This window comes from Juglans regia, chromosome 7 (genome assembly GCF_001411555.2).
Source record: "Juglans regia cultivar Chandler chromosome 7, Walnut 2.0, whole genome shotgun sequence".
Lineage (NCBI taxonomy): Eukaryota > Viridiplantae > Streptophyta > Magnoliopsida > Fagales > Juglandaceae > Juglans > Juglans regia.
Genome location: NC_049907.1, coordinates 45173726 through 45283401, shown reverse-complemented (window position 1 = coordinate 45283401; position 109676 = coordinate 45173726). Strand labels below are relative to the sequence as shown.

General features: G+C 35.1%; 12 protein-coding genes, 1 long non-coding RNA gene, 1 other non-coding gene and 1 pseudogene across 33 annotated transcripts; 9 read left to right on the top strand and 6 right to left on the bottom strand.

The window, feature by feature from the left end:
* Positions 1-5480: 5480 nt before the first annotated feature.
* On the top strand, positions 5481-8734 carry LOC109003712 (annotated as a pseudogene).
* A 401-nt stretch (positions 8735-9135) lies between these two features.
* On the bottom strand, positions 9136-10683 carry LOC109003713 (photosystem I reaction center subunit VI-2, chloroplastic). The gene is made up of 3 exons (XM_018981977.2): positions 10376-10683; positions 10148-10274; positions 9136-9466 (listed from the first exon to the last, which is right to left on the bottom strand). The coding sequence occupies exons 1-3, from the start codon at positions 10501-10503 to the stop codon at positions 9287-9289; spliced, it is 435 nt and encodes a 144-aa protein (XP_018837522.1). The 5' UTR covers positions 10504-10683; the 3' UTR covers positions 9136-9286.
* Positions 9959-10032, top strand: TRNAT-AGU. Its single transcript has one exon. It is a non-coding gene; the product is annotated as a tRNA-Thr (tRNA).
* A 436-nt stretch (positions 10684-11119) lies between the features above and the next one.
* On the bottom strand, positions 11120-13229 carry LOC109003691 (peroxidase 29-like). 3 transcript variants are annotated; one of them, XM_035692493.1, is made up of 4 exons: positions 12947-13229; positions 12649-12840; positions 12074-12248; positions 11120-11654 (listed from the first exon to the last, which is right to left on the bottom strand). In XM_035692493.1, exons 1-4 carry the CDS (start codon positions 13190-13192, stop codon positions 11260-11262), a joined length of 1008 nt encoding a protein of 335 aa, XP_035548386.1. In that variant the 5' UTR covers positions 13193-13229; the 3' UTR covers positions 11120-11259. The 3 variants fall into 3 exon arrangements, with proteins under 3 accessions (XP_035548386.1, XP_035548387.1, XP_018837485.2); XM_035692494.1 differs by having other exon boundaries at positions 12074-12239; XM_018981940.2 differs by having other exon boundaries at positions 12974-13229.
* Positions 13230-14880: 1651 nt separating this feature from the next.
* Positions 14881-15615, top strand: LOC109003692 (30S ribosomal protein S17, chloroplastic-like). Its single transcript, XM_018981943.2, has one exon. The coding sequence runs from the start codon at positions 14966-14968 to the stop codon at positions 15443-15445; it is 480 nt and encodes a 159-aa protein (XP_018837488.2). The 5' UTR covers positions 14881-14965; the 3' UTR covers positions 15446-15615.
* Positions 15616-21793: 6178 nt separating this feature from the next.
* On the bottom strand, positions 21794-27945 carry LOC109003688 (homeobox-leucine zipper protein GLABRA 2-like). The gene is made up of 11 exons (XM_035692159.1): positions 27773-27945; positions 27370-27629; positions 26597-26714; positions 26178-26372; positions 25684-26064; positions 24804-24908; positions 23651-23860; positions 23387-23561; positions 22868-23139; positions 22539-22625; positions 21794-22436 (listed from the first exon to the last, which is right to left on the bottom strand). The coding sequence occupies exons 1-11, from the start codon at positions 27851-27853 to the stop codon at positions 22056-22058; spliced, it is 2265 nt and encodes a 754-aa protein (XP_035548052.1). The 5' UTR covers positions 27854-27945; the 3' UTR covers positions 21794-22055.
* Positions 27946-32448: 4503 nt separating this feature from the next.
* Positions 32449-36385, bottom strand: LOC109003714. The gene is made up of 3 exons (XR_001998170.2): positions 36127-36385; positions 34364-34435; positions 32449-32833 (listed from the first exon to the last, which is right to left on the bottom strand). It is a non-coding gene; the product is annotated as an uncharacterized LOC109003714 (long non-coding RNA).
* Positions 36386-45167: 8782 nt separating this feature from the next.
* Positions 45168-48153, top strand: LOC109003715 (protein CURVATURE THYLAKOID 1C, chloroplastic). 2 transcript variants are annotated; one of them, XM_018981978.1, is made up of 7 exons: positions 45168-45280; positions 45434-45539; positions 46301-46395; positions 46900-46986; positions 47288-47350; positions 47440-47477; positions 47859-48153. In XM_018981978.1, exons 2-7 carry the CDS (start codon positions 45440-45442, stop codon positions 47911-47913), a joined length of 438 nt encoding a protein of 145 aa, XP_018837523.1. In that variant the 5' UTR covers positions 45168-45280; positions 45434-45439; the 3' UTR covers positions 47914-48153. The 2 variants fall into 2 exon arrangements, with proteins under 2 accessions (XP_018837523.1, XP_018837524.1); XM_018981979.2 differs by having other exon boundaries at positions 45208-45332; positions 47859-48113.
* A 1776-nt stretch (positions 48154-49929) lies between these two features.
* On the top strand, positions 49930-66699 carry LOC109003716 (golgin candidate 5). 4 transcript variants are annotated; one of them, XM_018981984.2, is made up of 21 exons: positions 49930-50097; positions 50171-50250; positions 50452-50683; positions 51633-52423; positions 54785-54856; positions 55467-55541; positions 56339-56453; positions 58513-58574; positions 58695-58742; positions 59057-59341; positions 59429-59488; positions 59589-59672; positions 59805-59870; positions 59948-60046; positions 60128-60346; positions 63955-64069; positions 64140-64360; positions 64578-64637; positions 64723-64836; positions 66130-66204; positions 66334-66699. In XM_018981984.2, the coding sequence occupies exons 3-21, from the start codon at positions 50527-50529 to the stop codon at positions 66352-66354; spliced, it is 2739 nt and encodes a 912-aa protein (XP_018837529.2). In that variant the 5' UTR covers positions 49930-50097; positions 50171-50250; positions 50452-50526; the 3' UTR covers positions 66355-66699. The 4 variants fall into 4 exon arrangements, with proteins under 4 accessions (XP_018837529.2, XP_018837528.2, XP_018837526.2 ...); XM_018981983.2 differs by having other exon boundaries at positions 51402-52423; XM_018981981.2 differs by having other exon boundaries at positions 51396-52423.
* A 1053-nt stretch (positions 66700-67752) lies between these two features.
* On the top strand, positions 67753-74958 carry LOC109000556 (probable plastidic glucose transporter 3). 2 transcript variants are annotated; one of them, XM_035691359.1, is made up of 15 exons: positions 67753-68116; positions 68906-69050; positions 69359-69470; positions 69573-69640; positions 69718-69850; positions 70469-70568; positions 70692-70804; positions 70962-71055; positions 71698-71851; positions 71939-72082; positions 72167-72240; positions 73272-73360; positions 73728-73842; positions 74345-74529; positions 74665-74958. In XM_035691359.1, exons 2-14 carry the CDS (start codon positions 68960-68962, stop codon positions 74525-74527), a joined length of 1470 nt encoding a protein of 489 aa, XP_035547252.1. In that variant the 5' UTR covers positions 67753-68116; positions 68906-68959; the 3' UTR covers positions 74528-74529; positions 74665-74958. The 2 variants fall into 2 exon arrangements, with proteins under 2 accessions (XP_035547252.1, XP_035547253.1); XM_035691360.1 differs by lacking the exon at positions 67753-68116 and adding an exon at positions 68629-68887 and having other exon boundaries at positions 68985-69050.
* A 1602-nt stretch (positions 74959-76560) lies between these two features.
* Positions 76561-81016, top strand: LOC109000579 (cytochrome c-type biogenesis CcmH-like mitochondrial protein). Of its 6 annotated transcripts, none has more exons than XM_018977507.2 (5): positions 76561-76807; positions 77118-77494; positions 79821-79989; positions 80206-80337; positions 80427-81016. In XM_018977507.2, exons 2-5 carry the CDS (start codon positions 77373-77375, stop codon positions 80625-80627), a joined length of 624 nt encoding a protein of 207 aa, XP_018833052.2. In that variant the 5' UTR covers positions 76561-76807; positions 77118-77372; the 3' UTR covers positions 80628-81016. The 6 variants fall into 6 exon arrangements, with proteins under 6 accessions (XP_018833052.2, XP_035548549.1, XP_018833053.1 ...); XM_035692656.1 differs by having other exon boundaries at positions 77434-77494; positions 80427-81014; XM_018977508.2 differs by lacking the exon at positions 77118-77494 and having other exon boundaries at positions 80427-81014.
* Positions 81017-83031: 2015 nt separating this feature from the next.
* On the top strand, positions 83032-91515 carry LOC109000578 (malonate--CoA ligase-like). Of its 7 annotated transcripts, none has more exons than XM_035692684.1 (17): positions 83032-83316; positions 84412-84581; positions 84864-85076; positions 86071-86260; positions 86372-86460; positions 86888-86957; positions 87115-87167; positions 87293-87400; positions 87865-87963; positions 88160-88252; positions 88398-88475; positions 88709-88813; positions 89550-89640; positions 90442-90515; positions 90696-90875; positions 91256-91309; positions 91422-91515. In XM_035692684.1, the coding sequence occupies exons 2-17, from the start codon at positions 84432-84434 to the stop codon at positions 91464-91466; spliced, it is 1692 nt and encodes a 563-aa protein (XP_035548577.1). In that variant the 5' UTR covers positions 83032-83316; positions 84412-84431; the 3' UTR covers positions 91467-91515. The 7 variants fall into 7 exon arrangements, with proteins under 7 accessions (XP_035548577.1, XP_035548578.1, XP_035548580.1 ...); XM_035692685.1 differs by having other exon boundaries at positions 83032-83326; XM_035692687.1 differs by having other exon boundaries at positions 83158-83330.
* A 1025-nt stretch (positions 91516-92540) lies between these two features.
* On the top strand, positions 92541-96041 carry LOC109000580. The gene is made up of 3 exons (XM_018977510.2): positions 92541-92852; positions 93012-93152; positions 95690-96041. The coding sequence occupies exons 1-3, from the start codon at positions 92688-92690 to the stop codon at positions 95852-95854; spliced, it is 471 nt and encodes a 156-aa protein (XP_018833055.2). The 5' UTR covers positions 92541-92687; the 3' UTR covers positions 95855-96041.
* Positions 96042-97472: 1431 nt separating this feature from the next.
* On the bottom strand, positions 97473-100082 carry LOC109000558 (protein NRT1/ PTR FAMILY 1.2-like). Its single transcript, XM_035691679.1, has 4 exons — positions 99848-100082; positions 99469-99686; positions 98787-99337; positions 97473-98697 (listed from the first exon to the last, which is right to left on the bottom strand). Exons 1-4 carry the CDS (start codon positions 100062-100064, stop codon positions 97818-97820), a joined length of 1866 nt encoding a protein of 621 aa, XP_035547572.1. The 5' UTR covers positions 100065-100082; the 3' UTR covers positions 97473-97817.
* Positions 100083-102861: 2779 nt separating this feature from the next.
* On the bottom strand, positions 102862-106151 carry LOC108980293 (probable inactive nicotinamidase At3g16190). Of its 2 annotated transcripts, none has more exons than XM_035692704.1 (5): positions 105942-106151; positions 105746-105859; positions 105015-105249; positions 104793-104909; positions 102862-103189 (listed from the first exon to the last, which is right to left on the bottom strand). In XM_035692704.1, the coding sequence occupies exons 1-5, from the start codon at positions 105987-105989 to the stop codon at positions 103116-103118; spliced, it is 588 nt and encodes a 195-aa protein (XP_035548597.1). In that variant the 5' UTR covers positions 105990-106151; the 3' UTR covers positions 102862-103115. The 2 variants fall into 2 exon arrangements, with proteins under 2 accessions (XP_035548597.1, XP_035548598.1); XM_035692705.1 differs by having other exon boundaries at positions 105746-105855.
* Between the last annotated feature and the right edge of the window lie 3525 nt (positions 106152-109676).

Genomic DNA, 109676 nt, shown 5'->3' with positions numbered 1-109676 from the left:
TGATTTCCTTCCTCTAGTAAATCGAGTACGAGACTCTAATATGAATTGCAATGCTTTGCATCGGGCGGTAAGAAATTTATTTAAGCTCAAATCAGCCCTCAAACTCTGGAAATTGTAAACATTTGGGCGGGTGGAGAAGGAAATTCAAATGGTTGAAGATCAATTAGTTGGTTTGGAATCTAAAATGGCTGCTAATTATTCTGAGGTGGAAGAAAATCAGATGATGATATTGAAATAGAAGCATCAGTGTTGGTTGGACAGAGATGAGATTTTGTGGAAGCAAAAATCGCGTATTAAATGGTTGAAGGAAGGAGATGCAAACACTCGATTCTTCCATGTGAGTGTTATGCAAAAGAAGAAAAGATGTATTCTAAATTCTTTAACTTTACAGGATGGGTCTTCTCTTCAATCTCTTGGGAAGATTCATGATGGCGCTATTACTTTCTATCAGAAGCTTTTGTCTTCCGAACTAGTGGTGAGTGATGAGGCTGTATTTTCTCTCATCCCTAAATTGGTTTCGGAGGAGGATAATGCGGCTCTTATTCAACCCCCTCAAGCCACTCTAATTATATTGAATGGAATTTCTAAGGGTTTCTTCAAGGCTTCACGTGGTATTAGACAAGGTGATCCTCTTTGTCCTTATCTATTTATTTTATCAGAATATATCATTTCTAGACTATTGGAGTCACAATTTGTTTTGGGTACGATTAAACCTGATCACTTGTCGGCTTCTTATTTGAGGATTTCACATCTTCTTTATGCGGATGGTTTGTTGCTTTTTTTTATAGGAGACACTCGTTCCATGCAGGGGTTATTAAAAACTTTGAAATTATATTAAGCTGTGTCAGGTCAAAGGATGAATGTAGAAAAATGAAGTTTGTTTTGTTCTAACAAAATAAACTATGCGAGGAAGCATAAATTGTTACAGATTTCTGGTTTTATTGAGAGTAAGTTTCCTTTTACCTACCCTGGTGTTCCGTTGCATACTGGTAGACTTATTGTATCTATGTTGAAGCCGATTGTTGAGAAAATCCAGAAAAAAGTTGAAGGATGGAAAAGAAATCTTCTTTCTTCTAGTGGAAGATTAGTTCTACTGAAGCATGTCCTTAATAGCATACCGATTCTTGTTCTCTAGGTGCTGAAAATTCTGCAGATGGTGTTTAGCAATATTCAACGGATTCTGTCAGGATTTTTATGGGGGTCCAAGGATGGGAGAAAACAACAAGGTTGGGTTTCTTGGAGAAAAGTTTGCAGGCTGATTCTTGAAGGTGGCTTGGGGGTGAGATATAAGGAAGTGCAGGATTCACTCTCGTTAAAGTTTGCTTGGAAGTTGATTGGGAATGATTCTCTTTGGGCAAATTTTTTTAAAAACCTTTATTTGATAAGCATATCTCCTTTGGAAGCTTCTTAGTATCCTCGTGGTTCTTCTTTTTGGAAGAGTGTGATTGATAGAGTACCATTGATTTTTAAACATGGTCTATGGAAAATAAGGGAAGGTAAAGTAAACTTTTGGTTTGAACCTTGGCTCCCATCTGGTGTGCTTGCGAATAGAATTCAAGTAAGTGAGTCTCCTTTGCTTCAAATTTGTGATTTGCTTTCTCCAGTTGGTTGGAATATCCATCGCCTATCAGCTTTGGTTGGGGAAGAGATATGTAATGAAATTCTTCAAGCAAATGTGTGGCTAAACAAGGTCCAAACATTTTCATTTGGGCTCCTTCGTTTGATAATCAGTTTACGACGAATGGAGCATGCATATATTACGTCTTATCTCGACACAGCCGCATTGGGTAAAGTGGACCTGGTTTAGAGGTCTTCCTAGCAAAGTTTCTTATATTGTCTGGAAATTCTGGAATCATGCGCTGCTTGTTGATGGGAATATTAATAAACTCGGTATTTCCTTAGCATATCGTTGTTATTGATGTGTGGATAGAGGTGCTATTGAAACAGAAGAACATTTATTTGGAACTGGTTTTCTGGCTAAGAAAAACTTGAGAATTTTTCTCTAAGAGGTTAAAGGTTAGATATAGAAGTGGGCAAAATATTTTTGATCGTGCTACTCTATGGTGGTCGAAAGCCAAAAGTTCAACTTAGATGGAGATAGTGCGTGGAATTATTCCGAGCATGATTATTTGGGATTTATGGGTATTTCATTGTAAGATCTCTATGGAAAATCGAAAAGTCTCTTGGGAGACTATCGTGTCGGCTATTTTAATTCAAATTCAGAATACTTTCTTGGTGCCGATGAAGATCAAGTCCGGCTCCTCAAGGGACCACGACATATTGCGAAGTATTAAATGCCCTGTCATTATGCTCAGATATATTAAAGCTAGAACATTTGCTTGACAACGTCTAGCTCATGACTATTGAAAGTTGAATATAGATGGTTGTTCGTTGGGAAATCCTGGATTGTCTGGGGGGGTGGTGTGATTCATGATCATCGAGGTGATTTATATGCAGGTTTTTCAATTCACTATCAGTGTCAAACTAATGTTGCTGCTGAATTATGGGCTTCAAGGAATGGTCTCAGACTATGTAAGGAATTGGGGTTGTCAAGGATTATGGTTGAGACAAACTCTTTGATGGTAGCCTCATGGATTCAAAGTGGAAAATGTTCTCATTGGTATTTATGAGACTTTTGGGAAGAGGTTCTTGATCTTTTTCAAAGTGTTAATGCTCGTATTTGCCATGTTTTTAGAGAATGTAACATGGTGGCTGATTATTTTGCCAAAAAAGTAGCTCATAACTTGTGTATGGATTTTTGGTCTCATAGCTTTCTTAGACTTAAAGGTCTGTTGTGCCTTGATAAATATTCTTTTCCTTATGTGCGTCTAAGGTAAGGGCTGTAGTTTTTTCATGTGCTGTAAAGAATCGGATCTGTGTATGGTCCCTTTGCGTAGTTGGCTGGTCAGTTTTAATTGGGTTTTTTTTTTTTTTTCTCTGATTTTGTATTGATGTCATTCTTTGATAATAAGGTTGTCTTTATTTGGTCTTTCTTGGATCTTCTTTTGTAACCACGATATTCATCCACCACAAGTGATGGCTATTTAATAAAAGTGGGAGGGGGTCACTCTTGGACATGTGACCCTGTCTCTTTTTAAAAAAAAAAAAAAAAAAACTCAGATGCTTACCTGATGCTTGGCTTTTATACTTATTTGCTGAGATAGTGCTATGTGCTCCATGTCGAAGGCCATCATTTCTCATACGAGGCACCACAACATTGTCTTTAATGCGGCGTAGTGTGCTTGGTTCACACCTCAATGACAAGTGGATGGATGTTTCCACCTTCCATGCAATTTGTTAGGGACAGATAGGATTGAAAGTTTGGACTGGCAAACTGATGAATCAGCCTAGACAAGATCGGACCGGCCCAGTTTGGCCAGTTCATAACTAGTCCGGTTCTAGGACTGGTTCCTATGTTGTGCAAACCGGTTTGGGTTCGGTTTCTTACTTTTCGAGACCAAACCAGATCGGTTGTGAAAAAATTAATATATAAAAATTAATTTTGAATATTATATGAAATATTTTATGTATATATAATTTATATATATAATTATATAGGAATTTTTTATATATAAGATATATAATTATATATCATAAATGAAATAATTTTATATTATAATTTACAATATAAGATCTTAATCTTAAATATGAATATTTGTAATTTGTTTGATCATATGTTGTTAATAACAAAAAACATATTAATTATATTTTATGGTCTAATAAATTCTCAACATATTCATTTGAATATTTGATAAATACATAATAGTATTAGTAATCCACTAATCCACTTTAAAGTCTCTATATAAACATAAAACAACTATATAAACCATTATAGACTATATAATTACTATTAAAACCGAAAAGTCGGACCAAATTGGAACGAAACCTGTAAAACCAGAAGTATCGAAAGTACCGATTTAGGGGGTAACCGATGTATAATCGGTTTTACAAAATACAAAATTGGTATTACCGGTTTGGTCTTAAATTTTTTCCAAAATTAGACAAAACCAGACCAGTTAAACCCCTAAGGACATGAGGCATCGTCGTGATCTCTATCCATATCTCGTATCTGCTCTTTAAATACAGCGTGACCCTGTCATGATGTGTGCCTGCAGGGGGTGTCGAGGCAAGTGATGTCCATCCTCTCCACGTCGTCCAGTTTCCCGTGCAGGCCTTATGCTTTCTTTTTCCTCATGTGCTTCGTGGGCTGACTGGTGGGCCTCTAGGTAATACCCATCCCGGGAGGGATGCAAACACCTCTCCCGCTAATAATATTTTATTTTTTTCTCTATCATTTTTCAAAATCTCATAAAACATCCTAACTCAAACTATTTTATTACTTAAAAAAAAATAGAAATAAGAAAATGTAAGGAATCAGAGTAATGGTATGGAATTTCTTTTTTTATGCACACGACAGGTTAAAATTCTAAGGGTCCACTTATAACATAATTGTTCTAAAATATTCTCAGATATTCTTAGATGAATATTTTCTTCACAAACATCATTCAAGCACAACACTTTTCAATGTCAATTTTTTTAATTTTTCATTTAATCATTACCTAGCTAATCATTACAATTTTTCCTAACTCCCAAAAAAAATACAAAAATAATATTATATTTTTAAATTTTGAAACAAAAAAAATATTAATAAATTATTATATTCAAATAATTTTTTAACTTTATAATATTTTTATTTAATTTATTCTCTCTCATTTTTCAAAATCAAATAAACTATCTTAAATCAAATAATTTTGCTACTATCTACATAGTTAAAGTAAATTATCTAAATATCCAAATGCACCCTAAAGCAGTTGTGTAACTGTTAGACCAAAATATCTTGCTGCAAATTAAAGTAAATTAGAGAATAACTTAATTAACATGGTTATTTAATTTGTAGTGTTCTTGTTTAGTAGTCCTTAAAGCTTCTAATTATATCATAATTGGAAGGAAAAAAGAGAGAAAAGAAACGTGGGTTACACAGAAGATACTGTTATTGTTCTCAATTGTGGCCGATACAGAGGGAGATGTGGTCAGCATGCGGCCTCTCTGTCTTTCCCCGGATTCTAGCTTCGTTTGACCTTCAAATAAAAACCTCAACCATCCAATTCACTCGTAACAAAACAAAAACATCATGAATTTATCTTAACCAGGCCATTTCCCATGCAGCTTTCTCAAAGCATGCACCCCACGTTCCAGCAACCTAAAATCAGAAAAAGTAAAAACTAACGTACACAGCCATCAAAGAAATCACGTCAAAGTTATTGTCGGACACAAATTCCACCAAAAAAAAAAAAAAATAGTATCTTCCTTAATCATTTGGGTCCTTGGGAGTTGGATTTTTTACGTACTACTTTTTCCATCTCTCTCTCTCGTAACAGAAAGTATAGACAAAATAACTCCCTCTCCCACCCCTCCCAAGAGGTCGGACAACTCCCATGTGTTCTACCTCGTTCGCTCTGCAAAAGTTTTCATGAGAAAACTGAAAATGGATCGGGGGATCGAAGAAGAAGAAGAAGAAGAAGAAGAAGAAGAGAATTACAGGTCTAGATCAGTGTGCCAGTTGGGAGGGATGCATGAGAACGCAGGGCGGCATGCGAAGAGCATGAGCTTTGATAGTACTGGTTCCTCATTAGAACGTGCCGATGATAATTGGATAGAGATGATCAGAACTCAAGGGTTGAGACCTCTAAATGATAAGCCATTTGAGAGACAACAAATTGGTTTTGCATTCAATAAAAAAAATAAAGTTTCTGGTTTGCGGTTGAGCAAAGACGAAGTTGCTGCAGCCAAAGAAGCCAAAGACAAGCAAGCTTCCTCAGGCAAGTCGCGTTTGTTTGTTTGTTTTTTTCCCATCGAATTGCATTCTACATTTAAAAGTTTCCAATGCAAAAAAGTCATTTCAATCATTCATCATTAACAAAAAAAATTGGTGTAAAATCTTCGTTCGTTTCTTTCCCCTGAAGATGTGAAATTGATTCTAATTAATTTTAATTCGTTTTTTCTTACCAATAATAAAATGAATCTGTTATTCTTGTTCGGATTTGATTCAGAAATAGAACTGCTGAAAGAAAGGTTTGCTAAATTGCTTTTGGGTGAGGATATGTCTGGTGGAGGAAAAGGTGTTTCATCAGCTCTGGCATTGTCTAATGCCGTCACCAACCTTGCTGGTATTGTTCATGAGATCTAGTACCCTCTTTTGCACCCACAGGTGTCGACTGATTATTTAAGAAGCTTTTTAATTTGCTCAAGAAAGAGAAAGTATTATTTAATTTTGGTACATACTAATAGTGAAAATAGAGTTTAAATTAGGACGATAAGTATTTTTTTGGTTTTCTTCTCGAAAGAATTAAAAAGAAATAGTGAGAGAATGCTGAACAAATTTCAATTGCAATGCATGCAGCTTCTGTTTTTGGTGAACAATGGCGCCTAGAGCCTATGTCTGCAGAAAGAAAAGTAAGGTGGAGAAAAGAAATTGATTGGCTCCTGTGTGTCACCGAGTACATTGTCGAATTTGTTGCATCTCAACAAAAATCCAAAGATGGAGTCGATATGGAGGTATCTCTCTCTCTCTCTCTCTCTCTCTCTCTCTCGATATCCTGATAAGTGTTTTTGTTTTATGATTTAACAGATAATGGTGACCCGGCAAAGAACTGATCTACTCATGAACATCCCCGCCTTGCGTAAGCTTGATGCAATGCTTATTGTAAAGACACAAACTTTTCATGCTTATTAATTGTTTCACAAAATTATAGGGGCTGATATTATCTAACACGTGAATACTGTCTGTAGGATTGTCTAGATAATTTCAAAGACCAAAATGAGTTCTATTATGTGTCGAGAGATGATGACGAGTCAGATAAAGGGAAAGCAAAGAGGAAAGACGATAAATGGTGGCTACCTACTCCTCAAGTTCCCAAAGAGGGTCTATCTGAAATGTCTAGGAAATTTTTACAGTATCAGAAAGATTGCGTTAACCAAGTGCTTAAAGCAGCCATGGCCATAAATGCTCAAGTTCTATCAGAAATGGAAATCCCAGAAAACTACATTGAATCCCTGCCAAAGGTAAGGAATGAATAAACAAGTCTCGTACAAATATTCCATGCAATTGTAGTGCCAGCTTGTTCCGTTCCCTTATCACTTTTGGTTTCTTCCTTTTTTGGGGGCTGGGGTACGACGGAAGAATGGTCGAGCAAGCCTTGGGGACTCGATCTATAAGAACATTACAGTAGAATTCTTTGATCCTGGACAGTTTCTCTCCACCATGGACTTGTCATCGGAGCACAAAATCATAGACCTGAAGAACAGAATCGAGGCTTCCATAGTGATTTGGAAGAGGAAGATGAACCACAAAGATGGGAAATCTGGTTGGGGTTCAGCTGTGAGCTTGGAGAAGAGAGAGCTCTTTGAAGAGAGAGCTGAGACCATTTTACTTCTCCTCAAGCATCAGTTTCCCGGGACTCCTCAATCTGCACTAGACATTAGCAAAATCCAATACAACCGGGTACAAAAACATTCCGCTTGTCGCCATGCCAATTAGTATTTATACACAATCCAATGAGTCATAATTGATGCAATTTATGCTAATCGTGAAGTCACGTATCGGACCTCTTTTCAGTAATTTCTATGGCCTTTTGCAGAGGCACTTTCAGTGATCACCTTACCAGTAGATATGATTATGGAAACTATGAAAAAAAAAATCATTTCATGTGTTCTGCCCATTGTCAAATGCTTCCAAGTAAAAAGGATCGTGCCCATGACACATTCCCACAACTTTTTAATTTCATATTCTATGAAAATTTGTATAAGAAATTATTCTTGGCTTCGCAGGATGTTGGGCAGGCTGTCCTCGAGAGTTATTCAAGAATACTGGAAAGCTTGGCCTTCACAGTTCTGTCACGTATTGAGGACGTACTCTATGCTGATTACATCACTCAAAATCCATCACATGCCGCATGTGGAAGGATCCCTTTAATAGATTCCCCGCATAACACAGGGACAGATATGTTTCCAGTCCAAGAAGTGAACAAAGAGGAGGCGCCCATGACACTGTCGGATGTCATGGGTTGGGGTCTGGATAAAGGGGATGCAGAGTCAAAGGTTTCAATAGAATATTCAGATGAAGTATCCAGAGATATGTAGAAAGTAGCCAACATAGCGACGAACAAGAGGGTTTCTTATCTTGAGAAGTCCAACAGCACGCCATTGACAAGCATTAGGGGGAGAAGATGAAAGTGAGAAAAATATGATTACCACACATCAGAGAGAGAGAGCATGAAAGGAAAAGAAATACACTGAGTGAGATAGCCTGGCCTCGAGATATAGATTTTCAGAACCTGGTGGAGCAATCTCTGAGTTTTACTTACATGTTTGGGTCTGTTCCTTTTGTAAATAGGGAAGAAGGAAAACTAACAGGGCTTGAAGCACTTTTTTTCACACCATTGTTTTCCTGCACAAGAAAAGTGGCATTGTAGTCTACAGCTATATACTTAATATGAATAGGTGACTTTATCTCAGCTAGCGTACGATAATTCTCATCCGTGTGTAACTGTACCAGTACTTCCGTTCTCCTAACTGGCAGGGTTTGGAGCACTTCTAATAATTCTGATTTTATGCTTTTTCATGGAACTGACCCTAAAGCATTGACAATATACTATTTGACAACAGAAGAAAGCAGCTTCTATTGTTGTTCCGATTAGCATCATAACATCATGAATCACTTCAAGAAACATCTCAAAGATTGTTCAACTCCAAACAATGGCCATTGGACTGACTCGGAATCGTAATTTCCTGATCATTTGTGACTTCTTAAAAGGAGAATGATCAGCATGGTGCATCAATTTAGGCACAGCAGGTCAGGATTGTAGAAATATGCATGGCTGCTTGGCTGGTCAAGTGTAACAGAACAGGCTCAAAAAAGAAGCTTGCGGCATTTGCTTTTATCGATCAAAGAAGTTAAAAGGAAGATATCAAGGATAAGTATTCTGTTCAAAAGGCTAACCAAGTTTTCTCAAGCTCTTGGGGACCCCAAAGCTATTCATCCCTAATTAGCTTTTAGATATTCCCTTCATTCAAGTTATATAATAATGACAGCAAATCAGATTGACTTATAAAGTATCAAAGTCAAACAATGTAGACTGAGACATAAAACCAATGCGCCGATTAGCATTTCAAATAGATAGTTGATGAAGGATCTTAGGTAGGCTTTAGACATACTTACAATATCCAAAATCAAAAGAAGTTAAAATACAATTATGAAAAGCTTGAAAGCAAAGGATCTGCAAGCAAATTAGAGCTTGCCACGCGGGCCAGGCTTCGGTGGAAGTTGTGGGCCCTTCACAATTGGTAGGATGTCACCCGAAGCAGTGGCACTGAAGTAAGCAAGGGTGGAACCACCTCCCAATATCAAGAATTTGAGCAATAAACCCCTCTTGGTGAATGGAGCTGCAAATGTCTCAAAGAACTTGCTCTGCAATTCCATACAAGAGAATAAGCCGTGTAACTCAACAATGTTTGGACAAAGGTTAAGACATATTACAAGTTAAGCGAAACTTCATGCATTGAACCAAATTCTAATATTCCATATATAGCCGTTAGCTGAATTCATAATATTAGCTTCAGATAACTCAATCCAATGATGTAACGCCCCAATAGAAAACCTAAACCGCATGGTCTACATTTCTAAAGGACTAGTCAATGATACAATTGAAACTCTATTATAATCTTATAAAGAGCAATAACTTCTCATTCTCAAATAATATAAAATCTTATACACAACTTACGCTTATTCTTATCATATGGGATATCACAAATGGCTAACAAAGCCACCTAGCTGTTAATAGTACTCAGCTTTGTTTTATATTTCAATTCTTATTTTTTATTTTGTAAAAATAAGCATCAATCCTCGTATGATTCCATGAATACAGGACAAAAACCTGTAACTTGAAATCGTCCGCACAGAGCTTTCATAGCTCAGTTGGTTAGAGCACCCGTTTAGTAAGCGGGAGGTCTTGAGTTCGACTCTCAATGAAAGCACCCTAAGTTGTTTCTTTGGCACGATGCTTGGCCCTATTTTTCCTAGAAATTTTTTTTGGAATATCTGAAATATTATCGTAGCGTTATTTAATGAAAGCATAAGCGCGTCACAAACCTGAAGAGGGTTGTAAGGGGAAGGGGCATCTGAACCATACAAATCCCATTGTCCAGTGGTGTTCCCCAAGTCTTCCAAGTCAAAGTAGACGCTCTTGTCACCATACTTTGCCACCACCGCACCCGCCCTAATCAAATACCAACAAGAAGAAGAAGCAAGCTCAATGTAAGGTAGTCTTAGCCAAATATGGCTGAAAAATACCGTTTTCTGGCAGCTGAATATCAATACCTGAAGCTTTTGGTTCTCAGGCTCTGGCGAGTGGGCTTGACATAGAGCTTTGTTCCAGTCAGGGAGCTGCCACCAAGGCCCTTGATGGTGGCTGGTTGAACAGCAGCTAGAGTTGCTAGAGAAGCCATGGCCTTTTGCTTCAGAGATTAACTGACTAGCTTTTTGCTCTGTACAGTTTGGACAGAGGGAAGGGATTTTTGGGGTTTTTGATCCTTTTTTTCACGGATCTTGGCGTGCCACGTGGCCAACTGGGTGTTCTTGAGAGGATATGGATCCTCATTTAGATGTTGCCATTTGGATGAGAGCTGGATAAGCCTATCCATTCATGATCCCTCTGAATTATAGGCCACAGTTTAATTTGCACAAGGAAAAAAAAAAAAAAGACACGACAAGATATAAATAAGTAAAATGAATCGTAATCATTTTTTTTTTTTTTTTTTTATGAACTTTCTTGCTCAAACGTTTTTCTGGAGTTAATGACATTATGTCATTTTCACTTTTGACTTTCAATTTGTATGTCATTCTTTGGGAGGTTTGCAGACGGTTATTCTATCAGATGGTTCGTGAGTTATTGAACTGAGTTTGGATCATATCCGTTGACTCTCTTGGATTGGGCCTTCATGACGTCGAGTCCAGCGTTAACGATGTTTGAAAACGTTAACACCAGCATCATCTTCGTGATTAATTTACCTTGTTAAGTAAGTTAAGTCAGTACTGTAAAAATTAAAATGAAGGGGAGAAAATTTGCTGTTTTGAACCATTGAACATCATTCTTTGCTATCTGATAAGGATATCATAAAGTGGAGAAACAAATAAGGAAAAGACGAGGAAAACCAAATAGATGGGCTATTATCGGGCTAAGTACTCAGGTAACAGGGCTAGATCTAGCTATTTTTGAAGCTACAATCCCTCCTAATCTCTCCCTCTTCTCCAACTAAAACCTTGTGGCTTGAGAGCTTCAGAAACCCAGATGTAAACATATGGAAGAACTGCTGCATGTCCTTTCCAAACGCAATTACATGTGGCATTGTCCTTGGATCTGTAGCAATCTCAGAATCAATCTTGAGCAGTCCTCTCCCATTTTGGATATCAATGAAGTAGTGATTGTCAAAGATGAATGCAGTGGCATCATTTTGGGCAAATGCAACATCGGCCAAAGAAGGATCGCTGCAAACTGTTTGCAGTTGCAACGAGAAGGTCGGTGACAACGTGGGATCACTTACTGGCCTAAGTCGCTCCTCAAAGTTCCGGCAGTGCCCTATGCCTAGAGTATGAGCTCCTGCAACCAAACAAACAGATGTGCGCAGTAGTATTAACATGCGTACTAATGACACATAGTACTGGTGTATGATGGTTTCGTGTTTATGGGAGTTAATATGTAAGGGTTACTGCAAAAAGCTACATTTATTTTGGACTCTTTTATGACAGCCCATTTCTTCATCATTACAGTATCGCTTGCATCACTTGATATGAAGACACACAGCACTCAGCACACTTCAGGGTATGAACTATGAAGTTCTGATGTCTAATATAATTAATTTTATTTTTTGTTTATTAGGTTTATTTCCATGCCTAAATCATGCTAAGCCCACGTACGCCATGGCTCTCTCTCTCTCTCTCTCTCTCTCTCTCTCTGTGTATAAGCTGAATGCATAAGCATGTCTATAGAGAAGTTGAAGAAATGAAACGCTATCATACCAATTAATGCAACTCCTTCTTGTAGATTAATGTTCTTTTCATGGAAGATCTTAGCAAACTCATTAACCGATATGTTAGAAGCCGGAAGCTGATTTTCAGCTCTCTTCTTGCTTGCAGAAATAGAATCTCTTCTTCCAGTTAAAACCTTGATAAATGGTCCTCCTGCCTGTAAATGCTATCATGCAAATGAGTCCCGAATTTAGGCTAAATAACCATTAATTGGCATCTATAATGGTGATAAAGTAGTAAATTTGCATTCAAAGTCGAGGTTCAAATACGACAAATGAAATCAAATATAACTTCTTAGATTCCGTACGTGAATCAGTAGCATATATTAGCATGCATCGACTAATGACTACATCGAACTTGTACATAATTGTGTTATTTTCTTTAAGAAAGCATATCAAATTAAACCATCATCTAAATCCTTGTTGGATTACCCCTCTGACCTTCAAGGCAACAGATTTCCAATTGCCAATAAATTACCATGACATTTATTGGTGTCTTTTACATATCAAACTCACTTCAAGAACTGGAAAATAAGCAATATTAGAAAACGAACCAAACTAAGTTACCAGGTTAATAGCGTCCCTTGCAGCCAACTGTATAATATCAGCACAAGATACAGTTTGAGGACAGACTTCCTCGAGAGAACTTTTTATATTGTTCATGATGTCGAGCTTTCTTATTCCAAAATTCTTCTGAGACTGTGCTTCAATTTCCAAGCTGTTTGATGATTCCTTGAGAAGAATTGAGCCATCACAACCCTGCAAAATGTTAGTTTCTATGAACATGGAAACCGTTGATGATATAAAAGACTATTAATACAGCACATGATGAGTAATATCCGAAAGCCACCGAACACACACACACCCCGAGAGAGAGAGAGAGAGAGAGCACATCAACTTGACAGTCATGGAAAGCCAGTCTTAAAAGGGGTGCAGCACTGGAAGGATCTGTGAGCATACTCCTTGTAACGTGCTCTCTGACAATCATCTCAGCATCAGGACAACTAGTTTTATAGAAGTGCAGCTCAAGTATTCCACTGATCCCGGCAATTGCAGTACTTGCAGAGAAGCAACCCAAAGTGCACAAAAACAAAGCCAATGGAAACCCCATTGTTCTTCAGAATTCTACCCCCACAACAAGATTAAAGTTTGAGCTGGTCCCTGTCCGGGACCATATATATATATATATGTGGAAGGTAGAACCTTTTATAGACGGTTTCATCCTAAGGAATCTAGAAATTCGTGTAGTCAGTAATTAATTCTAGTTGCGATTACGTTATTGGCAGTTGACACGAATCCAATATAAAGTTATGGCATGCTTTACTAAATTGGTTAGGAGATGAACTCATGCGTAATCCATGCTGTGAGGGAAAAATGCCCATTGCTCATAAATTGGACCAGCTCACCAACCTCGCATTAAAGATAAAAAGGGAGATTAAAAAGAGATAAGAAGGGCCAGAAAAGAAAAATAGAGCTGTAAATGTCAGAGAGAGGTAAGGGACAAAAGGGATACGAGAGGCTATAATGTGTCAAAGAATTAGTAGGAAAAAAATAAAGAGTTCACGTAAGAGAGATTTATCAACTCAAGATAGACTATCATGTACACTAGAGGAGTCAAGCAAGCCTATAAGAGGGGATGTCTAGAGAGCATAAAGAGGAATTTTAGGATGAACGGAAGAACACAGATCAAGAGGGAATCAATAGAAATATATATTGAGGAAGAGCTACAATCTTCTCTGTACAGTGAGATATGAGAATTCATAAGTGATTGTAAACAGATATATTATATTGAGACTTCCCTCCCCAAACTCATGTGGAAGTAGGTATATTGTCGAACTACATAAATCTTAATGTTCATCTTTTTTTATTTTTATAGTACTTATTTTTCATTCACCGTCATAAACGTACGAAACACTACCGTACAACCATATCAGAATATTGTCGAGGCTCCAATAATTCACATCACAACACTACCTACGTGGATTTATCAATACTTAACGAAATACGACATCATCACATGCATTCAAGATCGATCATGATTGTCACGACCCTCAAAATACTGTAAAAGGAACTAACCTGTTTAATAATTAATGATTAACTCAACGCGATTTCACATAACCTGAATCTGACACCATAACATGAATTTCCAGTCCCATCTGAAGTTAGTTGCAGCTTAGCTTTTCATTGTTCGAGAAACAAAATTTAATCCACAAGACACAATGGAAGATCATCAGGTTAAAGCTACTAGGGAAAGTATATTAATTTATAGTTGCAGTAGTACTTACTAGATGTTGAGCCTGAATTCGATTCACAAGTGGTGGTTAATTGACAGGTATTGGAGGTTAGGGATGGGGTAATTCATGTAGTACATCAAAGCATATGTTTGAGGATATATAGAACACATGATTTACAGAGAGATTAACGGAGCTGCCAGATCATTTGCTTGCAAAAGCAGGAGCAGCGCGCTGCAGGAGTTGTGAAGGAAAGGCTTCAATTTCAGTGTAGTGTACGTGTTTCTTGTTTTTTTGCCCGCAACAGTGTAATTAATGTCGTGTTACTCAGTCTTCATCTGAGTGGTGAAATTAATAACATTTATGAAGCATCGGGTTACTTGCCCAACCTTTGCTTGTTTTTCCGAGCAATGGCCTAGGATAATGCCGCACCAATAATAATAATTAAAATATAAAAAATAAATTATATAACATTTAATTTATACTCTTGAATATGAATTTCGTATTATTTTAATCTGTTTTTTACTAACAGTCTTAATTTTCCGTAATTAATCTGTATGCGTACATACGACGATCCAATCCGCTTACGAAATTCGATATCTTGAGGAAACAACTCCGGCTCCTTATCCCCTGCCAAACGCTAACCCGATTCAATGCCTCTCACGGCCACACTCATCCAACTCCCTCCCTTACACACTCTCAAGCTCTCTTCTCCGTTTCTCCATGGCTGCTCTCCTCTCTCCCTCCTCTCCAAACCCACTTCTTCCAACACCCCACCAACCTCACAATCGCGCACCTTCCTCCCTTCCATTAAAGCCATGAAATCGATTCAGGGTAAAGTCGTTTGTGCCACCAACGACAAGACTGTGGCTGTGGAAGTTGTGCGCTTAGCGCCTCACCCAAAGTACAAAAGGCGGATCAGGAAGAAGAAGAAGTACCAGGCTCATGACCCAGATAACCAGTTCAAGGTTGGCGACGTTGTGCAATTGGAGAAAAGCAAACCCATCAGCAAGAACAAGGCTTTCGTAGCTGTGCCGGTGCGGATAAAGAATTTGAAGACGAAAGTGGCCGAAGACGAAGTGCCGAAGGAGCTATCGATCCCATTGGAGTCTAAGCAGAAGCAGCAGGCTTAGAGTGAGGTCTCTATCGTTGTCCATTTTGTGATTTTGCGGTGCTTTGTGCTTAACTCCCTGTGATACTGTTTGAAATTAGCGTTACTTGATGGGCATCTCAGGGTTTGAATTGATGTTTTTGCTCAAATCTCTATAATTTAATTGCATTTGGTTATGGCTTTGATACTTTATTTTCTTGATTCTGCGTGAATGTTTTTGTTCATTAGATGGGTTTGGCATGATGGGCGTGAACAATGTCGTTTTTAGTCCCGTTTAAATTCAATAGGAGTTGAGATGGATTTAGATGGTTTGAATAAAATATTATTATAATATTAATTTTTAATATTATTATTATTTTAAGATTTGAAAATGATAAATTATTTATTATATTTTATGTGAGAATTTAAAAAATTATAATAATGAGTTGACGTGGATTTTCAATCTAAACAAGAGCTCCGTCTTTGACAGAAAATAGCAGTTACTGCTTTTTTTTTTCTTTTTGAATGAAGGAGGACGGACCCTTCAGGATTTATTTAAAACCTCACGTGTGGCGGAGGAAAATCGAGGATACACATTACAAACCAAGGACAAAATAGAAAATTGGGCTCATTTGTTTTCAGATATGAGATGAGATGAGATGAGTTAAGTTGAGATTAAGGAGAGGTTTGGATTCAAAGATGAATTGAGATGGTTTATGAATAGTAGAATAAAAATTGAATTATTTATTATATTTGGTGTGGGAATTTGGAAAATTTATTTTGTGATTTGAAAAATTTGAATTGTTTATTATATTTTGTGTGGAGATTTGAGAAAGTTATAATGATGAGATGAGATGAGTTGAAGTGGGTTTTGAATTCAAACATCTCTTAAAATTAAAAAGTTGAATAAAATATTGTTAGAATATATTTTTTAATATTATTGTTGTTTTGAGATTTGAAAAAATTGAATTGTTTATTTTATTTTGTATAGAAATTTGAGAAAATTATAATGATGAGATGAGATATTTCCTGAAAACAAACGAAACCTAAGTTTCTAGAACTCTAGCAAAAAGAAAACCAAACACAACCAAGCATAAACTCAGAACGCCTAAGACAAAGCTGGGCAGTTTATCCATTTCAAAGGTACGGCAGTCCAGCTTTATCCGTCTTCAAAAGACCACAAAGCTTACGAGGTAAGTCAGAAAAAAATTCCCAGCAGTTAGAGCATCCTCCGAGCCCATTCTAGCTAAGAAATCTGCTGAAGGATTAGCTAAGAAATCTGCAGTGAGTGCTTGAAGACTGGGTTTTGATTGATTAGTATTTGAGTCATTTGACAGTTGAGAGTATAGAAAATAATTCAGAGAGGATACCAGAGTGAAATTGTGAGTGGATGTGATCGAACAAAGACGGATATAGATCATTAGCGGGTATAGATTTATTAGTGAATTATGTGAGAGCAATGCACATGGTGTGGTATTTAAGGGTGAAAAATGGGATTTTTCTTTTATCTAAATTCGGGAATCATTGCATTTCACGAGGTAGATTCTTTCTGCTGGAGTGGATGATGATCAGACATCATATGCAGATTTAGGGAATATTTTTTCAATTTTCTTCTTTCTGCAGTGATTGAGCTTTTGAGAAGAGCTATCAGGGAGCAGCTTTGGGGACTTAGCTCATGCTAGCAGTAGAACTTTCGATTACAGATTACAAGCTTGTGTACTCTACGTTGATAGGAGTAGAACTTTCAACTGACTGAGGTAGCATGTTCGCATGCAGAAAAGTTTAAGAGATTGTTAACTTGTACTCAAGTCCCCGTGACTCTCGAGCATTGCACCAGTAAATCCAAACTGCTACATAGGAAGCGATGAAAGTTGTAAACTTTAAACATTTAACTGGGGTGTGTTCCTCAGAACTAATCATTTCATCAGGTGTTATTCTAGGGCTTGTATACTTATTTCTTCAGTACACTTTTGTTAGTGAGCTGCATATAACAACGAGTACATAAAATGCAGAAGAAGAATGGACATGTTTGGAAAACACTGTCATTGCATCAAACTGGATATGTACAACTGTTGTCAAGCGAACTGTGAGCAAGTTGTAATTCATCAACTTTGTCGCCAAGAGTGACGAAAGTTGGAATTACCATATTTAAGGAGTTTTGAGTGTGCATAGTTCTGATCCTTTCGAAAGCAAAATATAGAACTGGATGGCATCGAATGGTCTGTATATGGTGTTGAGTGTTCTACAGTGTGGTGTAGTTCACGTGACAGTTTTGAATGTGTAGAAACTTCAGTGTGATAAAACACAGTGAGACATATATATCCCAGTGCTAAATTCAAAAACTCCCTTAATAAGTTTAATGCTGTTCTATATCTCCCCTTGGTGTTGGCGGCATGCATCCTCACAAAACAGCATGATGTGGGTTTTTAAGCGGATGATTTGTCTTTTGATGACTCGGGGTGACCAGATTTAAGGATAATCGATGATTAAGATTGTATTGTGGCCCTGCAACTTCTTTATTTTATTGCATCAAAAGATTTTTTTTTTTTTTTTTTATATTATCCCAAGTTTATTGATTATCCTCACTTATGGCGGAAGAAAATCGTGGATATAACACCCGATACCTGAGAGTTACAAATATATATAAAATACCCCAACCCAGACATCAAAAGATGGAAACTCCAGTTAAAAAAAAAAAAAAAAAAAAAAAAAAAAGGAAACTCCAGAAAATACACTACAAAGACATAAAAACCTAAACAACTTGTAAAGCAAAGTTAGTACACACAAACATTCAAATGAAACCAAAAGGCTAGAGATGAATACGTGAAAGACCTCGTTTGTCGAGCCGAATGATACCCTTCAAAAGGCGTGGTAAATCTCGATCATCCTCATAATAAATATTACGCCCCTCTTCACCCTGATAGGCCAGAAGATCTGCAGCTTGATTACCCTCACGAAATTGATGTAAAACTAAAACATTAATTAAGCCCCACAAGATCTTTTAGCATTTCCTCCCAAAAATCCCATAAATACCAAACAGTGCATATTCCGCTACGGAGCCAATCCACGACCAACTTGGAGTCACTCTTAATAATAATGTTTACAAAGTTAAGCTTTTTACAAAGAGCAATACATTCTCTAACTGCCCTGACTTTAGCTTCATTATTGATGCCAATCCCAAAGCAAGCTGGAAAAGCTCCTTTAACTCTCCCCGTCTCATCCCGGATCACACCACCTCCACCACTATTCCCTGGGTTACCACAATAACTACCATCATAGTTTAACTTAAACCACCCCTTAGGTGGTTTCTACCAAGCCACCAACTTATGGCTCCTAACCAAAACTGGCACTACCTTCAGGTCAAGAGACGATAGAAACTACTCCTCAACTAAAGACAAAGTCCCTGTCTTGCTTATGTCTCACACTAGCTTATGAAGCCAAAACTTAACTGCAACCTAAACACTCTAGGCACTTTGAGGTTTTCCTTCCATCCTAGCCTTACACCTGCTATGCCAAAGTTTCCAAGTAATCAAACATGGCACCAAACCAACCAAAAACCCTTTAATCGACGATTTTTTAGCACAAGCAAACCAAGACAAAACACGAGCCCACCAAGTGACAGTCTGCATACAAGAAACTCCGAAAGCTATATTAGCAATCTCCCAAACTTGTCTGGCCAGATCCCCAGAGCAAAGCACATGATCTAACGTTTCACATTGTTTTCTCTTGCAGTAGTCACAACTAGAAGCTAAAGCAATCCCCCTGTTTTGCACTCGTACATCAACGGCAAGGCATTTAAATCTCACTTTTCAAATACAAACATAAATCTTCTTAGGAAAACTATTAGGCCATATCCAATCCATCCAAGGAACCGACTCACCCTTAATCCGAATTATCTCCCAAGCACTAGAAGAAGAAAAATTACCGTCAGTGTTAGGTTTCCAAATAAAGATATCCTCCCCTTCCTTACCAACCACAATATTGGAAGCAATGATAGCAACCCTATTCTCCCCAACCAAATCAACTAGCAAATCAAAATCTCAATTATTATTCAATCAACAATCCTGAATCTTAAGATCTTGATTATGGACAATATCCACCATATCCGAGATAGGCCCGGAAGCTAGCCAACAATCATACCAGAAAGAAGAATTTCCATCTCGAACCAACACTTTAGCATTATCACAAACCTCAGGTAAGACAGAGATCATAGCCCTCTAGAAGTTTGATCCTTTCGAACTAGCGGTAGACACATGTTTCCTCTTAATATACTTCGCACGAAAAAAGGACGACCATAAATTGTCCACCGAATGGAGTCGTCAAGCCATTTTCATATGAAGCGCACGTTGGACCTCTTTTAAATCTCTAATGCCCATGCCTCCCTCACTAGTGGGTTTGCAAATCTTACTCCAAGCTCTCCATTTAGATCTAGGCGAACCATCAACATTACCCCAAAAGAAAGTCGACAAAATGGAATTAATTTTCTAAATAGTAACCAACGGGACATTCATCACAGCGAGAATATGGATCGCCATAGAAGATAAAACATGACGCAATAAAATAAGACGCTCGCCCCCTCTGCAAGAGTAAGGGCTTGTTTGGATTATCAAGTCATCTCAGTTCATCTCAATTCATCTCAACTCATCTCACTACTATTCATTACTATTCAACAACTTTAACTCACAAATCTCACTACTATTCACAACTCATCTCATTACTATTCACAATCCATCTCAACTCATCTCAGCTTATCTCAAGTCATCTCAAGTTATCTTCGAATCCAAACATCTCCTAAATTGAATTTCCAACTAGCCACTTTCTTCCAAATTTTTTTCACAAGAGGTTCAAGAATACGAGCCATAACTCTACCAGAAACCAAAGGAACCCCCAAATGAGATAAATGAAACAGACCAACCCTAGAACCTGTAGCTCTCACCAAGCTACGCACTCTCGAAACATTAATCAACTTAGAAGGAAAGAAAGCTGATTTTTCTTTGCTCATAACTTGACCAGACCAATGCTCATAAGTTCCCAAAGTGTCCATAAGCCTTTTCACCGAACTCTTACTGCCATTGACAAAGACCAAAAGGTCATCAGCATATAATAAGTGAGAAATAAGAGGAGCACCTGTAGGATGGTAAAAAATTTTAATGCGACCCTCATCGAAATTTTTTTGCAAAAGCCTAGTCAACACCTCCTCCATTAAAATAAACAAATAAGGAGACAAATGATCTCCCTAACGCAAACCACGAGAATGCTTGAAAAAACCTTTATAAGTCCCATACATCATCACCGAAAACCAAGGTGACTGGATACACTCCCCTACCAATCTGCAAAAATTAGCAAAGAAGCCAAAACACTCCAAAACCCTCAAAAGGAACGTCCAATCCACCCGATCATAAGTCTGAGCCATATCAATTTTCACCATAATATTTTCCCCACAAGTCTTTCTGTAGAGAGAATGAACCATTTCTTGGGCGAGGGTAATATTTTAAAAAATGCTCCTTCCAGGTACAAACGCACCTTGTTCCATAGAAATCAAATTAGGAAGAAGCAGCGTCAAACGTTTGACTATGATCTTGGAGAAAATTTTATAAGCCACCAAACAAAAACTAATCGGGTGGAATTTATCAAAACTAGTAGGATCTTGCACTTTAGGAATTAAGACGATATAAAAGAAAGAAAAATACCTGGGCAAAGGCGCACCTTGAAAGAAATATGTTGCCGCCTCAACAATGTCAGCTTTAACAATATCCCAGCGGGCAATGAAAAAAGCCGAGCCGAAACCATCAGGGCCAGGACTACTGTGTCTTGGAATGGAAATGAGAGTTTCTTTGATCTCTTCTTCCGAGGGAGCCATACAAAGAGCGTTATTCTCTGCCATCGAAACACTACAACTCAACAAAGGTGTAAGATCCGCCTGATCCAAAATTGAACTCTCAGTAGGAAACTCCTTGACATACTCAACAGCACCCAGATGAACATCTTCCGAATTCCCCAAAACATGACCATCATCTAGCTTCATTTGAGAAATCACAGTTTTGGATCTTCTTTGATTAACAACTGCATGATAGAACTTGTTATTTTGATCCTCTTCAAGTAACCATTTTTTCTTGGCAATTTGAGCCAACCTTGTTTCTTCTCTACCCTCCAAGAAATCACATTTTTTCTTGGCAATATGAGGCCCTCATAGTTGGAAGAATATGCCAATCTTGCAAGTAATTGAATGAGGGTTACTTCACAGTATAATTCATCTAAAGAAGGGCAAGTCCTTATCCTAGGGTCACTACATATAAGTAAATAAATCAATATTTTTTCAATTGCCACTAAATTCCCAATGGACCAATTCCTTGTCGGAACCACCATGGTCAGCAATCTAATAAGGCGGCAGTTTTAAGAACCACATATATGGCATTGACAAATTATAATTCTATACAGATCCAGAAAGATTCTAGTTCACCTCTCTCCCTTACATTTCCTTTGTATCTCAAGAATGCCAAATACAGATATGCTCTCTCCATTCTAACCAAAAAACAAATCAAAGCAAGCTCACATAAAAAAACTGATTTGCTAAACTGAATATTGGGAAAGGAACAAAAAAACTATGAATTTTACAATTAATTAGTGTCTATCTAATGAAGGAAGCTATGTGATCAACCATCCTCACACTGCAAGCTTGTCTTAATGCTTCTCAAGGTACACGATATTAGAGAGTTGACAGACTCCACGGACTCCATGGTAGGCTTAGCTGTGGTAGAAGTACTAGTTAGGATCTGGAATGCTATTGTAAGCAAAGATCCTGCTTCGGTGCTCTTCTCCTCCTGCCTAGAAGTAATCACTAGAGGCCTCGATTCCAGGCCGTCGGGAAGAATAGAAAAACCCGAAGACAATATGGCGATATTGCTAGAGTCGCATCCTGTCATCACCGACTGCATGCCGGTAATGTCAACAGGAGCAAAGACCACCATGGACTCGTATGCATTGGTGCAGCTATCTTGAATGATCCACATGTTGTTCTCTTTTGATTTCATTGCCTAGAAGTTTGGAAAACCAATGTTATAATGAGTTTAGGCGTTCAGATTGTGGTGAAGTCAGGGTTAAATGAAGTTTTGTAATTTTGACTCGAGAGAACTCACTTGGATGGTCACTGCATTGCCACGATCTTGCCCTTTAGCCAAGTTTGCGATGGATTGTGCTGGACCTCCATTGGAGATTATGTCCCACTAAGATATAAAACAAATATTGTGAGACAATTATCACTAACAAACAATCTTTTGTTATTATTTGCTGATGGGTTTTACTATATAATACTCTTTATGCTGACGTGGTATTATCCATAAACTACTTGATAAAATGAATTATGGATGATGTCACTTCATCACAATATGATGAGAGTATAGTATATAATAGTTTTCCTTGCTAATTAGCCATGGCATATAGTATAGATTATCCAAAGTAGCCAAACCTCATTTCGGCGAGCTTCATCTCTTAAGAAATCGAACAGGACCTGAGGAGAGACAGGCAACCATACAGATGAAACTGCACACAAGATGACCCCATGAGGTTCTCCAGGATCATTCAAGTTCTTCCTGGAACTCACCCGTATGTCCTCCCCTGTCTTGCTTGAGACCTTTGTCCATGTATGAAAGCTCGATGCTCCAATTGCATGGCAAAAACTCCATGTCATCCTTTGCGCCAACTTCAAAATGCTTTTCCTCCCAGCCAGAGTGGCTACGCCTGTACATACATGCATGATACCAGGTTTACACACACCAATACCTTCTGGTGAATTTTTCAACAATATATCTTAAATAAAAATTATATTTACATTCTGGTATAAAGAATACACGGTGTATCAATACGGTTAACATGATATAATTCAATTTGCACGAGAATTTTAAAATTAACACCATCTTACAAATTAAATTATGTCATGTCAGCATTATTTGCAACTAATTAAAATGGTTGACCCAAAATTTATTACCAGTTGAATCCTTCATGGGAACATTTGTGGCCATGAAGAAAACGAGCCGTTCGCATTGGAGTTGCAGTGTTGCCATCCAATGCCGTGCACCAAAAGCTAGACCGCTGTTAACGATGGTGCGGTACATTGTATGAACTGTGTTTTTCTGGCATTCTACGTGTTCTACCCAAATCACCTGCCAAACAATTCAATTCAAAAAAATTGCTTGGGGGGTGGGGGAGGGGGGATTTTGAGCCAGTATCACGGTATTAAAGAAATGTGTACCTTGCAATGGCCATTCGATTTATCCTCGATGATGCAACCAGAAGGGCGTTTTCTACATTTCACAAGGGATGCATCGATATTATCCTCCACTTTGTCGATGGAAACATCGACAATTGCCCATTGTTCAGCACTCAGTTGCTTGCAATATCTGACGAAGTACACTTCTCTAGTTGGCACCATTGGTGTCAGCATTTGCAATTCTGCGAACATCTGAAAGTGAACCAATTTCTTCTATCTGTTATAGATCATCTCCATACACAAAAAGAAAAAAAACCAAAGAAATCCCATATACATAGCATTGTTCTGTTTTTCCCCTCTTGAAATTAGAGATTTTCCTTTGTTCATTAATCTAGATCCAAACGATGGCAGCCAAAAATATCCATGATTTTTACCTTTAGCTGAGGGTTTTCTTCTTTTTTGCGCAACCGACCTTTAGTTGAATGTGTTTTTTTTTTTTAATCTTCTTGGCCTTAGAAGCTTAGCTTCGTTTTTTTTTTTTTTTCAACAAGCTTAGCTTAGTTAATACGACAGAAAAGCTAACCCAACTTTCACCGACGGTTGGACCCCATGAAAAAAGTAAGACACCCATGCAAATTTGAGGATTTTTTTCTAGAGTAATGTCATTTTACAAATTTTAAATAAAAAGATATTTTAATCACAAAATAATTATATAAATATAAATTTATAAATTGATATAATTTAATGTGGTACATCAAATTATAAAATTATTTTTATTATAAAATAAATCTAACGAATTCTATGAAATTATATTAATTTATAAATTTATTTTATATAATTTTTTTATATTTATAGTAATTCTCTTTAAATAAAAAAAATTCAATATTGATTTTATAAAAAAACATCCTATTAAAAAAATAATTTTTTTACACTTTTTAACATAGAATTCACTTTTATACATTTACAAAATTTATTTATTTAAAACATTGACATATCATTACTCAGTAAAATCCCTTTAATCTCCCCCTTAAAAGGAGATAATTACTACTTTCCGTCGGGTAGTATTTGAAGCCATTCAATATGGTAGGCGCCCTTTTCCATAGTGGAGGTGAGGTGCATGGGTGGTACTCAGTCTCAGTCCGTCCTAGGATCTTAAAGTAGAGACTATTTGAAAGGTTTCAAGGAAAAAACTGACCAGTTGTACGGCACCATTAATTCCATTAGGGCCTTCACCAATGGAGATGACATCAACGGTCGCCGCCTTTGAGATCAGACATGGAAACATTTCCTTCCATTGACTCTGCCATATATACATACACATATAAGACAGATTAACATCATATTGAGCACTTGTATATAATTTGCAGCACCAACAACAAAAGATAGATTTTACAAAGATTTCGTCGGCATCAAGTGAGGTCCTCTCCAACTAGACTTTAATTGGATGAATCAATGCATCATGATAAATGTTACCATATTAGATGTTCTGCGGGGTCCACATTGTTCTAAAATTTTATAAGATAATATTAAATATTATAATACTCATATAATTTATTTCTCTCTTTAAAATTGAAGTATCCGATTCGATTTGATAATAATAATAAAAATTGTCTTTATTTAGGGAATGGTATAAAGTGTAGAGTTTGAATTTGAACTTAAAATCTCTGTTATGGTATTTTATAAAATCACTTTTATTCTAAAAATCTAAATTAATAAAAATAAGTAGATCTAATTATTTGATTTACTCTACTCATTATAAAAAAATTATTTATTTACGATCAGTTAATTCTAACAAAATGATTATTTATAATAGAAAAAATCTACACAACTTCCCAACCTCCACACACCACATATTTTTTAATTTTTATTATTTTTTTCTTTCATCAAATTTTTAATATATAAATAATGAATAGAAAAATAAAATTATTTTAATAAGAATAAACTCAAAAAAAATATTAAAAAAATATTAAAAAATATAAAGATTTAAAAATAAATAATGTATGAAGATTTGAGAGGTTGTGTAACATTACTCTTTATAATAATCACAAAAGCCTATTTTACTTATAGTGACTTACCACATCCATGAAACTTTGAACCAGCCTTGGGAGATCCACAAAAACAACACCAGTCTCTCTAGAGGCCTCGATGGATCTTTTTGGCCGCCCACTATTGCCAGAACTTTTAATGGAGAACTCTTTCACGTACTCATCATAATTGAGTATTTCACGACCAGTCTCAACGCTACGAATCCATAGGGGTTCTCCAGCTGTAGCCATCTTTATGAGCTCCTCCATTGCTTGATTAACTATCTCCGTTATCCTCGACTTCTCCAGCCCAAAAATTCCAGTGAAAAAATCCAAGGAGCTTCTGCTATCTTGGTCTTTGCCAGTTGATGAGCATGAAGGCGAGGTTGCTCCGGGAGGGTATTTTCCTAGAGCTGCTCGGAGTTTTTCTACCTTCAAATTTTCCACGAAATTATTAGTTCTATGCAACACATTGGCCGAATGAAAATTGAAAAGCGACTTTTTTTTTTTTTTTTTCTTGTCACGGGTGTTTGATTTTTTCAAACCTCCGCCTTGAGTCTGGCATTTTCGATTCTTAGCTGTTGTTCCTCCGTAGTCACTGATGCATCTCGGCTTGTGGTGGCCGTGCCGCAGTTGGGGCAACAAGCTTTGTTTATTTGCTCCCTCATGGCTTTGTTTTCATCTCGAAGTTTATCCATTTCCGATTTCAATAAAGAATTTTCATGGCGCTCTTGAATAGCCTGCACAGTTCATTTGAATTTAATTAATTTCTAGCTCGTAATTAAACCCACTTCAAGAAATGGAGAGGGTGAAAAAATAGTACTGCAACGTGATAACTAACATGAGTTCGAACATATACATAGCGTCCAAAATATGAAAAAATATTTACGAATAAATTGGATCCTAAAACCTAATAGTTATGAACAATGATGAATGAAAAATAATAAACGACTAGATCAAATACCTTGATTTGAGTTCGACGATTTTGAAACCAAAACTTGACTTGCCTAGGAGCAAGGCCTAATTGCTTGCTAAGCTGTTGCCTCTGCTTCTCATCTGGGTGGGGTGACTCTTTGAATAGCCTGCAATTGTGTTCATAAACTTTATATAGGTTGTATGCATGGTATTGGAGGCCAAAGTATCAAATGGGCTTGACAGACATCACATGAAAGCGTCAAAACAAATGAAGATTAGATAACTCGATCGAGTTATCTGTGGGGAATGAAAGAAAATATGGTTTTGTTTTGTTTTTTGCTTTTTTTCTCAATATACTTTCCTGTCGATAACCATTTACACGTATAAAACAAAGAAAGAAAGTGGAAGTTTTAAGACAGCTTTAACTTTTGAATCTTGATTCTTTTGCAAGCATTTGCACTAGCTTTTAGTAAATCTTTGCGAGTAATTGTACATCGTACACCATAAAGCAGACATTAAAGCTACTAAGATTGACATGCAAATTAGCCCACTTTAACCAATCTTGCTTACCAAGACTCTGGTTAATGGAGAATGAGCAAAACCATGTTCGTAAAAAAGTTAATACCCAGCAAACCAGAACAGCTTCCACCTTAATTCAAAGCCAGAACTGGACTATTTTTGTCAATGACTCAAAATTGAGTAACTCCAAGTTAAAATCCATTAGGCGGCCATCTCAGCTTTTCAATCATTTTTCTTCTCCTTACGTATACATACAAATTGAGAACAAAAATTGGCAATGATACAATGAAGAAAAGACTTTACGCTTCCATTTCTCTGATTTGCTCAGCTGTGTGCCTATGATACTTCTTTCTCTTCTTCTTTTTGTTTTTGTCCCCATCACCATCATCGTCTTGCTCTCCTTCGCCATCTAAATCATCCTCAGATCTTGATCTCAAGGGCCCCGAGTTCTCACTGCTAATCTCTGCCGTATCTTCTCTCTGGCCGCCGCCTCCGCTTCCCTCATCCCCCTCCTCCACATCCACGCTCGCTGCTGCTGCCCCGGCATCGCGAAAAATCCCAGCCTTTGAGAAACAAACACATAAGGTGGGAAGTAAATAAAGAGAAATGATCATGTGCTATAATATTAATAAGCAAGAATATGTTTCAAAAACACAATGGAAAAGAAGGAAGTTAGAGAGTTCAGGAAGAATGTTATTAATCTTACAAGGCTAAGAGAAAGGGCTGGAGAGACAAAGAAGTCTTTGGTACGAGAAGTGGGTGGATTGTTCGACATGTCCACGCCCATGACAAGGCTGGACTTGTTTGGATGGCAAATGGGGTTGTTTTATGGAGCAAAAATGGTGGTGAATGAGTGCTAGAGAGAGAGAGAGAAAGAGAGACAGGGGTGGGGTCTGCCTGATTTAAGGATATAAAACAAAATGAAGAAACTAATAAAAAGAGTGCAAATTTTTTTTTTTTTTTTTTTTTCCATATTATCCTTCATTTGTGCATGCGAGAGACAGAAAGAAATGGAAAGGGCTGGTAGGGGTTGACCGTTAGATATTGTGAGCTGAATGCGAAAGTCTCAACTAACTTTTAAGCAGTTGAATATATGTTTCAACAGTATGTTTCAGTTTCTTAGCAGCTAGTTGGGCTCAGTGGCTGAAGCTGCCAGCTCAAGATTTGTTTTTCTTTTTATTTTTTTATAAAAAGTTTATTCGACAGTGGAGATAGCGCCGTGTTTGGCAACGAACTTCTACCTTTATAATGCATTTGGGATTGAATGATGATATCGCCAACGTTTGTCTGTTTGTTTATTGCGTGGCAGAGCCACGTGAACAGCGGCGCCAGGTCATGGTCCCCAACTTCAAGGATTTAGAAATGAGTGGATTACATGTAATTGTATTTTTATTTATAATTTTATTTATAAGATTTATTTTATTAATTTTTTTAAAATTTAAATTTTATAATTTTCAACATATCACTTTATAGATAAATAAATTTGTTTAAGTATATTTAACATTTTTCTTTAAAAATATGCCGTTTGCATACTTGCATTTATTTTATTTTACTCCACATGCTATAAATTATTTAATTAATTTGCTTAAATATTTTTAGAATTCTCTAGCGATTTTAATTGAAGGAATTTATGTTTTTATAATTTAGAAATATTCTATTTGAACTCTAGAATCACCACATTGTTATAATTATCAATATCTATAATGCATCATCAAATTCACTTTCTATTAAGAACTAATCGTCAAAAGTGTGCTTCATTACATTTTTTATTTTTTTAATAATTGAATTTTAACAAAAATATTATTCATAATTTTTTCATAGTTTGAGAATATAATGCGAGAAAATTGATAATTTAGAATACGCATTACAAATTGCATAATGATTTCACCGCCTTTTTAATGTTTATAGAGAAAAAGCTGAAAGATTTTAAATCTTTTTTCAACTTTTAATACATATTTAACCAAATTTTCGACAGAGTTGGACAGGTTTTAATGTTTGATTTAAACCAAACAAGTTGCATGATTCTTCAGAATTATTGGGTGTTTCAAGAGATTTTTGTAGGTTTCAATTTCGAAGTGCGTAATTTCATATAAGTCGAAATTGTTTATACTCTTAAATGAATTTAAGGTTTATTTCCAAACAAAGCTTACAAGTGTTGTAACTTGTTGCCTATAATCCCAAACCATTCTTTTGTAAAGTTAACATATATTGCAAAAGATGACTCTTACATCTATAAAAAAATTATATAAAAATAATTTTATAAATTGACGTGACTTTATCTGATCTGTTAGATCTATTTTTCAATAAAAGTAATTTTATAATTTGACAAACCACATCAAGTTACGTCAATTTGTGGGATTATTTTTGTATAATCTCTTTGTGGTTAGAGTATTTTTCATTGCAAAAATAGTACTTTAGGTTCGTTTGGATAGTGAAATGAGATGAAATTGTTTTAAATGAAAATTAAAAATTGAATAAAATATTTTTTTTTAATATTATTATTATTTTAAAATTTTAAAATTTTAAATTATTTATTATATTTTATATAAAAATTTAAAAAAATATAATAATAAAATAAAATAAAATACTTTTACAATCCAAAGAAGCCTTACAAGTTAGACAATAGCCCATCAGTAAAGCAGACTTTTATGCATTAATTTAACTTATATTCCTCATCCTTATTTAGTCATTTGAACTCATCAAACAGGAAATAGGGCTTGTTTTTAAACTCAAAGAAAAAAAAAATTGTTCCGCACCTAATGGTCCTTTAACTTCTATTGCATACCTCCACAGCATGAATAAAAAGTCATGTATTTTTTTGTTACCATTGAATATCAGATTTTATGCTCATCTTCATTTATCTCTAGTCTCTATCTTTTTTTATTATTATTATTAAAAATCAAATATCGAAGATGCGTGTCAATCTTCCCCGCCGAAAATATATTATTATTATTTTTAAAAAAAATATTAATAATATAATTAATTTCTTATCTTGTTATACGTATCAATAACTTTCAATTTTTCTCTTCCCAAACTATTTTTTCTATTTCTTATTTGCTAAGTTTCTTTAGGGGAAATTGGGGATTTTAGGGAGGGAACTATATAATATATATATATATAGAGAGAGAGAGAGAGGAGCTGGCTTGTGAAAGCCGAGCCATTTGACAAGTAGAGCTTACCAATAGTTTGGGGAGTCAAACCCTCAAGCAGCCACGACCAAGCCAAGCTTGGTAATTTATGACTGTTTGTGACCAAGCGAAGCAGTCACCATGCAGTTCTTCATCATCATCATGATTATTTTATTTTTCTGTGTCTTTATATCATTTAAAGAGTTGAAAGAAGTGAATGCAATTAATGGATTTGCCTCCAAGCTTTTGGATTTTTTTTTTTTTTTAAATCCAAGATGGATATCTAGTCAATACTTAATAATATTATATTCCACATTATCCGCATCAGAAACTTTTTTCCCACCTCAAAAATCCCAATATATATTGTTTTTACCTTTTTTGATAGTGTCATAAATTTCTGATGTTTCCAAGGACGAATTTTGCTCTCGATCGAAATATAGTTCATAGGGTAGCCAGCCAGTGGCTAGCACAAGGCTTTCTACCAAACTGAGTTGGTGCATTTGGTTGGGCATACCGAATGCCAGGCAAAGGCAAAGTACTCAAGGAAAATCAGTAAAATAAAACAATTATTATTCATTATTTATTTTAACCATGAGAACTGCTATATATACGTAGAAATTATACAAAATAAATTTACTAATTGATGTGATTTTATAATAAAAATAATTTTATAATTTGACGTACCATATTAAAAAACATTAATTTATGAGTTTACTTTTATATAATCTTTTTGTGGTTAAAGTATTTTCCTTTAACCATTATCTTTTATTGCAACATCAAGTGTTTGGTTAATAAAAAAAATACTTTAACTACAAATGAATTTTATAAAAATAAATTCATAAACTGATGTAGTTTAATATTGTATGTCATATTAAAAAATTATTTTTATTAAGTACATTTTCTTTGTTTTTCTGGGCCATTTGAAAGATATTAAAAAACATATCATTAATTTAAACTCAGTGAAGGGAGAAAAAATAATCTTTTAAGTGCATCATTTTCATTTATGGGCTAGAAATTGGTAATAAAAATGTGGAAGGTGGATGAAGAAATATGGTTGAAAATGTGATCGGTCAGTACTCCTTGCCCCTTGGTTACTCTACCCGCAACTAAGAACTGGGCTGTAGCCAATCACATTATTCAGCTTGATTTGGAGCTCGAAATTTGTAACGTTATCCTTGTCTTCCAACAACTGACCTAATGGTTTTTGTGTACAGTAAACTTCCATTTTATTTTTATTTTCCAAACAAATGCTAAAGAGGAAAAAAAAAATATCAGCGTCACTATTAATGATAATTAAAGTTTTGGTGCCATATGGGTTATGATTAAGGTTATCTACAATTCAAATGAACCAAGCATCATATTATCTGTTCCCTTCAGTTCCAGGATTTTTGTTTTAGTTTTGGTAGTTAGGAATGGTAGATAATATGAAGCAATCACATGATTCGACAACCTTTGTAAATAGCAGAATTAATTAGTTTGAGTTCCTTTAGGATCTCTCTCTCTCTCTCTCTCTCTCTCTCTCTCTCCACATAATGTTTCTTTCTTCTTACATTCCCTACACCTTTTGATTTTTCTCTTTATCCCTATAATCCATTGAGGAAAGCGAAAGGAGAACCCAGAAATCCACAAGAAAGTGGTATCTTGCTTTCTTTGTTGTCAATCTTTTTGGGTTTCTTGTGAAATCGGTTTGGGGTGATAAAACATGAAACGAACAAGTTTCAAATATTGCAGGGCAAAATTGAGGTAAATTAGAAAATAACAAGAAGTTTGAGGGTTGAGACAGGCTGTAAAAAGAAAACAAAAGGCTTACAAACAAGAGAGAGAGAGAGAGAGAGAGAGAGAGAGAGAAGAGGGGTTGGCTAAGTAGAATATTCAACTATCAGCTACTTGCCCAGAAATGTTCATTGAGAAAGTTAAACAAGTGCAGATTAATAATGGGGGAGCCTCCCCCTCCCCCTCTTAAGACCAAAAGGCACTCATCCCAGTAAATAAAATAAAAAAATTGCTCACAAAAAACATAAAAATTATGGGGAAATTATCCTTAGTAAAATTGGTTTTAAAATCCACCTCAGAAGAAAAACACCTACTAAGGTAAAGAATGGATTACAAAGACGAGATAAAAGGTTGATACTCACAGGATACTTCAATGGCTCTGACGCCCTTAATGTAAGTTAAAATAACTTCTCCAAAGTTCTATTTTATTCTCTTCCCCAGTTCATATACATTTCATAGTTTACATTTCAAAGTTTCACCATTTATTCACAAAGATTCAATTTGATAAGATAGTCCCAGTCACTAGTTTTAAAACCTGAAACAAGCCAGGTAAAACTGATTAAAATCAGTTAGACTTTAATTACCTCTGTCCCACAAAAACATCCTCCTGCTCCAGCAGTTCTTAGTTTTCAAACCATCATACACCAAACAATAACTACTGTGCTTAAACACAACGTAATCAAACATCTTCTGATATAGTAATATACATAGGCTAAGACTAATAACATGATATTACTTATAAATTCCTAATCACCAAGCTAACGAATAAATTCCAACACGACACGCAATCCACATGGAACTTTCATGCCAAAGAGCCATCTGGCCCATGATGCGTCGAAAGACCATCCACCCTAGGATGCTGTCACCTTGAGGATCAAGTCAAATAAGAGATGCCATGGCAGTATGTTTTAGCACAATTAACTGTAAGATCATTCTTAATAAAAGGATACAGACTTGTAATATAAACTGGAGAGACAGTTAGCTGTTGAAGAGTAGATGAGATGGTTGTTTTGGAAGTAAGGTGAAAAGCTACTACAAGAAAGTGCCATGCAATACTGAATAGATTATAATGAAACAGAAATTTAATGGAGGAGGTTTTTCTAGGATAACTGATGTGTCTGTGCACTTTTATGTCACTCATTCATGAATGCCCATTGCTTACACTGAGGTCAAGCAAATTTCAAAGAGAAGATAGATTCCCACCTCTCTTTGTCCCCTTCTTCGTAATTGAACTAATTAATAAGTTTTTATTCTAGTGTATGTTGTGTGCATATGCAGAAGGTTAGTTGCGGCGGAACATTAGAAGACCAAAAAAAAAAAAAAATTCAGGTTCTCTAAAAAATAAAGATGAAAAAATTGACATTGATTACATTAGCTATTGAATTGTAGCCAATTATACTTGCTGCAATTCACACCAACAGCATCTAACTTCATAATTAGATCACAATGGAGTTCAATCAGTTATATAAAGTCTTCTATAAATCCTACATGTGGTCAGGGCCGCCAGGTGGAGGAATTTTATTCAATATGTGATTCTTCTGCTTTAATACCTTTCTAATTCATCCAGAAATATTCATTTGGAGTTTGGACTATTTGGAAAATTTTAAGATATCAATGAACTTTAATGTCTAAACTGTTACAGTCAAAATGAAGATGTTGATAATGGAGATTTTCAGTTCAGAATCAAACGCAGTCATAATTGATCTTTGTTCAGGCCAAATGTTAGGCCAAAACCAAAAAGTTATCAAACTCAAGCGCAGTCAGAATTGATCACTTTTTCAGGCAAATGTTGTGACATCTCAAATAATAATAATAAAAAAAGTCATAAAAATGAATCTTGATCCTCTTTAAAGGTGGTTGGAATATGGTCTAAATATTGGCCATACCCTAACAATTTCCCAGTTCAAATATGTGACAAAAAAGGGCTAAAAACTACCATTCTCAACTAACTCTGGTTCCTATAACCTACTGATGCAGAACATGTCATGCTTTCGGCAATCTCCGAAGTAGCAGTAATGCCAATGGCAAACCTACAAGTATACTGTCTTTTTTTGACCATGGAATGCATGTCTGCGAGCATTCACAGCTACCAAGTATCCAAAAATTATTATCCCTACAGACACTTGCCCCGCGGGACAATAATTTAAGTGGAAAAGAAACAGAAAGAAATAAGGCCTGCAGAATGAAGAACTCAAATTGGACAGGTATACAAATAAATTAATGTAAGTACTGAGTAGAGAAAACTGCAGATGCATAAAAAACTCTTGTGATTCTTCAAGTTTTGAAGGCAGCCTATGATAAATCAGAATGCTCAGGGAGCGCAAAATTTAAATGAATAAAAAACAAACAGCATGCAACTAGAACATCCAGAGTCTTGAACTCAACACCAAACTTACTAGAAAGTAGACTGTCCCAAATTCAAAGGAGCACCTTCGATCCACCATATGGACTTCAAAAATCTCAATTTTCTGTGACAAAAAATCATGAGTTCTAATGACTGGGGATAGTGCAAGCAGAAGATACACTTCAATATGGAAAGACAAGACACAACCATAAACATATCAGCAACAAAGCAAAATAACACATTTAATCTTGCATGGAATGTTAAGACCGATAATACAACTTAGCTGGTTAGCACTACCAAACGTACTTAAGCTAACCTTCATCATCTAATCTCGATCTTATTCATTGTCATAACATATTGTCTGCACCAGTTAAATTGGAGGTCATCAAATTCAGAGAGGTAAATTCAGATTAGTGCCACTTGCTGCACAAATGGGCTCAGTGCCTCATCACAACCGTAGAATTATGCAGTGGGTATGGATCATATGATGAGCCTCTAAAAGGTCCAGCCCCCATCATGTATGCAGCATAGAGGCTCAATATTTGGTCAAAACAATTTTTGATGTGGATAAATACATCAATAATATTATATGTTGCCATGGGATACTGTTTTCTCGAAAACAGCCTACTTCAGGGACTTTAGGGAACAAATATTACGGCCACAATAGTAATATACTAATATTGCATGGATCAAAGACAAGACTCCCTTTCAGAAATTTCATTTTGTATTGAGATGAATGGAGCATATCTGAAAAAGTTACCCAGCATTACAAGTGCTACCTATTTCACATCATGAGAATAGTTCATGTTTTCTTTTCTTTTCAAGCTTTCTGAGAGAGAGTGTACTTTGGCATGGGCTCCCTTTATTCTTTATTGACAAAAACAATTTAGGGTTTTACATACAACATATATAGTCTTTTTAGCCTTTTATTATGTGATATGTAAGGAGGGGGCAGTTGCCTTCACCCAACAAACACTGCACTTTTTCAATGAAATCGGCAACAAAAAGAAGGGGAGTACTAACGCAAGCAAAATTTTGCAAATGCCATTTTGGCAAACTACAAGTATCAATACAAAAGCAACTCTGTAAGAAAGTTGCAGCTTCCTGAAGCACGGTAGTTATTTCAAATGCCTTTTATCTACTCCTACACCACACTGAAGAGTGCTTACCGACAAGATATTAGATCGCTAAAAAACTATTACACAAAAATGAGATACGGTAGCTCCACGAGTCAAATACGGAGCAATACAGCATTCTCCTATACCAGAAGCAGACACCAACACTAACAGCAGACTGCAGATTTTACTGAAGCATCAATCCTGGGCTTTCAAAACTTGATAGCATTGCTAAACAGTTATAGGGTGAAAAAGAAAGAAGCCAATGAGATTTCAATTACTCGTATACAAGCAGCAAAAGGAAACAGAGCACTTTCATAAGCTGACTGCCCTCAAAACAGAAATGTTATGATGAACTTAACGAACTAATAAACAAGTACAGTTCTCTACAATGATCCATTTCCAGAATATATGTTCAAAGGCAACAAGAAAATCTAACAAAATATGGCATACTAAGCTAGAAAAGCAAATAAGTGTCGTATAACACTAGAACTTACCAGGTGGTCAAAATTATCAAAACTAACACAGAATAATTCAATGCAATTCTAGTAGGGGAAAAAATTAATGAACTGAAACAGTAATTTAGATCCTGTACCAAATCCCAGTGAAACATTTTTCTTCTTCCTGTGCAAATAAGTTACCTTTCTAAGTCAAGATGAACACTTTTCCTAAAATTTAAATAGAAGTAAAATATTCTCACCTGCCAAAATGCTAAATGGTTTGTGATCCTCATTGAGAGTATTGCATTGGTTGCTTTACAGAGTTGATTAAGGACATAGGAAGTGTAGGGCTCGGGATTGTGATTTGGGTGTCATTGGCTGCCGATAAAAATGTGGGAAAGGAGGAGAGATTAGAATCTTGAGCATACAAAACCCCCAATTAAGCTCATCTTTGTTTAAAGTCCTCTTTTTTCTTTCCCTCAGATTTCTCCGGAACCAAACAGAGCTATGTTTCGGAAAAAGATTTCAATCGACCGTTAGTTTATGCCTTATTGTATCCCTTATATCTTAAAAGCCGCTGTACGTAAATGAACAAGAATGAACAGTTTTTTTTTTTTTTTTTTGTTGACACTTCGTTATTCCACTTCAGTCCTTTTGTCTAGCCATCTAGCCGAGTGTGTACATTTTTGTCTCTTGAATTCCTTATATTTTGTTCATCTGATTGAGGGCATTTTGGTCTTTTTGGTGAAGGTGCGTCTAACCAGCTAATTTCTTGTGCATATTCTGTTTCCTCCTCTCTCTTCTGTTTCCTCTTTTGTTTAACGTGTTTAATGTCAAACAGCAGTTCTTCTTCAATGAGTATTGGCTCTCCGTCCATTCTTTTCCCTCCTGCTGAATACGGATAGTGAAATATAGACTAATTGTTTAACGGACTTCATTTCTTCATTTTTTCCATGAAAGCTTCGATGGTAAAGTTTCTGAGGGAACATTTGGAAAAAGCTGAGTGTGTGGTTGGGGAAAACTTTATTGAAGTTGTCCATTGCGACAAGTAGATGACGGTGGCTACGTTCGTGGTGAAGGGGTATTTGTGGTATAGAATAAGTTTTTTGAAACCATTTACCAAGATTTAATTTTGTTTGAGAAAGTTGTTTGCTTTTGTTGGGGAGTATAGTAGAGATTTGCTTTTAATATAACAAACAAAGCTTGCTGGGATTATTTATGTGGAGGAAGTAGAGGGGAGGAGGGAGATGACTGCTATTTCGGACATGAGTTCATGGGGAGGAGTGAATGATGGTCGACCCCGATTTGGACCAAGTGATTTGCTTCTCCCGGGCCTTGTTGACGACGTCACATTAGATTGCCTTGCTCTGGCAAGTAGATCGGACTATACATCCTTATCTTGTATTAATACAAAGCTTAATGATATAATTAAAAGTGTTTATATGGGTTGATAAAGCAGTTGGGGATTGTGGAGCATTGGGTATATTTAGTTTGTAATCCAAGAGGGTGGGAAGTGTTTGATCCTGTGAGAAAGAAATGGATGATGTTGCCTAGAATGCCTTGCGAATCGTGATGAGTGTTTCAACCATGCCGATAAGGAGTCCTTGGCTGTGGGTAGTGAATTGTTGATTTTTGGTCGTGAGTTGTTGGATTTTCTCAGCTCTACCTCTTAGCTCTCTCTATCTCAATTTTTCTACATGTCTCAATTTCTTTATTTTTCTCTTTTTTTTTTTCTACATCAATCATTGAAGAGCTAGGAAAATGTCAAGATCGGTGGCATTTGGGTCAGATCTTAGAGGATTGAATATTGCGTTTTTGCTTGGTGGGTGACTGATAAGCTTAAACCCAGTAAAGCATTATCTTCAAATTTTTAAGTATAGGAAAAGAACTTTACTTGATGGCTACTAGACGATGGCTCCATACCCAAAGGTCCTAAGTATGAGAGGGGCTTTGAAAATCAATGCGTTATTGAAATTTAGACGGGGGAATTTGTAGCTGCATATAATCGATCGGATCGAAATAGGAAAGTCTAAGATGGTGAATGAGACAGATTTCTACGATGTGCTTGGAGTGAACCCCACAGTCACGGAGGCCGAAATCAAGAAAGCTTATTACATAAAGGCAGTGGTGGACCTACACAGGGGCAGGGGGGCCATGGCCCCCCCAAAGTTTGAAAAAAAAAATAATATGTATTAGTCTTTTTATAATTTAATAGGATTATATTATCTCATATTGTGTTGGTTTTCTCTCTAAAAAATTATCTTAAACTCCTCTATAAAATTATTTTGATCTTATAAATTATTTTAACTAAAAAATAAAATAAAAAATATTTTATTATAATTTTAGCTTTGTTCGGCCCCCTACAACAAATTTCTGGTTCCGCCACTGCATAAAGGTGAATCTAATATTCTAGATTTCAAGTTTGATTATTTGTAACAAATTTGAGAAATCGAGTAATTCTTTTAGGTTTGATTATTTGCGATAAGTTTTAGAAATTTACGATGATTGTTAGTTTTCTCAATTTTTAGGGCATGCCTCAAATTTTATTGCAATTTTCTTATGGTGTTCTAGCTAAAACTTCCTTGGTCGAACGGTGGAACTATTAACATTTGACTTCCAATGAATATTTGAGGAACATAAGAAGTTATTATGGACAATGATAAACTAGATAATATTATGATTATTAAAAAAAAAAATGTAAGGGATGTAACATGATTAAAAAAATGAATTTTAGGTACATAATGTTCAAATTAATATGTACTTGAGACGCGTTGCTTGATCACAATATATATGTATCTTTCACGACTTAATTTACACGATGAATATAAAGAGATGTCATGCATTGCATGATCTACCACAAATTAGCCAGCCAGCATTTTGAACTAATCTTTTTGTTAAACTTGTATTAAACAAATTTAGCAAAATGATCAATTTGTAAAATTTGTATTAAACTATGGCATATTTTGAATTAATCCTTTTGTTTTCTAATCTATCCAAGCATATAATTATTATACTTTACTAACATATCATCATCCAAGGATATTTATTAAAATTTGTTAGATAATTTATTAATAATTTTTCTTTTCTAAAAAATCATATAATTTTTGTAAAAAAATCTAAACTGGGGAAACGACCATTGGATGTTGCTCCGTTACTAGTATGTTAAAAAGTACAAATATATATCATGAGGTTTTTGTTATTCATAAATTGATCTGTTAGCACTTAGGACGTCACTTATAACTTTAAAAAAACTAAGCTCTCATTTGGATAGTGAGATGAGTTGAGATAATTTTAGATAAAAATTAAAATTTAAAGGAAAATGATAGAGATCTCGTTGGGGGATCCCATTGATGTCCCACTCCTTCTTTTTTTTTCACATTATTTTTTTAACACTTTTAAATATTTTTTAAAAAATGAAAAAATTCACAATATTATTAAACAACATTTTCTTAATCACTATGTAAAAAAACCTCTTTTTTTTTTAATTTTTTCACATCATTTTTTTAACACTTTTAAATATTTTTTAAAAAATGAAAAAATTCATAATATTATTAAACAACATTTTCTTAATCACTATGTAAAAAAAACTATAAAAAAAAATGAGCGGGACATCAACGTCTTAGCATTATTATTTGAATAAGATGTACTAAAAAAACACTTTCTCATCTTAGCATTGTCTAAAAGTTGAATAATATATTGTTATAATATTATTTTTTAATATTATTATTATTTTGAGATTTGAAAAAGTTAAATTGAGATTTAAAAGAGTTGAATTGTTTATTGTATTTTGTGTGAAAATTTGATAAAGTTGTAATGATAAAATGAAATGAGTTGAGATGGTTTCTCAATCCAAACCGGAAATATCGATAATGTTTTAGTACAATTGATGTGTTGATGTGTTAAAAATAAAAATTCTAAATAGATTTTTTCTTAAATAACATGTATAAGGGAATAAGTTTATTTTTTAAAGGAGGGGAATAAGTTGATTAAGGCCTGATTTGGATAACAAAGTCATTCAAAATCATCTCATTTCATCTCAATATCTAAACACCACAAATGTAAACACTTTTTATTTTTAAATATTTTTTTATCTAATTATTACTTAATTATTATAATTTTTCCAAACTTTCAAACAAAATACAAAAAATAATTCAATATTTTCAAATCCTAAAATAAAAATAATATTTTCATTTAACTTTTTTTCTCTCATTTTTTAAAACTCTATAAAACATATTAACTCAAGCATTTCACTACTAATCACAAGTTATTTTACTACTATTTACGTATCATCTCATCTCATCTGCTATACAAACTAGAATATGATATAGTTCTAAATATTAAAATCCAAGAATTATTTGTACAACATAAGCAAACCATATGCCATGAAGCGAGGTCAAAACAGCATATAAATATATATATATATATATATATATACTTACATTCATCTTCTTTTTATAATTATTTTCATTATTTTTATTTGATTCCAGTTATTTGGTCATACTTTCATTATTTTTTAATCCATATTTGATTTACCTACACTATCACTCCAGTTACATGGTTCACTGCAGTTATCTGGTCCCTACTTCAACTCTAGGATCACTACTTCCACCCATTTTGGTATTAGAGCCAAATATGGCTTCTAGTAGGTGAGTTATATATGTTCATCTTATCTATTGTGTTGTCTCTCATTCTTTACTTTGTACTTTCTTAATCTTGTTCAATTCCTATTTCTATTGGTGCCACCCCGGTTGTAAAAAATTCCAAGAACCGTGTCTGTAAGACCCATTTTGCTATAAAGATTGTTTAAGACACGAGTGGGTAGATGTTGACCACAGAGTATGTGTTATAAAATGCAACACATACATGAGTGAAGATAATAATAGTAAGTATTAAGATTAGTTTTGGTTGATTTCCTGATAAATAAAATGTTTAGATCTAATTTATCTATTAGTTATAGATCTAGTATACATCCTAATATCATTAATGAGGGAGACTTTTATATTGAATAAATTGATAATGTTGATTTTAATAAATGGAGTATTCCAAATATTGATGCTAAATCTATTTACAAAACCAATTCGGTTCAGTTTGCTTTTAAGACTGTGTTTAATGTTAAAATTGTTAAACAAACATATGATATTTCTAAAACCTATGAGAAATGTTGCTTGTTTAACAAAAAGCCGACTCGTAAAAAAGTTATAAATTTTTACATATTAGTTTTGTTCAAGTTGTTGTTAAACCTCTCGTGAGGAAATGCATTAATGCTTCGATGCTTCTTTGTTTGCGCGATGCTAGGTTTAATAAATTTGAAACCAGCATACTTGGTATGATTCAATATTCTATGTTTAGTGGTCCCGTCCACTTTAATTATTTCTCTGATTTAACTATTGCTTTAAATGATCCTAACATTCTTGAAGTTTTGACTTTAAATATTTTGACATCTGGATATAATATGGAAGAAGATAGCAAACTTCCTGCCATAGTTTATTATATTTATTATCTGATATTAAAAACTAATTTAAATCTTAAAACTATTTTAAAATTTTCAAAAAATAAAACTTTGTTAATTCAAAAATATATTCATGATGCTAATATTCAAGTTTCAAAAATAATTCATTGGAATCTTCCTGATAAATGGATTTTGGAGCATGAAGTTTCTCCTCTCTTGCTAAGGTTATTTATGACGAACTTAATATTGATTATATTCAGCAATATTTGAACGGTACTGTTAAAAATAGATTTGATCAAACTCTAGTAAACAACGAAAGAATAAATTCTTTTGTTGGAACTATATGTTCTTTTGTTAGATATGTTGTTGATAACTCGGAAAGAAGAGACCAAACTCTCAAAAACTTTATGGAAGATTTAGATTGCGTTTGGTTACAAGACTTAGCTGAGCTCATTCTAATTTTAAGCTGAGTCTAACATCCAAACACTCATATCTCAAATTACTAAATTCATCTTAACTCAAAATCTCCTTACACGTGAGACCCACAACATTTTTCAACTTAACACACATTTTTACGTGGGACCCACAACCCTTTTCAACTTATCGTAAAAAGTACTAAACTCGTATTAACATCAAAACACACTTTAAACTCAGTTTATATAGGGTCCACATAACTCCCTCCACTACTCAATTTATTACTATTTATTAAGAACTGAGTTGAGATGAGCTCAACATCCAAACGTAACTTGTAAAAATTGCTAAACCTGATTTAAAATTAAAATGTGTTTATACATTGTCTCAGGTTACTTATGCTTATTACACTACCAAGAATACCAACGTATCTAAAGGTAAAGATATAAAGGGAGAAGCTGATAGAGAATAAGAAGATGTTTCGTATTTATCTCTAATAATTTTAGATATGGTTGCTCCCATCTATCATAGCCAGCTTACTGTGATTAATAGAACTTTTGAAATTGATTTAAGTTCTTTATATAATGAATATAGTTTTGTTAAAAATAGTGATAAGAGAATTATCATACTACTTGTTCTGATTTTGAAAAATTACGTATTAAACAAAAATGGAAAGAAAAAATAAATGCCCTACAGAAGCATATATTGTTCTTTGATTTCCTTGAAAAATATTATGTTTCTAAGCATAGTTTAAATGTTGTTAAAACTAATATTATCAATGAAGAAAGAAAGACAGTGGTTAAATTTAACCACACTCCTTTAGAAACAATTATTATTTCTCATAAGAGAGCATGAATAAATGCTTCTCCCTTCAAAATATCCAATATTGATCCTAAAGCTACAATTTTTTACTGAAACAAAAAAGATTATTGAACGAAACAATTTTGTCAATCAAACTCTTCATGTTATAGGTAAGAAACTGGATCATATTAAAGAAAATGTTAAAAGTCATGTTTTTACTTCGATTTCCAAAATTGAAAAGCTTTTGATTATTTTACCAGATAATAGGCAAGGTCTTAAGACCAAACATGCCAACACTCTTGATAAAATTAATTAAATGATTGCTGATTTAACTAATTAATAACCCTCTACTAGTGCTTTAAATAGCAATGACAAGAAAGTTGTTTATGATTTTTCTACAGATGAATCATTTGATACTGATTCTTCTGCTAATAAAGATATTGTCTTACTTGAAAATAATTTTCAAGATATTGATTTCAGAAAACCTATGATTAAAGTATTTTCTTTAAAAAGGCCTAATCCAATAAGTCTAACGAACAATTGGTACCCCAGACCTACTCCTATTGATTTATAGTTTGAAGAAATATTTTTTCAAACCCAATTTTATATTTCTCTTGATAAATTATATGAATGGAATATTGATGGACTCTCTGAACAATAAATTATCAATACCATGAATAAAATGTGCATGGTTGCAAATGCCTATGTTAATAACAATAGTATTAGCTAAATTGAGGCCGTTGATTTATTAACTACATGATTTTCAATTTTTCTGGTATGTTTCAACACTGGTGGGATAAGCATCTCCCAAGAGAAGCAAAAGAAATCATTTAAAATGCAGTTAAGCATGATGAAGAAGGTTTACCTATTTTTGATACTACTATAGAAATGGTTATCTTTGATGGTATTAATATTTTGATTTATAAGTTTCAGGTTCTTAGCGAACCATCGTCTTCTTCAGCTTATAAATATATTATTTTTTGAGCTCAAGATTAATAATCTGACTAATCAAGGTTAATAAAAAATTTTATTGTTCTTCAGCTTTGGTTATGACATTGATTTTTTTACTCAAAAGTTTACATCAAGAATCATTACAACCGAGCTTAATATTTAGAGAATCATATAGTTTGGTTTCTGAGTGATAATCAGAATCACTTGAACTGAATTCATTGATATCGGATGATTTAGAAGATTTTAATTCTAAAGTTCGAATAAGTTGCTCACGATCATTGTCGTCAAGTTTTAATTGATTAAGTTTGTTTTGAAACTTATTGGGTTTTCTGGTGCAATCTTTGGAGAAATAATCATACTAGTCACAGTTATAACATTGTCTTTTTGAAGGATTTTTGAAAGTATTTTTCTTATAAAAATATTTTTTCTTATAAGAAGAAACAAGTTTCTTATAAAATTCATCACGCTTAGTATAATTTTTCTTAACGTGAGTTTTGTAATTAATAGATTTATCAAAATGTTTGTGCTTTTGTTTAGAAGGAGCAATAAGAGGAATGTTAATTTGCTAACCGAAATTATTCATTTCATATTTTTCTTTCTTATTATTTTTCATCTGTTGACGAAATATTTTTTTTTATTGTACATGCTAATATCAAGCTTCTTAATTGTACTTATAATACTATCATAAGTGTAATAATTATAATTAATAAGTTTGGTATTAGTACGTGCAATGATAAAAAAATGCTTCATCCATATAAAGAATAATAAGAAAGACAAATATGAAATTGGTAATTTCTATTACCAATTTGATATTCCTCCTATTAAATATATATATATTTAAAAAATCACAATATATAAATAAAATAAGTTATAAAACAAAGTCCTTTATTTATTCAAGTAGTAACTTGAAGAATGAAGACGATAGATAATGAAATGGATTGTATAATAGTTACTCTTGTCCATATCACTCTATGTAATAGTATCAAATATGAATAGATATTTCCATTTATTTTAAGTTTAATTATAGAAACTCTTAGGAAAAAGAGCAAGAAAAAAAATACTATATATTAAGTTAGAGTAACGTTACCCACTATTTCTTTTATATTCATCTTCCTATCATTTTATTATTATTAAATGATTAAAAATTATTTATTATATCTAATTTGTTGATCAATTATTTGATACAATGTCGAAAAGTTGAGAAAATGAAAATGAAAATAAATAATAAATAAAATTCTTTATTTGTAACTATAGAATAAAAACTTACTTGAAAGTACATTTTCAGCTCAAAACGGCGATTGTGGTAGCCCAATAAAGTATAAACAATTAAAATTGAATATGCTATATATATTCTCGTTAAATGCATAAATATTGTATAATAATTTTAAAAAAGAGTATAGATTATTATTATAAAATTATTATTTTTATATATATCTCGTATTTATTATTTTTTTTAAAATTACACAATATTTATATATTTTATAATTATAAATATAATTTCTTATTAAAATTTATCTTATTTATTTTCTTTCCTTTCCATTTGTGTTCTAGCACTTTTTATTTTATTTATAATAGCAAAAAACAAAAACAACCTTGCGAAGTTATGTCTCTCTTGACAGTACAGGTTTTTTTAAAAGTCATACCCTTTACACTGGACCCGGCTACACTTGATCCAATTTCCCTATTGTGCTCCTCCATCCCTAAAAAATAAATAAATAAAAAACAACGTAGTTGTGGATGTGGTGCAAAGCGAGTACGGCAGACTGCCAGACACCCTTCTCTCTCTTCTCCGTCTTCAACGGGTAAACGCCATTTTCCTTCCTTTGCTCCAGTTTCAGATTTCTGATACTCTCCGTAAGTTGAACAAGAAAATCTATTTCTCAGAATTTGACCCTTTTTCTTATTTGCGTGAAATTCTCTTTCTTTCTTTCTTTTTTTTCCTTTTCTTTTTGCAGATTGACATGGCTTCCATTGTTGCTAACTTGCCTCCACCATTGTTGGTACATGGTAAAAAAACCATTTTCAGAAATCTGCAGAAACTCCCAGTTTCTTCCATTAGAGGTGAGCGTTTTGGTTTCTGAAGGGACTCCTTTGATCTTGTTTCAGTTACACTTTGTACGGTTATGGTCCGGTTCAGTTTATACTGTACTTGGTATAATTATATTATTGTTTCAGATTTAATCATAAAATAGCTTAATTTTCTAGCATTTGCACATTGTGATTTGTGTGTTATGTTTGAGACTTAGTGAATCAGTTAGATTCTATTATAAAAATATGAGGTTACTTTAATGGTGTAGTGGTGGATGTTAAGTTGGCTATTTTAGGTGAAATACTGAAAAATCTCTGGAGTTAGTTAAAGTTCAGATATTATGTGCAAACTTAGCGATATTGGTAATATGTTTCATTAGATGGATATGTTATTAATTATTATGTGATATTTTAATACAAAATATAGCCGAGAAAAGAATGGCATCGGTTAAATTGCTAAATGAAATCCATACATGGATTTTAGCGGAAGTAATTCCATGATGTCTGCGAACATGTTTTTTTTTTTTTATATGTACGAATGCTGTTTGCGAAAATGTTTTAGACATCAATTCCCTTTTAAGTGTTAAGTTATAATAAATTTGAAGGTTAAAAATTATATTGGCGGAGTCAATTTAACAAAGCATTGACCTACACACACGAACTGTATGTTTGGATTCACATGCTTAATGTTGCAGTAAAGCACAAAACCTACCTTCAGATCAATCTATCGTAACATTTCGTTTATCGTTGCTTCAATTTTTCGACTTTGTGATCCATGGATTCTCACATTGCAGAGACACAGAATCGTGTGACTGTTATTGTGAAGGCAACTGGGGAAAGTTCTGAATCTTCAACCTCCCTTAGTATCGTTAAGTCTGTTCAGAATTTTGTAAGCTTCCCTTCCTCTCTAACTCATAGTGTTATTTCTTTTGGTCATTGACTAATCAAAGGAATAAAAAAGAATCGATAGGAAAATGGAAGTTGTAGTATATTTAAAGAATTTGTATATGATTGGAGCCTTCTTTCAAATTTTTTTTTCCTTTTCTTTGTTTGCTTTTGCCTTTTGCATTGTTCTCCATTAATGTCGTGCAAAGTTCATGATTGCGTCTTTAGTTTGTAAAATAGAAACTAGGGCAGTTTTATAATAACTTTGGTACAAGACAAACTAGTTCTTTTTTTTTTTTTTAGGGGATTAAGTTTTTCATAGACATGGTTATAAACTTGTAATGGATTCAGCTAGCAGGATCTAGGACCCCTTTCCTCTGCGGATCTAGCCACTTGTCTGTCCTCTACATTAAGCAGCAGTTTCCTTATTCTTTTGGACAGAGAGGCTATTTTTTATTTTAATACATATGATGCTGTTTAAAATTCCGTTCTCTCTTTATTTGAACAGTGGGATAAATCTGAAGATCGGTTTGCATTTTTCGGTTTGGGGTTTGCAGCTATAGTTGCCTTTTGGGCTTCAGCAAACTTGATCACGGTGAGTTTCATAACTATTTTAAAATAATTACATGAGTTGTATATTCTTCTTTTGTTATTTGCATTTGGTGCTTTATTGCCCATCAGTTTACATTCCTTGGAATTGGGTTGAGAAATACAAAGTCAAAAGTTGCCATTTTTCCTGGTGACTTTCTATTTACTGTAATTGTTATATTTATAGTAGATCATGGGACTTAGTTTTGCCACATCGTCCCATGCAAATGTGAACGGTGAACCTATCATTACAGTGTATTTCTTTCTGTTCAATGGGGAGCTCTGATTTTTTACTTTATTGTAAGCAGGCCATTGACAAGTTGCCACTCATCCCAAGTTTTCTAGAACTAATTGGGATACTGTTTTCTTCGGTATGCAGTTTATACATGTAATTTTAACTGTTTTATTTATGTTTAATTGTTGCCATTCAAATATTAACTCGAACTTCCTTCCATTTCAGTGGTTTATATATCGCTACCTCTTATTCAAACCCGATAGGTAAGACAATAGTCTCGTTTGTTTTCGCAGATGCGATGAGATGAGTTGAGATTAAAGTTAAAAGTTGAATAAAATATTGTTAAAATATATTTTTTTAATATTATTTTTATTTTGGGATTTGAAAAAGTTGAATTGTTTCTTTTATTTTGTGTGAAAATTTAAAAAAATTGTAATGATTAGATGAGATGAGATGAGTTGAGAGGAATTGTGAAAACAAACGAGTTCGTAATTTTGGTTTTGGTTTTGCTTGGAACTTGTAATATCACTTTCCCCCATGATACATATATATATCTTTAGGCCCTAAATTGAAATCTAATAATGTAAGTCTCTCTCTGTAGCTTACACCAATCTTACTTGGAGCTTGTCCTTTGTTGTGCACAGGGAAGAGCTTTTTCAACTTGTCAACAAGTCAATATCCGATGTCTTGGGTCAGTGAATTCTGCCACTGCATAATGACCAAGTTGAATTGGTGTATTTAATGAAAATTTCGCTCTCTCTTTAGATGGGCAAAAAATAAGAGGGAGAGGGGGTGGGTATGATGAAACTTCTTGTAACATTTGCCCGTTCCAATTTGTATTCTTCATACTGAAATACTCTTGAGTTTGTGTTGTGCTGTTTTACAGTTCTAAGATCATGGAAGGAAAGAAAACTTCAAAAAATCGACTTTTTAAGTCAACCCAGGATAAAATATCATATTACTTAACATTTCATGACATTACTGTAAATAATAAATAAATAAATAGATAGATACATAAATAAAACACCTCCTACTTTTATCTTTCCTTCTTTTTTAGTCAAACACTAGAATTAAACTATTTCATTCTTATATAATCATTATAATTTTTTTAAATTTTAAACAAAATATAATAAATAATTTAATTTTTTCAAATCTCAAAATAAAAATTATATTATAATAATATTTTTTTTAACTTTTAATAAAATATCTTATCTCATTTGAACCGCGGAACCAAACAAGACCTAAATTTTATTTTATTCAAGAATCTCATAAATAAAAGCATCAGGCATAATGCTATTATTAATGATACAAGAAAATCATGAGCACGTATTCTATTAAATTCTATAACAATTATGAATATGCATATGCTTATAAAAAAAACAATTATGAATGTACATACTAAAGCTATAAATAATGCAATTTGTGGGTTGCCAACATCGTAAAGATTTTCCCTAAAAGCAGTTCAAACGGAGAAGGTTCATGCTATAGTCCCGCTGGAGGCTCCTGTTGGGAGTTTTCACTGGGGTGTAGTATTGTTTTATGTTTTTTTTTAAGTTATTTTTTATCTAGATTTTTTAATATTTTTTAAAAATAAAAAAATTTAGAACATCATTAAAAAAAAAATTTTTAATCAAAAAGTCAAAAAAAAAATCATTAAAAAATATTTTTTTATTCACGAAGTAAAATAAAAAATCATAAAATATTTAAAATTATTAAAAAAGTTTATATGAAAAAAATTTAAAAAAATACATAAAAATACATTGTTAGATCCCAACAGTAGCTCAGCGGGAGCCCAGCATTTTCCAACGAAGGAAATTGTTTTTAGAGGCACTTTTAATCTTCCAAATATTTTTAGAAGGAAAAAGGATCAGTTTCTTGGATGGTGAGAGCTTGGTAACTTTTCATTTTTCAGTAAAAGCACAAAAGGACTTGTCATCTTTCCAATTCCAATACCAATTTCCCACCCTTTAGAGTACAGTAGATTAATAAATAAATCTAAAGGATGTTGGTTTGGAAAAGTTGATATTCCATCAAGGAAAGCTACTTCTAAATTTCAAAACATTGGCTATTGAGCCGTCCTGTGCCATACACTTTTTAAATCACCTCATCTTCACGCCATAAACAATACGAATAACATACCATAATTCACAACAAAATAATATACCATAAAAAATTAGTAATTATGTAAATTATTTCAATAATGAAAAATGTTAAATATATTTATTAAAAACTTACTTCTCCACGTATCAGTTATTGATATACTGAAAATCATAAAATCTGAAATTTAAAATTTTAATTTTAAAAGAAAATTAATAAAATGAATATTGTAATAAAAATGTAAGTAAAATTATAACTCTACTCTTCAATAATATGATATTTATAATCGGACAAGATTATCACATTTAATGCTTTATATTTTGATTTTTTTTTCTTTTGTTACTTGCTTTGAAAAATATAAAATCTTTTTAAAAGAGTAATGTTATATATAATCTTGAAATGTGTAAACATTATACAGTCATTTTAAAAAAATTGAATTTATCATTATTATTTTTTTATATAAATCTTATATTTAATCATTTTTTACGACGATAATTATCATTTATCTCATTGAAAATATGATTTTAAAAGCATAATCAGCCAAAAATAAGTCGTGTAATCGTTAAAAAAAAAAAAAAAAAACAAAAATGTATCATTTTCAGTACAATACATGGCCTGAACAAGAAAATTCTCGCCCGTTCCGCAAGAAGAAAGAAAGAAATCCCAGTTCCTCCAAAAGTACGATGTTACTGATCTCGTCAATACAGTATAGAATTGCCCGCCTGTACAACAAGTCGTGATTCACAGAGCGATCGGATCGAAACCGCGTCCCCATCCTCAACACCAGTGAGCTTTCTTTTGCTCTCTATAATTCCGAAACCAGAACGCCAATCTCACACCACAGTTGTTTTCTTCGCAGCTCGACGAAGCAAAATAGCCGCTATTGGTTTCGCGAATCCCCGAGGGCACTCGCCTCACCCTATCGGTCCTCCCCAAAAGGTCGCTTCCCGAACTTTCCTTCACTACTCAATTTTCCACCTCTGGTCTTTCCCCTCTTCGATTTACCCATTCGTTACGAATCTGATATCGCATCTATGCCAATATACGTATGCAAACGATGCGAATCTGGACTAGAACATTTTGAATTTAATTACCGTTCATTCTTTGTCGTTGTTGAAATTGAATTGGGATTAAATGCAGGCTTCTTGATGTGTTCCAATGTTCCGGTGAGAGACAGTGGGATCGAATTCTTTGATCTCTGTTTGTAATCTGAATATGGCGTGGTTTGGTGGGAGAGTCTCATTGGGGAACTTCCCGGATCTCGCTGGGGCGGTGAATAAGCTACAGGAGAGTGTGAAGAACATTGAGAAGAACTTCGACAACGCTCTCGGTCTAGAAGAGAAGGCGGAGAAATCCGAATCCAGTAATGAAGGTACATTTACGTTTTTTCAATTTTGTTTATCATACGATAGTTTTTTATTTGGGTTATAACTTTAACTTATTAAACCAGTACAATCGTCGGGTTATGTTAAATTACATATAGGCGTATCCGTGAGGTGGTTAATTATTTCGCCATATAGTAATTAGTGAGTAGCGGCCGAATGATAAAGCTAGAATACGCAGTTTTAAGTCTTCTGTGGAATTGAAGCACCCGATTAAAGCAGGGATGTATGTGGATATTATGGAATCAACTGACTTTCCAAACATATGACCCCAGTTTTCAAGGGTCATATTCCTTTTAATTAGATAATACACTGTCAAGATTTATCAAGAGAAGAAGTCCAGAAAAAGAAAGAAACTTTTCTGTGTCGTTCACATCTCGTAAAGAATGAAATCTGATTAGACCCTCTCAATGTCTTACCACAAAAAAAAAAAAAAAAGAAGGAAAAAAAGAAAGAATAGAAAATACAAAAGAAGAACGTAAACTTCCAAAACAGTGGATCCTTCCCATCCCTCATAGTGATATTTCAATATAATAGGCTAAAGATAGAATATATGGATTCCACTCTAATCATGGAATGCACTATTGAAAAATTGTTCAAGTTCTCAAGATGTAAAAGGGTGCCTATTATTTTTGTAAGAAAGTTCAAAATGCAGGTTTTAGGCTGACTAGAGCTATGATGTCCTCTGTCTATGCTTGCCAGCATCAGGTTTGTGGGCTTCTGCCACTGACAGGAAAGCACTATTTGATCCTGTCATGGCCCTTATGGGGCATAAAAGTGAGGAAAGTACTGATGAATCGTCGTTAGAGCTGGAATCTTCGCATCATCCCACTGCAGTGGAGAAACCATCTGGAGAACCTGGATCTCCGCAGCATATAACTAACATAGAGGAAAAAGATGGAACAGAATTTGAAACTGACAAATCTCTGCATTCTGCAGTTGAACAAGCCACAGCAGAAGAAGAAAATGAAATCCGTAACGTAGAGAAAGATGCTGAGCACACAGAGACGGCCGAGAAGACAAATAATGTGACTGCAAACCCTGACCTAGCTGAATCTGTATCAACAGCTATGCCTGGCATACAACTGGAACCCAACAGTCAATTTGTTGAGACATTGGAGTATGTTGCCAATCTACAAGAGAAAGAGAGTTCAGAAGTGGCACCCTCAAACAGTTCAGACTTGGTGCCAGCCAAGTCAGGTGCCATTGAAGTTGATCAAGTGGGGAGTCTTACAATTTTGCCGGGTGAGTCACACAATGTAGTTGATATGAGTGAAAGCCTGGATGAACAGGATACAAAAGTAGAGAGCATGGACAAACAGAAGTCACTAGCAGAAGAGATTGCAGAGACAATTGCTTCAGTTCAAGTTGAGGCATCAAGTGATATCCATGCTGGAGGTGAAACTGAGCCCTCTGTTCCACATTTTGTTAGCACTGAGGAAACTAATCGAGCTGGAGAATCTTCTATCCATCGTTTGCCAAGTGCACTTGCTTTGGATGAGGCTACACCAATGATGTCTAAACCAGTTTCTCCCAAAAATCATGTAATTGTCGAAAGATTTGAAGGGGATCAGAAAATGAGAAATGCCGAGGCTGACATTAGAGAGCAACAGTTGAGTTTTGGAACAAATCCATCCGAGTCGTCAGATACTATGCTCGAATTGGAGAAGGTGAAGAGGGAGATGAAAATGATGGAAAATGCATTGCAAGGTGCCGCGAGACAGGCTCAGGTATTTCATTAGGCCCTATTATTCTTGTAGGGTAAAGCTTGTCTCTGTGCCTCAGACTTGATGCTTGGTATCTATTGGTGTTAGATTAGGCAGATTCCATGTCATTGTGGATCACTTGTTTAGGCTCTTAGTTTCATGATTACATGATTTTGGATCATGTTATTTGAGAACTAAAGAAAATCCCACTGGTTTTTACATCATCATTGTTCTTTCACCAGTTAGATAGTCAGAAGTACTACCATATAACCTTTGAGATAAGAACTTCTATCCGGTGGCTATTTATACATAATTTTTGGGGGTTGGTAAGGTTGCTTGACAATATTAAACCTTCCCTATGCAAATGGTAAAGATATAATCATATTCTTTCTGAATATTCCTTTGTTTCTGTCTCATCCTTCTTTTGGGCTAACTTGAGGCCTCGCTTGGTTACATAGATGAAATGAGATGAGATGAGAAATATGTGAATAGTAGTGAGATAATTTGTGAATAGTAGTGAAATAATTTGAGTTAAGATTTTTATGAGGTTTTGGAAAAGGAGAGAGAACAAGTTGAATAAAAAAATTATAAAGTTAAAAGAGGGTTAGAATATAACTTTTTAATATAATTTTTGTTTTGGGAGTTGAAAAATCTGAATTGTTTTTTGTGTTTTGTTTAGAAATTTGGAAAAATTGTAATGATTAGATGAAAAAGTTGAAAATTTAAAAACTTGAAATTGAAAAATGTTTGTGTTTGAATGGTGTTTGGATGTTGAGATGAGATGAGATGGGATAAAATGGTTTGAAAGGTTTGTGAAACCAAACCAGAGTTGAATCTCAATAATGATGACCTCAGTGATTGTTGAATGCCCTTGAGCACATTTCTTTCTCCCATATAAGGGTGCAAATCCGTCTGTCCGGTCCGGTGATGGACCATCATTTTTTCGGACCGGACAGGACCAAACACCCATAGGAACCGGATTGGACCGGTAGCTATCGGTCCAGTCCGGCTTAATTAATTAATTATTATTATTATTTTTTAAAATCAATTAATATTTTTTTTAAAAAAATGATACTAAATTAAAATTAAGTGACTTATTAATGCGGATTATGTAACTAACTCAATAAAAAAAAATTTTATATGGTCAATGATAATAAATTAGATGAAAATTACATTATTAATTTATATAATTATTATATAATTAGCTAATTGATATTAAATATTAGTTAATGATAGAGTGTTAATAACATATTTTAAATTTTATATTGTTAATGGTGATAGGTTAGATGAAAATTACATAATAAATTATACAATTATTATATAAATAATATATATAAAATATATTTTTTATTTTTATTTTTCATTCAGTCCGGTTCGGGGTGGAAAAACCCTAGACCGGGACCGGACCGAAACTTTTCGGTCCTCTAAAACATGGACCGAGACCGACTGGTCTCAGTCTTGGTCCAATCCAGTCAGTTTCTCTGGACCGGACCGACCGTTTATCACCCCTACTCCCATATTTGTATTAATTTGATTTTTATACTTGAGAGTATTGAATCTACTGAGACACTACAATATATATGAACTTACCATCCTTTAATGTGTCCCAATTTTTGAACCCCAAGGTGTTGGCCCAAGTAGTGAAGGCCTTGGTCTTGGGGTATCACTCCCTTTAAGGTCTAAGATTCAACACATCATGAGTGCAAACAATCATTTGGAGCCACACCTCCTGGTGAAAAGCCAGCAATTTAATCAGTTCCTTGTAGGAATACTTCTGAGGGTGCGGTACATGAGACCAATGTTTACTCTGCAGTGGTAGGTCTGAAGGGCCCTACCTTGGAGAGGTTCCCCGACATAAAAAAAAAGTGTCCCAATCTTTGGTTTTAATAGCCTGATTGACTACCATCCCTGCAAGGGAGGCCAAGTCTTCTAATTTCTAAAGCCCACCTGCAGCACTCACCTGTAAATAAGGACACCATTACAACCATCAATATGGTGGTATGGCCAATATATCCCATGTCTCTTTAGGTTTCTGATTGTGAAGTTGAATCTAACTTCTTACAGTCAATAGCTGGTCTATAAAATATCATACTTTTTTCTGAAAGTCACTCAAAGAAAGAACGGATGTCGTCTAATTTGAATGTGATAGTTAAATTATAATCACCAGAATTGCAGGTCTCATCAAATCGTCTTTGGATTAATAGTAGGTCTCTAAGACATTCGTAATCACTTCTCTCCCTCACTTGTCTTAAAGACTAGTCCCATTCTGAACAAATGCATGCTTTGAATTCCTCACTGGTTTGTTGTCTCTGCATCCTGTGAAGACATTATATTGGATATCTACTTCTTTTGAGATTCCGATTAATTTTAATTTTTTTGTTTTAGGCAAAAGCTGATGAGATTGCAAAGCTGATGAATGATAATGAACAACTAAAAGCTGCGATTGAGGATTTGAAGGTCTGTACAATATACCTTATCTTCCTTAAATGTACTTGCTATGAGTAAGTATGATTTTATCACAGTATATTCATGCATGTAGATATGTATGCTGAAGAGTTATTTTACATCCAGAATTAATAGCTTCATAATGCATTCGACTGTTTTTTTGTTAAGCTTAATTAGATTAATTTATGTCTTTTTTAATATTGTTAATATGGTTAGTTTATACACAATTAATTTATTTATATTGGATTTTAGTTTTTGTACTTTTAACTAGAAGTTGGAACACCTATGTTTATTTTGTTGATTGTTTATGCTTCTAAAAGCAAAAAACTCTTAGTTTTGGAATTTTTATTATTGAAATTTTGTCTTTATAGTTCGAGATATGTCATTGTTAAATTATACCAGGTTGTTTCTGCCCAGAATTTGTTGATTGTCCTTTGTTGTATGTTTCTTGTTTGATCAAGCTTGTCCAGGTTTTCTTGAAACCGGCTTGGAACCATGTATCACCCTTCACATGGTTGATTATTAGATGACCATCGTTAAACATGTTGGGATTTTAAAAAATACTTCTGTCCCCTTCTCTTTTTCATACATCATGTTTTGACTGTTGAAAGTTATGGAGCAGAGAAAATCCAATGATGCAGAAATTGAGTCTCTACGAGAGGAATACCATCAGAGGGTTGCAAATCTTGAAAGGAAGGTATTTTTTTTTTTTTTTTTTATCAATTTCTGTTTATATTAATGACTTAGTTAAGCTAGGTCTTAACCATGTGAGAAATTCAGGATTTTTGGGGGTTGGCTCAAGTGGTAAAGGCCTTGGGCTTGGGGGCATGCTCCCCCCAAGTCTAAGGTTCAAATCCTCTTGGGTGCAAATCATCTCTAGGGGCCATCGGACTGGGAGATTTTTCCCTTGAATTACCCGAGGTGCACTTATGGGAAACTTCTTGCTGAGGGCCTGTGCACCCCCTGAGATTAGTTGGGACGTTGTTCTCAGACACCCAATGCCAATTCAAAAAAAAAAAAAAATTTCAGGATTTTTGGGTTGAAAAGCCATTAAAAAACTTTTCTGTGTGTTCATTTCTTTCTTCACAATGATTGAATCATACTCTTTTACTTTGGTGGCATAGCTCACTTTGCTCATCTTATGAAATAAGGAAAAGGTATTGGGCTTTGGAACACATCATTTTTTTTAAACTGACAAGTGAAGTGGTACCATGCCTTAATTGGCAACTTGAAGATGCAGTTTTATATTGCATTCCTAAATTGCAGACGTGTGATCTTAATATTTTATAGATGATGAGTTTATAATCATTCTCTAAATTGACTTGTTTACCAAAGCCCTAATTTTAACACGTGGTCAGCTTCGAATATCAAATCTCACTGCTGAGTGCTATCAAAAGTTATATAGTAATCCTATTTAGTGCTCAGCTAAGAGAACCCTTTACCCTATGTTTACCAATATCTTCATCATCTAAATGCTCTAGTGTATGGTTCCAGGTTTATGCTCTGACTAAGGAAAGGGATACGCTGAGGAGAGAGCAGAATAAAAAAAGTGATGCAGCAGTTCTTCTGAAAGAAAAAGATGAAATTATTAGTCAGGTTATGGCTGAAGGTAGAGATTTGCTAATTCTTAGTGCCCTTTATATGCTGTTTCTTTTCTTTTTCTTTCCTAAGAAACAACTTGTTTGTTTTTCTACATATTCTGTTTTGGGGTGCTTGCGTATGCTTGGTGCATTATATAGTGTGAGGCTTGTCTTAGATACATCAACATTTTACCCAGGTATATATTTGTTACTGTTATACTTTGTTCCAAATGGAAATTTGTGGCCAATGGGCTGCAGCCAAAATAGAATTTCCTCCCCACTAAAATGGGTGGTGGGTGAGAGGTCACAGCTTGTCACAACTTATAACAAGCTCCTTTCTTATGTTGGGTGGCACATCTTCCGGCTTGTTCTGTGGGTCGACCAAATCCTCGTAACAAGGCTTGAGGTTTTTTCATAAATGATCTAGGTCGAAGATATTTGGTGGTCAAGGCAAGCATGCCGAGTAGAGTAGGATTAAAGATTGCTTTTATAATGACTTGAGGTTTGCCTGGTGAAGGAGTTGACCCCAACAAGATAGTGGGTGGTGAAAGAGGCTGCTAAGCTGAGGTTGGGGGGTACGATAGAGTGAGTAGAGAGAGCCAATTGATTGTAGTTGTGAGGATCAAACCGTGGACTCAATGCTTTTTTGTAATTTGTGTGTTACTTTGGATTTTCTACAAGTGGTTAATAAACCCGTATTGATTGGGAATGAGAAGTTCATGTAATTTATAATGATTCCATGAGACTCCATTATAACATCAACTAGCCCTTTTGGAATATAAATTAAAATGTAGATGTGCCTTGATTTTTCCTTGAATTATTACAAATAGTAGAAAAACCAATTCCAGCTAGAAGCGTGATACTTGAGCTGTGCCACCTACAACGAAATGACATGACGTGAATGTGTGGGATCTAAGAAGGGAGATTGCAATACCCCGGATTTCGTGCGTGAGAGTGGTGATGAGATCGTACATTTTCTTGGAGGGAGAAGTTCTTACAATTTATAATGATTTCATGGGACTCCCAACATTATCATTGACTAGTCATTTTGTGGTATAAGCTCACATGTGGTTTGGGTTTTCTTTAAATCATTACAAGCCACCTATAAGGAAGTTATATGGTTGATTTGCAACACATTGAAGTTTGGCCATTGCTGCAGATGTGAGCACTGAGTGATTAGGGGCTGCAGCTAAAATTTTATTTTGTGTGATGGGACTTTGAAGAACTCTCCTATTTCTTTTTGCTTAGCTAGGGGTGGGGCACCACTGTAACAGCCTTTACATAAGTTTAAACCATGTGGCCTCCTCCAATAGCCTTTACCTGGGCTTCAAAGCTAAGAACCTAATATCATCTAAGAGATGGTGGCTTATGAATTGTTGAAACAGACTTGAGAGTATTGTTTTACCGGCAGTCAACAACCCTAAGAATTCTACACATTTGAGCCTTGTCTATTTCTGTGTATGTTTCCGTATTGTAGGGCGATTATGAAACAATAAACTATATGCTAATTTAATAATAAAAAATTACAACCCTCGTAATATTTGCTCTATTTGAGTTAGGTGACGGTGAATTTTATCCTAATCATTTGGGCTAGAATCAACACTTGGCTGGGATCTCATGTCCTTTAATGTTCCAAAATCCCACATGTCTAAGGATTAGGTGTGTGGTTTCTCTGACATTTTTGGGAATTTTGTTTTGGGGGGGGGGGGGGGTTTGAAATGTCATGTCGTCAATAGGCATATATTGACACTTTGAAATTTGAGATGCATTTTTATGTGATGAGAGGCATTATATTGTACTTTATGGGTCTAATTTCATAAGGGGTTCCTCTGCTGTTGTGATGGCTGCTTCCTAAATTTACTTGTTTCCATACCATTACAATATCAATTTGCTAGTGTAACAAGGAAAAAATCTGTTATGCAATCTAAGATGATACCCATAAAAGAAAAAAGAAAAAATTTGGAAAGCAAATCAGTGAGCATTTTAGACATCCATATATTGAAGAGAATACAAAGTCTTTTAATTTGTTCTTGATTAATATATCATATAAAATTTTTCAAATATAGAGATATTTGTATATAATCGCAGGCGAAGAGCTTTCAAAGAAGCAGGCTGCTCAAGAATCTCAGATTAGGAAATTAAGGGCTCAGGTATTGCTTGCAGGTTTACTGGTTGTCTAATTTGTCAAACTATTATCCTGTTGCTGCTTCCTAATCTAATGAAACAATTCCTTTGCATTTTCTTTTCTCCTTCTTTTTCCTGAAAGCTAGATTAGAGAGCTTGAAGAAGAGAAGAAGGGGCTGAGTACTAAACTTCAGGTAATCAAACTAAACATTATCGAAATATGTTATTGTCTGGATAATCAAACTGAATAAATGCTTTTTATGCATCATCATAAAGATAACAAAGACATTGACTTTCCAAGATATGCAGCTCTTGCCCCATTTGAATCTGTTTGTGTACTTTTTCTGATACCTGTTAATTGAAGAAGTCTGTTATTTAATGCTCCAAAGCTAATGAAAGTCCATGTGATATTGACTGAACTAGCATGTTCTTGTTAAAAATGTAGAAATACTCTTGTAAAGAATAATCTATATATGATTGATTAGTGGTATGTAATTTCTACTTCCAGGTAGAAGAAAATAAAGTAGAGAGCATCAAGAAGGACAAGACAGCTACAGAGCAGTTGCTGCAAGAAACAATAGAAAAACATCAAACAGAACTTGCAGCACAGAAAGAATATTATACAAATGCTTTGAATGCTGCAAAGGAGGCTGAAACATTAGCAGAGGTACGTGCCAACAATGAAGCAAGAACTGAACTAGAGAGTCAATTGAGGGAGGCCCAGGAACGTGAAGCTATGCTAGTTCAGGCACTTGAAGAATTAAGGCAAACACTAAGTAGAAAGGAGCAGCAGGTTTTTGTTTCATCATTAGGATTGTTGGTTTTATCCAGCTGACATGCCACTGCACATGATTAACTTGCTGTATTATAAATTTTGCAGGCAGTGTTTAGAGAAGACATGCTTCGCAGGGACATTGAAGATCTTCAAAAACGTTACCAAGTGTGTCAAACTTCCTCTTTGTGCTTCAACCGTAATCCTTTATTTGTCAATTGTTGCGATCATCTTGCAGATTATTTAATATGGCCTTTTCTTTCTCTAGGCAAGTGAGCGCCGGTGTGAGGAGTTGATAACCCAAGTTCCGGAATCTACAAGGCCTCTTTTAAGGCAGATCGAAGCTATGCAGGTAATGATGTACTTAAAAAATGCATTTCAGAGTTCTGATGAGGATTCTCTATGGATCTTTGATGGTGGTCCTTTGATTTACTTGTATGATTACTTGGCTATTGTGTCTGACTATTTATTTTATTGGTAACAGGAAACAACTGCCAGAAGGGCAGAAGCCTGGGCTGCTGTTGAGAGGTCCCTTAGTTCTCGACTCCAGGTGTGTTTAGATATTTTTTCTTGTTATATTTGAAACTTGTACTGTTCTTTTATTTTGTTGTTTTCATTGCATTTCAGGAAGCAGAGGCCAAAGCTGCAGCTGCTGAGGAAAGAGAGCGATCTGTGAATGAACGCTTATCTCAAACCTTATCTCGAATTAATGTTCTTGAGGCTCAGGTTCGAATTTTTGTTAGTTATCTTGTTTTAAGAACTGTAGCTTTTTTGTAGCTATTAGCTTACTACTGTGATTTGTTTCAGATTTCTTGTCTTAGAACGGAACAGATGCAGTTAAGTAGATCCCTTGAGAAGGAGAGACAAAGAGCAGCTGAGAATAGGCAGGAGTACCTTGCAGCCAAGGAGGAAGCTCAAACTCAGGAAGGTCGTGCAAGCCAGCTTGAAGAAGAAATTAAGGAACTCAGGCAGAAACACAAGCAAGAGTTGCAAGATGCACTGATGCACAGGGAACTGCTACAGCAGGTCGTGCTTCTGGTTCTTAGATTATTTGAAGTTGCATTTAATAGTAAGGAGACAAGCTGCATCTAGCTCCATCTTTTAATATTATAAAGATATGCTTTTTTATAAATAAAATAATATTTATTTAATCAAGTAATAAGGTGTAGTCCAAGTACACAGGGAGTATGCAAGACAGAACGCCAAATTACAAGTTAGGAGCTAAAAAATGATACAAGAAAATCATGAAAACTAGCCCCATTAGAAATAATAACAGAGGCCCAAAGAAATAAAGTATGGAAAAAGAATCATGTAAGCTCTTCTGACGAGCGTTCCCAGTCTTCAAAACTCTGGCCATTCCTTTCAAGCCAAATACACATTCATGAGACAGAGTATTCATTTTCCATGCAGAAGCAATTTGGGGTTCGTCTTGGAAACCTGTCCAGCAAGCCAGAAGATCCGCCACCCTCCTAGGTAGGGGTGTAAATCGGTCCGGTCCGGGGGGATGAAGTTTCTTCTTTTGGTCCATTTTCTCGGACCGGACCGAACCGATCACCCCCAGTGGACCGGACTGGACCGTTAGCTATCGGTCCAGTCCGGTCCGTAGTTATTTTGTTTCATCTTTCTTTTTTTGCAAATAAATTAATAAAAAAAATTATTAAATTACTAAAATTAAAATTAAGTGAATCCTAGAGATGTACTCCGGCGTCGATTTGCTGGTGTTTTCGTATATCCTAGAGGGCTATGGTGACAGAACCCAACCGCCGCATCCCTCCATTCCCTTTAGTTGACGAGTGACACCTTAGTCACAGACAAGGCCGATGGGCCTCGGCAACTTCGTTGAGGGCCATTCGGAGTTGGTCCTTCCTCCGGTGAACTTGAACTGTATTTTTGCAAGGGAGTTTTCCGCAGTCATTGATACATAAAGAGTCGCCGGATTCCAGCGAGTCTACTTCGAGCACTCCGGCGTCCATATTAGCCTGTCCCATGAGCCCTACTAGCAGTTCATTTTGCAGATTTTTATCTGCCTCAAATCCGCCTCCCGAAGCTTTTTGCATAAATACTTGACAAAATGAAGCCCTTTAGCTTGGGAAGCCCCTGCATCTAAAGTCAAAGGTTTGATATCATTATGGGTCAGTTGGTGCGCTTTTGGGTGGAATCGAAAGCTTTTGAGTTTTTGCTAGAAACATGGAGGTCTTCATTAAAAATTATGGAGAGGAGCAGAAGGGTTTGGAGATTTGTAGTAATGGGTCGTAGTGGAATAGAATGGTTGATGGCTACGGTGGAAGCAGTATTACATGCGGGGGAGAAATTTGGATTTCACAAAACACTTGCGCGAAGGAAATAGAGCATTCATGGCTTAACGATGATCCAACGAGCATGATAGGTATCTAACTATCACCAAATATGGTGGAGGAGGCCGGCAGAGTGTTGTAGTCATTCTTGAAGGGTATGAAAGTCTGGGTTGGGAGAAGTTTACTGCGGAATTATGCAGAGCTGCGGATATGTTTTTTGCTGATGGGTCAAGGAAGGAAAACCAGAAGAAGAATGAGAACATCAACTTGGAGGTGAATTATAAAGACCTAAGTACATCCACGATGGCGAGGCAATCATATGCGGCAACTCTGAAGATGGGTCATGCTTCGGGGGTTCAGAGTGAGGGGGGTCTGCAAATCACGCCTCAGAACCAGCTTGTCGCGATGCACTATTCTTTAAAGGAGATGGAAACCCAACTTGTCGAGTTGAAGGTAGCGATAACTTTCTTGTCTACGAAAATAGACGTGCTTTTAGAAGCAACAAGGTTGTAAGAAACAAGACTAATATAGGTCCGAATCCTTTAAACTCAGATAAAGGAAAATGAAAAATTGAAATTCTGCCCTGTCCTTATAACCAGATCCAGGAGAGTGTGGCGGGTCAAAAGGAAATTTGGGTTATTTGAAGCGGGTTCTACATTTGGTATTGTCGTAGAGACATCAGTAATGGAATGCCATTCGCCTCAGGTAACATAGGATAGATTGATAATTGGTATTAAACCCTTGGTCCCTGAAGAAACTATGGCTCCCTCGTCGGAGTTGAAGGAAAATGGTGTACTGTCGAGGTCTTAAAGAGATGTAGGATTCGCTGAAGTTGCACGTAAAGGGTCACTAGAGGTGAAGGGACTTGCTGTCATCCCAGAATCTCCAATGGGAACCCTGATACCATTGGAGAGAACCAATGAAGTTGCTGAGGAGGTACGAGATTTGAATATGTGTTTGGCGTTGTTGCCTTGTGTAGAGGAATGTCTAGAGTTGGGAGTGCAATTGGATATTGTGTTTGGGGATAATGTTACTCCCCTGGTCTCTCTTCCTCCAATAGCAGATTGGATTCTGCCTAAAGTTAACGAGATTCAACAATTTGTGGGAATTTCATATGGAGGATGTGAAGACCAATTTAAAGAACTAATCACTGCGATCGAGGTAAGCCACGTGCTTGAAACCAAATCAAGTTTCAAGAAAAGCAGGGAGTTACAATGTCTTTTTTGGGCAATCAACTACGACGCTAAAGATGGTAACTCAACTAGAGAGAAGTTTAAAGGGAGGGCATTGTGAAGACGGGGGAAACAAGGGGTTGGGGTTGGGTTTTCGGGTAGGGTTTTAGTTCTATGGGAAACAAGGGGTTGGGGTCGGGCTTGGTGTATTTTGAGTTGTTTTTCACGGGTTTTTTGGGTCATTTGGGGCTTTCTAATATGGGCAAAATGTTTTCTTGTATACATTCAGTGTACTTGGTTACTCCTATTGATATATATAATATTTTTACTTATAAAAAAAATTAAGTGAATTATTAATGTGGATTATGTAACTAACTCATTAAAAAAATATTTAATTATAATTATATTTATGATATTGATAGTTACTACTTACTAACTTAGACTTTAGTATACATAATTATTAATAATGTCCTATATTAAAAATTAAAATTTTAATATTTTATATATGGTTAATAAATATTAAATAATTTCATTGTACATAGATTATTCATTTTTACTTGCAACTTAGGTATTTAAAAAAAACTACTTAATTACTTTAATTAAGTGTAATTAGTAAAATATGTATGAATGTATTATGTATCTACATATATTATCATATGATTTATGATACATTATTAATTGGTAGCATATATTATTTAACATTTTATATGGTCAATGATAATATATTAGATGAAAATTACATAATTAACTTATACAACTACTATATAAAATAATATAATATATATAAATAAATATATATACTAATTCAGTCCGGTCCAATCCAAAAATCACAGACCTTGGGACCGGACCGAAATCGTCCACTCACAATTTCGGTCCGGTCGAGTCTAGACCGAAACTTCTTCACCCCTACTCCTAGGCATCACCCATGCAATTCCAATCCTATTAAAAATCTCATCCCATAAAACCCTTGCCACCTCACAGTGAACTATATTGTTAAGAGATGTTTGTCTAACACATTTGAGTTTATGGTACTTCAGTGGGACATTTTTATTCATTGCTTTTATTAGTTCTCATAGCTTTTATTAAAAGATTTAATTAGATTGTCTTTGTTCTAGCTGTATGTTAGTGTCATTGACATTTCCTGAATTGGTCTCCTGATCTTTGACAGGAGGTAGAAAAGGAGAAAGCTGCTCGGTTGGATTTGGAAAGGACAGCTCATGTCCATTCCGCTGCCACATCTGCTCAAACTCCCATAACGAAGCCCAATTCTGCTTATGAGAATGGTATGATGCTTTGACTTTGTATGAGTTACTGGTGCACGAACTTTGCTATATATTTTGGAGCTTTGTGCAGGGAACTTGACCCGAAAGATTTCAAGTGCTAGCAGCCTAGGTAGCATGGAGGAAAGCTATTTCCTTCAAGCGTCTTTGGACTCATCTGATAGTCTCTCTGAGAGGAGAAATGCTGGAGAGTCAACCATGAGTCCATTCTATATGAAGAGCATGACGCCAAGTGCCTTTGAAGCTGCTCTTCGTCAGAAGGAGGGTGAGCTTGCTTCATACATGTCTCGTTTGGTATGGCCTATGTTCTAAACCTCTGAGATTTTATTTCATTCTTCATGTTTTGTGCCTTGTGCCTTGTGCTTTATTGCATATGCCATTTTTGGGCCCTGTGTTTATTCACGTTCAACCATTGTGGGATTTTTAGATGCTACACAATTTTATAATATATTTTTTCATCTACGCACAGTTTTCATTGACTATTTGTTTTTCCTTGTTTCTAATTGCTAAGGCATCGCTGGAATCTATTCGTGATTCCCTTGCTGAGGAGTTGGTCAAAATGACAGGACAGGTGAGGTTCAATTTCAAAATCTCCTTTTCCATCTTTTATGCATCCTTTATGTCGATGAACTTGTGAATTGCTTGCATTTGTGCAGTGTGAAAAGTTACAGGCTGAGGCTTCCATGCTGCCTGGCATTCGGGTAGAGCTGGAAGCATTAAGGAGGAGACACTCTGCTGCCCTGGAGCTAATGGGTGAACGTGATGAGGAGGTACATATATTCTTAGTTTGGCTTTTTGCATAAAATGGTAATAAAATTTCAGCTTTGGATGTTCTGGATGGCATTTATGGTATGGAATGTGACGTTAGCTTGTTTTGTAATCCAGTTCTTTGTAACATTTTATATTAACCGTGCTCACCTGCCTATTTCTACCAAACTTTTTACAAGTACCTATTCGCACCATATTAAATCATGGTACGGTGCTTACCTGCCTATTTCTTGAAAAGTGCAGTATAAGACTTGTTTTTCAATAGGTATAAAAGTTTTTGATAGGTAAGTGCAGTATAAGACTAGTTGAGCCACTTTCATATATTTTGGAGGCATTTATAGGTTCTCAACAGCTGAATTTGTTCTCGTCATTGTGCAAACACAATAGAAGTTACGGTTCATGAATTATGTCCTGGATCCTAGGGTCTAGTTTCCCCCATCAAGATTAGTCAAGTTCCCTGTGTGTTGGAAAAGGCAGTTTGGTAGCCATTTTTGTGAAATTTTGTGGAAAATGACTTTATGTGCTTAATACAGTGTATCTGGAGAGAGAAATTATTGGAGCTTTGAAGATTGTGAGAAACCAATGCGAGAGTTAAGGTCTCGTTTGGATGTTGAGATGAGATGAGAAATTTGTGAATAGTAGTGAGATAGTTTGTGAATAGTAGTGAAATGATTTGAGTTAAGATGTTTTATTGGATTTTGAAAAATGAGAGAGGAAAAATTGAATAAAAATATTATAAAGTTAAAATATTGTTGTAATATAATTTTTGTTTTAGAATTTGTAAAGGTTGAATTGTTTTTTGTATTTTGTTTAGAAGTTTGGAAAAGTTGTAATGATTAGGTAATGATTAGATGAAAAAATTAAATATTTGAAATTGAAAACCATTTGTGTTCGAGTGATGTTTGGGAAGGAAATGAGATGAGGTTGAGATGAATATCCAAACGGGGTCTTAAATCTTTTTTCCTTGCAGCCCTTTATCTTTGGGTGGCCGATCAGACTTTTGTTTCTATGCCTAGTTTTCAGGATTACCTACACATTGGCTTTGTAAAAAATGAACTTGTTTCATTTTGCGTAGAGTACTGACATTCACCAACCCCTTTACCATTATTCCTCCCACCATTCTGATATGTGTTTTAAATTATTGGAAACTGTTTGTTATATTCTGTCATATTTCTTGGCCGAAACTTTTTCAGTATCTGCACTTTATATTTATTTTTTTAGTATAAAATGAAAACGTAGAAAGAATGTGCTATATTCTCTCAAATCCTGACATTTATATGTGATTGCATGTCTAGCTGGAAGAACTTCGTGCAGATATTGTAGATTTGAAGGAGATGTACAGGGAGCAAGTAAACTTACTCGTGAATAAGGTTATGATTTGAAGCAAAACATCCAAGTCATTATCTTTTTATTTTTTCACGGTTCATTGGTAAAAAAAAAAAAGAAAAAGAAAAAAAAAACGAACTTGTTCTTCATTGTTTGCATCTCTTTATTTACAGATCCAGACAATGGGCTCATAAACGGGTTCTGCCTGATTGGTAGTGGACTTCACCAGTTGGCCATGATGTTTGTGGTATAGTTTTATGGTAAAGTTAAGGGAATTGGTCTTCAGATAATTTTTCCTTTATATTCCATTCGTTTTAGCTTTGCACCCTTGTTCAAGTGTTTTGGCAGCAGATATACAAAAGTCATGCCCGTGTTAAAATTAATATGTATTGTAATTTTGGCGAAAAGTTGTATAGCCCGAATTTTAGTGCACACTGTCGAGCTTTGAAGAAGATTTTTACATTTCTAGGATTATTTAAGGCATTTAAACCATGTTTTTCGTCATGAAGAAGATGGGAGAAAAATGATGTTGCCTTCCATGAGCGTAGATGGTTGCACTTAAATGTGATGGGGCCTTCCAACTTCGTCGATTGGTCAGGGTACTTTCACAATTCATGTAGGAGTTAGTAAACTAATGATAACACTTGCGGAATGCATAACTTCAATGAAAAGTTCTATTTATAAGTCAGTGAGGATAATCTATCTATTAAATATAATTAAATAAATTATATTGTAGTATATAGTTGAATAAATTATTATTTTAGTATTTAATTTTGGACTTGCTCCCCTGACCCACTTGAATAAGGATATAAATGCTTTTTTCTTTTTCTTTTTCTCATTCATTTTACAATTTTTTTTTTTAATAAGTAAACTAAAAAATATAATATAACAAAAGAAGGAACCGTCGCCTGAGATTCGAACTCTCGCGGGGAAACCCCATTTTACGATTCTTGTTTAAATGGGTGATAGTTAATTAAAATTAAGATTTTAGATAAAAGATTTTGATTTTTTAATAAAATGACATTATCACATTAATTTATTTTATATAAATGATAAATTTTAATATTAAAATTTATCTTCTAAATTATATTATGTCATGTAAATATTTTATTAGAGAAATGATATTCGTAGTCTTAGGGTGTGGAAGTTTTAAGCATTCTTTTTGAAAAAAGTGGATGAATATGAGTTTTACATAAAAAAAAATTATTTTTTAATAATAAATTTCACTAATTTTTAAATATAGTGTGTAAGACTTGCATATTTTTTTTTAAGATAGTCAGACTTGCATATTTAAAATTTGTATCTAATGTTATATATTTTATTAAATGTGTTATGAGAAAAGATATTTATAATCGTAAACTGTACCACTGTCGTGTAATTGTTTAAAAAAAAATATATATGAGATTTATATAAAAAAAATATTAAATAATAAATTATAATTTTTTTTAAAATAATTATGTCATATCTATACATTTCCCAATTATAGATAGAATTACTCGTATGTTATGCGTACCCATTTCTCTATTATTATTCACGACAAATAACTAAGAAGCGCACAGCATAACGCGGGAGTCGGATCATATCGTCCGTTCGCAACAAAATACGTACAGATACAGGTGTTCGTCTCTGGACGCCCGGAACCGCAAGGGTCTAGGTTCTGCCGTCACGAATGTATATGGCGAAAAAGTCGGTGTATATTAAAGATCACGAATGCTCGGCAGCAAATCACGTCAATCAATCACGCACGCGTTTCTTGATCTTTCAAAACTAGAAGGACTTCGCTTGTAGCACACACTGACTTTCTACTCTTATGCTGTCTCCCCCGGTCCCCTTCTCTTTCTCCCTCCTCTTCTTTTCCATCTCTCTCTCTCACTCTCCCTGTAGCTGTTGGGTTCAATCGGATCGTTTTCTAAGTCTGCGTCCGAAAGTTATTGGATCATCCGCCGGTATAATAATGCAAGTGATTCTTACATCTCTCTGGCTCTGCATTGTCGCTTTCTCTCTCTAGATTTGCATATTTTCTGTCTTTACAACAGAGTAATCTAGTGCTAGATGTAAGCCCGGCTTGCACAAATTAGTTCGGCGTTTTTTTATAGAATTATAATGTGTCAATGTTTATGATTCGTTCGTTTCTGGTTAGGACCTTTTTGTTTCTCTGTTTCTCATCGTCCGCAGTTCTATTATAATGGTGAGTTTGTTTGTTTGTTATGGTGATCTCAGAAACGGTAATGTTTTTAAGCGCAGTTATCTACGTCATTGCGAATAATCTCAGTAAATACATATATGCGTCCATTCAACTTCGAGTTTCAGTTCTGAGATGAATTTAAAGCACAGTTGCACTTTCTCGCAACGTGAATTCTCTTCTCTAAGATCTAAGATATGATACTTGATAAATAAGATTAAAGTTCATCTTTGTATATTCTTCGTTTCAATTACCCGCGTTACATGTGCGCGCGCGCGAGCGCGCATGCATAGATGTATCTATATATGTATGAACCAAGATGTCTTCCCGACTTGAAAATTCAATACTAGGATAAACATAACTCGACTTTCAATTCAATTGGGACTGTTTGATGATCACATCTAAGGTATCTTTTCATCACTTAATTTATGGTGCGATTTTGGTGCTAATTTCCGAACCAGTTGTTTGGTGCTGTAAATTTATGATTGGTTAAGGTATCGGTAGAAGATATGATGGAATCAACTTGTAATCCGTTTTGATTGGAGGTTAGTCTGGTGTTACAGTTGGTTGCAGAAACTTTTCTTCCAAGTCTCGGGGAAGGTTCTGATAATTTTGCTATGCGGGGACGTTATGTTGATGCAGCCTCGATGTACAAACGTGGAGCATCGAGGGACTATATAAATGCTGATGACAAAGAGGAAAGTTCAGGTGAATTTTAAATGGAAAATTATTTGTATAGTCCTAGGATATGCAAACCTCACGCAATTCTTCTCAAAAAGTGGACTAATTTTGGATCCACATAAAAAAAGGTCCACTTTTTAATGTTGAGCCACACTTTTTTTTTTAAAAATGAGTGCATGAGACTTGCACACTTTAGGACTTTATCTAGGCATTACTTGATCAATTATCATGTATAATTTTATAAATTTCAGAGGTAGGCACTCCTACTATTTCTCATAAAAATGGTTTATGTTATGATGGATGATACTAACAGTGGGGCTACTTTCTTGTATTAGCTTTTGTACATTTTTTGAATGGCAAAGATGTTGGAAACCCTCCATGGAGGCGCTCTTTGCCACATGTCCTTGTGGCAACTCTTTCTTCATTCCTATTTGGCTACCATCTTGGGTGTGTCTTTAATCTTTGAAACTGATAATCCATTCTTTTTCTCCTCATTGAAATTTTTTCAGAAGAAAAATAAATATTCCCTTTTGTTGCTTTTTAATGCAGAGTGGTCAATGAGACTCTGGAAAGCATCTCTTTAGACCTTGGCTTTATAGGGAACACTTTGGCTGAAGGTACTTAATGTGACGAGTCTTTCTACTATATGCATCTGGGAAAATGTAATATAATATCTTGTCTTTTATCAATGAAGGTCTAGTGGTGAGTACCTGTTTAGGCGGCGCCTTTGTTGGATGTCTATTCAGTGGATGGATTGCAGATGGGGTCGGGCATCGACGGGCATTTCAACTTTGTGCTCTGCCAATGATAATTGGTGCGTCCATGAGGTAACTGCATTGAGAATCATATCATAGTTACTTTTTTGGTAAAATCCATCTTGCTAGAAGTGTAGCAGTTTCCAATCTTTCCTGCTTTTATATATATATATATATATATATATATGTAGAGAACTCAATAAGCTTTATTGATTAGTAGAATAGATCCTTTTACATGATAGTGCTTTTTTTTTTGTTCCAATTTTGTGGGTGTTTACCTGCTATTAGTGGAAGTTTCTTGTATCATTCAATTGTTTCACTTTGCTACTCTTGGTTTTGGTTTTGGTTTCACCATCATAGATTTTGTGTAGTTTATGTGAGTTGAGGTTTCATTATTTCTTTCCTATATTAGAAAATCTTTTGCATTTGTTACTCATAATAACGTGTAGATTTAAATTGGAGAATGGATGAAGCAGAATGAATTACAAGGGATGGACATTTTCACAGCTATAACTACCCTGTAAAACAGTCCACCTTTGATTTGTTTGAGCTGACTGTGTTTTACTTTTTCCCTCCATGCGTTTCTTGCTTAAAGGTTTCACACCATTGAAGAATACTCATACTATATTTGCTGTATGCCCATTCAAACAGTTATGAAGCTTAGAAAACTAATCAAACATGATCTTACAGTGCAACAACGAAAAGTCTATGGGGTATGCTTCTGGGGAGGTTATTTGTTGGGACGGGGATGGGTCTTGGCCCACCTGTTGCAGCTCTCTATGTCGCAGAGGTATACACATTGATAATGCGGTTGGTTTTGCTTTGACTATATATGCTTATCCTTTGCTCAAGTGACTTCTATTATTATCATTCTTTTATCAGATACTGGGTAATGGTTCCTTAAAATGAGCAGGTGTCACCGGCTTTTGTAAGGGGTACTTTTGGGAGCTTCACTCAAATTGCTACATGTCTAGGACTTATGGGAGCTCTTTTTATTGGACTCCCAGCCAAGGAAATTGTTGGTTGGTAAGAATCATAAGATATGTTTAATGGAGCATTGGCAATTTAGAAGGTTTACAACTTTAGTAAAACTTTTTAAAACTATCTGAACATTTTTTAAGCAGTTTTTGTGTTATCCAAGGGGGTATCTGAAAATGATATTTCTCGATTGATGATGTGCTAGGTGGCGAATGTGTTTCTGGGTATCCACCGTTCCTGCTGCAGTACTTGCTCTTTCCATGGAGTTCTGTGCAGAGTCTCCACACTGGCTTTTCAAGGTAATCTATTTTTATATGTAAATCATTTCTTTGGTTTTTCAATATTTTCCCCTTTGCGCTGAATTGACTGAACAGTAACTTTTTTTTGGGGGGGGGGGGCCTTCTTTGTTCCGCTTTCCGTGTTTAGGTCCATGCTTCAAGCATTTTCCCTCTCCAATAGTGACTGCTTTGTGGCTACCTTTATACAACAGTTTTAAAAATATCTATAACTAACTCATTATCTCATATTTGGAACAAGTAAAATTTTAATGGCGGCAGAATCTTCTATTAAGGTCGAAAATGTAGAATGCACTTGTAAAAGGAGGCAATCGATCTAATTACAGGCTAACACTGCAGCAACATATTATCATGTTTTGCTTTCTTCAGCCTCCAATGTGCTCACGAATTAGCCCAATGCTTTTGTTCCTTAGTATATACATCCATATATGCATGCACGTTTATATATTGTTAATGCATAAATATATTGCCCATTTTCCGTCAATTTTAACAGTATTGGCTTAGGGAGAGCTGAACAATTGTCATGGAGGTCTTCTAGCAAAAAAAAATTGTCATATAAATCTACACAATTGTTTCTTGAACCATGAGCCATTGGAGGTGCTTTGACAATGTGGACACTCACTACTGTTTCTGAACTTAATATAGAGAGGAAGAGGTGTTGAAGCTGAAGTTGTGTTTGAGAAGCTTCTAGGAGGATTACATGTCAAGTCTGCAATGGCAGAATTGTCAAGGTCAGACAGGGGAGATGATAAGGATACCGTAAAGCTGTCCGAGTTGTTTAATGGCCGCCATTTCAAAGGTACATATAGGAGTGCTTCTATACATATATTGTGTTTCATCTATGTTTCATTCTGAATGGTTTCCCCATAACTTATATATCTTGCAGTGGTTTTCATTGGCTCTACCCTTTTTGCTTTACAACAGCTATCTGGCATAAATGCTGTATTTTATTTCTCTTCGACTGTCTTCAAGAGCTTTGGTGTACCTTCAGATCTTGCAAACATATGTGTGGGGATTGCAAACTTGCTTGGTACTGGCTGCTTTACTTCCAAGTATCTTACTTGCACGAATGGTCAAACATCTTCTTTACCATATTTTTTCTTGTCTATTTTAGGGTCACTAATTGCAACAATCTTGATGGATAAACTTGGAAGGAAGATTCTCCTTCTTGGAAGCTTTTCAGGCATGGTAAGTATAAAGACAAACTCTTTTTGCTGAATCACTCTTCCTGTTTATGAAAATTGAGGGAACATATTTTGATGCAATGTTAATGATAAAAGTACAATATGGTTTTCTCAGACAAGCATGTGTTGAAAATTTTCACATCCTAGCAAAATTTCCCAGAAAATAAATTTATCTTATTGAACTATTGAATCATATCTGGATAGATGAAGATGCTTTTGTAATGTCCAAATGGAAAGCAAACCATATGACCTATACTCCAAAAAGACTAGTCAATGATACAATTGCAGCCTCATAAAGAGCAAGAACTTCTCATTCCCAAGCAATGTGGGATCTCATACACCATCTACCATTATCCTTATCATATGGGTATCACAATCTATCCCCCTTAAATTCCCGACGTCATTGTCGGGTCAATCTGTCATAGGTGGCATGACTCAAATCCCACATTTCAGGCTGGGATAGGCTTCGATACCATTTGTATGCCTCAATGGAAGGTCCAAAACCCATGACCTATACTTAAAAAGGACTAGTCAATGATACAATTGGAGCCTCATTGGAACTTTATAAATAGCAAGAACTTCTCATTCCCAAGCAATGTGAGATCTCATACACCACTCACCCTTATCCTTATCATATAGTATCACAACTTTCGTGATGAACAAAAAACTATTCGTTAGAAGGTGGGTGTAATATTTTCATGACTTGTGATATATGGGGTGACACTCTCAAAAGTGCTATTTATTACTGGGTATTATGTCTGACTACTTAGTTATTACATGCTATCTTGAAACTACTGATAATGTAGAATTTTTTAGTAAATCATATGGGTTATGTGATGCTGCCCACTGTGTATTTGCAAAATTTACAGATTGAAGATGAAATAGGGCCATTTTGAACAAGGTCTACCTAGTTGGAACCATTAGATTTTCAGTTTGTGTCTTCTGCAATAGAAATGTTTTCTTTTGACATTTCATTAAGTAGTCTACAAATTTTCATATTATCTGACCTTTATTTTACACATTATATTGCTTTAGGCAGTGTCAATGGGACTTGAAGTAATTGCGGCAAGTTCATTTGCATCAGGCTCTGGAGCATTGTATCTATCTGTTGGTGGCATGCTGCTGTGAGTGATCAATGAGCTGCAACTTGGTTGAATAATAAAAGAATAAGGAGGTTTAAAATGGAAAACGAAAATAAAAACAGGGAAAGCTGAATGGACTTATTAATAGGCCAATGTTTTATATTGGATCCAAATCTCATTGAATCTAGGGAAGATTGGAACATGATATGGTGCATGTACTGTATGACATGCTTGACAGAGTATGAGATCTCAAACCTTACTTTCTTGGTGACTCTAAGAAGGTCATATGCATCTACAAAGTTCCCTACCATTGATTCAAGTTTGCACAGATTAGACATATTTAGAAGCTATTGATTTGTCAATATGTACGCCTTGAAAATTCTGCTAAACAACGAATTCATAAATGCAGATTTGTCTTGACGTTTGCTCTTGGTGCTGGTCCAGTCCCTGGTCTCCTCCTTTCAGAAATATTTCCCAGCCGGATTAGGGCTAAGGCAATGGCGTTTTGCATGGCTGTGCATTGGGTGATTATTTTCTGCATCTCTTCCTGTTATGAATTTGTTCGCAGATAAATTTTCCCATTTTATATGTTTCTTCTCATTAAGAAAAAGACAAAAGAAACTAATACTCAGTAAGACTCACCATTTCGCATGCTCCTGAACTGGAGATCCACTTTAGAATTTCTTTTTATTGATCTTCTTCAAAGTATTAGCACAAGAACATGGTTGTAGAGATCCACTTAATTGGAACGTGCTTAAAGCATATATTACTCACTGCTAATTTGAAATAATTTGGTTATACTTGTTCTCTGAGAATGTACATTTACTATGAGTCTATGATCGATGAACATTTAAAGAGAGAAAGGAAGAAAGCAAAAAGGTAAAAATGGTCAGTGCTTTGATGATCCAAAACGTAAAAGGTTTGCATCTAGGGGTTTTGGGTTTTGCCGTCATCTCAATCATTTTGACATCTTCGAGCTCATGAACTTTTGGTGCCACCTTTAATTGACTTGGGCGTTCCCAACAGGTGATAAATTTCTTTGTTGGTCTATTGTTTTTGCGCTTACTGGAGCAAATAGGGGCACAAGTATTGTATACGATCTTTGGTGCCTTTTGTCTGCTGGCTGTGTTTTTTGTGAAGAGCAATGTTTTGGAAACGAAAGGAAAATCACTCCAAGAAATTGAAATTGCGCTTCTTCCACTCGAGTAAAGGTACTTCTGGAGAACTTGAAAAGGATACATTCATCGGCTTCTCTTTCTGGAAGGCTATTTATGTATATTTTTTAATTAATTTTTTCTGTAGTACATTGATGTTGTTTTCCTAATGATATGTTAAATGAAATGCAGTACACCTGAAAGACCCGAAGTGTCCATCCTCAAATCGAATAATTCAGCTTCCTGTCAATCTTGTTAAAAAATCATGACTCTTTCTTTCTGCCGAGTGTATAATAATCTTTCATCACTTTCTGAGATGCACCAAATCCAAAACATCAGCATATGAGGTGCGAGTTGTAACAATATTCCAAGTAGCATTGTAATTTTCAGGCACTTGGATCTCTCAAACGAAACAGCAATGTATTAGTGAAAATAACAAATTCATCGGCCACCTATGTAGCAGTACTCGTTTGAATAATGTTTTTAAAAAGGAATTAGGAATTTAAAAGTTAAAGTTAATTTGTATAGAATTACCTTATAAAATATCTTAAATCTTTTAATACTTTTTAGAAATTGGGGTATGTAGTGCCATCCTGAAAAATGTTAGTAGAGTTCTTCAAATTTATCGCTCACTTTTACCATTCATATATTTTAATTTCTTTTATTTATTTTTTATTTAATGATTAAAGAAGTGACTATTAGTGAAAATTTAATTTACAAATGGACTTAAGACTTCAAAACAATTAATCAAAATTATAATTAGAGCCTTTGTAATCATTATAAACTGTATATATAAAAAAGAAAAATCCTCAACAATGTGATATTTCATTTACCATCTTATATGGCAATGACCATTTCTCTTCAACCCTGTAAAAAAAGAATTGCAAGGATAAAGGCAAAATGGACCCATTACTCAGATGAGTAATCAACATTATTAAATTTTATTATTTTTTTCTTTGACAAATTCTCTTTTGAACAAGATACTGTAAGGCTTGAGCCTGTTAATCTTGACAGGACATGAGTAGCAAACATTAAACGGAAATAATATTAATCGACATTGATGGAAGAATCAGATTAGATTAATTAATTTGAAAATTTCAATATATAAGAGCCTATATTAAATTAGCTAAACACAATTATATTAGCTACAGTAAACTCATCGCACATGAAATTTCTTGTATAAAATAACAACGCTGCTACGTACAACCGGCCTGCGGAATCGCAGTGCAATCGGCTGTTATTAAATTCATTTCTTGAATTAAGAAAAATATGGCCCACCAAAAAGAGATGGGACCACCACTGCCCCATTGCTACGACGAAACAACTCCATTTCTTCTGCAACCTCCTGGTAAGGTAAAACCAAAGCCGGCTCAATCCTTTCCATGACAGCTTTGAATTTTTCTAACAGGATCTTGCAGTTATCAATCTAAAATGGAGACAAGGAGAACATTTATAATTTTGTAATAGTTAAGAATCGATACTTAGAATAAGATCCAAACAGCACCTGAAGGTTGTTGGGATGATATGAGTTGCTATAGGGTAGACCAACATGTTATTTCCTTTTCGGCCAAAAAATACAGAATCAGTGGATTTATTTATTTTTTGTTGATTTTTTTTTTTTTTAAATATCTCAGATTTTGGGAATTTTGATTCACTCATTTTTCACCTAAATCTCATAAACAATAAAACTGTTGTTTCTTCCTGCAATAAAACTGCGTGAAATCTTTCTGTTTCTTTCTGGGTTTCTTGCATGCTTCCGTTTGCTGCATTCTCAAATACCATGGCCCATTGTTCTCAAATCATAGAGATCGGATCTATTGGCCCCAAGGCTACAGAACTCATTCAGAAGATCCTGCAAGGGTGAGTAATGCTACATACAGTCGTGGAATGCACAAACGTCGTGCAGTCACTTTAAAAAAGAGTGGGGTCTACTATTAAAAAATTAATTTCTTTTTAGGTGGGTCCTTATTTATTCACTTTTTTCAAAACGACTGCACGGCGACTGCACGCTCACGACTGCAAGTATCATTCCTCATAAAATAAACCGTAGCACCTTCGTACAAATATTTTATTATTTCCTATCGCACGGTCGTTTCCCTTTTCCTTCCCGCTGCCATCCTCTTCTTCGCATAACTCCTTCTCCTTCTCTCCTGCACATTCCTTTCCCTGCACATCTCCTTCTTCGCACGACAATCTCCTGCTTTTTCTTTTTCTTTTCCTTTTCCTTTTCTTTTCCTTTTCTTTTTCCTTTTCCTGCACATCTCCTTCTTCGCACAACCATCTCCTTTCCAGCAGCTGCTCAGAGCTTCTCTCCAAATCATATACCAACAACACGGTAAGATACGAAACCCTAGCCTTGATTTTTCTCATTTATTTTGTTCGGTTTGTTTGGAATCAGCTAATGGGACAGGAGGGAGGAAGGTTCTTACTCTATTTCCAACTGGGGATGGTTTTGGTAATTGTTAATGTCGTCTTTAACGTTGCAGTTATCGTTTGATTCCGTTTCTGGGTCTTTGTGACATTGGTGTCTGGTGGTATTTTTTAGATTTTTGTTTAGCTTAGACTCTTTGTTGTTATTATTGTGTTAGTTGGAATCCGAAATTTCTTGGTCAAATAATTTGGGTTAATTAAGCTTCTGTTGCCAGCTGGATGTCTTTCACCACCATTTGTGAGGTTAACTTTGGGGGATCGGTTCAGTCATGGCGTCCCTCAGTTCTGTGGGCTGCTAAGTGTATAAATTACATTATTTTAGTGGTTTTATATGTCTTCTTTGAGCTTCTGGTGACGGAGATTGATCATGATGTCACTCCGGGCGGCAATTATGTTTCTAAGCTCCTCTATGACAGCAACTATTATGGTGTCATGCTAAGGATTTATTCAGGATGTCTTAGATATATCCCATGATATATAGTCTGGGAATCGGCTGGTTTTCTACCTCTCATGGTCTCCTCACTGGTGAAGGGTTCTTATTTCCAAGGTGTGCAGAGCTGAAGCATTCAATTGACGAACCATTGAGATTGAGGTGAGGATAAATAATGCTGGAAAGTGCTGTAAAGTTTCTCTAGAAATCCCAAAATTGGGTTTAAGGTACTGAGTTTCTAAGCAATATGCAGGAATCTCGTGTATGTAAGACCTCATGTTAATTAACCTTGCATCAGGGGTTTTAACTTTTAAGGCTTCTATAGAGTCGCACAATCTACGAAAAGTACAACTCTACATGAAATTTGGCTTGAAAGTGATGCAGAAAAATTAAGTAACCAAAAAAAAAAAAAAAAATCAGGGAACTAAGTTATTTAATATTCAACAATGTAATTACAATCAGACATAATTTGTTTTAGATTTCCCGGATAGATTAGAGGTTTCCTCCATTGTCAGTTTGGGGTGCACAGTTTTCCAGTTACCCTACCTACATATGAAACATCCACATACTGTTTCAAATGAGTCTGCATTTTGCTTCCCTAGTCCAAGTTTCTCAACTCAACATATATTAAAAGATATTACTGGAGAAATGTTTTCTTTGAGTTCCCTGAATGTATTTACATTCATTTGGAGTGTGAAAAAGTCCAAATTGTTTGCACTCTCTATATGTGATGGGTATTAATTTGTTCTGCATCTGATTATAACATGCATGAGTTTTTCATCTTTATACTCCAGCAGGAATTTGGCCTGAAGTTGCATTATGGTCTATTGTTTTCCAAGTAAATGTAAGGAAATTACAGAACACATCCAAGCATTTATGGCAGGTTGCAGTTGAAATGATTGTTGTGATGTTTGAAGTCTCACAATTCTTTTCCTATTACTTATGCAAAGCATATACTTGATCATACTTTCTGCTTCAACCTCCCTGCATAGTGTACAATTTCTAAATGTTGGAGTCTGTAATTCATTTTGGGCTGTTATATGTTGGTGAAATTCCTGTTTGTAAATGTTGGAGTGTGCAGTGTACTGTTTCTAAATAATTTACAGGATACATCATTGAGTGTGCAGTGTTATATGATGCATATGTTGGGAGTGTGCAGTGTACTGTTTCGAAATAATTTACAAGGTACATCATTGAGGGTTCTACAAGTTCATTGAACATGATAACAAATAAGAATCATAGCTAAATGTTATGTTCATCATCATTATTTCTATGTTAAAACACTTACTTTGCACAGGCCATGAAATACCGATTTAACGGATGATCTTAAAATTCTTGTGGTTGAAGGTCGACATGGCGATGGATAACAAATTTTCACGTCAGATAATACAAGCTAAATATTTAATGAACTTGTGGATTGAGGGAAAATAAAACAAAAGGAACAAGAAAAAGGACCTTGGCCGCCCATTTACAATTAGGAACTGCATCAAATTATAGCAGGCAGTGTAGATATGAGATTTTTATTTTATAGATTGTTGGGTTGTGAAAATGAAAATGAATATGATTGTTGGAGGTTATTGGAGATTATGAAAATAAAATAAAAAAGTATTTAAAAAATAAAAATGAGTTAAAGAAATATAAATAATAAAAAATAATAAAATTTTATTATTATAGAGAAATTTAATGGAGATTTTAAGTTTTGAGTGATTAATTAAAAATAAAAAAGTTTCATATTAGTTAAATTTTAAAGATGACTAATCCAACGATGGAAGTGTAAACATACGTGGGGACAGAAATGTTTCCACAAGAACAAAATATAAAGAAAATAAAAGCGAAGTGAGAGTGGAGTTAAACCCGCGCACCGAGAGCTCTTCAGACTTCAGACTACTCAAGTTTCAAGCCGTATATATTTGCTTGATTCAAAACTTCATAGGGAGCCTGAGCGTCTCACTGTAAGTACTTATCTTCTTCCATTTTTCATCTTTCGGGACTCTCGGGGCTGGAGAGAACATGGAAATAATCATCCATATCGTTTTTCAGTTTTTTTCTTCTCTTTTCCCGACTTTTGTTGCCCAAAGAAACAGAATTTAGCTGATGCATTTGTTGGAAACCGCGCCGGGTTTTGTGAATAAAATAAAATAAAAAACTTTGCAACATTTGTTGTAGTTACTCGCAGACCTGTCCATATCATTCATGTGGCATAACTGGGGCTTACGGTACGCCGAAGTTGTCATTTTGTTTTGTCACCAGTAATACGGGAATAAAAGTCTAGTTTTTGTTAACTTAATCTATATTTAACTGTTGGGTCTTGAAGATTGGTTGCTCTATTGAGAAGCGGGCTGGTTGTAACATGATTGGTTTTTTGGCGTGCAAGTGTTTGATGAAATGTGTCAGCGAAGAGAAATCTTGCACTCTTCTAGAAAAGTTTGTTCTATTATTATTATTTTATTCTTATTCTTATGCTCTTTTTATTTTGGCAATTACTTAGAAGCTGGGGTGAAACATTTTTGACAATGGAGAATGAAGAGGATGCGGTGAAGAACACACGGTTGGTTGAAGCCCGAGCAAGAAACATCAGCCACAACGTACGGTGCACTGAATGTGGGAGTCAATCCATTGAAGATTCACAAGCGGACATCGCAATTCTTCTCAGGAAGGTACTTACTTTCGCTGATTATCGGTACAAGGAAGTTGTGTACCAGTGTTAAGTGATCTGGACCGATACATAGGATAAAGTATCTTAAAGAAAGGATTTTTTTTTTTTTTGCTAAATGCAATCTCTAATTTTTTTTATGCTTATTTGATTGCCTTTCTATGAATAGCTTTGCAAATAAAAATTCTACAAACTATATACTGATAATGCTTGCATACAGTTGATTCGTGATGAGATTCGAGCTGGGAAATCTGACAAAGATATTTTTAAAAAGCTTGAGAATGATTATGGGGAGACAGTACTGTATGCCCCAAAGTTTGATATGCAGACTGCAGCCTTGTGGCTATCGCCGGTCAGTTTAAGTGGCTTACATTGCTGTGGTAGCATTAGGCTTAAATTGTTCACTTGAACGGGTGTTAACATCTGGTGCTTTGGGAACAGATTCTAGTTGCAGGTGCTGCTGCGGGGGTATGGGCTTACAAAAAGCATAAGCAAAATACAAATGTTCACATCATGGCTTTGAACCTTGTTAGAGGTGTTGCACTGACCCCAAAAGAGAAGGAAACCATGCTAGATCTCCTTACACCTCCTCCTTCAAATGGAACAACCCCATCCTGGTGGAGGAGATGGCCTGGTCAATGATGTGCTTGGCTACTGGTGTTTCTAATCTTACCTGGCATGATAATTTGTGCTGGAAATTTGGAAACTGCTGTACGACCATGATTTGCAAATTGTGAATGAACTTTGATTGCCGACACTGCATAAATTTGATCTTGTACTAATATATGATCAGGCATTTCTGGGAAAAAACAAATGGTTCTATCATTTCATGGTTATTGGCGAATTATTGTGCCGATATATATATACACACCTATATATATATATATATATATATGTAAGCAGGACTTTGTACTTATCCATCACCAAATGGTGGTTTCCCAAGGCTTGGTGAGACGTCGGAGGTGTTCCATCAATAATGATATTCATACAACTATTTTATAAGCTATTCATACTATGAGTTCTGTTATTCTGTTTTAGACATATCCTATGAATTTGGGAACTCTTAAGTTACGAACTCGCACTAGCTACACTCAAATCTGTCTGTTTCTATTGCATGTATTTCATGTTTAGAAGATTAATTGGAAGTCATGTATGCTGAGCCTGAGTTTGCTTACACATATCCCCCTTTTGACCAGCTTCGTAGATTTCAATTGAACCAAAATATTACTAAAAAAAGCGACATTTTTGTGTGGTGCTAGTCCTAACCTTTCTATTGCATCAGAGACGGGATACATAAATATTTTTTTTCCTGGAAATGAAAACGACATTTTTGTCGTGTACGTGGTTTTTGCATGGCAGCCAGCAGAGCAGGTCCTTCCTTCCAAGATAATATTGTTCGTTCGTTACTTGTTTGTTTTTACCATTCCTCTCGATTCATTTGATTTCATTTTATTTAATAATTATAATTTTTTCAAATATTTACACTAAATAAAATAAATAATTCTACCTTTCAATTGTTTCAAAGTTTAAAATAAAATTAATGTTAAAAATATATATTATAATAATATTTTATTCAATTTTTAACTTTAATCTCAACTCATCTTATTTTATAACGAGACTATTTAAAGTTTACCTGAAATCTTGTGAAAATAATATAAAATAGAATAGAAATCACGAGATTAAGATTTTCTATAATTTTTTTATTTAAACATTTTTTTTATAAATTAGAAAAATAAATAAAATATGTAAGTCATATTGCATTAAAATGTTTTAAGAGTGAGCAATCGCCCCAGTGTATATTCAATTTTCCACCTTTTTTTTTAATACCATCAAAACCATCTAACAATTACTTCAAAAATCACAATCTAGGGCTGTTTAGAACTTGGATTGAACTTAAATCAACTCAATTTAGTCTAATTTTAAGCTGAATCTAACATCCAAATACCCAGCTCTCAAATAACTAAATTCATCTCAACTCAAAACTTCTTTACATGTAAAACCCAAAATATTTTTTAACTCAACATTTTTTTACTTACGAGATTTACAATCTTTTTCAACTTCCTATAAATACATAATATAAACTCATTTTAACATCAAAACACATATAAACTCATTTTAGGTGGGCTCTACAAAACTCACTACATTTATAAAGAACTCAATTCAACTTAACATCCAAACAAATGGTGACTAAAAATCACCTAAAACCGACACACACACCCACCCACTAGTAGCAATGAAGTTACCGTCATGTGTGATTTAGTGGCTGCCCTCAATTCAAAGTAAACTATAAATGAACCATTATAACAGTCCATACAATGCACACTCTATGTGACTTTTTTTTTTCCCTAAAAAAATGTGCGTTTAGCTCCTCTCACACTGGCGATCCTTTAGCCACCTTCGAGCCTCCACGGCATTTCCCCCCGCCGTCCCAAAATGGGTCTCACACACAAATTTAGCCACCATGTCGCCGCTGTACGTCAGCCCAACCACCACCACCGAGCCCCACGACCTCTTAGCAACCCCCATCGTAGAACCCAAGTCACGACAACCCCCTCCTCCCTCTCCATCGCAGCTCACATAGTCTCGGTAGCTTCCCTTGCCGTTGTTAGAGATTTTGTTACGATCTCACATTGACTAAGTATGAGATTAGTTGATGATTTATAAGCCTCTAGGCACCATTATCTTGTAAGCTAGTTTTTAAAGGTGAGTTATACTTAATGGGTTCATAACAAATGGTATTAGAGCCACCATACGTCTAAGGTCATGCTGCGACGGTTACAATTGTGCAGTACGGGAGGTGATGTCGATATGACAATGTTCGCCTGGAGCTAGGAAAAGACCTAGCGCACAGCCAGACTGTATGAGCGTGGGGACTGCCATGGATGTCGGGTGCAGAGTGTAGTAGTTGTTACGATCCCACATCGACTAAATATGAGATTGGTTGGTAGTTTATAAGCTTCTAAATGTATATTTCTTGTAAACTAATTTTTAAGAGTGAATTCACCTAATGGGTCATAACAAATTTCGAATTCGGAGGGGTATTTTGGAGTGAGGGGGACTCAGGAAGAAATTGGTAAATTTGCTTAGCAACGTCGTCATGTGTGATCTAATGGCTGCTACCCAGATTTTTTCGAAGTTCAAACACAACTGTCACCGACTGTTTGTCATGAGTCGGGCACGGCTTCCACCTACTCCCTTCCTCAACGAGTCGCTGCTCATCTTTCAAGTCCTTCCAACTGCCTTGTCTAGGCCCTCTTTTACTTTGTATCCAGTTTCCTCGCTCTCTCTCTGAGCAGGCTCACGGGACCTCGGCCTTGTTTCTGTCCACCTTGTCCGTACTCGTGTGTGTGTCGCTGTTGCTCTCTTGTGTTTGTTTGTTTGTTTTTTTTCTTTTTTGCATTGCTACGGATTCCTCTGTTTGGTTGCTTAGAGAAAGAATTTGGAAAATGAAATATAGAAGGATCGTATTTGATGTTACGTTTTGTGCTCGGCGAAATGATTGACTAATTGGCCTGGACTGATCGGAGGCCTTTGTTCGAGTGCTGGGGCTGCTTTCTTTTCGTTATGTTACGCACTTGTTGGAAACAAAACAGAGCAATCGCCACGTTAAATATATGCGTGCTTGTATCCATATGTGTATTTATATGGTTCATGTGTGATGGTTTTGTTCAACTAAAATTATTTTAGAATATGAATGGTAATGATTGACTTGGTTTATATTGGTTCTGTTGCTTAGATGTTCTTGTATATAACCAACTTTCCAACTTTCCAACTTTCTGTCGTTTTGGGTTTTTGTTTTTTAACTATGCCCTTTGTGACTGATTAAGTTTCTCTTCTGCGAAACGATGTCCTTATTCGTTTCAATTTCGTTGAATCCTGGATACAGACGGGGAATTCTGAATTTCTTCCCCTTATTTTGTTGCATAACATCAAACTAGGTTAAACAAAGGTATGAATAAGCGTATAAGAAACATGATGCATCAGGATAATTTGAATGGTTCCATTGTGTTTTACATATCATTTAGAAGTGCAAGCACGTGAAGCATAGTCTTCAATCTAGCGTGTCAGTTCGTAAAATCTGAATACTTTTCCATCACTATCAAATTATGGTGATGAGTAAGAATTTTTAGTTATTTCCCAGTCTGGACGACTAATACTTCTATCATAAACAAAAGAGCCGTTCAATATCTAAAGTGATGTAAGTCTAGATTGGTTTGTTAAGCAAATGCTATGAAAGTTTGAATGGAATTTTAGGATGGAAACTACGTGGGCGTGGTTGGTTCTCTTTAAGAAATTACAAATCCCTGTTTTGAGTTTGGGTATTTTTGGTTGTGAGGGCTAATGGGTTTGAAGAACCATTGTTGTAACAATGAATGCTATATATGTTTGGTCACATCTTAACAATGCTCTTTCTCCTCTATTACAGCATCAGATTCTGGTACATTTATGGAGGTAGTCAAAGAAGTTTCTAGGCAGGGGTGTGCCTCTCGTGACAGAGTTGCTATTAGAGCCGATAAGCAAAGTTACAGCTACATACAGCTCATTTCATCAGCATTCGAGATATCTAATATTTTAAGCAGTAGTGACTTAATAAGTGTGAGTAAGAACTAAGAAGTTCATATACACTTAGACCTTTGGGCTTGCATACCTTATTCTTGGGCATGTGCTGTTTATATTGACTTGGGAAGCACTGTGGAAGTTCCATAAGATTGCAGCTATTCTAGTTTGCTGATCACTTATTAGTAATTGAAGTATCAGAATTCCAAGATTAGTTCATTGATTTATTAGCAATATTCTTTTTAGTTACCCCTGAAGAAATTACTATTAAATTGTTTGACAAAACCCTTCAATGCGATGTACTCATATATCATATATCAGACTTCCAAAGAGAGCAAACGGGAAAAGCCTTCTCTATCTGTTGATGGTGTGGGAGGACTTGGTCATCTTGGTGGAGCTCGAATAGGAATTGTGGCCAAACCTTCAGCTGAGTTCGTTGCTGGAATGCTAGGGACCTGGTTGAGTGGAGGTGTTGCTGTTCCACTTGCACTCAGCTACCCAGAGGCTGAGCTCCTACATGTGATGAATGATTCGGTGTGTACTAGAACTCCTAGTTTTTCTTTTAATTGTAAATAACATACTTCTATGGTGTATATTTTATTGTGCCCATACACCTCCCCCAACTCCTATCTTTCCAACTCATAATACCTGCATTATTGTTTCCGTCATCTAATAGGTTGCCGCACATCCTATTAACATTTGAAACAGTAATATGCCACCTTTTTACTTCAGAATTACTCGTATCAATTTCAAAATGCCTTTTACTCTTTGAAGGATAGCTCTCATTAGTTGAATAGTGATTGAGCAAGAGCAGATTTCTTTTTTCAGAAGTTGTGTGGTGACTTTTCACACACTGTAGTGGTACCATTCATGCTACTTTAGAGGTACTGGGATTTAGTTTTTTCTTGGGTTTCTTTGGTATAAGAGTGTGCTTAAGGTTCTTAATTTGATTATTATTCAGATTTGATAAATTGCAGTGAAGAAAGTTATTTTCTTTCTTTTCCCTGGCTGTCTAACCTGAAGACCATATCATTGGCAGTGGTTTTATCTCTATCTCAAATAGCAACTTAGGGTATAAACTGCTCACGAGTGGTTTGATCAAAGCTTGGTCAATTGCTCAGCTCATTTGTTTAGACAAATGAATCAAGCTCAAGCACACTGCATAGGGTTGGTTTGCTTTACAAGCTACTCTCAAGTTCAACAAGCATGGCATCAATCCCAGTTTGAGCCTATCTATGAATGCTTGAGTTGAGATGGAGCCTTGATTATGTTTAATCATGCAGAGAAAAACTCAGGTTGTCTTGAGTCTTGGCTATTTTACTAATGCAATGTCAACCTGATCTGTTGTTGTGGGGTTTTCCTACCTAAGAGTTAGTGTGATTGTTGTAAACATCATAGCACTATATTTGCAGGAAGAAGTTTTAATTCAGGCCAACCTCCAGCATCTTTGTTTTGTCATTTTCTTCTTTCTTTTTTTGGTTTTATTGTGGACTTGTTTCTATTGAACTCTTATGCTTATTTTTTATAGGATGTCTCCATTGTACTAAGTACTGAGGATCATCATGAGTTTCTGCAAGAAGTTGCTTCTAAATGTGCTGCTCGACACTCTGTTATTCCACCTGTTCTGAGCATTTCTTCACAGAAAAATGCCCATGATCATTCACCACCTGGTGGAATAGATGAACGTGGAATTTTGCAAAGGAATATTGAGACATCAAGTAGGATGGTGACAGACCTTTGAGCAATTATACATCCAAGTAATAGCTGTGCATGAAATTGAGAACAGTTTTTTTTTCTCATCCACTACTTGGTCAATTCCAATGGTGCAGGTGAGGATCCAGCATTAATTATATACACAAGTGGTACAACTGGTAAACCTAAAGGAGTTGTTCACACGCACAGAAGCATCACTGCACAGGTATGCACATCATGCACCTCATGAGTTTTAATACGCTTTTATCCCATGGTCCACTATAAGCTACTATCCTTTATGTGAAAACCTCATGGTTGTCAGATGTGCATCTATGTGACCATGCTTGTTTATGTATAATTTATATGTTTATTTTGTCCATATTTATCCATAAACATAGTCGATATCATGTAAAAAATATTCCGGTTTAAATGACTGTTCTAGTTGAAACCTTTGGTTGTATTTAACTGTTCTTAAGAGCATTTGCTCAAACGTTTTACATTTGGATGAGGAATGCTGTCAAACTCCAGTCTAGGAATTAATGCTAAAACCTCCTTAATGAAGCGGTTACATGACCATGCCAAATTAACTTTTTTACATATACTATTTATTTATTTATTTGTGCATTGATGTTTGTTGCAACATTGGATTTCAGGTACAAACACTCGCAGAAGCTTGGGAGTATACTTCAGCTGACCAATTTTTGCATTGCCTACCGCTACATCATATCCCTCATATTTATATTTTCAGATTGTGAAACTGTTTTAGTTTCTTCACATGATTACAGCCTGAGTATATGCCTTTGTTGGCTTCTTAGATGTTGCTGTATCAAATTTGATTTCGTAAACTCGGTGTTGCAGTGATCCTTAACTTATAATATACATGTTCATGGGCTATTTAATGCTCTACTAGCACCTCTCTATGCCGGGTCAACGGTAATTTAGCCTTTTCCTTATTCTTTTTTTCCTTCCCCTCGAATGGATATTTTCTACTTTCCATCCATCATAACTATTAAAGTTCACTTTTGCTCTATTAATATATCTGATCATGTGTTTTGAAGGTTGAGTTTATGCCAAAATTTAGTGTAAGGGGAATTTGGCAGAGATGGCGTGAGTCATATCCAATTGAGGGGACTAAGGCTGATGACGCTATAACCGTTTTTACAGGAGTAAGCATGGTCTTTATCTTAAGCACTTTTTTGTAAATAGTGGTCATCACTTTCTCCCCTACCCGTACTTCTTCTGTGTACCTTTCCTGAATGTGGTCTTAAATCTTAGTTACCTACTGCACAATGGTTATTTTTTTTTAATACCTTAGTATGTAACTTGGTTGAACCTTTTTTATATACCTTTTGAAGTTACAAATTTATGTTTTCATAGCACATTGGCTGTATGCCTGTAATTATGCAGAGTTCCTTTGGCATACATATTGTATACAGAGTCAAGAGTAGGCCTATTATATAATTTTCTTATCATGGGATAGACTTTATAGTAGAAAGAATGGAATCCTAATCATATTCTAATGCACGCTATTTTTCTTACCTGGCTATTTATTACAAATATTAAGAGTGTCGTGTTAGTGATATTGTCACAGTTGAGAGTTGATACGGAGAAATCATTCTGTAATATGTAGGTTCCAACCATGTATACTCGATTGATACAAGGTTATGAAGCAATGGATCCAGAGTTACAAGCTGCTTCTGCCTCTGCAGCAAGACAGCTGAGACTAATGGTAGGTACAAAAGGACGTTTCCTGGGTGCAACTTTTAAGAATCAATTGAACTTCTAACCATTTTTTTTCTTGTGATGACCTCCTAAATAATATTTAAAAGTTTTTCAGTTTATATATATATATATATATGCTCTAATGGTTGTTCCCAATTGTCAAAGCCAACTGATGAATTCCCTCTCTCTGTTTTACTTCACAGATGTGTGGCTCCTCAGCACTCCCTCAACCTGTCATGCAACAATGGGAAACTATCACGGAGCATCGCCTTTTGGAACGATATGGCATGACTGAAGTAAGAAATCTAGTTTAAATACCTTTTCCCAGTATATTATTAAATTTATGAAGGAGCATAAACACTGTGTTTACACAGAGTATAGTTTTTTTTTTATCAGTAGACATAGAGTGTACTTCTTACAAGTGATGGTTTAATGTCTTAGTTTGTCATGGCAATATCAAATCCATTGGAAGGTATACGGAAGGCCGGGACTGTTGGGAAACCATTTCCTGGTGTGCAGGTTAGTTAACTTTCCCCTTGTCCGATTTGTAATTAACCTCCATGGAGCGAAGTGGATATTATAACATAATCACTGAACATAAACGATCATTTTAAGGTTTAATTTACACATTTATGAATAATATAACATTCTGGTTTTCATTTTTCTAAAGACATTGATGGTCATTGATTTTTTTTATTTTTATTTTTTAATTCCTTGGACTCTCGTCAGCAGCATTTTTGTGTTTATGATAGGTGAAGATTCTAGAAGAAAATGAGAATGAAGATGACACAGACAGGGTGGGTGAGCTTTGCGTTAAAAGCCCTTCATTGTTTAGGGGATATTGGAAACTTCCAGAGGTACTTTATGATATTTTTTAGTATCTCCTTCCCATCAGTTATTTTTTTTCAATTGATTGTAAATTACACACAATAGAGCGAACCCGTGACCCCACCTTATTCCTTTCGGAGGAGAAGGTGTCATATAAGTTCAAGGTCATTGGCAAGTACAACTTCCATTATCGTGATGAATCTGTCTTAGGTTTTTCAAATTTGATTGAGGTGAAAATTCCAAATTAATATTTATGTAGGGAAACAATATATGTTCTAAAGGACTCTGAAGGCTTGATCTCATCACATGGCTTATTGGCCATGTCTTTCTTTGCTGGTCTTTGCAATAATACATTTATATTTTATATTTTTGCTTTTCTCCAATGAATTCTTATCACTTAAGTAGAGAAATGCATGCTATATTTGACCTTCATAATCTGCACACTATTTTTGCTGGTTTTTTTCCTTTTTCTGTGGAAGCCTTGATATAATCACAGTGATGTCATATACCCTGTCTGCTACAATACTCCTAAGTCTGTTAGGCATGCCTCATATTGTAAGTTCGACACTAATATGCAGGTTCTGACTACATAACATGTGGACTAGATGCCATGCCATCTCAAAGCTGTAGACTATGTATGTCTGTCAGATGTAATCGAATGGATTAAGTTTTGACAATATGATTTAGCAACTAGTAGTTTTACACCAATGAAAAATGGAATGTGGAATACTCATGCAAATTCAGTTTTGTAATAATTTTGTTCAGGTAACTAGGGAATCGTTTACTGATGGGGACTTCTTCAGGACCGGGGATGCTGGTAAAGTGGATGTGGATGGATACTACATCATTGTGGGACGTAAGGAAATTTAGAGTTCATGTTCATAATACATCTCACAGAATATGCATGAGACAAACTTTTTTACTTGAGATGTAATGATTTTTTATTTAATTTTTCAACAACTAAAGATTGGAGAGGATTGGATGAGACCTGTTAAGGGTGAGACCTAAACCCATTGTAAAGGGAGTACTTCAACTTCCAGGGTGGCTAAGGCACTTAATTAAGCCATCATCAAACTCCCTCTATTGCAATGTGGGACAGCACCCATGCCCCCCTTTTTTTCTCTCTCTAATTCCAAGGGGAAACTTCAACTCCTGGGTGGCTAAGGCACTTAATTAAGCCCTCATCACTCCCTCGTCCCTGCAATGTTGGACAGCACCCATCCCCTCGCCCCTTTTTTTCCTACTGTAAGTAATTATAGGAATGAGAGAAGTAGATGTGACCCGAAAAGAAGCTTGATACATTGTTCTGGTCTGATGCTATTTTCTGTGGTAGTACATTCATAAATGATAAACCTGGTATTGATGATTAATGAACGTAAATGTGGCCCCTATTCACTCAGCATAAAATATGCACAAGCCACTTCCCCCAGTTTTTGTAGTGGTTGGGTGATAGTTATTCATCCAACTCGAAGAATTATATTTTCATTTGTGTCAGTTGAAAAAACGTGTTATTTTTATATGTTATGGGATCCAGTTGCAGTTTCATATTATAATTGCCTCTTATGCTGCTAATAAGGGGCCTAAAATTCATATTGATTTTCCATAAATCAAGGATTACAAGTGTACATGCTGCAATATTGTTGTGTGTGGGTATCAGGTACAAGTGCTGATATCATGAAGGTTGGTGGATACAAATTATCTGCATTAGAGATTGAATCAGCTATCTTGGAGGCAAGTACTTTTCATCCTTGTTAATCCAAAAAATAGCCTTAAATGTTCACTTTATAGTAGTGCATTTCATTATCATTCTTCTAGAATAACTCTTGATAAAAAACATGCAAAAGAGGAAAAAAAGTAAAAATTGTTTAACTAGATAGATTGACAATCACAATGAAAACATTTCTTGTGCAGCATCCAGCTGTTGCAGAATGTTGTGTGTTGGGGTTACCGGACAAAGATTATGGTGAAGCTGTTTGTGCAATTATTGTGCCTAATGCAGAAGTTAAGAGAATAAGGGAGGAAGATCTGAAGCCTGCTATAACGTTGGAGGAACTCTGCTCTTGGGCTAAAGAAAAACTTGCACCATACAAGGTATTGTAGCATGACCATCTTTCGCTCCTTCCCTTCCTCCATATGGAAAAGTAGAGCACTGGTCCAATTTTTCATAGGAAGGCCTTACTCTCCAGTTAGAAGTAAAATTCTGGAGATGGATTTTTTGTGGTGTATTTGATCCTCAGTTGAAGATGTGTCTGGCACTGGCTTCAAACGTGATTTGATTGGCCAGGCATGCCACATCCCAAATGCCTCATGGTATGCCAGATACTGAATGTCTTCCTCCAGAAGTAGAGACAACTTGATTTGAATCTTGATGATAAATCTGTCTGTCCATGTAGTGTGCTAACTTCTAAGACGAATGCTAAATATAAATAACATACATTTCTATTAACTAATGCTTTACACTGTCTCTCCAGCTACCAACCCGATTGCTTCTCTGGGACTCGCTGCCTCGTAATGCCATGGGAAAGGTGAGTTGCTTCACTTCACTGTGTTGCAAAGAAAAATGTTACATTTCCATAGCTTAACATGAAGTGGTACCTAAAGAGCTCTTTTGTCACACCTTCTTTATGTCTGATCTAGGTGAATAAGAAAGAATTGAAGAAAGTGCTGGCTGCTGAACAGTAAATTTCTATTGATTGTAGATCAAAAGTGATGCATGCCACATTCAGTTTTAGATTTTAAATCTCGCGCTTATAAGGTGATCCCAATTAATTTGTTGAAACTTCGAACAGAATGAAATTTTCCATGAAGCTACAGATAAAAAGGAACATTTGCCTACTTATAAAAAAAATAAAATAAAATGGAATATTTATTTTATATCATATGTTTGATGCCACTGTGATCTGTTCTTCAAGTTTCTTGCTCAACAGATACTTGCATTTTCTGTACTTGTAAATGGTAGGTGCCAGGATTCTACTACTACATGCAATTGATGCATGCCAAGCATGCACACATTTCATCAGATATTTCTTCATTCTTCCTAATAAAATGCAGTAGTACGTTTGCTTACTAGAAGAAGATCGGACAGCTGAACCGCTGTACAAAGATTGAGCAATGAATCAATTACTAGTAATTGCTTAGTCTAATGGAGTTTTGTGGTTGATCATGACCCAAATTTCATCACAATCACGTTTTTCATAAATAAACATTTATTTTCTAGGTTAAATTTTCCTCTTTTTTAGGCTCCATTTTGATGTAAAAAGTGTTTTATTTCATCTCATCATTACAATTTTTTTAAATGCTCACAAAATACAATAAATAATTTAACTTTTTCAAATCTTAATTCAATTTTTTCAAATTTTAAAATAATAATAATATTAAAAAATAATATTTTTTTTAACTTTTATCTTTCATTTAAAATAATCTCATCTCATCTCTAAATTCAAACTAGGATTAAGTGTCTGAAATTGGTCGTCAATTATAAGCAATTTGGAGTGAGTGGTTGAATGTTAGGCTACGTTTGGATATTAAATTAAGTTGAGTTGAAATAAAAGTTGAAAATTAAATAAAATATTATTAAAATATTATTTTTTTAATATTATTATTATTATTTTAAAATTTAAAAAAATTTAATTATTTATTATATTTTATATTAAAATTTAAAAAAATTATAACGATGCGATGATATTAGTTATGAACTAAACTAAACTTGAATTATCTAAGTCAACAAGTGTGAGATGAAGCATCCACATTCAAACTACCTTTTCGACATAAATACGATATTAAAATACGATATTAAAAGCATGCTTTAAAAGTTTCCCAATTTAGAGGTGTGGAAACCGGAGATAGGCTAGTACCCAACGTAGCGACTTTTAAGACTCTAGAGAGAGAGAGAGAGAGAGAGAGATGCAAGGGCGTCGTTTGGTGGAGATGGCGCGGAAGTGGCTGGGCGCTCTGTCAAAGGGCATGATATGTCATGAAGTGGAGGCCATAGCCATGGAGGGCCTCCAGGTCGTCCAGGCTCGCAAGGGTTTTATTCTTTGTCATTTTTTGGTTCCCAGACGCCTCTCAGTAAGTGCTTATTTACTGTATCCATCCGGCGTCCATCCATCCGTTCATCGTCTCTCTAATCTTTATCTATATTCTGATCTTTCTTTTTTTTGTCTTCCTTGATATTGTCCTCAAATCTTTTTTTTCTTTTCTATTTATATCCTATTATTTAATATATAGGATCGAGATGGAAATTGGCACGTCGGAGCTATGGCAACGTTAATCGACAACGTTGGGGGCGCCGCCATTTGGTCCTCTGTCGGGAATGTCAAATCGACCGTCAACCTCAATATTTCCTACTACTCCACGGCTAAGATTCAAGTTCTTCTCTCATCCACTGTTTCGTTTTTCTTATCTTATACATGTTTTATTTTTATCATTTGATATGCTTCCGAAGCCGGACGGGAGTTGACTTTTTGCTGTATGAAAAATTTCTATACACTGTAGCAGTACACCGGCTTCTTCTTTTTTTTTTTTTTTAACAAAACGTGCGTTTTGATTCAGTTGTCTCGTTCTGGCCATCACCATCATTATGCATCTCGTACAGCCTTAACTTCCTCTCCATTCCCATATCTCTCTCTCTCCACTTTGTAATCTCAGTTGATCCTTTGGACCCCTCTCTCTGCGAGTCTCTTGCTCATGTCTTTATCTTCTGGGTTTGGTGAAAAAGGCACGGAAACTTGAGTCCCAGCATTCAAAGTTGACACTTTGCTCTGCGATCTCTGTTTGGTGCTCTGTTTCTCAGAAGCCACGTAAGTGTTCGTTGTGTGCAGTGTTACAGTAGTTGTTCTATAGTTTAACTCTTTTTGTATTGTTATTTATCATCCTCACACATTACATATTAGGATTGTATAACTATCGACAAAACCGGCTGGCACGGATTCAGACCGACCGTCAGAACACAAAATTGGTTAAAATTGACAGAGAACCGATCGATTGGCAGTAGAAATTCTTTAAAACAGACATCGGTTGGTTCGGTTTCGATTTAAACTGATTTGCCGAATCGGCCGATTAAATAAATAAATATATATTATAGTTAAAATGACGTTGTTCCACTTAAATTTAAGTGAAATTGCGTTGTTTTAGACCTAAGTTGTACAAAAAATAAAGTCGTTTTCCGTTTTTTCTTATTTTCATTCTCTCCTTTATAAGACTGCAACACTTCTTCTCTCTACTCTCTCAGACGAATCTCACTGCTAGGGGGATCGAGAAACGCCAAAGAACAGTCGGAGTCATTACGGGTGGTATTTCTCCTCCCCATCAGCTGATCTGGTCAATTCTTCCATGAAAATCCCTTCTATTGATTGACGGCAATTTTTGTCAAAATCTGCATTGATATAGTCGATTTTCACTCTTATCATACATCACACTTATTTTTATTTTTTTAAAATTTTTATTTTTATTTTATTTTATTATTTACTCATTATTCATACATAGTATATTTTGTAAAAATAAAATATAAAAATAAATATGATATAGAAAAATGATATATAGAAGCCACTGTTTATAGAAGTCAATTTTGCACACATTAGGTTTCAAAATATACACATGTTTGAGAGGGAAAACGAGAGAGAGAGCAGAGATGAGAGAGAGAGAGAGAGCGCAGATGAGAGATGAGAGAGAGAAAGCGGAGATGAGAGAGAGAACGAGCGAGAGAGAGCAGAGAAAGGAGAGAGAGAGAGCAGAGATGAGAGAGAGAGAGCAGATGAGAGAGAGAGCGCAGATGAGAGATGAGAGAGGAGAGAGCAGAGATGAGAGAGAGAACGAGGGAGAGATGAGAGAGAGAGTGAGACGAGAGATGAGAGAGAGAGCGAGACGAGAGATGAGAGAGAGCGAGACGAGAGAGAGAGAGAGACCGAGAGCAGAGATGAGAGAGAGAGAGTGGAGATGAAAGAGAGCGAGAGCGAGATGAGAGAGAGCAGAGATGAGAGAGAGCGGAGACGGTGAGAGAGAGAGATGGAAGAGAGATGCTGGTGAGAGAGAGAAGCCGAAGGAAGGAAAAAAAAAATTAGATGAGAGGCATCCACGTAGTGTGTGCATTGTGTTCACCACTACAATAGATGCCGTATAGCAGTTCTCTATAATATAATGTATAAAAATAATGAGTAAATTTTTTATAACCAAGATTCGTTGTCTACGCTCTTTGCAATGATTCTGCCTCCGCTGAATTAGTAACAACCGGAGCAGGTACGAGGTTCGTTTAGTTCAAACGCCAAAGGCTTTCTTCTCTCGTTCTCTCTCTTAAAACCCTAGCCCCCACCCACCCTCCCTCTTCTCTTCCCCTCCCTTCTCCTATCCTTTTCTGTATTTTTTTCCTCAACTTCTCTCTTTTTTTTCCCCATTTTTGTTCTGTCTTTGGAGGCTATGTCGATCGCGTCCTACCCTTAACCAGCGAACACCTGTCATGTCCTCAGAATCGTCACCTTTAGATCTTCCAAAATTGACCTTCGTCATCCCATTTCCACAAGTGACTGACATTTGTCGCCTCATAAAAACATCATGAGTTCGGAGGGGCCCATTTTTGACTCTCCTGTCTGTATTTTATTTTTATTTCTATGCATTACTCCCTTCATTAATTACAATGTCTGCTCTAAAATGTTCGCAAGTTACCTCTGCATTAATATGCTTCAAGGGAAATTTTCTATATGAAATTAACTTATTTTTGGGCAAAATTTCGGTATAGGGAAACTTAATGAATTATCATAACCCTGGAAAGTATAGCTTGAATAAAGGGTCAGAAATGCTTGCTAATTGAATTCTTCTTTTCCCCTTTTCAGTAGCTGTGAAATGTTTTTATTCAGAATTGCGTCTCCAACTTTTTTTATTTTTACCTGACGTTGATGACTGAACTATGACAGGAAGAAGTTGAGATAGAGGCGAAAGTTGTGGCAGAAAAAGAAACATTAGTGGCAGTGGTGGTGGAGATAAGAAAGAGAAGTAACGGAGAACTAGTTGCTTTGGGTAAACAATGGATGGCCACAGGTATGACTACGGTCAATATAACTGAATTCAGCAAGCTCTGACCAGTTTACAATGGATCACCACCCCTGTTTAGTCCCTTGGCAGTCTCTTTCTGCCACAAGCCATGAGCCTCATTTTTTTTTTTTTAATTTCCTGTACGAGAATCACACGTATTCCTTAGTAAGAGTGTGGAGTCTTGTGATGATATATAACGCGATGGAGTTAGATTTTTTACGTGGCTCTTTATTATAAGAGTTGTCCTATTTGATCCTATTTGGTCATAAGGTCGTGAAGACGAGGTAGTAGACTTACGCAACATCCACTTGAACACAAAATGTAGTCACTACAATCAGATCAGGTAGTGGACTTCCGCAACATCCACTTGAACACAAAATGTAGTCACTACAATCAGATCAGGTAGTGGACTTCCGCAACATCCACTTGTGTAGTCACTACAATCATTACGGCCAGACTACAATTCCATTTTCAGATTGCATAAAAACAGGCACTTTGTACGGTTTCCCCTTAGTGGGGAAGAGTAGGAAACATTTATGGGTAATGCTACGGCCACCGTTACTTCTTCCCCTTTTTCCTTCCCGCTCGACGTGGTATACCAACCGTGGCATGCTTTTTTTTTTTTTTTTGTCTTTCGGTTTTCTTCTCCTTGTTTTTTTTCTTCCCACGTCGTCTTCCCCATTTCATTTCGTCTTCTTCGTTCCATTTCATCTTCCCGAATCTCCATTCCATTTCGTCTCTCTGCAATTTTTTTTTTTTCGCATCTCCTTTTTTTTTTTTTCCTTCCCATTTCATCTTCCCCCTCCAACCTTTCATTTCTTCTTCCCTCCAACCCATTACAGATTTCGCTCCCCTCTGATTTCATCTCTCTGCATTTTTTTTTTCTTTCGGCATCTTGTCTCTCTGCACTTCGAAGCCACTCTGCATTTCATCTCTCTGCAGGCTGTCTCCCATCCAAATCCCCAACACTGGTACATATTTGCAAGATTCAAACCATAAATCCCTGTTTCTAGCCATCTGTAAAAACAAAAATGAAATGGGTTGGAGGAGGAAGAAGAAATGGGAAGAAAAAAAAACAAAAAAAAAAAAAAGCAAAAACAAAAAGAAAAAAAAAGGAAGATGAAATGGAGTGGAAGACGAAATCTGTAGAAAGGGTCAGCACCATTGTCAAATCATTTGGGTTGAGTTCAGCGTGAATGGTTGCCGCCCATTTAGAAGCTAAACCTTCATGAATTTACCTTTGTAAAACTTGTTGAATATGCTTTTTTCCCTTTTGTATTGCACTGCTTTTGTTTCAACTAGGAATTGGACTCAGGTAAGCTCATCCATACGAATCTCAGGAAATTATTTAGAGATTGAAATATTTACCTTTCAATAGAACTTCAGTTCAAGTCATAATGGAAATACAAACAGGTGATCTCGTTATTTCTTGTCACAAAAAAGAAAAAAAGAATGGGAATACGAAATGGAGGGTGAATTCGAACTGGGAAGAAAGAAAGGGGAAAGCATAAACGAAAGAAACAAAAAAGAAAAGGACTCTGGAGGGAAGACGAAATGGAGGAAAAAAAAAAAATTTAACGCATGCGTGGTATGTCCACGTCAAGCGGGAAGCAGGAACGGGAAGTGGGAACGGTGGGTAAAGCATTTTCCAACATTTATTTGTTTCCAGTGTCTATTTTTCTTTAGTGTTGCACTAATTGAGAAATAGTGTTTGTCCGGGTTCCTTACCCCTTATTCATGTATTTTTGTATCATTAATTTCCAATTCCCTTCCTTTGGTTGAAGGGTCCATAGATGAGGACAAATTGACCTTTCAAACCTTAAGAATCCACGCTTACACATTTCAACTTGTCTTGAGTTGGGTATCAGATTCCTAAATTGATAGTTCAGAGGTTAATTAGAGAATGATTATAACTCAGCCACGATGATATATTCTAGGTCGAATGTCATGTCATGGAGGAGAGGAACCAAAATTACAGGCATTCGAACCAAATGTTACACAAATTAATTTTCAGGCTGGCAGTTTTGGGGATGAGCCTTCTCCCTCCCGTTTACTCCCATTCTCGACCAGAGGTCCGTATGCCCAGCTACAAACAATAAAATAGGGTAAATTGAGAAACATCACTACAGCAAGAAGCCAATAGTAATAATCATAGTGACCCTTGTTGATGTTATTGGAAACCCAGCTCTCTTTCCCCCCACTTGAACTAAGGTCATCAACAGTGCTCAGAATAACACTGGCCAACAAGCTCGCCACCGCCATCCCAAGTCCAAACAGAGACGTGGCAATGCTTGACATGCTCTTTGGAAATTCTGAATAATAAAACTCTATTTGGCCTAGCGCATTGAACGCTTCCGCTAATCCAATGAAGCAATATTGTGGCACAAGCCACAAAGCAGACATGTCCAAAACTGCATGTGCATCGTTTACATGCCCTTCACGGATTGCTTTCCTAAGTCGAATGTGCTCAACTACGGCGGAAATTACCATGGCAATGCAAGAGAGAAATGTCCCAATTCCCATTCTTTTTACCGGCCCAGGCCGCACTGGTATACCTATGATTTTTGACGCCAGGGGAAGGGTTACTCGTTCATAGAGAGCAACCCAGATGGTTATAACAATGACAGCAAACAACCCGAACGATGCTGCTGGAATTTGGAAGCTTGAAGTTATGTGTCTGTCCATGGAGTTTGCCTGGAGTATTGGGAATGTGCTTTGGCTTACGCTTATAGAGACAATGATCCCTGTAGACCACAATGGGATAACCTTAATAAGTGCTTTTAGCTCTTCTACTTGCTCTGTTGTGCAAAGACTCCAAGGATTTGAAGCTGATCCATCCTGGTTTATGTCTACTTCAGGATCCCTAATGATGCAAGCTTTATTCAAAAGCCTGAAAAGAAAGAAAGCCCGGAAAAGATTACTGAATTTTTCTGCATATAATAGGGCAGAAAAGGACGATGCTTATGCTGGTGGCATTACCTTAGTTTCTCAGTTGGTGAGACAAGAAGCAAGTTCTTTCCGTGATGGTAAAGACCACCGGAGCTCCGATCAGGGAAGGGAAGTTTTCTATTTTTATAAGAAACTACAAGAACTTGTGCAAAGCCAGTGAACAAGCTCTTCTTAGCTTTCCGTTTGACATACAAGGGGGAAGCCAGGAAGAAGAAGAAGGCGGAGAAGAACATAAGAATTGCCGGAACCCCAAAACCCACTTTCCATCCGAGATGATCTTGAACATAGACGACGGCCGTCAAGGCAACGAAGACAGAAATAGATTGGGAAGCATAGTACAAGCCAAAGAAACTTTTCAAGACCCTGTTATTTTTTGGGTTATCTCCTCTGTCCAACTGATCTGCTCCAAACGCCAAGGAACATGGCCTAATGCCACCAGCTCCAATGGATATGAGAGCAAAAGAAGACATTAGGACGGCCATTTGAATCGTTGTTGCGGATTTGCAACTGTGTTCTGATTGATCACATGGGGGAGGCCTCAACCATGGAATCATGGCCGTTAACCACAGGAGCACGATCCCCTGTTTAAATTTTTGTCAAATGAATTTAAGAAGTTTGTTGCATCAATATTTTGCTCATATTCGTTAAAGGTTGCTATTTGTTCATAGGTCCCCAAAACGAGAGAGAATAACAAAATGGAAAATAAAATTACCAGGAAGCTGGCTATGGAACCCGAGACGATGGTAAGGAAGCGACCCAGATAAGAATCAGAAAGAAAAGCCCCCAAGATAGGCATGAACTGGGTGGCAGCTGACCAGTAGAAGATCAAGTTGTTCCCTTTGGCAAATCCCAAGTTGTAGTCTCTCATCAAGTAAAATATCATGTTTGGCACCAGCCCAAAGCTTGCCACTCTCTCAAATGCCTCATTTACTGTGTTTTTTGGACACCCACGACACAAAAGGATATTGAAAACATACATGCACGAAACGATAATGAAAGTTATGATGTATAATTCTAAAATATCAGTAAAAACCTCATAATCGAAAAGGAGAAGAGTTTTTGCATGTATATTGATTCTGCTTTACACTTACCTATAACGAATGGCATGGTTACAAGGCCTCCCTTTTCTCTCTTTGGTGGAATGTGTTGGGGAGCCATTTCTACGTGATCTGAATTAGGGAGCTCTACTGTTTCTTCCATTGATGAGCTCTGATTTCCTTCTCGGGATGTAGGAAGGTCAAAGAGAGAGAGAGAGAGAGAGAGGCAGAGAGTGCAACATAAATTATTTCTACTTGTATTAAAGTTCATTTATATCCTTGTAAAGAAGAAAATTGTTTTGCTTGAACTGACAGGGCTACAAGGAACCTCTACATGGTAAGAAATTAAAAGGGAAAAAAAACTACACCATCGGAATGTCACTCCCTCAAAAACTTAAAAACAGATAATGATAAAAACAATTGGAGATTAATCGCAATGTGTGGATCAGAATGATGGTTCGGTCTCCAGTTTTTTGTGAAGACTCGTTTCATAGGCAGCTCTAATCCAAATCATGGTAAAACAAATGACAGAATACACACGACAGTCGAAGAAGCGCAACAAAACAATAACTCAAAAACTCAACATAGAAGGACACTCGGGCAGTTGTAAAAGCAATTTCAGTGGATCGGACAATTGAATCCACTGCCAGAGACACCAACTTCCTGCTCAGATCTGCCTAGCGAAATGGCTGGAAAAATCCATCAATGCTCGCACGGTCGCACCAACTAGCGAAATGAGCAGCTTCTAATCTTTTTTTTTTTTTTTTTAGCAAGTAATAGCTTCTAATCACTTATATTGAATCATTTCCCTTTTCTGCATAAAGCATCATTTTTACAGTAAGATAGACCCAAAGTTTGTAATATTCTTCTCTAGAACTTTATGTTTTTTTTTTTTTTTTATTATTATCAATGAAGCTTGCTTATATAAATTATAAATCAATATATTCCTATAACTTAAAAAGAGGCTATCCATATTACTGTTTATCAACAGTAATGACTAGTAAATAGGTTTTTTTTTTGCATATCTTCTTATAACTTAAAAACGATATCCCTATTATTGTTGATAATTACTGTTTATCAATAGTAAAGAGATTTTTTTTTTTTTTTTGGATTCTTTCGTGTGAATGCTAATGTGCGACGTAATACTACAATCGTGCATGGGGAATGAGAGAGAGGGAGAAAGGAAAAGTGAGGAAAAATGTTAGTTTTTGAATTTTAAATTTCAACCCTTCATCTTTAATCTTCAGATTTAATCTAACGGTAGAAGTTTAAATATTGATTTAAACTAACATAAAATAGATAATTAAAATATAAATATTCTATCATACACTTAAAATTAACTTCAATTTATAAAATACTAATTTTTCATCATTAAATAAAAAATAAAGTTTTACTGAACATTTTTAAGAGAATAATATTATATCATATACTAAAAATCAATTTTAATTTATAAAATACTAATTTTTCATCATTAAATAAATGATGAAATTTTACTGTGCATTTTTAAGAGAAAAAAACTATCTAATTAATTTGAATTTTTAATATAATTTAAATTTCATAATAAATGATAAACATAAATAAATAATAATTTTATTCTTATACATTAGATTATTTTAATATTTAAAATTACACTTTATTTTTTTCTTCAATACCACTGCTAGTGTATATATATATATATATATATATTTATATGAATGTATAGCCATGTTATTTTGAGGAAGGAAAATGATAGGGTTATACTATCTTCTTACTACTCATTTTATATTTTATTTTTTTATTTAATGGTTAAGCAAATGATTATTAGTAAAATTATATATTTTTTTAATTTTTTTAATAGTTAAGAATGTTAAAAAAATATTTTAAAAAATAATAAAAAAAAAAATTTTGAAATGAACTGAGTAGTAACCCTGAGAGTTGATGTGCTGCACGTGGACTTTTCACCAAATGCTTTGACTGATCTAAATTTCGAATCAGAGAGTTGGTAGATAGAAATAGACCGAGTTGACGAACTCTACAATGAAAAGGGAAAAATTGTCATAATTGTTCTTATCTTAACAATATCACAGATGAAATATCATCATCGGTTTTTTCACATTTCGAAGTTATTGATGCTCGACGCATCGCTCCTTGCTCTTATGGGTTAAATTTGTTCTCCTCTTGTTCTATTTATTATGATTATATGTTTGTAATCTTCTTTAAACACTTGATCACATGTCAACATTGAAACATGCACGAAATGATAGACAATCTTAAGAAAAATATAATGCTTTACAACCAATTTTGAGTATCAGACAACAATCCCCTTAATTCGCCCTTGGCACGGATGGTCACATGCATGTATTGGCTGTAGCATTAGATGAGCTCACATGTACGATATTTTTTTACTTTCATATATCTTATTGAATGATCATGAAAATCCATATAGTTCGATCGTTCAAATAAGTCAAAGCATTACAGATCTAAGATTGAATGCATTCAACTATCTTAGTATTGGGATAAGAGAAATTCTATTTACAATATTGAGTGAGAGATTATATATGTGCAGTGACTGTAATCTCATTAATGAATGATGGTAAAATGAAAAAAAAAATTATTTTAAAAATGATATCATTGTAATTTTAAAATTTTTTTAAACATAACTGTATAGACTTATATGAGCAAAAACTATATGTAGACTGGTGGGTTTGGATACACAAAACATCTCATCCAATCATTTCATTACAACTTTTCTAAATTCCTACATAAAAATATAATAAATAATTTAATTTTTTTAATTCTAAAATAAAAATTATATTAAAATATTATATTCTAATAATATTTTATTTAATTTTTAACAAATCATTTCATCTGTACTGTCTATCTAATCTCACCCTAACTCTTGGGATAATCATATCATATATATATGTCGAGGAGGAGGACCTGTTGTCCGGCCCGATGGGAAATTGTTCAGTCCATTCCATACAATTAGTCCCTCACTTGATACGGACATGGAATTTTAAGCAAGGATCTGATTCTGGTCAAACCCTTGCCCATGCAAGAGATAAACCGGACTTTTGGGAAGAGTGGGATTTATTCTCAAGCATCAACTAGTAGAGGTGCCTCGGAACCCCCACCTCCCAAATAATGAGAAAGGTAGAGCAACCAACAAGATGATATTTGTTGCTTTTATCCCACCATGTTATAATGTGAGGCATCACACAATAGTACAATACTATAATTCGAGAGAAGGACAGCAAAGAGACATCACTTTTCCCAAGCCAAAGAACAAATTTACAACACACATGGAACTTCAGGCAGGGCCATGATTTTATCGCCAAACAGATCATGCATTAGACTTGCTCCATTCCTGCAAAGTTGGGGTTGCGACGCCGACATTTTTCATGTCAAACATGTTGGCTGGTTCAAATGATATAGAGATTCCACGTCAGTTATGCATATCGTTGAAGTCAAATTTTTAATTTCAAGGAGAGGTGAATTTGCTAAAAGATCAGAAAATAAAACAAAACTTCAAAATGCAATACATCACAGCTGCATCTGCATGCTACACCAGAAGCAAGAGTAATTAAGGATTATAACATAACACCAAATACATGTAATAGGACAGAAAGTAAGCAATCACTTTCCAAGAACTTATCGCCCATTACCCATCATGCCAGAAGAGAAGCACATATCTGATTCAAGGTCTTTCAGAACAACTTCTCCACGAGTTGTTCATTGTCTTCAGTAATCAAAGTTAAAAGAATGATCAGGAGATACTGCAAGACAAGGTTTAGTGCCAGCGCATGTGGAACCAGTGCCAAAAGTTTCTCTTGGAGCAAATGATTTTTAGAGCAATTTGAATGTGCTAAAACTGCTTCACCCCGTTTGTCCTTTGGATACAGTAACCATCCTCCAGTTTTGGCTCTTGTTTCTAGTCCAGGTTGATTATCCTATAAAAGGTCCCAATTGCAGCATACATTTCTAAACTCTATATAGGTCAGCATCCAGTATAAAATTTCTCTAGTCAATCACTTTACCCTTCCTTCGCTTCAGCTTGCCTAATACTGCCATAATATGATTTTTATCCAAGATCATTAAAACCATTAATTTCTGTGTTTCAAGTAGCAGTCCCTTGAACAAATTTGCTCTCAGAATAACAAATTAATGCAAATAAGACATCTAGCTCTTGCTTTTCTTCTGCCCAATACACATTTGTCCACTACTTGGCTACAGTCGCCATTTACAACTTCCCTTTAACATGTCACTTTGATAGAGAATATATGACCGTTCAAATTAATTGGCAGGTTTAGCTGATACCAGCTGCGGTGAGTTTCAACTCTGACCTTTACATCACTAATCACTAATCCTTGTATCTACAAGGCCTTCCCATGAATTGGGCAGCAAAATTGAGTGTAAAATTGTACTGACGCAGCTAGACTCCAAGGAATTGATATGGCATCTTCCAGTTGATATTTAGAATAGCAGGTTGCTTAAATGCAATGCCAGCTGCATCCAAGAACCACGGTTTCCTCGTTCTTAAAATAAAAAATGAAATGAAATTAAAGCAGTATAACCATCTTAACCCTCCTATCCCCGATAGCATGGATGCTAACTTAACATGTCTCAATATCAGTAAATCATACAATAACTGTCCTAAATCCACCTATCACATGTTCGTAACTTTGGATCTTCAAACAACTGAGAGATTTGGGTGGAACCCACTGTAGGTACGCCATGGTCCCCAGTACAAGAGTTTCAAATCATGACAAACACTGGTTTAGTGGATTATTCTAATTTTCTATTGTCAATATCACTGCATTACCATGTTTCTGAATAACCTCCGGTGAAATCAAAATTACAGTACATTAGTCAGATTGCAATGCAGTACCAAAATACACCCAAAAAAATTTTGAAAGTTCATTTGTCATATGGTAAACTGAAATTTAACTTTATGCAAAATGCAAAAAAAAATGACAAAGTACAATCAAATAATATTTTCAAGAAAGCAGAAAACCCATACCAACATGCACCTCTGGTGAAGCAGCAGCAGTAGCATCAACAATAACAGAAACAGATCGATAATCCAATGCTACTGCATCAAAGACAGTCTGCCTGATGCAATTTGGAGTTTGAACACCTGGAAATAGAGATTCAATAGACTACACGCTGTAAATACAGCTTAAAACATGCAGCACTGTAGAACTACATAAAAAGGGTTCTCTGGATTCAAATATTCACTGACCAGTGATAACCAATTTATTAATTCCGGCACCCTGAAGAAAAGAATGAAGGTGTGTAGCAAAGAAAGCACTAAAGCGCGTCTTCACCAATTTATAGTCCCCTTCTTTAATCACAAGGCCATCAACCAATTCCGCACCCACACTTCCCTTAGCGGTTGGACCCACTTTCCCAGCAGCATATAAATGCCGGCGGAAGTGTTCCACATCTCTCCCGAGTGGGTCATGCTCACGAACAACCTACAAGCAAATGTTTACCATGACCATCAACGCATACCGGAAAAAAACACTTCACAATTAAACATCAAACAGCACTACTTTTCACTAAAATACCCAAAAAAAGGTTACAAGAGGACCATAATATCCAAATATTTCGACCACAACTCCAAGAAGAATACTTTGAAATGACATCTTCCTCGGTATTTCTTTGTTTTGCACCAGGTAATCAAGTCAATTAGACGAAAAACAGGGAAGGTCAAGTTTTTCTCAGCTCATAAATAACTCCAATATTATTGTTTCTCTTTCCTTAACATTTTCTTAGCAACCAAACAGAACGTGGCTAAATGGACAGCTCATTGCAAAGCAACCGCCGGAAAAATAAATGGAGCTTCACATCCATGCCTCGAATTAAACTCGCATATTCTTTCCCAGGAAAAAATTGAATTTCTTCTGATACATCAGCAAATTAAGCAAACGGAGAATGAGTGAAAACAGCAAACCAGGGCAAAGAAGGTACCCAAACTACAAGAATTCCACGCTCCCTGGCGACTTGGACGGCCTTGATTACATTGGGAACTATGGCTCTGCCACCGTTCACTAGCATCAGACCATCCTCGTGTATAAAATCTTTCTAAACCAAAACAAGAGAAAAAAACGATTAAACAAACAAATTCAAATTTTATATTTTTTTTAGAGAGAGAGAAAGAGAGGACCTGCATGTCGATAACGAGTAAAGCTGTGTGATTCCATTTACCAGACATGTCCTAGAGCCTCTGATTCTTCCAAAACCCTAAAAACCCAAGAGCTACTAGTTAACTCCTGGAAAATTTTAGACGGAATGGGAAGTCCGAGACTCCGATCAACGGCATCTACTCTCCTCCTCCCGATTATCCACACCCAATACTTGCTGCATACTTTTTTTTTTTTTTGTGGATTTTTTAAATTTGTTGTATTTTTAGATTTAAATTTTAAAATTTTCTTCTTAAAGAATAAATGATAAAATTTTAAAAGAAAAAAGAAAAAAAAGGAAAACGTATTAAACTAACTTAATTAATCTTTAATTATGTTGTCTTTATCCGCTTATTTTTGCTCTTTTTTTTATATGTTCTTATCTAACATTCTCGAAATTCTATTTGTTTACGTAATTAATTAAACATCATTGTTCCATACTTCCATTATTTAAAGAAAGAAAATGTTAAATATATTTTTAAAAAATTATAAAAAATTTATTTCTCTACATATCAATAATTTATTGATATATTAAAATTTATAAAAATTTAAATTTAAATTTTAAAAAAATATTAATAATAAATTTCATATATAAAAAAATAAATAAATATAGTACTACTCTTTAAAGTATCGAGTAGTGAATAAGTATATTACTCAATTCTTGGGATGTATTTATATGAACAAATTAAAGGTAATATTAATCCAAAGATTGGAGCGTTCAAAGATTGATTGACTTGAAAGAGTTAATTATTAATTAGAAGCAGGAAATTTTTTTTGTCTTAGATAGAAAATGAAAGTAGAGTTTAGAGCTAGCAAACGGAAAGCAATGTTAGAGTATTAGTATTGAATTGGTCATTTTATTCTTTAAATTTTGATTAATATGTAATTTTTTTATTTTTAACTAATCATTCAAAACTTAAAATCTATATTAGATTAGTCATCATACTCTCTATAATAATAAAATATTATTATTTTGTATTATTTATATTTTTTAATTAATTTTTATTTTATTTTCATAATCTTCAATAACTTCCAATAAATCATATCTATTTTTATTTTCACAATCTAATAATCTATAATATAATAATCTCATATGTATATAGATGGTAAAATCTCATATGAATAAAAATCTAATATCTATAATACAATAATATAAAAAAATACTTTTAAACTTGCTATAGTTCTTTTCATATTTGAAAAGAAGAATAGATTTACTGTAACTTATAGTTTGGATGAAAACAATTTAGCTAATTCAATATGGAGTAAATATGGATGATATTTACTAAATTTAAAGATAAAAAAATATTTGATTAATATAATATCAATACTCTTAAATACGTTTTATTGATTTCGATCGAACTAGTAGAAAAATCATGTTCGATCTCAAAAATAAAGAATAATGGCAGGTTTATTCTACCATCTATTTATTATTTATTATTTTTTTAATATTTTGGATTAATGTTATTTTTTATTTAATAAATAAGAAAATAATTATTAGTGAGGTTGTATATATTTTTTATTTTTTATTAATAATTAAGAATGTTAAAAAATTAATTTAAAAAAATTATTAAAAAAATAAAAATTTATTTTAAGAGTGAGAAGGAGGATTTCGAACTTCAACTTTATTTTTAGAAATTAAAATTATGTCAATTAGGTCACAGATTTTAACATAAAAAAAAAAAAAAAGTTCTAAACATATTATGTAAGAGTAGTGATAGGATTACTATCATATTACTATCTATCTATTATTTAAGTACATTTCAAGTTTTTTTATTTTTTTTATCATTTTTTAAAGTATTTTTTAATATTTTTAATTACTAAAAAAATATTAAAAAATATATAATTTTATTAATACTTATTTTTTTAATTATAAAATAAAATAAAAAATTAGAAAAAAATTAAATAATAAATAAATAGCGGTAGGATAGTAATATTCATTATAGAATGAAAAAATTTAATTATAAGTGATTCTGCGTATTAATATACGCATATTATTAAATATGATTAATTAGAAAATAAATTTTATTAAAAATAATATTAATTTAAATTTAAAATATAAAGATAATAATATTAATATACAAATTAATACGTAAACTTGTTGGTACGCATTATGGCTTCGTTTGGTTGATTAACTCATCTCTATTTATCTTAACTCATCATTACAATTTTTTCAAATTTCAATACAAAATATAATAAATAATTTAACATTTTCAAATATCAAAATAATAATAATATTAAAAAATAATATTCTAACAATATTTTATTATCTCAACTCAACTCAATTCAACGTTCAAACACAACTTAAAACTCGGAATGAATAGGAAATAAGTGACAGGAACGAGTAAGTATATAGACTATCATTATCCAAAAAAAAAATAGTGGAATGGCGGGATCTGATGCAATATATAACGTCAGGATTACGTACGAAGGTGCCAGACAGTCACCGGAAGCTCGCGCGTGTGACAAGGAGAGAGCTGGCCACGCATTACATACATTACTCGATTACAATCTACAAAAGTGGCTTCAGAAAGACCCGATCGAAAAAGGGAAATGCTTTTCCCACGTAAAGTGGACACCGAAGGTGGCCACCGAATTTTTTTTTTTTATTCCAATAAGCATTTTTAAATTTTTTTAAGTGTTCGATCGGTCGAGAATTTCGATAATTCTCTGTGGACGTAGCAACGTCCATCGAAAAATGGGGTCCAAATTATAAGCCATTACTGATCATGATCATCGGATGATCCACCCCACCCCACACACACACACATGCATGATCAGGGTCTGGCAGTCCCACAGGCAAATGATAATTCTCTGATGTTTTATCCAACGTCTTTCCAGTAAGATATATAGAAATGGCTGATCGATCAGGAAAAAACATGGGCTTGCTAGCTGCTATATATATATATATATAATGAGTTCTCAGAGAAAGTTCCTGCATGATCAGCCAGCAAAGATCGTGAAAAGGAATGTTGCAAGAAAAATGAAAACGTGAACACGACCTTGCGTAAAAGCATATATATATAAAGTTTGTTGTTTTATTCATGCAGACTTTTGCGGATTCATGAGGCGGAATCATGGGCCTCATGCTTTCTGATCTTTGAAAATATCAAATTAAAGTTAGTAATAATAATGATGATGATGATAATAATAATAGTACTACGTATATTATCATGTACGTATAAGCTCGACGATCTCTGTGCATTGAATATATATATATAGACTAGAAGATCCTCAAAATAAGGGCTGGGGGGGGGGGGGGGGGATGCAACCAAAAATATTGAGTCAATGGGGCTACGGCCTGATTTTCAAACCTGCTGATCATCGAGCAACATGATATAATTAATATGCCTGCAGCAAGAGATCATAATCAGGGGAAAGTGGGCATATACACAACTCCAAGGAATAAAACTCATGAAAACCGTGCGTTCAGGTCGTAACTTCAGCGACCAACTTTATGACTTAAAAGTTGGCAGATCACTAACTTTGAAAAGGCCTGTTTTCAGAAGAAGAGAATACATTTTCTGGCTTAAAGTTAGCATCTCTAACTTTATCATGTGAGAGAAATTCTGACTTATGTGAAGTTACAAAGAGAAGATCAATTAAGGTGCAGGCTAGCTAGCTAGCTTGCTTCGACCACTTTTGTTACATCGTGGTTGCTTGGCCTGTATCTTCTTGTCTTCTTTCCTGATCCCATATATACCAAGCATTGCCTGATGATC

Excerpts from the sequence above, each read along its gene's own strand:
- LOC109000580 (XM_018977510.2), top strand. The coding sequence starts at position 92,688 with ATGCAAGGGCGTCGTTTGGTGGAGATGGCGCGGAAGTGGCTGGGCGCT. Across the intron at positions 92,853-93,011 it reads TGGTTCCCAGACGCCTCTCA|GATCGAGATGGAAATTGGCA; the intron begins GTAAGTGCTTAT and ends TTTAATATATAG. Across the intron at positions 93,153-95,689 it reads ACTCCACGGCTAAGATTCAA|GAAGAAGTTGAGATAGAGGC; the intron begins GTTCTTCTCTCA and ends GAACTATGACAG.
- LOC109003688 (XM_035692159.1), bottom strand. The coding sequence starts at position 27,853 with ATGGGCGTGGACATGTCGAACAATCCACCCACTTCTCGTACCAAAGAC. Across the intron at positions 26,715-27,369 it reads CAAATCAGAGAAATGGAAGC|GCTATTCAAAGAGTCACCCC; the intron begins GTAAAGTCTTTT and ends ACACAATTGCAG. Across the intron at positions 24,909-25,683 it reads TTCAAAGTTTCATGGATGTG|AGTCAATGGAAGGAAATGTT; the intron begins GTAAGTCACTAT and ends TATATATGGCAG.
- LOC108980293 (XM_035692704.1), bottom strand. The coding sequence starts at position 105,989 with ATGTCTGGTAAATGGAATCACACAGCTTTACTCGTTATCGACATGCAG. Across the intron at positions 105,860-105,941 it reads TACTCGTTATCGACATGCAG|AAAGATTTTATACACGAGGA; the intron begins GTCCTCTCTTTC and ends GTTTTGGTTTAG. Across the intron at positions 105,250-105,745 it reads GTGGAATTCTTGTAGTTTGG|GTTGTTCGTGAGCATGACCC; the intron begins GTACCTTCTTTG and ends ATTTGCTTGTAG.
- LOC109000579 (XM_018977507.2), top strand. The coding sequence starts at position 77,373 with ATGATATATAGTCTGGGAATCGGCTGGTTTTCTACCTCTCATGGTCTC. Across the intron at positions 79,990-80,205 it reads TCGCAATTCTTCTCAGGAAG|TTGATTCGTGATGAGATTCG; the intron begins GTACTTACTTTC and ends GCTTGCATACAG. Across the intron at positions 80,338-80,426 it reads CAGCCTTGTGGCTATCGCCG|ATTCTAGTTGCAGGTGCTGC; the intron begins GTCAGTTTAAGT and ends CTTTGGGAACAG.
- LOC109000578 (XM_035692682.1), top strand. Across the intron at positions 86,261-86,371 it reads AAGGAATATTGAGACATCAA|GTGAGGATCCAGCATTAATT; the intron begins GTAGGATGGTGA and ends CCAATGGTGCAG. Across the intron at positions 87,401-87,864 it reads CTATAACCGTTTTTACAGGA|GTTCCAACCATGTATACTCG; the intron begins GTAAGCATGGTC and ends TGTAATATGTAG.
- LOC109000556 (XM_035691359.1), top strand. The coding sequence starts at position 68,960 with ATGCGGGGACGTTATGTTGATGCAGCCTCGATGTACAAACGTGGAGCA. Across the intron at positions 69,471-69,572 it reads CTATTTGGCTACCATCTTGG|AGTGGTCAATGAGACTCTGG; the intron begins GTGTGTCTTTAA and ends TTTTTAATGCAG. Across the intron at positions 71,852-71,938 it reads TAATGGCCGCCATTTCAAAG|TGGTTTTCATTGGCTCTACC; the intron begins GTACATATAGGA and ends TATATCTTGCAG.
- LOC109003713 (XM_018981977.2), bottom strand. The coding sequence starts at position 10,503 with ATGGCTTCTCTAGCAACTCTAGCTGCTGTTCAACCAGCCACCATCAAG. Across the intron at positions 10,275-10,375 it reads CTGAGAACCAAAAGCTTCAG|GGCGGGTGCGGTGGTGGCAA; the intron begins GTATTGATATTC and ends GTATTTGATTAG. Across the intron at positions 9,467-10,147 it reads CCCCTTACAACCCTCTTCAG|AGCAAGTTCTTTGAGACATT; the intron begins GTTTGTGACGCG and ends ATGGAATTGCAG.
- LOC109003716 (XM_018981981.2), top strand. The coding sequence starts at position 50,527 with ATGGCGTGGTTTGGTGGGAGAGTCTCATTGGGGAACTTCCCGGATCTC. Across the intron at positions 64,638-64,722 it reads TGGTCAAAATGACAGGACAG|TGTGAAAAGTTACAGGCTGA; the intron begins GTGAGGTTCAAT and ends GCATTTGTGCAG. Across the intron at positions 66,205-66,333 it reads TAAACTTACTCGTGAATAAG|ATCCAGACAATGGGCTCATA; the intron begins GTTATGATTTGA and ends CTTTATTTACAG.
- LOC109003715 (XM_018981978.1), top strand. The coding sequence starts at position 45,440 with ATGGCTTCCATTGTTGCTAACTTGCCTCCACCATTGTTGGTACATGGT. Across the intron at positions 46,987-47,287 it reads CTTCAGCAAACTTGATCACG|GCCATTGACAAGTTGCCACT; the intron begins GTGAGTTTCATA and ends TATTGTAAGCAG. Across the intron at positions 47,478-47,858 it reads CTCTTATTCAAACCCGATAG|GGAAGAGCTTTTTCAACTTG; the intron begins GTAAGACAATAG and ends TGTTGTGCACAG.
- LOC109000558 (XM_035691679.1), bottom strand. The coding sequence starts at position 100,064 with ATGAACTTTAATACAAGTAGAAATAATTTATGTTGCACTCTCTGCCTC. Across the intron at positions 99,338-99,468 it reads GTTCCATAGCCAGCTTCCTG|GGGATCGTGCTCCTGTGGTT; the intron begins GTAATTTTATTT and ends AAATTTAAACAG. Across the intron at positions 98,698-98,786 it reads TCACCAACTGAGAAACTAAG|GCTTTTGAATAAAGCTTGCA; the intron begins GTAATGCCACCA and ends CTTTCTTTTCAG.
- LOC109003692 (XM_018981943.2), top strand. The coding sequence starts at position 14,966 with ATGCCTCTCACGGCCACACTCATCCAACTCCCTCCCTTACACACTCTC.
- LOC109003691 (XM_035692493.1), bottom strand. The coding sequence starts at position 13,192 with ATGGGGTTTCCATTGGCTTTGTTTTTGTGCACTTTGGGTTGCTTCTCT. Across the intron at positions 12,249-12,648 it reads CAAGGGACGCTATTAACCTG|CATTTACAGGCAGGAGGACC; the intron begins GTAACTTAGTTT and ends TTTGCATGATAG. Across the intron at positions 11,655-12,073 it reads AGAAGGAGTTGCATTAATTG|GAGCTCATACTCTAGGCATA; the intron begins GTATGATAGCGT and ends GTTTGGTTGCAG.